At 31.6% G+C, this 122,676-nt stretch overlaps 2 protein-coding genes across 3 annotated transcripts; one reads left to right on the top strand and one right to left on the bottom strand.

The window, feature by feature from the left end:
* The first annotated feature begins 10,680 nt into the window (after positions 1-10,680).
* LOC129968617 (peroxisomal ATPase PEX6-like) lies at positions 10,681-98,819 on the top strand. 2 transcript variants are annotated; one of them, XM_056082694.1, is made up of 23 exons: positions 10,686-10,701; positions 12,561-12,626; positions 13,474-14,666; positions 17,268-17,392; positions 21,723-21,763; positions 23,853-23,904; positions 29,994-30,087; positions 30,939-31,087; positions 33,679-33,790; positions 34,624-34,696; positions 34,781-34,855; positions 45,063-45,211; positions 45,296-45,397; positions 45,511-45,587; positions 45,695-45,827; positions 47,550-47,670; positions 91,783-91,867; positions 91,975-92,036; positions 92,122-92,230; positions 94,811-94,927; positions 95,058-95,135; positions 96,072-96,211; positions 98,506-98,819. In XM_056082694.1, the coding sequence occupies exons 3-23, from the start codon at positions 13,476-13,478 to the stop codon at positions 98,643-98,645; spliced, it is 3,225 nt and encodes a 1,074-aa protein (XP_055938669.1). In that variant the 5' UTR covers positions 10,686-10,701; positions 12,561-12,626; positions 13,474-13,475; the 3' UTR covers positions 98,646-98,819. The 2 variants fall into 2 exon arrangements, with proteins under 2 accessions (XP_055938668.1, XP_055938669.1); XM_056082693.1 differs by lacking the exon at positions 12,561-12,626 and having other exon boundaries at positions 10,681-10,867; positions 98,506-98,818.
* A 12,231-nt stretch (positions 98,820-111,050) lies between these two features.
* Positions 111,051-120,609, bottom strand: LOC129969020 (calmodulin-beta-like). Its single transcript, XM_056083416.1, has 4 exons — positions 120,482-120,609; positions 118,826-118,973; positions 114,723-114,872; positions 111,051-111,242 (listed from the first exon to the last, which is right to left on the bottom strand). Exons 1-4 carry the CDS (start codon positions 120,607-120,609, stop codon positions 111,051-111,053), a joined length of 618 nt encoding a protein of 205 aa, XP_055939391.1.
* Between the last annotated feature and the right edge of the window lie 2,067 nt (positions 120,610-122,676).

The raw sequence follows: 122,676 nt of genomic DNA, 5'->3' as shown, positions 1-122,676 counted from the left end.
ATATGAACATTTACATTTGTACATTTATAAATGTAATTCGAATTCAAAAATAGGCTTGCTATCTTTTACCTTACATTTATTACTTTAAATAATGATTCTGGCTGTCTTTGTTGCTGAAACAGAAATTTAAATATAAAATTTTTGGCTTGATTTCTTCTTATGAGGATGAATATTCTCATTGAAGTCAGCTTCAAAGAATATCGTCGGTTGCCTGATTAGTCTAACCCTTGTTTCACTTAAGAAACATGTTATCTGTAATCTATGGGAGTATTTTTTTTACAATATTACAATTTTTTTTGTATAAAATATATGATATACAAATTTCAATAATAATTGCAGAAATTCTTTTCTGCTTTTCCAATACTATCGAATTTTGTTTCAGAGGATAATTCTAACTGGCAAGCAGATGTTGATATGCATGCATTGCTATATTTATTTTAATAATAATATTGAAAAAATCTTCTATTGCTGTTATCTCTATTTTTGGAAAATTTCTAGAAAATTTATTCGAGAAACTTAAAATTTTAGAATATTAAAATTTTACTTTGATATCGCTAATCAAATATCAACTAATGCCTTTTTCATAAAAGACAGTAACTTTCTTTATTATTTTGTTTGACAGCGTTTCATTAAATTAAACTTAATATTACCTCTTAAGAATATAATACTGTTTAATATTTGAAAAAATTCATTTGTTCATTTAATTAAAGATATTTTTAAAAAATCTACTATCAAGTTTTTAAAAATTCCTCCCATTATTATCGAAAGAATTGCTTGATTTGTTTTATCTTTGACTTTTATTTCTTCTGAAATATGCAAATTTGAATTATTTGCTTAGTAACTGGTTCTGATATTGTGATTTTCTGTTAACTTGCTTAGTTATGAGAAACGCTTATCCTTTCAACTGGAAATTCCCCCAATTTACATAGTAGAGCATCGTATATTATGTTATAACAGTGTGCTGAATATTGTTCCATAATGACGCATTAGGCATGGCATGTTACAGAATTGCGTTTCAATAGCAGTTGCCTACTCTGCCAAAGCATTTAGACCTTTTTACAAGTAATGTGGCTAAATAACATGTGGTATGACAACTAATCGCCTTTGGCGACCAGTTCTCAGGGAATATTGGTTATATTTAATTTCAGTTAAATTGTTTACGAAATGTCCAAAATTCTGTCAAAGTGACCGATATTAAAGTCGAGATATTTTAATTATCTTACAAATTAGTTCATTGCCTTCGTGAACTTTTCTGATGGAGATTAGTACCATAATATCATAGCGCTAAATGTAAATGCGGGATTCATCTTTCTTCTAGATTTCGCGGTGTTGTAACTTCAAGTTATTTGCAATCACTTTTCTCATAAACTATGCAAATATTAAACAGATTCATTTTTAACTTTCAACTGCGGAAGCAAATCACGTTATTAAATATTTGACGAAAGAATGAAAATCGTTTGAATTGCAGGGAAACAATATGATCCATTGTTGAAAATAAGGAAAAAATATTTTTAAAAAATTGCCAAAATGCAAGAAACATTTATATTGGTGACGAATCTGCAATCTAATCAAGGAAACAAAATTGAGTAATTCTGTTCTAAAATAAACCACATGTATCGAAGCAAAATATGGAAAGACTTTTAATATCTGAGAAAAAAAGTATCTTTTGAAGGATTTGTAATTCTGGAATAGCGTTTTATAGTCGGACAAAAACAAATATGTACTCTTTAGATAAAAAAAAAAGCATAAAATTATGTGGCGAAGATCGGGAGAGACATGCAGTGTTCTGCAGACATAACACTACGCCATGCCTTTGCGATTACAATCCCCTCAATTTTTCTAACAATCTAGCGAGCATATAAATTTAGCCTAACAGCGATCCCCCGGCAGTTCACATCGAGTGACGCTCCTGAGATCCTTTATTGTAAACAAATAGATAAATAGGCTGACAATACTGATCCAATAGATGGATCTACAGACAGTAATACATAAATGCGGGAATATGATAGAATAGAGAAATTTTCCTCTAAAGATGCTGATTAATGTTCGATGGTAAAGTATCTATGTTTATAATATCTGATCTTCTAATCTACAGAAATCTACTATAAATTTGCATGCTGGCCGTCTATATATCTTTCAGCAAGTTAATGAAAGCAAACCATCCGTCGAAATTTCCAAAAGTTCATTCTCAATTTAAAAAAAAAAAAAAAAAACTAATATTAAGATACAAGATTGACTGTTACAAACTCAAGTAACAATCCAAAATCTGCGAAAAATTTTGAATATGAAACTGCTTTTTAATGATCGAAAAAAAATTATTTTTGAGACAACAAAAATGAGTAGCGCAAATGAGTGCTCCAATGATAGCACAGAAAAAGTTGATGACATGAATCAAAGCTAAAAGCATTGATTGTGGTTTAAGAAGTTTAATTTAAATATTAAATACAGATATTTGATTTTAAAGAATAGTTTTGTTCATTTATTGTTAAACTTTTTTGATTGTTCGAGTAATTTTGAACAGCATATAATTTAGATTATGTGGAAATGCTCTTATTCTGAAAAATTCTTGAACATCATTTTACTTAAAATTATTTATTTTGAAATTGTATTCATGAAAGTAAAATGAATAGTCTAAAATTTAACAAACGAACAATCCAAAGCAATGAAGCTGATTTTCTGCCCCTCTGAACTTTATCTGAATATAAAACTTATAATTAGTGATGTGAAGTTGAGAGTATGCGAAAGCTATAAATATCTAAGGTGTATCTAGTAATATGAATTAGAAAATCTGCTATGAAGACCCCCATTCATATCCCTAGGCACCTTAGTACTACATAGTGAACTCCATGAAATTAAGCAGCTGTCTACTTAGTGCTTAAGATGTTTCGTTTCAAGAATCGATTAGAGCATTTAAATTCTTTTCATATCTATTAATTAATATATACATTAATTAACGGTAAGAGAGAGCGTTTTTTGAGAAATCATCACTATTGTGTTTGCTTCTAGCTTCTTTTAGAAAATAAAATACCCATGTGTTCCTTTCTTCTCTGTCTTTAGATCGGATGATGCATTGATGGTTCTCAGTGTTTTAATTTGCCTAATAGCCACCGATCTTACCACGAATCAAGTGAAAACGGTCAATCTCTGGCTCTCTGCTGTGAAATAACTCTGTGAAATTATTCTGTTAAAGTGCATTCAAAAATTATTCACATGTCCTTTTATCCTTTTGAAAAGAATTCTAAATTTTTTCAGAAAGAATGCGAAAATTGTCCATTCTAATAAAAAATTTTCGATTTTTTGATTTCGGATTAATTATTCAAATAATTACATAAATATAATAATTATTCTTAATCTGTAATTAACATACATACATCCTGCATATAAGTTTTCATATATAATAAACACTTTTGCAACCAAGAAGCATTTATTTATAGAGCTAAGTTGCCGTTAAAAAATAGAAGAAAATCTTTTTGCGTTTATCAGAGAATAAATTACACTTCTTTTTTATATTTTCGAAAAATAAAGAGATGCATCATTTCATGTTCATCATATTTGTAAGTATTAAGCAATGATGATAAGAATAGTATGTACTGATGATGAAATGCAGGAATAAAGCACAAAAGGAATAAATCAGTTATTCTTTCCTCTCCCATTTAACTCCCCGGAAGGCACCTCGAAATGAGGTTGAGAAGCTTCCAGCATGGTGGTTGGTTCTCGCCATCCTGGTGGGTACACAAAAAAGGCTCCTCCCATCGATGACGGAACGTACTTCCTTAGGGAAGGGTTATACAATGGCCGGTGATGCCCTTAGAACTCAACTACAGTTTCCCGCCAGTGTTGTTGTTGAAGCGGTCCCGTCATTCAGTCATTTTTATACTTGTGCCTTCGGGCCGGTTGGAGAGTCGGTGATATGGCTTTCTCTCTCCTCTGTCAGTAAGCCAATAATATTAATATTAAAATTAACATTTCTTTTAAATAATAAAAAAGCATATTCAATTCCATTTATTTTGCTCATGCTACAAAATTTTCCATTTTGATACTTTCAGTGGAATGTTGATTCAGTCTCAAATGCTTAAGTACAACTTTCAATGTTATTAAATATATCTCTGAAAAGAATGACATTTCCCTCAGAAATTTTCACTGTAAATATTTTACCATGAATGAAATGGCAATCGATTTTTAATATGTAGATTGGAATTTTATCGATACTTTTAAGGTGCTACACACATACACACACACAAAAAAAAATACTACTGATATCCAAAGAATATATAAACTTTTCGCATCTACATATACAAAAAAAAATATCCCTAAACAGATAATGTTAAATATCTCTCAATATAATCATGGTATATTAACTACAACGTATACTAATGGTAATTTTTCTATACGAAATCTATTCATGACATCATATTAGTGGGAGTAATAGCTCCAAAAGTTCTCGTATGCATTCTAATAAAACTTGACATGCCAGAGCACGCCTTGCATGGCATTGGCGTACAATAGTTATGAAATATTAACTTTCAGCATGAATTTATCATTTTTACTGAATCCATCGTGTCATCCTTGGCAAGTTTAATCTCTTGTATGAAGTTTATAATATTCCCGAAATTGAATTTGTGCTTTAGACGTATTTTTCGCAACCTAACCTCACAAAAATTTAACACAAAAGACACCTGAAATCACAAACCAAATTAGATATATTTAAGTCATTTCGTTTTAGAATTATCGCATTTACTTGTTTCTGAAAGTACAGACCGACAAACAGTCACCCTATAGTTGCATTTGGCTCAGAATTTGCTGGGTGTCTTCACTATAGGTGTTAAATCTGTGTACCGAATCTTATCTGTCCAGCTCTCTTTGTTTTGTAATTATCGTGTTAACTTATATTCGAACAACCGGAAGGCCGAACTTCCTCTGATCAGAGTTTGCTTAAAATTTGATAAGAATCTGCAAATTTGGTGTAAAAATCTTTTACCGAATTTCACACGTCTACCTTAAAGCGTTTTTGAGTTAATTTTGTTACATACAGATGGACATTTTCCAAATATGGGTTTCTCTAACTCATGGATGTTTAAAATACGGAGATTCTCAAAATCACGAGTTCGAATTTTTTGGCGATTACTGTACTTTCTCTATACTATGTATACGAGAAAGTAAAAGAGGGTGTTGCAGTAGGAAATTTCAGAGTTTGTACAATTTTAAATATGTGCACAATTTCTATGAACATTTTAGGCACTCATCTTTGATATACGTTTTTATATTAGCTTTAAAATGCTGTCTTCATTTTTTTATATATATGATGATTTAGATGGGTGAAAAAAGAAGAATAAAGTTGAGTGGCTCTTTTTTTTCCCCCCTCGATAGTGTTATCTTCGCTATCGGGTATTTACATGTTAGTTGAATGCCAAATTTTTGATTATCATCGATTATTCGTATTAACATACAGAAAACAGCCTTTATCGATTTCTGAATATTCTGGAATGCTGAACGTGGCTTTCCACAGAATTCGGCGGGAATCATAATGAGTTTGACAAAAAACGTCTGTGAATGGTTGGATCTCCTTTCGGTAACCTTGTGATTAGAAATCACTCATCCGCTCTCTTTACATGCTAGTGTTTCAGGAGGTGTCCGCATTTTCACTTCCAACTTCTACACCAGCACACCAATTATCCTTCATACCAATTTGCAGGCTGTTGCTATTCAAGTCCACATAAAGACACTTATAACAGTTTGCTGTGTATACCTCCCTCTACATGAGGTGATTTTACAAGAAGATTTAAACTCTTTAGTAGATCAACTTCCTATTCCCTTCATATTGCTCGGTGATTTTAACGGACATAGCATCCTATGGGGAAATGAAGACACTAACTCCCTTGGCCAGCAAATTGAGCAGTTGATATCTGATCATAATCTCTGCCTGTTAAATAGTGATGAAAAGACATATTTTCACGAACCCACTCGTTCATTTGATTCATTCGACCTTGCTGTATGTTCTCCAATACTATTCCCACTTTTAAATTTTTCAGTTGGAAGAGATCTTCTCAATAGTGACCACTTTCCAATTTTGATTGCTCTTGCTGATAGTGTTAGGATGGCACAATGACCATCTGTCTACTTATTCCAACGGGCAGATTGGGACAGCTTTTAGCAGTTGGCCACAATCACTGAAGCAATGGTTAATTGTTTGGATATCTCTGAGGCCGTTACACAAATAATTGAAATTATATTATATGCCGCTGATAATGCAATTCCAAAAAGTTCTACCAGACCTCGTAAGTTCTCCAAACCTTTGTGGAATAATACCTGCAGTGAAGCAGAGAAGGCACAAAGTAAACGATGGAATATTTTTAGAAGACATCCAACAACAGAAAATCTCGTTGCATTTAAGTATGCAATGGCATTTGCCCGGAAAGTTCGAAGACGCAGTCAGAGGGAATATTGGATTGGATACGTGTCTCGTATTACATCTAATATATCTAGTAAGCATTTATGGAAAAAAGTAAAGGCTGCTAACGGTATTTACCAAGAATTTACATTTCCGGTTTTAAAGAATAATTCCTGTACTTATTCATCACCCAGAGATATAGCGAATATTATTGCTGAAACATTTTCCAAAGTGGCTAGCTCAGACAGCTATAATCCTACATTCCTAAGTTTAAAGAACTGTGCTGCGAGACAACCAATTAACTTTAAAGTACGACATGCCCTCCCATATAACTCTGAATTCGATATGTGTGAGCTGCAAAAGGCACTTTCCAAATCTCATAACACCAGCCCGGGACCCGATGGAATATCTTACCATATGCTTCGCCATTTGAGTGTTCCATCACTTAATAATATTCTCCGCCTCTATAATGGAATTTGGAATGAAGGGATTTTTCCTTCGCAATGGCAGGAAGCTATTATAATTCCAATTTTGAAACCTGGGAAAGATCCAACAGACCCTTCAAACTTTCACCCTATGGCACTTACGAGCTGTCTGGGCAAAACATTTGAAAGAATGGTCAATTTTCGGCTTATCCATGAACTAGAATTGGAAAACCGTATAGCTTTACATCAAAGTGGATTTCGCAGAGGTAGATCTACCCTTGACAACATTCTACAGTTGGAGACAGAAATCCGTAATGCATTTGTGCGGAGAAATCATTTGGTTTCCATATTCATAGATATTGAAAAGGCGTATGACCAGACTTGGCGTTATGGGATACTTCGAACCCTCTATGAGTTTGGGTTTCGTGGTCAATTACCGCCTTTTATTAAAATTTTTTTATCTTGTCGTGTTTTTAAGGTCCGTTTTGGATCAGAATTATCTGACTCTTTTACTCAAATGGAGGGTGTTCCTCAGGATAGCGTATTAAGCGTTACTCTTTTTGTTATCCACATTTCTAAAATTCTTTTAATACTTCCTAATGATACTAAATATATTATTTAGTATTCAACCAAAAATAAATATGTTGTCAGTTTTACCACACTGATGCTCAGATGTAAAATTAATTCGTCTACGAATCGAACACACAAGGTATATGCATAGACATTTGCTGTTTGGTGAACGAGCTCTTCATTGTACGAACTGTGGAGTGATCAATTCTATTGCACATATTCTTACTCAATGTCCTAATTTTACTTCTGATCGTTTAACTCACTTTCATTCGCCTATTTTAAATTTACAGGACCTGGTGGGTGAGAAACCTCACTTAAAACTTTTTAACTTTTTAAAAGCCATTGATTTCTTTCATAGCATTTAAAATTTGAGTTTTATTTCTATTCTTGTGCCAAATCATTATAAACCATAGACCTTCTAAACTTTTGACGTTTTACAATGCATCCTTGTTTTATTTACACATTTTACACTTTTATGATGGAACTATTTAAATATCCTTGTGGATGGCGCAGCTTGTCCTAAATTGGACCTTGTGCCAGAAAACCTTAACTACACCATACTATACCATACCCTCTCTTTACAACTACTTTCTCTAGTCGTGTTTTTTCTCGTACACAATGTATTGTGATCGTGAATCCCCTGTTTTAATTCTTGCTTTTGTTTCAAAGTTGTGAGCATATTTTTAAGATATTAACCCTTAACTGGGGAGATGAAATTTTAGAACTTAACTGGGGGGTGCGGTCTACAAGACCGCATTTCATTTACACTGAAATTAAATTTTCTAATAAATGTATTAGTATGAAAAACTGCCAATATATTTTGTAGATATTTTTCCTGATATATAGATATGTTTTAGAAATTTTTCAAAATATTTTATCATTGAAAAAAGTAAATGAGTTGGAACATACATTTTCTTCTCAAATTACATGTTACAATAAATAATATTCTTGAAAAAAAATATTACTTTTTAATTTTTAAATCATATTTATTTGTGCAGTATATGAAGCTATATAGAAGACAATATAATGTAAAATTCAACAATTATATGAAAAAAAAATGACAATGGGTAAAACGTGCCTTTTTTTTTATCGGCTTGTGTGACTTTCATAGTACGGTTTTCTAGGGCATTTTAAACATACAGGTTAAGAACTAGTATAAAAATCAACCTATAAATTCTGTATATATATCTCTTGGTATATTAATATATTTTATAAATTTTTCGAAATACATTATCACTAGAAAAATTAATTATGTTTGAGCATACATATCAGAATCAGTTGAATGCGAACTTTCATCGAAAAACTCTTCTGTACAATTATCCTTTTCACTAAAATCACTTTCTGCTTCATTTAAAAGTGTCTGGAGCGCTGCTTCATAATAGGATCAGTAAATTGGATGATATTTCGGGGCCCAAGTTTTAGTGCCATCTGCTAAGCCTTGTTTATCACTGGGACACTAACAGGTAGGTGCGGTCTTAGAGACCACGCTTAAAGAAATAACTGATTTATTTAAAAAAGCATCCGCTGAAATCGGTTGAAAAAGTGCACGTGTATTGAAGGTCACAAAACAGGAAGTTATAGGGTAAATCCATTCAATTGAACTAAAAATAGAATAGAAGTGACCGAAAACCTCAGGGGTAACCTCACAGACCCCACGTCCCAAGTTAAGGGTTAATATAATCCGTGGCAATTGGATCATGGAATTATAAAAGAATACCAGAGATTGTGGTTTTTTAACTTCTCGAGGAGGAAAAAATGTTTGGAAACGCTTGATAAGTATCAGAAAATCGAATGTGTGTTTCGGACGACTTATAGGGATTAAAGTTTGAAATAGAATTACAATATGTAATCATAAGATCACACACCAAATTTCATTCATTTAAGTTATTGCATCTGAATGCATTCAAAACTAGAAACCACTGTCAACTTTTTGATCGATTTAGTTGACAATTTAAATCAAATTTTATGTACTTAAATTGTTAAATTTTTGTATTATTGCGTTTATTTGCATGCAAAAACACAGATCAACAGACGCTCATCTTCTTGACGAATGTGACTTCAGATTTGAATAAGATTTACATTTTTGGTACTAAACCTGTGTAATAAATTTTATCAAACAAATTTCTTATGTTTTGTTAGAAAAATTTGCTATCGGACAGATAGACTTTCTCTGAATAGATTTTCTTCAAAATTCAAGGTTTTTGGCACATGATCCTTAAGAAATATTTTCAGAGCGGTTATTACGTAACCAGTATCAAAAAGTCACAAATACAAGTGATCAATTCTTTTCAAAGAGGGGTGTGATTCAAATCCTTGATATCCTTGGGGTGTGAATCCTTGATCTTACTGATGATATTTCGATTACATGTTTTGGATCACGATAGAAAGTAACAATCGATACGATATCACTGAAATTTGCCGGAGCGGTGACTTCACTGGAAAGTAACAATCGATACGATCTGTCCAATGGAAGCTCTCGAAAGAAATCTGTGATTGGATTGAAAAGTGAACAGACCGGTTATTGGAATTATCATATCGTATCATTGAATTGCATATCACTGAAATTTATCGCAGCGGTGATTTCACCGGAAAGTGCGAAGTCACCGATATTCGTATTTGATGATGCACTATTCCATACAGATCATTTTTTATTGCTCGTGACATGATTGACTTTGATTACATGTACTCTGTTTACTGCTGGCGCCATCTATTGGTAGAATATAGGACTAAAGTAAACATTTTAAAGAAATGACATATTTTTAACTCATCTCTTCCAGAAAATGGTTCACTCTGATAAATAAATTAAATAAATAGTTTTGAGAAAAAAAATAAAATTTAAGAAGTAAGCTGAAACAGATAAATTAATTCAATCACACGTTAATTAAATTAGTAAATTAAGTATTAATTACAATTAATAAATTTTATATTTAATATTAAGTAATAATTTTTAATTAATAATGTGATTGAAATAACAGATATTTGGAACGCATATTTAAAAATAACAATATCAATATTATTTGTTATTCAAAAAATCGTGGATTATGCATCTCTAGTTTCTTCACGTTTTCGGTCTGTATACCGCATGATTTCCATTGTGCTTAAAATTTCTACATTGTATCAATAGTCTAACAATAGGCTGCTGCACCGCTTTTGTTTATAATATATGATCTGAAAAAATATATGGTTAGAAAAAGTTTGAAATTATCACTGTTAATACTGATGCAGCCGACTTGTTTTAATCAAAAGAAATTAAAGAAAAAAATTGGCAACGTTGAAAATGAAACAAAATAGATTTGATTTTATGCTTAATTGTCACGAGTACTTTCAAAATTTTTTTATTTTTATTCCTTATTATATTAAGTGGATATCCTTTATTATACTAAATTTTGGAGAAAAGTTATTTTTCTTTCCTTCAAGATTGATCAATAATTATTAGCAATATTCCAAATTGTTTATTTTTATTTATTATTTTAGTATTTATCAAGTACGTATTATAGTTAAAGAGGAGTTTTTTTTTTGTCATAATATTAATTTCAGATGAGTCTAATAATTTTCTTAATGTTTGCTTATTTATTTGCTGTGATGTGTTAAGTAGCATTAAATTTAATAGCTAATGTAGCATTTGATTTGCGCATTCTCTCTTACTTGTCACGATTATTTTCCTAAAATCAATTAATTGACTTATTATCAATTAATTGCCGACATTTTTGACGAAACCACAAAAGCGGCATAACACAAATTATTTTACCTTGCAGAAACGTTATTGAATTGTTTTCTTGTTTCTGACATGAGAGTCATGCTTATTTTTAATGTGTGCTGCACTTAATAATACAGTAAAATATGACTGTTATAACAGGGTTTTACTAATTTTGTATTGTGTACTCTACATTTATACATTTTGATGGTATACCAATATCACTGTCTATAGGAATTACATTCCCTGAAGTTCACTGTATAAATTTATTATGAAGTGTTATAAATATTCATTAATGTGGAATAAATTTGTAAGAATTACATGAGTTAGTTTAGCATATCATTTTTTTTACGAGTCTTAGTTTTTAAATTAGAACAGAAATCTCTTTTTGATATTTTGTAATTAATTTATTATGATATACTTTTTTGATTTTGAAATGACTTTACATTTCTTTCACTGTAAAGATATTTACACTTCTTGAATTATGAGTATGATCAATGTAGCATTGCTGAAATTTGATTACAAAGTTTTTTCTATCTGATTTAAAATAGTTTTATTGAATTAAATGCATCTGAAACTGAGATTGCAAAATAGTAACCTTGATACTATATAAAAATGTTCTAGAATAATTATAAAGGTCTTCAAAAGTAAATTAATTGTATAATAATCTTTGTGTTTTTCCTATGGTTCTTGCTCCTATGTTTTTTCATGATACTTGTTCAAATAACAAATATGATTTATTAAGCCTTATTCAGTTCCTTTCTGATAATTTACTCTTATTTTCTGACAATTCGAAACAACAATTTTCTATTAATTACTTTTTTTTTTTTAAAAAAATATCCTATGTTATTAAAACTTATAATGCAATTTTTATTAGCATTTACCTTTCAAGAATAAATTTTTTCTTGTGTGGCTAAGTGTGTCTTGCATACTAGAGATTACTTAGATAATTGAATTTTGTCATTTATTATTTGCTTTAAGTGAGCAAAATTAGATACTAGGTAATGGATAATTTCTAGTTACAAGGCAGATCTTCAAAAACTAGGAGACTGTTTTTCAGCCCATGACATATTTTCAAATTTTCAATACTTTCTATCAATATTGATTGATAAAAATATAAATTATTAATGTGCTTATAAAATTAGAGTTGATAATTTGTTAAAAAGTTTTAACACTAATTTAAGCAATGTTGCATTAAATAAAAAACTGAGTGATGTCTATTCATTATTCTATTTCCAAGGTGAAAGTTCTTTAGGCATTTTTCATTCAGTTATATATAAACAATGATTAAGGAGCAGGATAGATTGATTACTTCTGGTGCTGATTAATGATTAAGTCAAAATCTGGAAATCGAATTATGAGCTTAATTTCAATAAACATGAAAAGAGATAGTTTTAATTTCAATCTAAATTTCTAGCTGTATTAGGAATAATATTTTGGTAGCAGTTTTTCTGGTTTTTATATATTATATTAATTTAAACAGGTTGTTTTCTGACCATAAGTTTCTGCACAGTGGCTAAAGTTCATCTAGCAGAAAGAGGGAAACCTAGTATGTTTAACAGATCTAAACTGATTTTTTTAAAACTTCCTCCTCAGTAATTCATAATTCAATCCTTAACCATTAGGTTATCTAAAATTAAAATTTTTCTTTCTTATGAAAAATTACTTTATTCAAGATTATTATGTGGGGAAGTAATGATTTTTTTCTATTATTTTATTACATCTTTTAAAATGTGTAATTGAAACTATTTTCATTAATAATTCTTTTATTTAAAGATGTCTCTTACTCTTTCTATTATCTAAAAGATTATTCATTGAGTAAGAAATCTGATATTTTGTTGATCTTAAAAATCATGGCATAGAGTATTTAAATGAGGTGATTGATATTTATATTGTAAAATGTTAAACTTTTATAATTAAAACATTTTTTCTTCTGTTGTTTTAAACTGTTTCAGTTTATTTTACTGAAACATAGCAAAATGTATTATTGTTAATAGCTAATTTTTATGATTTTTTTTTTAAATTTTACATTATTACTTCATCAAATAAGTTCTATTTTTAATCTCAGAAATCTTTCAAATAGTTTCACATTCTATTCTTTCACATAATTTCTTTATTACTTGAACTAAGAAATTTTGTTGAAATCTACTTTTGAATACAATTTCCTTGGATCCAGCCTTTTCCAAAATGGAAATTATTCACTAATGGAAACAAAGCTTTTTGTTAGTTTGTGTGAATTGCTATATTAGGTATGGAGTCCATAGTGCAATCTTTGTTGTGAGGGTAAGCCGGAAAGTAGATTTCAACTGAAAATGTTCACCCAAGACTGATCAAATTATAATTTATGTGTGTGTCTATATATATAATTATTATTAATGGAACTTTTTTTATTTCAGTCATGTTGCAAAGAATATTCAAAGCCATAATATCAAAAGTGCCATCTGATATACAGATAAGTCACCCTTTACATATGGGTGTGAATAAAGCACTTATTTCTGTAGTAGCGCAAGAAAACTCACAATTGGATGAAAATGGATTCATTGGAGCTTTAATGAAGGGTTATCCTGTGCTTTATGACCCTTTTGAATGCTTTTTTGTTCAAATTCAGATTGTGGAAACACCTGCAATTTTGAATGAAGATGAAATATTTGTGTATGTTTCTGAAGAATTCATAAATCATTATAACTTTAGCTATGGTGAAGTATGTTATTTCAAATCTGTCCTTTGTCATCCATTGGAAAAAATTGTACTTGGTGCTAAAACTACAGGAAGTTATGCATGGTTTAAAGATTTCAGAGATCTAAAGCGCCATAATGACTTGGTTGTGGCATGTTGTAACAAGCGATTTCTGTGTCGGCAAGATGATGTATTGCTTGTAGATCCTTCTAAGCATTCAAGTAAAATATTCTCTTACAAGGATTATGTTATATTAGATTGCCAGCCTTTTCGCCAGGGTCTTATCACTTTAAATAGTAGTTTGGTAGTTGCTGACTTACGAGAGTCTTCAATTATTAATGAGGAAGATGGAAAATCCTTGATTGATACTACTGATCCCATATCTTTAGGAACATATGCATTGAGTCTTATAAATTATACCAGTAGCAATTTTCTAGGCATTCGACTTCCTACTACAACTGTAACACCTTCCTATGCACCTTTAAATGCTTTAAAGTTTCTTTGCTCATTTGAGATACGAGTTATTTCAAAACTAAATATCCATTTTCAAAAGGAAATAGTAAAAGTGAACAAGAATATGGATCCCCTCAATACTGTTTTTGTATCTTGTGGTATGGCCAAAAAGTTACATTTGATTGATGGTTCTTGGGTTAAAATTAATATATTGGAACCCATCAAAACCAAAGCCAGAAGCCCTGCCGATCCATTTATAAACCAGCAACGGGAAAAGATTTCTAATGAAAATACACCAAATTTAATTAGATTTGCACAAGTTTGTTGCTTCATGGATGAAAAGGCATCTTCACATTATTTTCCAAATGAAAAAATTGTGTATATCTCGCCTCATCTCTGGTTTAATTTGAACAAACAACCATCTCTTCTTATACAACCTCACCTGAGACTGCAAATAGAGGTAAATTTTTCTCTGTGCATTTTATGTGCCATTTCATTACCAGAGCTGCAGCTGTTGCAAAGCTCTAAAAATTATTCCGTTTGAGTGAGCCTTCATGTCTAAGATTTGTTGATTACAGTTATTACTATAATTTTATGAATTATTGCAAAGATTTGGCAGTTTTTTTTTGTTTGTGACTTCAATTTTTGTTAACTGAATAGCTTTGAAAATATATACCTAGTATAGTAACCCTATTCATCAAATTCTTGCATTTGATGAAAATCACTTATTTCATAGTGTAAATTCCTATATTTGGCATCTTGCATATAAGAGAAGAGCGATATTTAATTTCAACATTTATAACTGAAAATCATATGCTAAAAGAAAAAACTTAATAAAAAAAGCATTTTTCTTATAGAATGCACTCATAAAAAGTAATAATTTTTATGCAGGAGTGGATATAAGGGCTGTCCCCTAACCTTAGGTCATATTTTGTAGTCTGGAAGAAATATTGATTTAGAGTTGCCACACCATTGGGATAACCTGGAAAGCCAGGAAAACACAGGGAATTTTAAAAAACAGGGAAAATAAAGGGAAATTTGAAAATTTTCTTTAAAACCAGGACAATACAGGGAATTTTATATTTTCAATTTTCCCATTTAAAAAATAAATTGGAAGAATAAAAGATCATGGTCATCACTTTAAAAAATGAAACAATACCATTCATGATTGTGTACTGCTACCCTGAAAACCTTTTCTACTCTCTCTCCCCTTTTTTTCTGTATATGCAGTTTCAAGTTGCGAGACAGTTTTTTTTTTTCCATGAAATTCCCGAATTGCAACTATTGAATATGTGCGAGACTTCTGTTGCTGCACTAAAGAATAGAATACATTTCTGGTGGGTATAGCAATATTCAATCTACGGAAACAGCGTAAGTCTACCATATTTAAACTTATTAAATGATTTGTTTATTATTTGAGAAATTGTGAGCTTTTTCCGAATTGATCAGGGAATTTTTTTAAAAACAGTTAGCTTTCAAAATCTGTATTTAATACAAATTTGATGGATAAAAAAAATGGAACCTGATTTTACTGATAGAGTTTGAGAAGCCTCGCAAAATCTATTCATTGCATGCTCCTTGCTTTATATGAAAATAATAAAACTAAGTAATATGGGAAAATAGGCAATTATCAGTTATGCTAAAAAAAAAAAAAATGAAACAAAATTGCGTGTCAGTTCAAAAAAATTCATAATTAATATTAGACTTTGTATCTAAAGGAATTAAGGAGAAGGTGATATGTCAAGTCTGAAAACGTTAACTTTAATGTCCGAAAATAAACTTATTTCAAACTTTTTAGTTAAGAACAATAATTCAAAGCTGAATTTTTATAGACATTAAAACTTGTTGTGTAAGATTTGTCTTTTAATGCATTCAATGTTATATGTGAAATATTTTCACATATGTTCACTGAAAGTGAAATAACTATAAAATGCACATTAAGCCACACAAAAATGTTGTATCTTATTTGTTAAGGATTAACTCCAAGAAACTAATGGCTGCAGAAGTTGCAGGAATTGATGCCTAAATACATGAATTGTCGAAAACTGATATAGAAAGTGTTTTATATTTTATTTCATACAAGTCCTTCAATTTGTGGGAATTACAATTAAAAAAAAAGAAAGATAATATATCCCTCCACCACTTAATATATAAAGTTTGTCTTTGTTAAATTCCAGATAATAAATAAAGAGAAATTGTTTCATTGTATGTAAATATCAAATTCTTTTAATATGCTATTATTTTTAATAGCATTAAATTGTTACTTCCTTTCCTTGATTTTTCCAATTTTTAAAATCATATTGCATTCTATGTAAACGATTTCAATATTTTGTGTTTGATCAATATTTTTGTATATTTATTCTGTATATTTGTTGGGTACTTTTTACTTAATTGGCTATGAGGAAATTTGCTTTTTATTTTCCCCCTCTGCTGTCAAGTTATTAAATTCTTTGAAAATATAAGAATCTTTTACAACAAAATATTAATACTGATGAGGATTTTAATAACTTTATGTAATTAAATACAACAATAAAATTGATTTTTAAATAGCAGTATCTTGATTTGAATTTTTAATGATTTTAAAAATAAAATAAGCATATAAATAAAAAATAAATAAAATAAAAATAAAATAAGCATAATGCATTTAATGCACCAGACTTGTATTTTGAATCATTAAAAATTTCAATCTATTACAAAATGTACAATTTTAGAATAAGATATCTGATGTGTAATTGAAAAATGACATGTGCCAACATTTATACATGATAGTAAATGCTGCCAAGTTTATGGGGAAGCATAAATTTTTTTTTGAAAGAAATAACCAATTTTTATTTAAAAGAAAGCAAATTACATATTTTTATAAATACATGCTCAGAGCTAACTTATAAGATTTTATATTTAAAAAAAAAAGTTGATTAAAATTTCCCATTATTTTTCTTTATAAATATTTTACTTTCTTAGTTATATAGCAGAAAATTAATTTTATTTTACTATTATTGATGGTAGAATATTTTTTTAAAATTATAATTAAAATTTTATGCACCAGGCAATTTTTTTTTAGCCATTAGATGTTGGTTCATCACCACCAGTTGCTGCAGAGGTTCATGCTACTCTCATCCAATCTCCTAATTATGATGGAAGAATTAATTCTCAAGCTCTGCTGTCAGAATATTTTAATAACCCAAGGTATCTTTGTTATTCTATAGAGAATTATCTACATACATTTGTAAGACTTTAAAATAGCATCATATTTTGTTATATTTTCAGTTTACTTAATACCTAAATTTTTTTTCCAGCAGTGTTTTTTCCAGCAAATTTTTCCACTGTTGTTGTATCTTAGGAAAAGATAAAAATTTCCTATTAACATTAGGAATTGAAAATCTATGCTTAGTGTTTAAAATAATTTTACAGATTAATAACTTAACATTTTTTCCTTCTTTTTTATGTGAATATTAATTTTTTTTTTTCAATTTTTATTATTTGTTTTCATTGTCATAAGTATTATTTCCTTTTTCTTCTGTAAATCAAATATCTTATTTTGAAAATACTTCATTTAATGTCATTAAACTGTAATGTGGTGGTGGTTGTACTTGGTTACCAGAAAAAATAAATCCAACCAATCCATAATGGGTATTGTTACAATGGGATATATTTCTACTAATAATAAAAGTGAATGTATGTATCACACACAATCAATGGAGGATGAAAATGCATACTTTGGAAGAATTTGTAAAATTTTTATTAAATTAATTAAAATTCTGATATTTTACACTCAATGTGTTTAGACCTATTATCATAAAAATAATTTTTTCTTAATTTTGAATTTAAAAAAGTATTTTTTAAAAAAACTATACCATATATGATGCAATCACCCTCTAATTTTAGCACATTTTAAAATTTATTTTTTTGCCTTATTTACAATAATGCTTTAATGCTTTTCATTGTTTTGAAATTCAAACCATTTTTATTTCATGAAATATTTTAATTTTAATATTAAAACTATGAAAAAAAGATTGTGTTCATATTTTTATACAAATCACCCATTTTCTTACTGTAATATATATATATATATATATATATATATATATATATATATATATATATATATATATATATATATATTTGCAAAATCCTTTAATTAAATTTTTTATGTTTAGCTTGGTGTGCATTTTAAAATTTATTATTATTATTTTTTTTTGCTTTATTTATAATAATAATTAGAAAATGCATTGATTCTATTCACAATACATCATATTCTCTGGACTGTCTGTCCATCATGAGAACTCTTGCCGACAAATGTCAATGATTTTGATGTTTGCTATAGGAACAGAAGGGAAAAGAATTTCTATTCCTTACCAATTCTGGTCAGGAATATCCATTTTGAATAGAGGAATCTATCTATTTGCAGTTTGAGGTTTATTTTTTTATTCTTGCTGCCAGTTTGAACCTTTCTAAATTCTTTCAATGAAGTAAATAGGACTTTGGAGTATCTCTATTCTTAAATTAAATGGGCATTTAAAAAAAATGTCAAGATTTCAGCAGCAAAAAAAAAAAAAAAAAAAAAAAAAAAGAAAGAAAGAAATATTATTAATTTTAATCAGAAAAAAAAATGAACAAATTTAAAAGAAATTTAAATGGTAAGAGTCATTGATCATTTATGCTCTTGCATTGTATGTCCTTATATTTGATTAATTTATTTCTTTAAAAATTTTTTTAAATTTCTGATTAAAATTAATGGTATTTCATTTTTTTTTTTGTCACTGATATCCTGACATATTTTAAAATGCTCTTTTAATTTAAGAATAGAGATACTCTAAAGTCCTATGTACTTTTTGAAAGAATTTAAAAAGTTTCAAGCATATTTAATAATGAACATTTTAATTGATATTATATTATAAACAAGGTTTTATAGAAATTATAATCATTTATACTATCATTTTATTATTCAATTAGATGAGTTGCTCTGTGTTTGCACTGGAGAATTTGGTGTTAGTTATTTGTATGAATTTAATACAAACAAAATGAAAACTATTGATATTTTGCCATGAACTGAATCTAATATTACTTTATTTCTTAAAATCATTTTTTCCACTTTATTGTGCAGTTTATTAGACATTCAAAATTAATTTTTCATTTGACACCAGTTGTTTTTTACATATATACGATATGATATCTGAAATTTTCAAAATTGTAGATATTCTAATAAAAATTAAATGTAAAAAGTCAATTTGTTGTTAAATATATAACCAATTTGGCATTAAACATGCCAATATAAAAAAACTGAATAAACAATTTACCTAAAATGGACTTCAATGATTACTTGTTTCTATAGAAACTGCAATAAATACATATTTTATTAAGAGTCTTTGTGGCAAACAGATAGCACTTAATATGCAAAAATTAAATCAAGTTATTATATCTTGGTTATCATTAATGAAAGAAAAAACTTAGGATAAAAATTTGTACTAGGAAGAAAAATGATAAGAAATTTGTTACAAGAATAAAAAAAAAAAACATTGCAAATATATAAAAAAATTGAAAGAAAAAATATTATTGAAATTAGAGAAAAAATTGCGTAGAAATTAATTGGTATTAAGCATGATTTTTAGTAAAGTAAAATTTGAGGAAATTGATTTAATGATTGAGTAAAATTTAAATGAAAATCTCTTACATTTTATTTAATTTTTAAATAGTTGAAAATTTTAAAAATATGGCTACAAGGTGCATATTCCTGTATGTTTGGGCTGAAATTCATATCTCCAAATCCAACTGTTTATTCTATAGAGCAGCAATATAGACATATAGAAATTATTTGGGAATATTGAATTTTTACTTTCTAATTTTGTTTCATTCAAATTTTTGTCAACTCTACAAACCAATCCCATTGAGATATTATATTCTGAAACAAATTATAAGTTTATTCTAAATATTGAATAATTATATTTTCTATTTTTTTTATTCATATTTTTGAATCCTGTTGAACATGTTTACATAAAATGCATAAATTTTTTAGCATCATTTTAGTGTTAAATACTTTGTTATTTTATATAAAATGATAAGAGTTAAACTTATAACTAGTGGTAGCTTGTCAACTCAAAATCCTGCAGTGCTTTAAAGGATATTTTTTGAGAGTTAAAATACATTATCTGTTCAAACCAATATAAGTATTTTTCCTTTAATTTTTACAAATTTTTATAAAATCTGTTTCCTGTTTAACCTTATGTAGTAAAGAAAATCAAGCATGCATTTTGGATTTCTTCTCCATCATTCAGTTGATTAAATTTATAGTTTTAATGTTAAGATCATATATCAAAATTAATTTATCATGTTTAATCTTATTTCAAAGTTGTGTTCACATACAAATGGAAAATTTGCACAGCTGATGGATATGGTAAAATTTAAAGATATACCTATAATTCTAGAATAAGGATTATGTATTGAAATTCACTCATCTAATTTATTGAAATTATGTTACCATATTTGCATTTGAACGAATAAATAGATGATAAATAATCCATAGTTCAACATATTTGGCTTAAAATTTGACACAGATTTAGAATTTTACTAATTTGTTAAATGCATGAATTTCTAAAGGGGCATACATACTTCATGAAGCATGTTGAGTGCCAACACAATTATTCTATATTAGAAGCTGGCAGCTCATGGTTTAAATTTTGATATGTTATGAACTTTGAGAAATGATAAAAGGTTCTCTCATCTTAAATATGATTATAGAACACAATAATAGAATGAAATAATTTAATATATTGTCAAAATCATGCATTATTAGAAAAAAAAAGTAGATAAATGTTACAAAATAAGTTTTAATGTGTTGTGGTAATGTAAGGTGTGCTGTAGCCATTGATTATAACATTGCATAATTAGTGTGAAATTATATGCTATACAGAGATAGTTACATTTCTCATGTGATTGTAACTTGAAAAATATAATTTCCCTTTTGCTTATGGTAAGATTTGCATCTTATTTGGTTTTGTGAGATTTGACATGACTTTGTTAGGGTAGATTCATGTACTGCAAGATAAGCATAGTAGTAAGTTGCTAAATTTTTATCTGAAATTGGAGCTTAGAAATATATTTTTGAAAAAAAAAAGTAATATCTGTTGATCAAAAATTTAATTATAATTGAATACAATCAATATTCCTGATACACAAGTTACTAAAGGTAGGTAGTTTATAATATCCCTTATTCATATTTCTAATTCTCCTGCTTTCTACTTGTAGCTAAAAATGAATTTTCTTTATAAGATGCTGTTATGTAATTTGATTAAAATTGAAATATAAATGAACAAAATGTATTGAATTAAATCAGCTTATATAGAGAGATATTGGATGCATTTTTCAAATTTTATAGAATTTGATCATTAAATGATTAATTTTTGTTGCATTGTATTTCTTTCTTGGAGTATGATATAATTTTATACATTCTTCATTAATTTTGTTTTAAAAATGGTCATATGATGTATTTTTAATTTTTTTCCTCTTTTTCTCTTTGCAGAGTTGTATGTAAAGGAGATATTCTTAGTATTGATTCCAAAGGTCTTGTTAATTTATTCAAATTATTTTCTATTCAGTTTTACAGCATAGCTTATATTATTTTCATTATTATTTTTATTATTATATTGGTTGTATTTTCTTTTCACTACTCACTTCAAATTCAAATTTACTTTTCCAGTTTCTAATATGCCTATTATATAGATTTTAAATGGAAATTTTGCAAAGTATATAAGGAGATTTTTAATCCCCCCCCCCTTAAGAAACCATTGTCAAATTACTGTCATGCATATGTTCTAAAACTGTTTGTCTATTAATTGTTAGCTAAAATTTTAAAAGCTATTTTAAATGACTTTATAGTTAGTAATGTAATTTTAAATTAATTATGCCATCATCTTGTATTCTTTATTTGGATTATAACTATTTGTTTTAATTTCTAATAAAATGCCATACATAGACTCAGTTCGAATATGTTTATTTATATGAGAATTATTGTGCAATATTTGTGAAATCTCTCAAGTACTTTATTAAGTTATACTGTTTGTACAGTACTGTGCAAATTAATTGGGACACACTTCATTTTTTATAAATTTCTTCAATTCTCTGGAATTTTCTACCTCAAACCGGTTTCAACTGCATTTTTTGTACAAAATATGGTTTTTTATAAATTTCTTCAGTTCTAAGGAATTTTCGGCCTCAAACCGGTTTCAACTGCATTTTCTTACAAAAAATGGTTGTTCTTAACTAGTCTAAACTGGTTTGACCATGTGATGTTCACATGTAGAGCATTTTACCATCAGTTTGTGTTTCAGTTGCTGCAGGAGGGTGTTGTGTGAATTGTCTAGTTCTAATACATATTAAAAAAAATGTATATATCACTCCCAGGAAAAGGACTAGAATTGGTATCCTCAATCAGCAAACTTCAATAACAGTGAAGGATATTGCTACTGCAACTGGAGTTGGAAAATTGAGTGTTTCAAGGATTATTAATCAGCAAATTAAGTTTGGGACAGTTTCTCCAAAACGAAAGAGTAAATATGGATGAAACACAATACAACATCTCAAACAGACAAATTTCTTGTAAAAAAAATAATAAAATGCATCTTTACAAAACAAGTACAGATTTTCAGAGAGAATTATTAGCTACTGGTGTGAGCATTGATTCATCAACAATATGATGAAGGCTTATTGAAGCAGGGGGATGGGTAGGAAACCAGTAAAAAAGAAAAAAGAAAGAAAGGAAAAAAAAAAAAAAAACAGTTGTTAACACCTGCAATAAAGAGAAAACATTTGTATTGGCCAGGAAATGTCAATCCTGGACTGCACAAGACTGGAATAAGCTTGTATTCAGAGACAAAACATTCTTTTGTGCAAGGGATTCCATCAACATTTGTCAGATGAAGTGCTGGAAAATCCATCAGAGAACATCTTAATCAAAAAGTTAAGTACCCTCAGAAGCAGATATTTTGAGATCATTTTACAACCGTAGGATATAGTAGCTTAGTACCAGTTAAAGGAATAATAAACTGTAAAAAATACATTTCAATGCTAGAAGAAAAAAATGTGCATCTTATGTAAATGTTTGCTGGTGGTATTGGTGTCTTTCAACAGGATCTTGATCCAAACCATCATTCTGAGGTGGTAAAGAGTTGTTTTCAAGAAAAGGTATTAACAGTTTTGGATTGGCCTGGTAATTCTCTAGATGTAAATCTCATCAAAAATTTCTGGAGCATTGTGAAGAAATGTGCGAGTAAAATGGACTGTTAAAATAAAAGAAATATGATTGAGAATATCATAAATGTTTGGTTTCATTTTAATGACATCAAAAACGTATATTATAAATTAGTGGAATACATGTTAAAACATGTACAGGATCTAATTAAAGCTACAGGAGGACATATTTGCTACTAGATTGTAAATAATAAATAATAATTGATAGCATGCATGTAAGTGAACCTATACTAATTAAACAACAAAGGTGAAACTTTTTGTGTTTGTCCCAATTAAATTGCACAGTACTGTAAATGCTTGAAATTCTATAACTTCTGAAAATTTATATTTTAGAAAACTAGTATTTGCTATTATAATTATGAAAAGGAAATTAAATCTTACTTTTTCCTCTTTGTGTTTCTAGATCAGTTTGACTTTCATACAAGGATGTCGGATGATGATCATGACAAATTGAAGTAAATTTATGTTATTTTTTTAAAAAAAATTTAATATAATATTCTGTGGTCTTGAATATTTTACACTTAATAATAATGCTCGAATTTTTTATAAAAAAAACTTTTAATAATTTACAACCTGTAACAGCTAATTGCACATTACTTTTCTGTTTGAATTGCAGAAAAAAAAAAGTGTTTTAATGCTTTTTTTGTTGCTAATTAAAATTGATCAGGGCACCCACATCCTTTAAAAATGCTTGATAATTTCTTCAATTTTTATTTCATTGTACTTGGGGCCACAGAAGAAAGATTGATTTTTTTTTGTCAAATCTGAAAAACAGGTAAAATGCACATCTTTTATTTTTTGGGAGAGAAGGAGAAAACAGTTTGTGATTTTTCATTAAGAATTCTACAAGTTGGAACATGGATATAAATTCAGCCAAATCACATTTCAGTGTAATTTTGAGGGAAGGGGAATAAGTAGGATTATCACCACACTACCAAGGGATCTTCATCAGATTAGCAGCTGAAAATAATGCTATTGTGCTATTAATTGTATATTTACAGAGCTTGGATGCAGAATTCATGTATATGGAAAATTATTTAAATAGTCCATGTAAGGAAATTTGAAACTTGCTTTGAGAAAGATTCTCGGGTAGCAGGATTGCCAAAAAATTATATGAAAAATGCTTTTACTTAATTTCAATTAACATTGTTGCATACATTGTGGATGTTTTATTCAATTGTCTGGCTGATTTTAATATGTATAATCTAATATTTTGGCAAAGAATTCAATAAATTTTTGTAAATGAAGAAAATGGATTTGCACAATCAGTTTTGATATATATAGAATTATATGGTGGTTGAGCCAGATTGGCCCATTCTGCAGCCACAAATATTTTGTATTTCTTGATTTTATGGAAAATTGGATTTTAGAAAAGCTTAATCTTAATGTATGTTCCAATACAAAGTGGAAGTTTTTTTACTTATTGAAAATGCTTATTGTAATTCACTATTCAGCATTGCTAATAAGTATGGTTATCCTGCATACTATCAGCAATTCATTTAGATATAACAAAATACTTCTCACATGAGATATTGATATCTTTTTATATAATATGTGTTATTGACACAAAAATTCTGCTTAAGAAAATGGGAAATTTTCCAAAATTTTTGTAGAAATCGGATAGCTAGGGAAAGCAACTGCTGTTGAACAAGTCAAAATGTGAGTTAATTTGGTATCATATGTAAACCATGTTGAAGAGGGCAAATTTCCATACTAATATCAAAATCATATTACTCTATTGCGAACTGCAGCAAAATTTTGATCCTATGTATCAAACTGAGGATTTTCTTTCACTGACCAAAATTACCCCATCTGAGAGATTGTTTATTTTTGCCATTTTTTGGACAGATATAAAAAAGAAGATGGTCCCAAGCTGTCTGTGTCATAATGTAGGTGTTTTTCAAGGCTTAATAACTGTAATCTTGCAAATGCCTGGAATGCAAGGATCATATGTGATATCAGCAAAGTTGGTACAAGATTTATTGAGAGCAGGAACAATTTTTTTCCGAGCCTAAGAAATTTGAAACAGGAATGTTGAGACTGTAGGTACCTTCATTCACAAAATTTCGACTAATTTCACTCTAAACTATATATTTCCTAGCAATATGAGTTATTCAAATCTGAAGAAAATGACTAAACAAGCCCAATCTCATTATAATAAGTAAGACATCCTCTTTTTTCTGTTTTTGATCTACAGATGACTGCAGAATACTACTACTACATTTTATTATAAATGTAGTAGTAGTCTACATTTATAATAAAAAATGTCTAGATTTTTTATACATTTTATTAAAATAGAATCATAATAACTTTTTGAATGCAATTTCAATTTATTAGAATTTTAGGAGTTTGATATATTTAGAAATCAAATTTGAAAACTTTGACCTTCTAAATATGTTGATAAAATGTCTTATTAAATATTGTGGAAATAGTTAAGATTCTTATACTATCCCATGCACAAAAATAGGTTGTTGCTAAATAGGTTGGAAGCATAGATAAGGATAGATTAATATTTCAATATGAGGAAAATGATGAAAAAAAGAGATATATTTCAGATGAACTAGATTTTGAAAGTGAACATTCAGTAGTAGCATGTGAAAAATTAACATTTAGTAATAGCTGTGCAGTGCTTAACATTATCGGAGCATGCATTATGGTCTCAAAAACCCCTTTGAATTATAGATATTGGCTAAGATAAGCATAATAAATATTTTAGTGCTCTTCATCAGAAGTTGTAAACAAGAAAAGAATGATGCATTTGAATATTAATAGTGAAAGTATTTGATTAAATTTATAATTTGCATTTTTCTTTCTCCTACACAAAGTGTAGAAAAAGTATTTAATTGTCAAAAAAAAAAAAAAAAAAATTAAACATGAGATTTTGATGAATTTCAATTTTTTTAGACCTACCTGAATTGTAAAAACAATGTATCTATCTATGGAAATGTCTGTCTGTGACAAAGATAACTCAAAAACTATTTGAGCTAAACAACTGAAATTTGGTATACCATTTTTACACCAATTTTGTTGATTTCTATCAAATTTTGATTAAAATCAATTCAGAGGAAGTCTTATTTGTCTGGCTGTAAATTAACATAACTAAAAACAAAGAGATCTAAATAGATGAAATTTGGTGCACAGATTTAACATCTAAAATGTAGACACCTATCAAATTTTGAGTCAAATCTAACAATGTGTTGACTATCTTTTGGTCTGTACTTTGAAACATATTAATGCAATAATTCAAAAATCCAATGCCTTAAATATATCAGTTTTGGTATGGAATTTTGTGTTTACCAGAGATGTAGTTTGTGTAAAATTTTTGTTTCAGTTGGATTGAAAAAATGCATTTAAAACCCAGATTCGTTTTTTTTTTTAATGCTTTTTAACCGGGTGTCAGAGATTAATTACCAAGAGTCACACGATGGATTCTGTAAGAATGCTAAATTCTCACCAGATGTTTATATTTTGTAACTATTATATGCCAATGCCACGCAAGGCATTCTCCGGGATAACACTTTTAAGAGTAAGATGATAAAGTTTTGGAAAAACCACTTCCATTGGTTTACTTTACTATTTTTTTGCATTTTTATTTGAAATATGTTCATGATCCTTATTCTTTAAAAGTTTTCATGAATTTTTTTCTTCAATAAGAGTGGATATTCTGGTGACTTGATGCATGAAAAGATCTTTATCCATTTTTTTCTCTCGAAAAATGTTTTTAAAAATTTGTTTTAGATATTGGGAAATTATTCGTATTAGTTCTAAATATAATTATTGAAATTACTTGTACATGTGGCAAGTACTTGCCATCATGTAAAAAAAAATTTAGTTTTGTAAATTATGCAAATGATTGATTAAAAAAAGATACAATTAATAATATTTCCTTAATCGTGCATCTGATTTTCCTGTACTCTGTATGTGCTTCAAATTGTGACTTCTTGAAAATTTTAGGTTCAGGTCATAGATAATGGTTGTAATTTAATGAAAAAATTATTGGAATCCATAAATATTTACAGCAGAAAATGTAGTTGTTACCTTCTTTCTTAACTAAATCAAAATAAAAATATTTTTAAAACAGAAGGTGTAATCTTATTTGGTAGTAAACAAAATGAAAGTTAAATGTTTAATGCAAATGTGACTTAATTTTAAAAATTAAGAATTAATAAATGAAATAAATATTAAAACTTTTATTGAACTTGGATTTAATGGTTTTTTTCAATATTAATGTAGTATCAATCATATAATTTAAGACTGGAAATTAGTAAAATTTGAATCTCTTCTACGTTATAGGTAAATTAATATAGTCTTATAATAACTTCTTAACTGACATTTTTTGTTTTTAGAAATTAATTTTTGATATAATGTAAGTGTAAATGTCTGAAAAGGAATTAAAAGTTTTAATGGATTTATGGATTTTTCTCTGATATAATTTATTAACTATCATTTGAGAATTGAGAATAAACTTGGGAACATTTCTCACACACATAGTGAGATTATGAACATTGACACATTTCATATCTTTCACATGGATTTCAATATTTTCAAAATCAAATTTTATTGTTTGTATGGATGATTAATTTTTTTAATGTAATAATTCTATAGTATATTTAATAACTCAAGCACTTTTTATATAAATTTATTCATTTTATCATCCTGTTAATCAAAGTTATTTTATTTCTCTCTGTTTTTGGCATAATTCATCTATACTTATATAAAGCTCAATGTGTGTGTTAGCGCTCTACAGGCCAGAGCGTTTGACCTACAGCTACCAAATTTGGTACATGTATACCCTTGTAGGTCGGGAATGTACACCTGGGGTTCATTTTTTTTTGAATTTTTAATTAGAATTTTAATTGTTAATTAAAAACTAACTTTACCGCCAAAAATTTTTTTTCATTTTCCCCACTGCCAAATGAAGTAAGGCTTCAGTTTTTTTTTCTTTTTTCCCAACAGTAACGAGGCTAGGGTTAACATTTTTCGGCGGATTATTTCAAACGATTCTGTTTATTTTCTTAATGTTTGATGCATTTAAGATTAAACGTTGTTAATTAATTGATCTTTCAGATTCATTCTGAAAGTACTTTTCAATTAAAATAAAACAGAATAAAGGAAATTAAAAATTTCTAATCTGCATAGCGTTACCCCAACAGGCGTAGAAAAATTCACGCATTTGCGTTACCGTAACTGGCTTTGAAAATTCACGCATGCACATTTTGTTCTGCTTGTTTATATCTATTTTCAACGGAAGCGGAATTGATTGAAATTATTTTTAGGTTAGTTCTATGCTTTTGTAATTAAATTGTATTTATGTTAGTTTAAGTTCATCGTTTTTTAAGTAATTTTTTTAACCTGTTTTGGGCCGATTATTTTAAAAGATTCTGTTTATTTTCTTAGTGTTTGATGCATTTAAAATTAAACATTGTTAATTAATATACCTGCTCAAGATGAATCTGAAAAAATTTTGTTGACAAATTCTTGAGATATTACATAAATTAAGAAAGATATTCTTTAGTGCTCATAAGGTTTAAATGCTCAGTGACTCTATTTTCAGTAATCATATTACAAAAAAAAAAAAATGCTTTATTTCAGTAAAAAAATATTATTATATTAATTGCAGATTAATCATTTCCACTTTAATTTAAAGCATAAATTCTACGGGAGCTAACAGAAAATTAGAGAGATACAGAATACATTATGACTGAAGGCCTTTATAATATTATGAGTGAATTGAAATTTGAAGTTTTAAAATATTTTAATGAAGAAGCTATTAAAGTGGGAATTACATAAAATATTTAAATATCAAAATTTTAACGAGCATTAAGATTGGCTAACCGGCTGGTTGTCAAAGGCGGCTACTTATTTATAAAGTTCAACATTTTTGTTGAACCTATGTCAAGTTTATACATAATGCTTATACATATGCTGGTGTCAAGTTTATACATAATGAAATAAAAATGTTTTTATCACACTTCTATAAATCAATAATTTTAATTAAGACAAATTTTATCACATTATTAGCAGTTTCAAACTGATGCAAATGTGCTAATATTTTATAACAGGAAGGAAGCAAAAATATCTGTAGAAAGGGTTAAAAAATCAACAAAATATAGAAAGCTTGTTTCTTGGAAAGTAAAATTTTCCTACTTCAGAAAGTATAAATAAATAGTATGTATTAATGTTAAAATAACAAAGGCTTGAAGTTGGGTTTACATCTTTGCCATTCTATTCTTAAAGCATTTCAAATTATATGTTTCAGTGATAAATGCAGAATCTCATCATTTTCCCCTGTATGTTATACTAACTTTTTAATTCATATATGGGAAGTTTTATTTACTTTTTAACATTGTCAGTCAGAGAATGAAGGAAATTTATTTTTCTCATATTTCCCTGAATTTGCTTCATTTTAGTTATGTATGTGCATCATTAAATTTATTTGCTGTGTAGTTAATTTTTAATGCATAGAATTTTTTATTATTATTGAAAGATGTTCTAAGTTTGTGTAAATTTTTCAATTAAAACTGAATGAATATATTTTTTACAGATGGCCTGTTGTATATTTTCGTATTTCAAACATAGAAGGAGAACCTTCCCCCCATGGTTATGTGATGAGTAAAAAGACTACTCGTTTATATCAGGTAAATTATTCTTGTTTGTTTATTCCTCTAGTTACAGATTTGTACTAATATTTAATATAATTGTAGAAGATATTACATTAATAAAAGAAAATTATTGTTATATGTTCTCAGTCTCTGTTATTATATTTGTTTCTTTAAATATTAGTTAAATGAATAAGAAAGGAGCAAAAGATTAATATCACTCTCATGAAATAAATAAATCTAAATAATTTAATGATAATTAAATAATAGAATAATTTAATCTAATAAAATAATTCTAAATAATTTAATGTATTTTTTAAAAACTGTGGTAAGAAGTTTCAAAATAATAAATTTTGGTATACTAATGAGCTGTTGTCAACAAATCATATTTGCTAATTAAAATATAATTCATAGCAAAAGTAATATGATGTCCAATTTGATGTAAATATAATAATTAATTTTAAGGTAGTTTGATATTTATTTAAAGTTGCATTATTTTAACTTTTAAAATGCATAAATGAATATACATATTAAAAATATATGATCTTGCTTTTATTTAATGTCTGAAATCTTATTGCTAGCATTATTTTTCTTAATGCTTGGTATGGCTATTTATATTCACTATAAAATCTGTTTAACTCGATTGAAAATATATTTCATGATTTCAATCTTTCAGATTCTTATTGCCTTTTAATAATAAATCAAAATATTATTAAATGTAACATTTTTATTTTACTGCAAGTTTTTTACATGTTTATTATTGTAGTGCATTATTAATAGACTCTGTATTTATCTAATTCAACAGCTTTTGCAGCATTAAGTTTTAAAAATGTCATTTTTTTTTTTCATTATTAAACTTAGCAATGAAATCATGTTTGAATATTTCTTAGTTAGGAATCAAGCAAAGTTATGTCCCACTTACCATGGAAGCATATTATTCATCATTTCCTATTCATCCTGTCTGGGAATCCATTCCTGAAGGTCTTTCCCATTACATTACACTCCTCCAAGATCTGATTCTACCTTTCTTGAAACTTCAGTAAGTTATTAATGAATATATAATATTTCTTGCTTTTGTTATCTGAGTCAAAATTCTTGAATGTTATTAATCATGTATAACATTTGAATCTATTACTGACCCTGACTTGAGTGCACCTATCATTGTAAGAAACAGGCAAATTGTTTGAATTATTGCAATATTCCCCCCCCCATTCTTACTGTTGATTGTTTATTCTGTTATGAGAGGATGATGAAATATTTCAATGCTGAATGAGTTAAATGTAATTTATCTATCTGATTAATAGATTGAAAGCAATAAAAACAAAAAAAGAAACTTGATTGATTGGTTATTGCTGTTACTGAATTCATTTGCCTTTAGTAATATGCAAATTTGTCTATATTCAAGTTAATTTTCATTTGTAAGCAGAACTCTGGGGGGGGGGGAATTGAGACAACATCTGAAAATTCTTAAATAAAAATGTATCTTTATTCTTTAACAAAAAGAAATGGGTATTTGTAAACCTTTGTTTATTAATAGTTATAGTGCACATTAGCTGTCTGAGCATTTTTAGAAATAAATTGCATGAATTCGTCATATATTAATGAAAAAAATTACTCAGGGCTACATTTTTCTTATGTCCGGAATTTTTTCTAACTATTGGCTGCCTTTGGCGAATTGTTCACCCAGATTATTGAATTTTTAAAGCAGTTAAACGAATAATATGGATTGCATTTTTAAAAAAATTCTCAATGTCTTATTTGATATGACTAAAAGACATGAATGACATTGAATTAGTCTATTACAAATTACTGAATTGCAAATTAAGAAATGTTTGTACTATTAAATAAAAGTGGAATTGAAATCCTACTTGGAGGTAATGTACTTGGTAATCCTACTTGGAAGGCTTGCTTTTAATCTTAATTTTAACTCTTGCAAAGTAAGTGACTTGGTATATTTTAATGGATGAGTATGAATTTCATCATTAACATTTGTTTCAGATTGAAACTAAAATAAATTTTAAAAACTATTAAAAATACAAAAATTATATGGAAATAAAATTTATATTATTTTAAAAAGGCAATTCTTTGAATTTTTAGATGATGTTAAAAGAATTTTTTTGTGAGATAATAATTTTGGAAGTGAATGAACATTCATATCTTCTAAAAGCAAGTCATAATGATTATTTTAGTTTAGTTTCGTTTGAAAGGTTTTTGAGATTGTTGTTAATTTCATTTGCAATATAGTGATAAGTTATTTAGCAATTCTTCATCTGGCGAGAGTTAAGCCTACTTTCATGCTTGACTAATCATCTTAGCTTCTTTGACATATTCTTTCTTTTGACTGAAGGGAGTGTTTGGTAACATAACAAGTCTACATTCAAAGAATTCTAATAATATTTTGCTGTTTTGTTTGTTATATAAGCAAAGTGTTTATTAGTTAAGTTATTTAGAATTAAGTGCAACAGTAAAAACATTCAGTGAAGCAATCTGAATGATGCTTTATTAACATTTGATTGTTGGCATTCAATAATAAATTATAAGAGCAATTTACACACATTGTCATATACGTTAGTATTATATATATATATTGAATGTAATGACTTCAAATATAAAAACAGTTTCCCTCCCCTAGTTCTAATTTTAGTTGATTTATAAAATATTTTAAACTATTAAGCAAATTTTTCCTCAAACAGAAAAATCACATGAAAAAAAGAAGAAGAAGAAGGGGAAAAAAAAAAAAGCATTAATATTTGTTCTTGCACAAAAATCCTATGATGTGTATTAATAAAAGTAAATCAATATGATACCATGGATTTGGTTAAAGAGAAGATTAAGTTTACAAATATCGGTGGATAATCTGTCACATAAAATATCTTTTCTTCTTGTACTTGTAAGTTAACAGAATAAAACATTTGATAAGCTAAGAATGACTTACCGAAGAGAACACAGCCACTGAAGATAGAAATGTCATTTGTGAAGCCCTAAATCTTGCTTTTGCTGCATGTAAGTGAGATTATGATTAATGTTTGTTAAAGTAGGATAGCCCTTTATTGCATTTTTGAATTACCATGCTTATATGTACATGCACCGATATACAGGTATATAATTAATTTTAAAAAAATCCTAGACACAAGATATTTTAAAGCACTAGAATTTATGGAAATTTTAATCACATTTTTTCAGTGCTCTATTTGTAATTTATACATAAGAATGTAAAAATAAATAAATTTAATCATTAAGAATATTTTGATGATTTTATATAATTATTGTTGAATTTTCTAAATACAAATTGTGTGAAAGTCTCAGTAAATGTTCATTTTTTAAAATTTGATAATGGTAATAAAAATGAGAAATTTAACTTAATAATTTCAGCTTTTTAATGACGAATATTTATAATATGCTTAGTTTTGTAGTAATGAGTCGTTATTTGTTATAAAAAATATTTTAATTTGCATAATTAAATTTTCTGAAATCTATTTCAGAATAGCATCTAGTACTAGTATCATACTAGGGTAAATGCCTTTTTGAAAACAAATACAATAAAAATGCAAATGTAAAATATTTTTATGTATATATTTAAAAAAAATAACTATTATTCTTTAATAAAATATGTGTTTTTTATTTCTATAGGAATGAAAAATGTCATTTAAGTGGTAATATTTTATTTTCGGGACCATCATGCTGTGGTAAAACGACAGTCATTAAAGCTGTTTGTAGAAGTCTTAATCTTCATTTATTTCAGGTAAAAATGTTTATTTTAAATGTGATTTAATAAATTTAAATCTTGTGACTTTCTAAATTTTTAAAAATGTAATTTAGCTATGAGAAATGAATAAATAATTTTTGCCACTTAAAAAAAAAAGAAAAAAAGAATGGAATAGTCTTTTCCCCCAAATTAAAGGAAACAGAATAAGGTTTATTTTCATGAATGACATTTGTGACAACTTGACAGTTGTTTTGAAATAAATTTACAAATTCATATAAGAAATAATGTATCTGATATTTATACACCAAGTTTTAGTTACCTTGTTTCTTGGTTTTGAATTGAATTATTTGATGATGGGTGGGCTTGTTGCATGAAACTTACCATAATGGAGCCTATTTTCCATGAGCTCATAACTCCTGTGATGTATGGATAATTCATGTGTACTCATCTATCCACATTATTAAGTGTGTGACATTTCTTACAGGTTTCAGAAAATATAGCATAGCTGTCAATTTTTCATTAATAAAGAAATGTTGTAAAATAATCTCATGTTTATTAGGCAGCCGTAGATTAGACCTTGTACGGAAGCAAACAAACAAATGAAAAAAAAAAACAAAAAACTTTTTACTATATTACTACATTTTATTATTTTACTATATTTATTTTTTATATTACAGTATTGAACTCAATACACAAATATTTTTGGAAAAATGTTAAATTTTTAAATATTTTTATATTTCAAAATATTTCTTCAAATTTAGAGAAAGCTAGAGAAGTCATTAACTTTTATAAATTTCTTTCATTTTTTTACTTTCTTATTTAAAGGGATTAATTGCATTTACTTTATGCTATTGTGTTGTTTTTTTCAGGTCAGTTGCCATGAATTAGTTGGGGAAATATCAGCTGTTATTGAAGCAAGATTTAAAAATAAAATTGATAAAGGTTACTTCCCACTTAAAAATGTATTTCTATATGCTTCTTTATTACTAATCAGCATATAGATGTATTATATGTTTTTTTTTTCAGGTATGACATTTGCTCCTTGTGTAATACTTTTGAAAAATATTCATCTTGTTGGGAAGGAAAGAGAAGCAAGTGAAGGTATGTTTATTTATTGATTTTTTTTTGTGTAAGCCTAAGAAGCTTTTAAATTATTTTTGTCAGGAATCACGATTTTAATATTTTTGATTGTAATATTTCTTGTGGTTTTTAACATAAAAAAAATGGCTGCCTTAACTGTTAGTTTAATAATTATAGAAATTCATTCTGGATATGTGGAATAAATACAGCAACATTCAATTGTGAAATGTGCATCCACAAAATCAGATTTCTATACTTGATTTCCACATTTTTTAATGACTGAATTATTTGTAAATATTTTAACAGGATGTGCAGCCTCTTAAAAAATACTAAACATCCTCACTCCTGTAAAATCTCTGTACATGCATGTACAAAGATGGTCATTTATTTATTTGGCTAGCGTACTTAAAAAGGGCTGAATCTTTGCAGCAGTTTATTATTATGCACACTTTTTTAATTCTGATACATTTGCAGTATTTGTAAGTTACACGAATTAGTCTTTGTTAGTTTGACAGCAGTTGAAATCCATGCCAAGTGTATTAAGTTAATAGTATTTTGGAAATTATTTGGGACAAGTTTCATTTCTTATAAAATTCATATTTGCATAAGGATTTCTTGCTTGAAACTGATTTCATCTGCATTTTGTTACAAAGGGAGGTTCACCTTGATTAGTCTTAATTGATTTGACAGTGTGATCATCTGTATTTTTTTTTCTGTACCATCACATATTTTTTGTTTTGAGTTTGAACTGTTAGAAATACTCAATTGTATGAACTTTCTACTGTTACTTGCATTTGAAAAAATGGATATTGTTCCTAGAAAAAGAAATTATTACTCTAATTCAGCATATCTCTATAATTATGAGAGATATTGCTACAGAAGTGTTTCCAGGATAAAAAATTAGCAAAATGAGGTTGGGACAATTTCTCCAAAATGAAAGAGCAAGTGTGAAAGCAAATTTAAGACACCTCTGACAGACAAATTTCCTATGCAAGATAGTGAATTACATTTCGACAAAACAAGTGCAGATCTTACAAGTAAAAGAATTATTGGCTGTTGATGGGTATGCTGATATTCATTAACAGTATGACAAAGGCTTATTGAAGCAGGTGAGGAGCAGGAACATTTCCAAAAACAATTATCAATACTTACTGTAAAAACCTTTTCTTTCGCGTGGGATTTCTTTGGTGTGAGCGATAGAGACAGTGATCACTACTTTTTAGTCCCAAAATTTTTATTCACAGGTTCATAAGGGACACAGCCCAGATTACGTCACAAAATTATGAAAATATTACAAGAAACAACATCACGATCTAGCAGAGCGACCTTACTCTGCTGCCTCTCAGCCAGTTCTCTCCCTCTCCCTCTTTCTCCCCCCCCACTTCCGTTAGGCAAGCGGGGTTACTCTCAGGGGTGAGAAGTTTTGCCAAAATTGGCATGTCTTACACGCCCCACCTAAGCATAAAATCAACCCACAGTGGCTGATTTTATTACATTCATGAATAATATATAAATATACAAAAACACTATAACCTACTTATAAAAATCAAAAACAAATAAATTCAAAAAGATAAAAACTAATATAACATGTATACTGGTTTCATACATATACAAATATCAAAAATACAGACATAACTTTTTTTTTTGTACAAGTGATGAATTATTTCAGTTGTGATAGAGCATCCGCACCTCGATGCTGTACACCAGGTCTATGTGTGATGGAATGATTCCACCTTTGTAGAGCTAGAGCCCAACGGGTTAGCTTTGGACTTTTAGGAGTGGTTTGGTTCAGATATTTAAGAGGATTGTGATCAGATATAATCTCCACCTTAGCACCATAAATCCACTTATCGAATTTATTCAGACTATATAGCCCTGCCCAAGCCTCTTTCTCAATGCTTGCCCAGTTCTTTTGTGCAGCGTTGAATTTTTGGCTGGCAAAAGCTATTGGTTTGTAAGACCCGTCAGCATCTTGCTGAGTTAAACAGCATCCTACACCATGATCAGACGCATCACAGTGTATCTGGAATGGCAAGTTGGCATCAGGGGTAGCAAGACTTGTTACCTCACAGAGTAATTCTTTCAGTTTCTCAAACGAATTTTGTTCTTCTTCCCCCCAACCTACCTTGTTTGGCTTATTCTTCTTGGTTAATTCTGTGAGTGGAGTGGATATTTCCGCAAATTTTGGTATATATGTGCGGTAAAATCCCATTAATCCTAATACGGACCTGACCTCTTTTTTAGTGGTAGGTCTAAATAATTTCTGTATTGCTAGAATTTTGTCTTTATCCAGACCATGTCTACCTCCACATATAATATGGCCTAAATATTTTATTTGTTTGGTGGCGAAAGTACATTTATCCAGCCGTACAGAAAATCCTAATTCATCTAATTCTGTCAGTATAAGTTTTAAATGAAACAGATGCTCTTTAAAAGATCTAGAATAAATGACTACATCATCCATGTACGCCTGCACATACTCTGAATGAGATTTCAAGGCACGGTTCATTTCACGTTGAAAAGTACCAGATGCTCCCGCCAGACCGAAAGGCATAGTCTTCCACTGATACATGGCATTATGAGTAGCAAACGCCATCAACCGTTTACTTTCCTCATCCATTTTTATTTGCCAATATCCCTTTAAAAGATCTAAGCTACTTAACCAATGGCCTGACCCTGCAGTGAATATCACTTCTTGCAAATCTTTCATGGGAAAGACTGGAACTTTGGTGACTGCATTTAATGCTCTAAAATCAATGCACATTCTCATTGAAGAATCCTTTTTAGCAACGCAAACAATTGGATGAGCGATTTCGGATACCGAAGGTTCTATCAAGTCTAACTCTAAAAGTTCTTGAACTTGATGTTCAACTTCCTTTCTGTATGCAATAGGAACACTATAACAATGAGGCTTTTTCTGTACCGTATTGGGCAATAGTTCAATTTTATGAGTGCCAACCGCAGCTGGTTGCACGGGTTTAGTAAAAATGCGTTTAAATTTTACGATTAAATTTTTAAGAGTTTCTAATTGAGAATTGTCTAAATGTTTAATTTTAAGATTATCAAGAATTTCGATAAATTTAGATTCTTTGGTAGCGGTTGGTAAAGTTTCAACATGCCCAAATTCTTTTTCTTCCTCAAAAATGACATTTACAGAGTTAGCACTAGCTATGTAATGTTTTAACTTATTTTGATGAATGTGCTTGGTAGACCCATCCGACATTTTAACTGAAAAAGAATGGGGATTACATTTCTCAACGATAGTTGCAGGACCTTGCCATCTGGCGAATAATTTATTAGTCGAATCAGGTATTAATACTATCACCTGATCTCCAACTTTGTACACTCGGTTAGACGATCTTAAATTGTGATAATACGCCGCATTTTCCTGTTGTACTGCTGAAACAAGCTTAGCCTGCTCTGCAGCCTTCTCTATTTTTGTTTTTAAATTTTCCAGGTATTTGGAAACGGAAGTACTATTTAATTGTACATTATTAAATTTTCCTGTCCAAGTAGATTTTAGGATAGACAAAGGACCTTGTGGTTGTTTACCACAGAGTAACTGAAATGGCGACACACCTGTAGTTGAATGAGGTATTTCTCTGTACGCCCACAGCACATAAGGAATTTGTAAATGCCATCCCCTACCTTCTTCCCTGACTACATTATGCAGCATGTTTTTTAAAGTTCTATTAAACCTCTCCACCAACCCATTTGATTGTGGATATCCAGGGGTAGAGAATCTTGGACTGCTCCCTATTCGTTTTTGAAACTCTTTAGTCAGTTCGGCCGTGAAATTGGTCCCGTTATCAGACGTGATAACATTAGGAATACCTGTCCTTGAAAATATACTTAACAAAGTTTCACATGTTGCCTTAGCATTCAGACTAGTCAACGGTATGGCTTCGCCCCACCTAGTATGTTGATCAACCAGACATAATATGTATTTATGCCCTTTCGCACTAGGAGGATCAATTGGACCTATCAGGTCTACATTCACTACCTGAAATGGTAATTCAGGCCTCACGACAGGCGTAATTGGCGTTCTGTCACTAGTTTTAACAGTCTGAGTGAGTTGACACTCTTTACATGAGTCGCAAAATTTTTTGACATCCGTCCGCATACCTTCCCAGAAGAAAGTACTTGATTCGTTCTAGAGTCTTTTTAGAACCCATATGACAACTAAACACTGAGGTATGAGCAAGTCTGAGTACCTCACCGCGTCTACACTTTGGAATTACCAGTTGCCCAATACTCTCCCCGAGTATTTTGTCTCTGTGAAACATATAACCGTCTACCTCATAGTAGTTACTTTTGCCTTCTTTAGCCTGCTTCCAAGCCATCGCTAATTCGACACACTGTTCCTGCTCAGAGCGAAAAGTATCAGCGACCATGCTTCCCTTAACCGTCTCAGTGGTTACTTCCTCATCCTTATTATTAACCGTTCCCACTTCATTCCCACAAGAAGTAATTTCACTTTGAGTTTTCTCAAAGATAATGCTATCCTGTGCTTTCTCCTGCAGATCACCCCTCAATTCCTGAGAGTTCTGAGCCAGTGAATTTCCTTCACTCCGGGCCCCTCCCAACATGTTTAGAATATCCGGTGGAAGCAACACATCCTCCACCAAAACATCTGCTAAAGCACATAAAACTTGCTGATGCACCACATTAACTTGGCCACCAGTAGCAAGACTTAACGGAAGGTACACTAAAGGACATTTAACCGCCGGACCAAAAATACCCTTCAAATATATCGTAGAAGCACCTTCGACTGAAACTTCAGGAACTAAGTCTCTTTTGACAACTGTAATTTCCGTGCCAGAATCCACTAATGCTTCGGCTAGTTTCCCAGCTACACTGACAGATACCTTTGCCAATTTACAAAGTTTGTCTTCAATAGCATGCCTAGGAATTACTTTACCGAGTAAATCCACCCTAGCAGCTACTGTTTCCCTTTTTGATTCTGCTTCTGCACCCTCAGCGGAAACCTATTATCGGTCTTCTTCTCATTGAACTGTTGTTTTCCCCAATTACCCTGAAAACCTCTTTCATCATAATCATTTCTTTTGGCTCTCACTGACCCGTCATAGGATTTACCCTTGGATGCATAGACTACATCACAACGTTTACCCATTTCCTTTGGCTTAAACCAACTTTCCCCCTGTAGCACACCTATATGGGTTGCCGTTTCGGAATCCAATGTTTGGAAAATTTTATCTGCTACAATGAGTTGATTTACAGTCTCAAAATCACTAGCACCTCTTGATTTGCAATAATACACCCACATGGATGTTAACCGAGATGCAAATTGAGGAAATGTTTCATCGTTGTTACGTTTAGCTTTGCGAAAATTTTCTAAACACAATTTCGGTGAAGGTTTGTACTCCTGTAATACTATTTTCTTCAAAGATTCATAATTTTTTTAATTCGCCTTCTTCTATATTAACTAACAAATTAGACACTTTGTCTCCTAATAAACAAAGCAACACTTTTGGTTTAAATTCATCACTAACATTTTCATTTACAAATGCCTTTTCTAAGCTTGAAAAGAAATAGTCCCATCCGTCTGACTTACTAGGAACTTTAACTGTTAAGAGCATAACCATCCTAACTATTTCATCTAATGATTTTGCACGCATGACTTGATCACTATTTTGAACCAAATTTTGATTGATCCTGGATAATTCCACTTCTAGACAAAGTTTTTCGAGTGCGAACTTTTCCTTTTCCCTCTGTACTTGTAACTCAAATTCCCTCTCTTATTTTAGTTTATTTTCATTTTCAAGTTTTTGTTCCTGTTCTAACCTTCCAGCTACGATAACTTCTAAATATTCTTTTGCCTCTTCCTCGTTATAATGTTTACTAGCTAAAATTAATTCTTTCAAAATTACTTTAGACATGGTTTCGTCTGGCGACTCACCTAAATCTTGTGCTAGACAGATTAGGTCTGCCTTTTTACTTTTATTTAAGAAAGACATTTTTCAAGTTAAACCAAATTGCCTTACAATAATTCAAATCGAAATTAGATACTAACTAAAAAAAAAAAAAAAAAAAAAATGAACTAAAATAAAAAAAAAAATCTTACAGTGAAATTTCTGGAAGATATGTTCTATAGATACTGTTATTAAGAGTTTAGATTTTAAATACTTGAAGAAATTATATGTTTGCAAATAGAAATAACAATATACATAATTTACATGCATAAATATATATATCAAAACTAAAAAAAAATACCCCTAAACTATGTATAAACAGGCTTAACAAAATTTCATTTACTTTATTTTTAACAAAATAAAAAGGTTTGCATCACACAATTTATCTTTAATACCAACTTAAGTATTTTTATACCTAAAGAGAGCAATTTATTACTTCTAACCGGAAATGATAGATCCTTAAAATAAAATATTACACTCTTAATCTCATAGAGAACAAGTACAAAGATTAAACGTATCACCGGAAACAAAATAGCACTATACTGATGTTTTCAAAATCACCTCCTACAAACATCTGCAAAGCAATAAACATATCAAGGGAAACAGAGTGCATCCGTTTCTCCCTTACAAGAAATGAAATAAAAAAAAAATGCATCCGCGCCAGCTCAGGGCAGACAGAAACCAGATGTTGTTTGGGCGGGGTGGTCTTCTGACCCCCACAACAAAATGTCGCACTGGCCGTCAGCTCAAGACAGGAAGAATCCAAATTTGTCTGGCTTTGCTTTAGTTTTCATTAAAATACATGCATATTACAAATACACAAAATATTTCCAAACTATCAGTATACTATGAAAATTTATATTTCAATACAACGTTTAATTATTTTTTAGCATTAAAAAATCGAAGCAATAGGGTCTTCTTCAGCACTTGAGATATAATTGCACAAAGGTTTACAGTACTCGCGGTTTGTTGTCATTGGAGGTAATAAAATTACTTCCCACACGGATGAACCCAAATAGAACCATTCAGTAGGCCTGATCTTTTTCTGGAGCCAGGTTCTGAACTCTTGAGCACTGAATTCCTGAGCACCAAAACTTGAAAACTCAAGAACTCCGCACTGGTGACGATGACCAAGATGAGAAAGAACTCCATTGCAGACCAAGAATTCCACTGGTTACGACGACCAGGAATTCCATTGATTACGATGGGTATTGAGGGTCACTGTACCGCTCACCTATTCTGTGATTTGTCTCTGCTCACATCCCATGTAGCTGCCACCAATGTAAAAATCCTTTCTTTCGCGTGGGATTTCTTTGGTGTGAGCTGTAGAGACAGTGATCACTACTTTTTAGTTCCAAAATTTTTATTCACAGGTTCATAAGGGACACAGCACAGATTACGACACAAAATTATGAAAATATTACAAGGAACAACATCACGATCTAGCAGAGCGATCTTACTCTGCTGCCTCTCAGCCAGATCTCTCCCTCTTTCTCCTCCCCCACTTCCGTTTGGCAAGCGGGGTTACTCTCAGGGGTGAGAAGGGTTGCCAAAATTGGCATGTCTTACACTTACAATGAAAATATCAATTCTAGACTACCTAAGATCGGATTAAAGTTCTATTTAGTGACAAAATGCATTTTTTTATTCTAGGGTTTTGATCATTAAGTACATTTAAAGTATTGGCAAACTCACCAAGGAACAACATCTTAATCAAACAATTAAGCATCCTCTGTTCTTTGAAATGTTTACTACATTCTCAGTATTGATTCTAATTAACTTACTACATTCTGAAATTCTCATAGCATGGCAAAGGAAACATTTGAAATGTTCTATGCTTTTTCTTCCAGTAATAAATATTTTTTTTACCAATTAGCAGAATATATTTTTGGTAATTAAATGGTAAAAAGTTAAGTAGTAGTTAAAACTTTTTGGTAGGAAGGTATTTATTGTAATTTAAATATTTTTTTATAAAAGGAACTACTATTGCACATTTTTTATGTCAAGTAAATCTAATGTCAATAAAATCAATAATTGAATGTTTTCCATTGAAGCTTTAACAGTTTGATGACATATTTGGAACTTTCTTCATAAGAGTGTAAAATTCTAATTGTGATTTTGTCATATTTTAGATAGCTACATGGTAGAATGATGTAAATTTAATAGAATACTTAAAGGATTAATTCCCCTGAAGTTGTTTGTAGTTGATTTCTGATGGTGGACTTTTCCAAATGTTACAATGACAGAAGATTTAAATCTTGATGCTCTTTATATTTCATTATTCTTTTCTATTTACAAATGAAAAATATATTTAGACATCAATGTTTTTTAATGCATTTATTCATTATTCTAGACCAGTGTTTCCCAAAGTGTGGTATGCATGCCCCCAGGGGTACAATAAGAGTTTGATGGGGGTACAACTGAGGCGAAAGTCAACCCCCGGAAAATCACATGACTCTGTCCAAAATGAAAGAAGGTCCAATCATCTGTGGTTCACTGTCCCTTCCCACGTGACCAAAATTGGAGAAACATTTGATTTGAATTCATGGCGACTTTTTATTTTGTCAGCCTTTATTAGGTCACATAACAGGAGAAGATATCTTTAATGTCATGAATAAGTTTATGCAAGAGAACAAAATTGATTGGAATAAATGTGTTGGAATAAGCACAGATGAAGAAAAAAGTGTAGTCGGAATTAATAAAGGACTCGTTGTAAGAATTTGAAATGTTGCCCCGAATGTGATATCCACACATTGTTGCATACGCAGAGAGGCTTTGGCAACATGTAAAGCGGCGGTCCCACGACCGGTCCAGACGGCAGCGGTCCACGCGTTCCCCCCTTGCAGTTTTCTGGTGTGCTTTGATGCCTGTCTAGTTTACCGACAATTTGTCAGTAAACTGGACAAACATCAAAGCACCCCAGAAAACCGCAAGAGGGGTCGAAAGGGGAACGCGTGATCTGCTGGTGTCTGGACCAGTCGTGGGACCGCCGATTAAGATGCCCACTGAACTACAGAACATTCTAGATGAAAGCGTGAAAATTGTTAACTACATTAAAAGTTGTCTTTTTAATGCACGACTTTTTTAGCAAATATTCGAAGATATGGGAAGTAGTTATATCCAGCTTCTTTTTCATACTGATGTTCGTTGGCTATCTCGAGAAAAGGTTCTGAATAGATTGTTTGAACTTAGACATGAACTTCAATGTTTTCTTAATCATAGATTTGAGTTGAGAAGTGTTATGATTGGAAATTGCTTTGTAAACTAGCATATTTAGCAGATATATTCTCTGTTTTAAATTGGCCCAACTTATCGTTACAAGTCAAGGAAGTTTCATTGTTTCACGTTCAAGATAAAGTAAACGCTGTCATCGCAAAACTAAATTTATGGCAAAAGAGAGTTGATAATGGAGAAGTAGACTCGTTTTCCTCTTAATGAGTTTATTACAAGTTTGACTACTAAAATTGATGCTGATATTCTGAAATGCATAGCACAGCATTTGGAAAGTTTGCAAGTGGGCTTGAAAAACTATTTCCCTTATTTAAACAAAATATTGTATGGATAAGAGATTTATTTAACATTGACATAACATCCATGTCAGAAGATTTGACGCATGCAGAAGAAGAGCAATTGTTGTAATTGGCTTATGACAAATTTTTGAAAATTAAACATAGTGAGAGTACGTTAACATCATTCTAGTTACAAATGCAACATGTGTATCCGGTCTTAACAGAAAAAGTTTTGAAATATATCTTGCCTTTTCCATCTTCATATTTATGTGAAGTTGTTTTTTCAGCATTTGTAGCGATTAAGTCGAAAAAAAGGAATAGACTATTGGACATGGAACCGCATCTGAGATTAAAGTGAACAAACTGGGAACAAAATAATAACTATCTGTCATCTCATCACAAACAATTTCATCCTTCTCATTGATCCAAATAAATGTTACTTACAATATAACTTTTATTTATATTTTATAATAAATAATTTTTTTCTTTTTATTTTGTGTATGTCACAAAAAAAGAAAAATATATTTTTGATTGTTATTAAAATGAATCCATTTTTTTTTTTTTTTTTTTTTTTTTTTTTTTTTTTTTGATGAGGGAATACTCAGCTTTACGAAAATTATAGAAGGGGTATGCATAAGTCAAAAGTTTGGGGACACTGTTCTAGACATTTGAATTATTTCACATTTCCACTATATGTGCAATTTATAGTTTTGATTGTGGAGAGCATAATCTTTTTATTGTATTGTGCATTCTGTTATGTTTTTAAGTGAATTCATTCTTTTGTAGATTCTAGAGTGATACACACATTAGCAAATCTACTGAAGAATGTAAATAGTTATGGCAGTGCTTGGCCCGTGGTTGTCATTGGTACAACAACTGAAAAGAAACTGAATAGTGACCTAGTTGCTTCATTTTTGCACACAGTGTATATGGATGTAAGTTATTTGTATTATGCAAAAAAAAAAAAAAAAAAAAAAAAAAGATTTTTAAGTGATTTAAAATTTATTTATAATTTGCAGACACCAACTGAATTGGAGCGGTCTCTTATTCTTCAAGATCTTCTCACAGTATGTGATGTTGGTAATGATGTTTCAACACGTTATTTAGCTCAAAGAACTGCAGTATGTTGCTTTAATTTTTTTAAATTTAATTTTTAATTAAATTATTTTTTATTGATTTTTATTTTTTTTTTTGTAATTGTTTTACATACATTTCTCTTTTTTTTCTTTTTTAGGGTTTTGTCTTAGGGGACTTATGTGCACTGGTAAATCAAGCCATTAGAAATGCATATAGCAGAATTCGGAAATTTGTGTAAATAATTTAGTTTTAAAAATTTCAATGTACATTGAATAGTACTAGAAAGGCTTGGTTGCAATATACAACTAGTCTTTTTATTTGTTTATTATCATTATTTTTAGAAACATGAATGGCTTGAATCCAAAAGAAGAGGAGGATATAATTTTAGCTTCTGTTCCAGTTGTTCAGAAGGATTTAATAAATGCCCTTGAAAAGTTGCAATCTAAATTTGCTGAAGCAATTGGAGCACCAAAGGTATGGATTCTTCTTTAATTATTTTTGGAATTTTCTAGAACTTAGTCTAAAAGGTTAGATATAATGTTATGGGAATATTTATACTAGCACATTTGCTGGGCTGTCAGGTTAATCCCATAACCTGATATACATATTTAAAAAAATCATATAGGTTATAAATGATAATGGAATATTTTCATCAAAATGGAAATCCATTTGTAAAGTTTTGCTTGTTGCAAAGTATCCTTGCACTTTAATATTTAATTTTGAATTGCCCTTTTAATGAAATTTATTTTATTTAAGCGAATTGAAACTGATAATTGTTAAAATTTCTTCTTATGAAATGACGAGTAGCATTGGCTGCATCTAATTATGAAGAAACTCTAATATCACGCAGTGGTCTAAAAGTTCATCTAATCGCATACTAATACTACTTACGATGCAAAGGATTCAAAAGTTCATTGATTGGAGATCAACATCCTTTTAAAAACATCAACGGGATTTATTCATTAAGGTTCAACAGAAAATATAAAATCAAGAAGTTACTTGATTTACAAAATTTAGTTACAAAATTTTAAAAGCACAGAAAGTATTATATTTTCTATTCTCAGACATTTCTGAAACTCGCAGCAAACAAACGTCGCTAGAGCGAAAAGCTAGCCAGAGAGCGGGAGAATGGATTCGGATATATCCTTACAAAAGCTGGCATCCGCTTTTATATGATCTCATGGTGATCACGTGATTGATTTACATGTACATACAGATTTACATTTGCATATTGCACAGTAGTTACGACTCGAATCATAAATACCGAAATCTTATGCTAATTAGTCAGATGATTGCATCTAAATAGTTTAATCTTAGACAATATTAAATTAGCACGAGATTATGATAATTTATTATTTACGAGATGAATATGTTTAAAGATTAAAAGAAACAATTTCTGAAGAAAGAACAGAAGCAAACTATGCTTTTGTTTATGTAGGCATTTTCGCGTACATTTCGAACTTTGGCTAGGAAAACTAACCGAAAAAGGTAATAATAATTACGATTAAATTATCTTTTTCTTAACAATAATAATCAGGAAGGAATTGTTCTCATTCATTTTTAAATTAAAAATTTGAAGGTATTAAGTTAATTGTAGAAAATTACATTTTAATTCCTGTAAAATATTTTTAAAATTGGTGTATAATTTGACATTTGTTCTGAATCAGTTGACTTAGTGATGTGAATGGAACATGTGTCAGCAAACATTCATTTTGATCAAAAACGTTTAAAGCATAAGTAAGAATTGTGTTTTATTCATGTAATAGTTAATTTTGTTGATAATTTTAATGAACATTTTTCATGTAGATTCCTGATGTAAAGTTTGAAGACATTGGAGGACTTGCTCATGTGAAACAGGAGATTCTAGATAGAGATTCTTTTAATGAAATTTATTTTATTTAAGCGAATTGAAACTGATAATAATCAGGAAGGAATTGTACTCATTCATTTTTAAATTAAAAATTTGAAGGTATTAAGTTAATTGTAGAAAATTACATTTTAATTCCTGTAAAATATTTTTAAAATTGGTGTATAATTTGACATTTGTTCTGAATCAGTTGACTTAGTGATGTGAATGGAACATGTGTCAGCAAACATTCATTTTGATCAAAAACGTTTAAAGCATAAGTAAGAATTGTGTTTTATTCATGTAATAGTTAATTTTGTTGATAATTTTAATGAACATTTTTCATATAGATTCCTGATGTAAAGTTTGAAGACATTGGAGGACTTGCTCATGTGAAACAGGAGATTCTAGATACAATTCAGTTACCTTTGGAGCATCCTGAAATACTTTTTTCAGGTCTTCGGAGATCAGGTATATTAAAATTCCAAAAAGCTATACATATGAATGATATTTTATATATATTTAAGCAGAAAAATATTTTAGAACATTTTTAGTAATGTAATTTTGTAATTTTCTTCTAAATTTTTATTTTAAGCCAAATTTTTAAAATTAATTTTTTTAAATTTTAATATTTATTTTTAAAGTCCTTTATATGATATTAATAATTTACATTATTAGTACATGAAGTAATTTGACTGTTTGTCTAATATTGAGATTCCTCTATTTAAAATGTTTCTTTCTTTTATTTTAATTGATTTTTAAACAAAACAAAAAAATACTCTTGGCAAAAAAGCAAAAATAGATTCTGTATCATTTAAGTTCATGTTAATTTTTTTTTCAATTCTTAGACAAAAAGAAGGAAGTATTGTATACTGAAGTACTATAGATAATGACTTTATATATATTTCATAATTCAGCATTTTTTGCAGAATAAATATTTAACATGATGTGTATTACCATGCTAGAATAAATAAATAATTATAATAAAATACTCTCAAAAGAGCTGAAATGTGCACAGGAGCTGAAATTTTCTAAAGTTGAACATTTTTATATAATGTTGCCAATGAATATTATATTCTTTTAGTTTTCTTCAAACTTTTAAACTAATTCATGTGCATTCAAAAAATTTGAAATTAAGGAAAGGAAATAAGCATAATTGTTTTCATTTATTTAAATGGGACAATGCAGATGCCTCATATAGATGAACTGCAGATTTATATTTTTTATAGTGCTGTGATTCATGGGACTAATATAATTTAGAAATGTTCATGTACACATTGAAGAAAACAATGTAAGATGCTTAAAATAAAGGCGATAATGTAATGATTTGATAGAATTATGGACATAAAAATATTTCTAAATGATTTAACTGAAATTAAATATAACCAGTATCCCCAGTGAATTAACATATTGTAATGAATCTGTAATGCGCTTCATAGCACAGTTCCATTGTAGAAAAGATAGATTTACGGTCAGCCCTATTGGATACTGATTGGATGCATTATCAGTGATCCACCAGCAGAATTGACAACAAAATGAATGATATTAGAATTTTTAGGAATTTTGACGATAGGACCAATAGGAGGCAAATTATGCTTGATTATCTACTCCTAGGTAGTGTAAAAAAATAACAATATGGGACTGTTTTGAGACCCTGCAATCTGAATTAGTAAATCCTTTAACGAGGATTCATTGGTGAGCAACTCTTGTGTCAGCAGTCGCGGGAATTCAAGCTCCAGGCAGCCAGAGAGTTCGAACGGATTCTTTTACTATCATTAAAAAAATGAACAATGTTGACAGTGAAAGTTTAGAAGTCGCCCAACGCCAAATCACAGATTGTTAATATCGATCTGTGGTCTGCCCCAGCTATTGGATTGTAGTGAAACTACGAGGATGTTAGTCTTTGAAGAGAGGAGCAATGTTACAAGTCTATAATGCCCTTCCCAGCACAGTTAGTTTCATTGTAGGAGAGATAGTTTTACATTAGCTCTATTGGAAGTTGATCGAATGTCGGATCAATGACCCTGGGCTTGGCAACCATTTGCGACTTGCCGATATATTTGGTGACTTTGGCAACAAAATGGATGATACTAGATTCTTTAGGAATTATGGTGATAGGACCAATAGTAGGCGAGTTATGCTTGATTGTTCTTAAACTTTCTATGCCTTGCTCCAGAAGCTATAAAAGACCGGAAGTCCTAGCTAAAGTGAATAGTATTGAGGGTCGTATAGTTAGTTAGTGACGAATTAGTTGGATTAATCCAGTAAAGCACAAGCGTTGAGTGGAGCTCAAGTGATTGATGGATTGAGCTGTGCGTTGAGTCTTGGAGTCAAGTGGTGAAGCAGTATGGAGTTGTGTATTGAGTAACCAATTGCTTAGTAGTGAGGCAACAGTTGGGTACAGCTAAAGCGAGGACACAATGGAGAAAGTAAGTGTTTGGTGAGATCTTAGTGAATAATTACATAGATTCTGTCTGACCGCTTTGTGTGCTGTTTTGATCATTTACTTCCGAATACTACTTGTGGTTGCTATTTTTTGTGGGTGCTGCTGTATATAGCATGTGTGTATGTCGGCTGTGTTTTGTTGTCTGTGTATTCATTCTTCGTGTTAATAAATGGCATTATTTGTTATTGAGGCCTACTGACTTGTCACCTTAGACCCATTACAAGCGAATCGTTGACTTTACAATCTTTCCCTAAAGAAATACTTCCTGTCATTGATGGGATCTCATGTACCTTTAAGAATGGTGAAAACTAGCCACCATACCGGAAACTTCTCATCCTCAATTACGAGGTGCCCCCGCCATCCCGAGGGTCTTATCAGTAAGGTAAGGCATACCATAATTCCGACTCGACTGTAGCCATGTGGAAATATCGATGGGCTCCCACAAAGCAACCTCATCCAGCGCAGAGACACAAGTTTAACAATTTGTAAAACCAATAGAATTTGGTCTAGATACTTCATTCCTGGTCCACAATATCTGCTCTTTTACTTGTAGAGGGCCAAATTGTCCCTAAGTACCCATTTCTATACCCACAAATAAATACTTGAACTAACTCTCATTGCATAAGTAGCCTAGTAACAAGTAAAAGTTGTTCAGGTTATTCATCAGCAAACACCATTCCAGTACAAAATTTATTTTAAAAATTTGTTAGTAAGTACGTGATAAAAGAGTAATAATAATAATAACATAGTAGTTACATGATAAATAATAATGATTTGATTTAAAATATATATGACATTTTCAATTAATGAACTTATTTACAAAGTGTACATTCCACTTCCTGCAATTCTATTTGCAACAGCTTCGTAAGGATTTGAGTTGAGCAAATATGAAAAAAAGGAAATTGAACCAAAGTTTCCAAATTCATGTTATTCCAGTCCGTGGGCCACAAATTGCGTATATCTTTCCAAGGATCGCATTCTCTAATTACATGTTGTCTAACTTGATGTGCACGAAAAACTCGTGACCTGTTATGATTTCATTTAAATAAAAGTTGTCATATACACTGTATAAAAGAAGTAGAAAGATGCTAGATTTTTTTAAAAAAAAGTTTATTTTTATTTTTTTATGAATTATTTTTTAGATTATTCACACACAAAAAAAAAGTATCATTACCATGATATTCAAAAATAAAATATAAGTGACAACAAAATGGTTTCTATCATTTGAAGCTATGTAATAAAAGTAGAAGGACAGTTATAAAAAGAAAAATATGAGTGGTTTTTGTAAGAATTACTCTTTTCATTAGTTTTTACGACTTCGAATATTCTGTTAGGAAGTGATCATACAAAGATTGGATTTCTGTTTAACAAAAATTATTCTATTAGGTATTTAATGCCACTTGAAGCTCAGCAAGCGATTTAAACTGCTTCTCACCATCATATACTCGACGAACAAACATTGCCCAGATATTTTTCATATCCAGATCGGGACTTTTAGCTGGCCATGGTAAAACCTGCACATTATTTGCAATGAACCAATTTTTACACCATTGGCGGTGTGGATTGACGCTCCATCTTGTTGCAACATCCACTATTCTCCTCCTAATTCGAAGCCATAAGGAAGAAGCTTAGAATTCAGAACATTAATGTAATCTGTATGTTTCTGCCTACCATTGAGAAAGACCAACTTGTTCTTCCTCCATAACCAACTGTTAACCAGATCATCAAACTTCCTCCTCCTATTTGTCTGATTGAATTATATTGTTCTACATTTTTCAAACAATGCCAGTAATTTTGATAACTGTCTGGACCATCTAAGTTAAACTTTTTTTTCATCTGAAAGTATCACAGAAATCCATTCTGTTGTCCATGACATGTTTCCTTAGCTCAAGACAAACGATTATTATTATGTGTTTGTTTCCACTTTAGATGCCTCCGTCTTTTGAAATCAAATCTTTTTTGGATATAGTTGTATACTGTTTGCTTGGACACATGAATAACTCCTACTTGATTTCGAGCTTTTGCAACACTTCCACTACTCATTTTAAGCTTATGAGCATGTTTCCTTTCATCACAAGGTGTTAATTTTTAGGCCTACCAGTCTTTCTTATTTCGTTTCTGTTTGCATTTTTAACAAAGTTAGAAAATGCATTGGGGCTGACATGCAGTATATAAGCGATCTGTCTAAAACATTTACCTTCATTTTTATATGTAACAATTTTCCCGTTTTGAAAGTCATTTAAGAATATACCTCTAGGCATTCTAAAATTGAAGCATTAGTGAAATGTTTAATAAAATATGTTTTCCTGAGTAAAAAACAGTTTAAAAAAGTATATACTTACACTTCTACTCGTGTACATTCCACCAAATAAAAAAATGTAGTAGGTGTCCTACTTTTTTTACACACTGTAAAGCATATATTCTCATCTTTCTAATTATAAATAGTGGTAGTTAATTCATTTTTACATGAAAATAAAGAAAACATTGTTAAATAAAAACTTACATAAGAATCTATTAGCCAGGATAAAAATATAAAAGAAAATTTACAGAAAATTACTGTCCTTCTCCTTTTTTTTTATACACTGATTAGAATTACTTTTTGTATGAACTTTTTTATCCATGCATCTTTATTTGTTTTGTCCCATCTTTCTTGCCATATTTTATTTATTTTATTTCTTAATTCTGTTTTTAACTGTGTTCCGGTTAAACTGAAATAAAAGCCTATTTCTTCTTTTTTTGGCCCAAAAGTCTGCACATTCATTCCCTAGAATTCCTTTATGCGCTTTGACTCGCATAAGTTTTATGTTAGAGAAATAATCAGTTAACGTCTTTTATGTGTTATAAATTTTCTATTGTCGTTAGAAGCTAGCAGACTTTCAAATGCAGACCTTGTATCAGAAAGGATATTGACATTTTCCTATTTTTTTTCCCCCTCAATATGGTCAATAGCCTGTGAAATCGCTAAGTGTTCTGCAATGTACACAATACTCTCATCATTTAGTCGAGTCAATTTGCATTAAGTTTCTAAGCTATCCTGATAGATGACATTAGTGCATCCTACTCACCCATTGATTTTAGAACCATTAGAAAATATTTGGGTCCCAGACATAATATCGTCAAAAGAAGTCCACTCGACTTTTGTAGCTTCCCATGGAGCTTCCATTATTGTGTAGTCTATATTTCTAATTTCATTTATGAAATTTTCTAATTTTTGGTGTCGTTTTACACTTGAGACAGTAATTGTATTCTGAATAACACTTGTAAGGATTCGTTGGAGACAGTGCTATAACATTTGGTAATTGCTAATAGAGACTGTCTCTGTATACTTAGAAGTTTATTATTGATTAAATTTTTCTACCAAACTTCACTTCCATAAGTGATAATTTTTTTCAATGACATCAAGATAGATTAGTTTGATTACTTTGGGTTTTAATTCCCATGTGACTCATATGATCCTACGTAATTTTTCTTGCAATTTTAATACTTTTTCTTGGATCGCATTTAGATGTGGCATCAATAAAAAGTTTAAATCCAAAATAATTGCAAGATAAGAGATATTCTTGGAATAAAAGAGCCTTTGACCATATAACTTAATGTCTGGAAATTGAGTAATATCTCTTCTGTTTTTAATGATTGTATATACAGACTTGTCTCTATTAAACCTCAGGTTATAATTACCTGTCCAATCTTTTTTTTTTTTTTCATAATCGGAATATGTTTTGTAGTAAATAAATATGAAGCTGCTGCTTTCATCAAAATTATAATGTCGCTTGCATATGCTTGAACGAGAATTTCCGAATCTGGAGCAAATTCATTCAACATTCAATGGGGCCAAGGCTGGATCCCTGTGAACCCCTAAGTCATATTACCATTTTGCACCAACCGATAAAACAATAGTTCCATCTCAAAGAAAATCTTCAAGTAAGCAATTTAAGGAACCAAAAAAATTTGTTATTTTTTGAATAATTCGTTTTAGATCTGATCATTTTACTAAGTTGAAAGCATTTGATATATTTAAGAATATCAACATGTGATCAATTTTTGATCACGAGCCTCATGAATAAAATTAATAATTCCTTTTAAGGCGTCTATTGTTCCTCGATTTTTGCGGAATCCAAATTGATTTTCATTTAGTAATTTCTCTCTTTCCACAAAATAGGATAGTCTTTTTTGTTATCAATTTATCTAAAATTTTACCAATGACTAGTAACAGACAAATTGGTCTATTTTGATCTGTATTCGTTTATATTCTTTCCTTCCTTAGGAATTAAGACAACTTCTGCAGTTTTCCAACTTTTGGGAAAGAAACCTTGAGCAAGACACACATTTAATAAATTTGGCAACCAATTTTTACCCCTTTTAAACAACTCTTGTATAATTTCTACGTTCCATCCATCATATCCTGGAACACTATTTTTCTCCATACTTGAAAGTGTATTTTTGATTTCAATTGTAGAAAAATCAATAGTATTTATTTCTACACTGTCCTCTAGTCTATCTACCTTGGTTATCCTTTGTAAATGAAAGTGTAATGTATGTAATCTCTACTTTCGTTACAGTACTCTATTCGTTACTCCATTCGTTATAGTTTGTTTCCATTAGTACTCCATTATCTTATAAAATTTGTCCAATTTTTACTTCTGATTTTTTGTCCTTAATTATGTTTTTAATTTTGCCATAAGATTTTTTTCTGATCTATATTGTAAAGAAAGTCTTTAGAGCATTCCTTCTTGGCTAGAGGAATTATTTTCTTATATTTCGCATGTTCTTCCTTGGGTCCATTTTATTCTCTCCTGTGAATCTGAAATGTTTTGATATTTCCTTCTTAATGCTGTGGTTTTACTCCTCATTATATTTAGACTAAATGTGCACCATATGTTATTTTTTTTATTTTTATAAATTGATTTCTTATAACATTTGACAGATTAGATTTAGGCCTTCATCCAACTCATTCATTACTGTTATGAAATTATTTTCATTAATATCTATATTGGAGAATGAATCCAATAATATTTAAATATCTTTTCGAAATTCAAAAATTTCAATTTTATCCAAAGACCATCTTTTTCTAGGGTTAATTTCCCTTTCTGTGATGTGTTCTGGGTGAAACACGATGATCTTGTGGTCACTTTCTGTAGTTTCTGAACAGACTTGCCAATCCCATATCATGCTCCTTGTTATATTTTTAGTTAGGGTTAAATCAATCCAGCTTTTCTCCCCGACAGAGTCGAAAGTAGGTGGGGAATCCATTTCATTAATAATGTCAATGTCGAGTCGATTTATAAATTCCTGTACACATCTTCCTCTCTCATCCATATTGTCCTGTCTCCATGCAGGATTTGTGGCATTTAATTTGCCATTAATTAATATTGCTGGATTCTGGTATTTGTTTACGATTTTTTCAAGAATCTGTTAACTTGGGTTACGATTTTCAGATGGAGAACAATAAATACAAATTAATAACAGATTAAAATCGCTAAAAAGAAGTTCAGGTGTCATCTGACCTGACAGGTGTCACCTCCCCAAATAGCCCTTGTTTTGCCTTAAAACGGGATGTTAATATAACTAAACTAAACTTGACCTTGTCTGGACATTTCACAGCTAGATGACCAAATCTAGAGCAATGAAAACATTGTCTAGTTCTTAGGTATTCTCTAATGGAAAGTCTGTACCACCCGAGGTTCACCTTTATATTCTTGATGATGTTTCTAAAAGAGATTGGTCCAAAGATATAATCCGGTTATTATCTTTCTCCGTTTTCATCATATATTCGTGTTTAATGTCAGCTTCACTTGAAAATAATACTCGATAAATAATAATCTTAGGATTTACCTTTTTTGTTTTCTTTATCATGATTTCATCCTTCCTTACTACATTATTTTCCATTTCATCGCTAATTCTTTGTATCCCATCATCATTTGCGACCTCAATCGCTATGCCACCCTTGTTTAGATTCCTGACATTCCTAATGCCCACTTTAATTTTGGCAGGATTAATGTCTGTTTGATTTTTCTCTTTGATAAGTCTTTTTTGCCATGTCTATCTTCATCTTTAGGGTACAGAAGAGCAATATACAATCCTCTTCTCTCCTACTCCTGGATCTTTTCTCGAGCTTTTTTTATAACAGCGGCGTAAGTTATTTTATCTGTTTGATCATCCTTGGTACCCTGTAGGGTAAACAATTTATTTTCAAGGAATTCCGATTTTTCATGAAGTTTCCCCAAGACCATTTGTGTTACAGTTTGTTGTCTTGAGATAACTGAGACGAAGTCAACCACGTAGTCTCTCAAACGTTTGCTATTGTCTTTACTCAACTTTGGAATGTTCTCGAAAAAAAGATGACTGAATTTTTAGAGCTGATTTAATAAAATCCTCCGGTTCTTCAGCCATAATTAAATACTTTTCAGCAGAATATATCAAATTAGTATCTCGAAGAGCACATAAGTTTTCAGCGATATCGTCGGCGATGTTCGAAGTGTTGCCAATAAATAAGTTTATACGTTTTCTATTAATTAAATTAATTAAGTTGTTGCAATTATTTTAGCATGTAAATTAGTTCAAATTAATTTCATAATTTACAACACAAATATTAATTTTTCTATAAATTATATCACTTTTCCCAATGTTTGTTCAGATAGACTTGTGCTTTTGATGACACTTCACAACATAGATTAATGTCAATTTCATCTCAGTTCTTTGGATCAAACAATAAATCAAAATATTTCAAAATGTATTTTATTTAAACTTGGACCCCAGTCCGAAGAAGTTACTCAATCAATCAATCAATCACTAAGTTATTCTCTATCAGCATTTAGGTGGCACCAAAGATGGACGTAATCCGCTATAAAGAAAGTAAATTTTCTTATCTCTTCAAGGTTACACGATCAATTTTTGAAATTTTCTTACCGAATGAAAATCCTTACTATTATCCTTACTTAGTTTGGGAATATTTTCTACGAAAGAGAAAACTGAAGACTGTATAGTGATAGCCGCTTGAATAAAGTCCTCAGGATCGTCCGCCATTATAAAATATGTCATAAATGATATTCCAATTAGAAGATAGAAAGAGTAGCCGGCGATATCGGTGGCGATGTTAGTGGCGTTGCCAACTTTAGAAAAGTTTCTGTATTTTACTTAATTTATTTAAATTGTTGCACATATGCAAATTGACGAATAACTTATTAAATCTTAAAATTATGGTTCATTCAAAAGAAAATTAACAGAATTTTTGGGTGTCTTCCCCAAGTAAATAAGTAACGTGATGTTTCACAACAATACAGTTTAGTCACGTGGCTTTATCTTCAATTAGTAGATAGAAGTAGTTGCCGCCAATATCGCTGACGATGTTTGTGGTGTTTCCAACTTTTGAAAAGTTTCTGCTTTTCACTTAATTAATATATATAATAATGCAAATATGCAAATACTAGCTATTACCCGCGACTTCGTTCGCGTGGAAATTTTGATGTGTATGTATGACGGTTTGATCAAAATGTAAAATGTTATCAAACTGTATCATTATAGTGTTGTTGAAAGCAGAGTCTGATATGATATAATCAAGAAACTTGTAATTGATTGAGAAATATCTACGGGAAAATGTCAACATTTATTTTTATTCTAATACCATAATGTATACAACATTAAGTCCTGGTTTGGCCCTGAGATTCGTTGATCGTCATTGTAAAAGCCAATTTTAATGGAAATTGTAACCTCTTGAAACAAAATGGCAAGATGTTTAGAATAACAGGTATGCGGGGAATTAAAACGCTGTCTGCTTTAGCAGATCCTGTAATAATGGTAGCTTTTATAATATTACAGCCAAGCTCTCTGATACGAAGCCTGGTGCCATTGCATAATGCTTCAAGATTTCGCATCAACAAAGCTGGAACGCCAAATTTAAGTTCCAGCTTATGCGAAGATGCACCTGTTAACTCTGAGGAGTTGCCAAATTCAACGGTGTAGGCAGTACTATAGTCATTAGCCATCGCAGTTTCTATGGATGTGTATCGTTTTGAATTTCCGACGATCATGTCTACATTTTTTGTTTGTTTGTTTATTTTATTGACACTCGTTCTTTGGCGACAGCATTGCCCTGTCACACAACCATTATTCATTATTTATATTAACCTCCAAATTGGAAAAAACTTGCATGATAAGTTCATCTTCTGTAGCCACTGGATATGAAAATTCTTCTGAAAATAGAATTATCCCATCTGCATCTGTTTCTAGACGACCCTCTCCAATATGCGGAATCTTATTTGCAAATACACCCGATTTATGGTCCTTGTACAGTTGGACGTGCATGTTGCACATAAGATGGAGTTTTTTAGTCCTAGACGACAGAGGTGACGCCTTGGGAAATGCATTTAATCTAAAATCGCCTGTGCGCAAAACGACAACGCCGCCCATCACCGCCTGTTTGCCGCGGATGTCCTGCAGGTTGTGATTTAATGCCTCTAATGCATGCTTGTGTACATTGTGCACTCGTCCCATACTATTAATTTCCACTGCTGCAAAAGAACTGCCCGGCCTCGGTTTATGGTGATGCTGCATGTTGGGGTATCTTTGTTTGCAAGATTAAGTGCCAATTTGAAAACGGAATGTGCAGCCCAGCCACCATTAAGCAAAGTTGTAACAATGTCCGAGGAAGCTACAGCTAGAGCTATATTGCAGTCCTTGCGGAGTTGGGCTAGCAGAGATTCAGCACAAATGTCTTACCCGTACCCCCTGGTGCATCAAGAAAGAATAATCCCTCACCCCCACTATTATTCGTGCAGAATCGTTTCGTAGATTTGACGCTACTTGGGAAGTAATCATAGTGTCATTTCATTAAACTGCACTTCTAAGACCGCGGTGCCGTAGTTTAACTCCTTCACAACTTCACTTAATAATTCCCCTCTTCGCTGTGGTGTGGGTAGGCCGAAATCAGCTAGACATTTTCCAGATACGGAAATCATTTTATCCTCAATCAATACCAAAGTTCCGTTAATGATTATGTCATTGTGAGTGCCCTCCAGCCTATGCACGATATCTTCTTATAAAGCGTCCTTGTATCCCACAGCTGGAGTTGGTTTGACAGTCCGTAAGTGCTCACTAAAATTGCAAAAAGGTCTTGTAGCTACTTTCGTAGCCCGAGCTTTATTACTCCTCTTCGAAAGATTAGATTTGTGTTTTCTGGGCATTTCGAAAAGTATCAAATAATAAATAAAAAAAAAAACTAACCATTAAAAATGATGTACTTAGAACTATAAACAAATTTATTAAAAGTATATAATAAAGCAAAATAGAAAATCAAGTCCATATTTCTTTAAAATCAAGTCAAGTCTATTTTATTTATCGATCGAGTTTGAGATAGCTACAACAGTATAATACACATAATTTTTAAACTTTTAATTAAAATGAAAATATAGTTGTCAACAATCAGAACACACTGCCAATGCGTGAATTTTCAACACCAATGGGCGTAACGCAAATGCGTGAATTTTCTACGCCAGTTGGCGTAACGCAGTGCAGAGAAGAAATTTTTTATTTTCTTTATTCTGTTTTATCTTAATTTAAAAGTACTTCAGAATGAATTCGAAAGATCGATTAATTAACAATTTTTAATTTTAAATGCATTAAACACTAAGAAAATGAACAGAATTATTTGAAATAATCCATCAAAGACATATTAAGTCTAGCCTCTTTAGCGTGGGAAAGAAAAACAACTGAAGCTCTACTCATTTGGTGGCGGGGAAATGAAGACTTTTGGCGGGAAAGTTAGTTTTTAATTAATAAAAACTTAACTACTCAATTTACCAAAGCAAATAGTAACTTATGTTCTATTCCAGACTATAATCTATCTCTGTGCTAAATTTCATCCAATTCCCTTCAGCCATTCTGGCGTGATTGACTAACAAACATCCATCCAAACTTTCACATTTACAATAGTAGTATAGAAGTAAGTATAGGTTATTTGCTTCCATAATTCTTAATTATATTCCATTTTCAAAAATAATTAACTGTAAATTTTTGGGAGTCTTCCCCAATTAGTGCAGTCACTTGCAATTCTCCACAAGAATATGAAACTGTTTGTTCAAGTGACTTTGTTTTGGTAATAAATCAAGAATAAATATCCAAAAATAAGAACAGGACCGTGGTCCGAAGAATCAATAAAACAGTAGCACGTGTGAACGGTTCTCTCCAGATTAACAGACATGCGCAATTGAGAATTCGAGTACCAAGATGACGGCACTCCAGATGAGGGTATCACTCAATATATAAACTAAGAAGTCTGATTTCTTCAAAATATAACAATAAGTTCACAAAGTTTGCTTTCCAGTCAATATGTGATGACTTGATATTAATGTACTCACAAAAATAAACATAATTAACATCTTTGTTTCACACAAATATAAACATATTTCGAAAAGCTGTATTAAATCGCAACCACTCTCAACAAAGCGAGAACACGTTCTGATCTGTTGCGTAAGGCATACCTACAGTCCACCCCAGCCGAAGCCATTCGGATAAAACGATGGGCCGCCGCGAAACAACCGCGCCCAGCATAATGGCGCAGAACTAACTCTTGATAACCATTATTTGAGTTCTATATTCAACAGACCAGAGCCATAAATTTAAATTTAATTTTCTGTCGTGCTCCAATTTTAATTAACAATATCTAATAGTACTTTTATACCTTATAAAACATATAATTATTGTTACAAATTGTCTAATACACAATAATTAGTTCATTAGATAACTTAGTAATCAAATTCAAGACCCATGTTGGGCGGGCGATTCCACGTAATTTTTCTTGAAGTTTAGTTATTCTATCCTGAATTACGTTCAAATGAGGCAAAAATGACAAATTTGGGTCGAAAGTAATTCCCAAATAATTGTTTTTCAAGAGGCCAATCTTTGATTGTATAATTTTATACCTGGGAGGTGTGTAATATCCTTTTTATTTTTAATTGTCGTAAACGCAGACTTATTCCTCTTAAAAGGCAAATTATATTTATTTGTCCAATCCGAAAGTTTCTTCATAACTGTGGTACTTTTATCAGTGAATATATAGGATGCTGTAACTCTCATGAGAACAATAATATCGTCCGCATATGCTTGTACCATGATCTCTGATTCTCTATCAAACTCTGACAATAACATTAATGATTAACGACCACAGAACTGGACCTAAACTAGATCCCTGTGGGACTCCTAAGTTATATTTCCACTTATTCCCATCTGTTAACAATATAGTTCTTTCATTTAAGAAATCTTCCAGAAGTTGTCTCAATGATGCAGATATACCATATTTTCCAAAAAGTTGTTTTAAGTCTATCCATCTTATTGAATTAAAAGCATTCGAGATATCCAGTGAAACTACACAGGTTACCATGTTTTGACTTTTTGACTCATGAATATTATTGATAATAACAGGGTCTTCTTTCCCCGCTGATTCTGCCAAGTCCGTTCCCCTTGGCTGTGGTTTCGCTAGATAGTAGATAGGGACAAATATAGTAGGGACACTCCCCCGGGCCGATCAACATTTTGAGTGTTACATGGCACATGGGAGAGGCCTACAGAGAAATCACCACCTTTTGACACAGTCAGGATGTTAACAAACCCAGGGGGACTGAAATACCAAATCGTAAGACTCCAGGGAGAAGCTATGTCGAAACACTCGCAAGCCCCGTAGTCATCATGCCCAAGAAGATAGGGACATTAAATACGGCGTTTCCACCCCAATACCGTGCACGAAGCACATCGTTGGTAAAATGGTGGAACCCGAAACTTATCTACTAACAGCTACCCACATAGGTCTTTACCAAGAGAAATGCCTAACCCACTCGTTTGGCAGTGCAAACGACAACGGCTAACTAGAGCCGCGGAATAAAGTCATTTACCCACGAGATAATCTGATGGATAATATGAATATTTTTTGGATCAAGGATGAATTGATCTTTTGATAAATAATGCTTAAAGTTTAGTCGGAAGGACTGTGTATAGATGCAATTAAATACATAATGGTCTGCGGTGCCGAGTTCACCACAATCGCAGTATGGATTGTCGGTGATACCAAATTTTTGAAAATAAAATGGAAATCTTCCATGGCCAGAGAGGAATTGGAAATGAATGGATGGTATGATTTCCTCCTGGTGGAGACTGTAGGGATGTATTGATGGGTCTGTGGACCTTTAGTGGTAGATGCCCATTTTCGTTGCCATTCAGCGATGATGTTTCTGCGGATGTCAGCTTTCTGGGACTCGTGAATCAATTATCTGTTTGTTTGTGCCAAGTTTGGCATGTTTGTCAGCTGCTTCATTTCCCTCCACTCAGATATGAGCTTTCATCCAAAAGAATGGGAGTCGGTGGTGGGTATTGACCGTTTGAATTTTATCGGTTAGTTGTTTCAGCAACCACCTTTTGCGGTTTGGTGAAGCAAGAGCGGAGAGTAGCGACAGTGAGTCGGTAAAGATTGAAGCCTTACTCCAGGTGTACATATTTTCGATAAATTCTAGGGCCATGTAGAAAGCATATGCTTCTGCCTGGAATACTGTTGCGTGGTTTTCTAGTCGATGGGAGTCGACATGGATTAATTTTCTGTACTAGAAACAGGCAATCGCTGAATCCACACGGTTATCAATTCTGGAACCGTCGGTGAAAATCTCGACTCCATCGCCTGTAGGTGGTGATTGTCGGAAAGGATACGCAACCCGCTCACTAGGGTGTTGTTCAAAAGGATTTTGAGTTAGCTCGTATAAATGTGGGTCATAAATTATGTCGTTGTACTTAACTGGAAGTTTTTGAACCTTGGGGAGAAAGTTTGCATATAATTCCGTGGCTCTTAAGTGTAGAGGCAAAATGCCCACAAGAACTTGAAGGGCATGTGTGCTGGTTGTACGGAATGCTCTCAAGATTTTTATTATAGGTCTCCTTTGAATTATTTCAAAGGTTCTCTCTATTTGTTTTAATTTTAATCGGCGACCCCAAGCCCCATAGCCGAAAAGGGCATAGGGTTCGAAGGCTCCGGTATAAATCCGTCTCATAAGATGGGAGTGTCTTGAATAGAATTTGTTTGCGACCGAGTTTAATTTGTACATTAAGAGGTCACTTTTTGGTCGGACCTGCCGAAAGTGCTCGGTAAAAGTCAAATTGCAATCCCAAATGACACCGAGGTATCGGAAGGATGAGGTTACTTTTATTATTGATTTTTGAAATGAGATGCGCGGAGGGTCAGCCATGCTCAATAAGGTTCCAAAAGTTATTGGCATTAAAACCATTTTATCTATGCCAAAAGTAAACTTATGAGTCTTACCCCATTGAGTTAGTGTGCGCAAAATTTCTGCGCCTTTAGTTTCAATGTCGGTTTTATCGACTCTAATGACTACCACAGGGTCATCGGCATAAGCTTGTATGGAACAACCCCCGGGTAGTGGAAGATTTAGGATGGTGTCCACAATAACGTTCCAAAAAACCGTCCCACAACAAGACCCCTGTGGAACGTCGCTCTCAATTTGGAAGGTCCAGGAATTTCCTTGCATCTCTAAAGTACCGTGACGCTGCCGGAAGTAGTCTCTGATGAGATGGAATATATTTTGCGGACAACCTGCAAGGATCAGTTGGTGCAAAACATTTTCTCTCCAAACATTGTCGAAAGCGCCACTAACATCTACTGACAAGATGCAGACCTTACCTTTGTGTCGGAGGGCATCTTGGATAGTTTGTCATAATTGAAAGTGGGCTGTCTCACTTGAGCGGCCGATCCTAAATATATGCTGATTGTGATGCAACAGATGTTTCTGATGCAGGAGGTAAGGGACTCTGCGTTATCAGCTTGTCTAAGATTTTGCCAAAGATGGATAGTAGGCATATTGGTCTGTATGAGTTGGCGAATTTTGGGTTTTGCAAGAAGGATAACTCGAGCTGCCTTCCAGGTGGTAGGAAAGTGCCCCAGTTTGAGGCAAGTGTTAAACAGCGATTCAATGATTCCCGGCTTATGCAAAAATAAGGTCTTAATCATTTCCAAGGATAACTGATCCGGACCAGGGGCCATTTTTGGTTTGAATGCATGTAATGCGTGACGGATCTCTTGGCGCGTAAATGCAGGGTTGGAGGTAAGAGATTTGTACTGTTTGTTAATGTGTCTAATGGATCTTTTGGAAAGAGAATTACAAGGATCTCCTGCACAGTATCGGTATCCTTTTTCGGTATCGAAGTTCTCTTCAACTCGATATATAATTATTTTTGGTGGCATCTTTTTTGGCCTTTTTATAAGTACATTATCTTTCAAAAAATTGTTACTCTCAATTTCATCGCTCAGTCTCCTTATTTCCTCTTCATTTGCAACTTCAATTGCGATTCCTCCCTTATTTAAGTTTCTAAGATTCCTTATTCCAATTTTTATTTTTGCTGGGTTTATGGCCGATTGTAGTTTTTCCTTCAGATTTCCTTGTTTTTCGGTATCTTTGGGATAAATCAAAGCAACGCATCCCTCCTCTTTTCTCCTACTTCTAGACCTCTGTCTTGTTGTTTTTATGACTTTAGCATATGTAGCTTTCTTTATGTCTTCTATACTTCTGGTTCCAATTAAGTCTAATTTTGTGTCAATGAATTCAGCCTTTTCATGTAGTTTCCCTATAATCATCTGCAAAACAGCTTGCTGTCTGGAGACCACGGAAACAAAGTCTGCCATGAAATCTCTACCATTGTCTTTGCTCAATTTTGGAATAGTCTCCAAAAATGAGAAGACTGAGGATTGTATGGTTATTGCTGATTTAATAAAGTCCTCTGGATCATCCGCCATGTCAACAATGAAGACACCTCTGGATAATTAGAGAATAAAATTTTAGTCGACGATGTTGCTGTCGTTGCCAACTTTCCAAAAGTTTCTTGGTTTTACGAAATTAATTAATACAAATAATTGCAATTATGCTAATTAGTAAAGAAATATTCATAATTTGTTCAATACAAAGCAGTGTTTCATTTGAAGAATAATTAACCAATGAAAATTCGGGTGATTTTCCCAGAAAAAAATGTTGCAACGATTTTCGACAACTATTCAACAATGTCTGTTAAATCTCTGGTACTTGAAACTCTCAATGGAAACACAATAGATACAGTGGCTCCCAGTAACAACGATGTTTGTGATGTTGCCAACTTTCAAAGAGTTTCTAGTTTTCATTAAATTAGTTTAATGAGGTTGTTGCAATTAAGCAAACATGGCAGCTAAGATCTATTTGTCTCCAAATTCCAAGAAAAATTATTTAAATTTGTACACAATCATAAATATATAATGAAAATCAATATTACAACTGGAACAGGATCCTGGTCCGATGAATAATAAGTTACTTTTTGAACGGTTCTCTCAATTCAAGGCATGCGCAGTTGATCATTCGAGTACAAAATGGCGGCACTCAGGTAGGCGTATCACTCGATACGTAAATTTAAATTTCCATTTCTTAATAAGTTAAACGATAATAACATAAAATACCCTTACCGATCAATTTGCGATGTCTTGCTCTTTGATCAAACACAAAAATTAAATACTTTTCTTCGTCATTTCACACAAAATATGATGAAAATTGAGGAGCTGTATACACACACAACTACTATCAACAAAGCTGAACGCGTTCTTGGTTCTGTTGGTAAGGTATACCTACATTCCGCCCCAGCCGAAGCCATTAGGATAAAACGATGGGCCGCCGCAAAGCAACCCCACTCAGCACTATGGCGCAGGACTAACTCTTGAAGCTTTCTTTATCTCTTTCCATCTGACCATGGATTGCCTATTCTATACAATACCTATTCTATGCATTAATAGTTAAGGTGCTAAAATATCTTAAATTAGTGCAATTCATTACAGTAATATAACTTTAACATACATACAACATAATAACATACAACTTTTAACTTTAACATACAACATAATAGTATTAACTTTAAGACGTATAACATTACAACATTGATATACAACATTAATTTATACATAATTAAGAGCAAAAATATACGCTCTTCTAAATAACTATATACAGAAAATAACATGAGTTATTTAAACATTAAAATAATGAAATTTAAATGAACGTGGTGTGAGTCTTAAGAGAAAAACTTATAAAGACCATTCAAGAAATAGCAACATATTTACAGTAATATTAAACAAAGAGAAAAATTGAGCAAAATCAACCAATGTCCGACATTTCCCTTTGTTGCAATTTTGCTATAATTTGGGATGCACTAACACGAAAACTTGGAATTTTGATTAAACATTCAAGTTCCATAGATCTCCATTCCTTCGGCCATTGATCCCGGATATAACTCCAGAGGTCACAAAATTTTAATACATGTAAGATTGTTCCTATATCCCTTCCGCAAATGCAGACAGCCGATTTGCCAAAAAGCCTTGCTTGATGTGATCTAAAGGTCCCATGGCCTGTAATTATTTGATTGATGTAAAAATCTCCATATAATCTATTAGAACTGACTTGCTTTATGAATTGTTTGGTCCATTCTCTTTTTTTTTGTGTTTGACCATCTATCCTGCCATTGTGTAATTATTTTATTTTTTAGTTCTGTTTTTAGTTGTGTGATGGAGGGGCCAAAATTTATGTCTATTTCTTCTCTCTTTGTGGCTTCTTTTGCTAGGTAATCCGCTCTTTCGTTATGAAGAAACATCGAATAAAAAGGTTACAATGATTTTTTTCACTTGTTTCCGTGATTTTTTGTACCTGTCTTTTTATTATGAGAGTTGCACTTTTACCTTTTTAAATTTCATTGATATTTTAATCTTTTGACATTTTTGGAAAATTTCCTTTCTGGGATGTAATTTGCATTTTTAAGACCGCTGTTACTATTCATTATTTGTCTTCCATATGATCATATTTTTAATTTTAAATTGTATGACTGAATTGTACTAGATACATTTTTACCATTTGTTTGGCGCAGTATAGCCGTATTTGGCTCTTGCGCCACTAAATCTCAAAATATCAAATATTACCGCTCTTTCGTTACCTATAATTCCTTTATGGGCCTTCACCCACTTGATTCTTATGTTTAAGTTTGAGTTAATTATTTTTGTCTTTAAATCATTTATATATTTCCTATCTTCATTAGTTGCTTGTAAAGTTTCCAAAACTGATCTTGAGTCCGAGATAATAGAAACGTTTATCCATTTATTCTGTATAATATAGTCAACAGCTGTATTTATGGCCACAAGTTCCGCATTATAAACTGTGCTATTGTCATTTAGCCTGAGCTTTACATTATCTGTTTCAGATCCTTGTTGGTAAATTACGATGGCACACCCCACTCTTCCTTCTAATTTCGATCCATTAGTATAAATTTGTGTTCCTTCCATGATTTCATTAAAGTATGTCCAATCTACTTTTTTTGCGTTCCAAGGCGCTATTAATGTGACATAATTCATGTTAGTTATTCCCTCTTGGTATTCACTTAATTTTTGTTTCTTTATCCCTTCAAACACTGGGTTAGAATACTTGATTTTGATATCCAATGATGGGCATCCACTTAAAACTTGGAGAGCTTCGTTGGATACAGTACTATAACATTTAGTTATAATTAGTAGAGCTTGTCTCTGAATGTTATTCAATTTATTATTTACCTTTACCAGATCCTTATACCAAATTTCGCTTCCATAAGTTATAATCTTCTCTATTACATCCAAGTAGATTTGTTTTAGGACTTTTGGTTTAAGGCTCCAGGTTGGGCGAGCAATTCTTCGTAGTTTTTATTGCAATTTGATAACTTTTTCTTGTATTGAATTTAAATGAGGCATAAATGAAAGGTTTGAGTCAATTAATATTCCCAAATAATTAATAGCTTTTGAATATGTTAATCTTTGGTTATATAATTTAATACCCGGAAAATGGGTGATATCTTTTTTATTTTTTATAGTGTAAACAGATTTATTTCTATTAAAAGTTAAATTATATCTATCGGCCCAACTTTCTAATCTGTTCATAACTATGGTACTCTTTTCAGTAAAGAGGTAGGATGCTCTGGCTCTGATTAATACTATAATATCATCTGCGTAGGCTTGGACCATAATTTCTGGTTCTTTATTAAGTTCTTCATCCATTAATAATTCATTAATTATTAAAAGCCACAAGATGGGGCCTAAGCTAGATCCCTGTGGGACTCCTATATTATATTTTCTTTTATTACCGTCAGTTAGTAGAATCGTTCGATCACTCAAGAAGTCTTCCAATAATTTCCTCAAGGAATAATCAATATCGTATTTTTTTAAAAGTTGCTTCAATCCACCCATCTAATTGAGTTGAATGCATTAGATATATCGAGGGAAACCACACATGTTTTCATATTGTTGCTTTTTGATTTGTTAATATAATTAATTATACTTTTCAGTGCATCGTTTGTGCCACGATTCTTGCGGAACCCAAATTGATTTTTGTGTATTATATTTTCTTTTTCTAATTGTATCACAATCGTTTAGTGATTAATTTATCCAATTTTTTGCCCATAACTGGTAATAAACAGATTGGTCTGTATGATTTGTAGTCTGTTAAATCTTTGCCTTCTTTAGGTATTAGCACTATATCTGCAATTTTCCAATTCTCTGGAAAGATTCCCTGATTTAAACATATGTTATAAAGATTACAAAACCATCTTTTATTGGCGTAAAAAATCTTCTTGAATTATTTCTGCTCTCCAGCCATCATATCCTGGGGCACTCTTTTTTTTCATGCTTATTGAAACGTTTTCTATTTCCGTTTCAGTAAATTCCAAAATATTTCTTTCTTTCTTTGGGATACCTTCTTCTTTTGTAGTAATCGTAATGTACGGGAAATGTTTCTTTAGAATATAATCTCTACTTTCATTATATGTTTTTGTCATTTCTTTATTATCTTTAATTATTTGACTAATCTTTAATTCCATTTTTTTTATCTTTAATTATATTTTTCACATTACCAAATGATTTTTTCTGTAAAATATTGCTCAGGAAATCTTTGAAGCAGTCTTTTTTGGCAATAGGAATCATATGTTTATATTTTGCTAATTCCTTTTTATATTTAATTTCCCATTTTTTTCTTTCTGTTGGTTCCATTATTTTTTGATATCTTCTTCTTAAGGCCTTGGTCTTACTTCTCATGATGTTTAAATTTTGGTTCCACCAAATGGCATCTGTTTGCTTTTTAAAATTCCTTTTTCTCGTATTTAGTTTGCAGATTATTGTCAGACCTTTATAAAATTCATTCAAGATCTCCAAATAGTTGTCCTTATTAATTTTGATTTGAGAAATCGAGTCTAAAAGCGTTTTTAGTTCTCTCCTAAATTCCAAGATTTTTAGACTATCCAAGGACCACCTTTTTGTGGATACTTTACTTTTGGTGCCACTATCCAATGAAAATGTAATAAGATTGTGATCACTTAATGATATGTCAGTATGGACTTTCCAGTCGAATATTTTATTTCTGGCTATATTTTTAATCAGAGTTAAGTTGATCCAACTCCTTCCTCTAGTAGAGTCAAAAGTCGGTGGAGAGTCTATTTCGTTAATAATGTCAAGATCAAGTCGGTTTAAACATTCTAATAAATTTTTTCCTCTTTCGTCTTGTTCATCCTTTCCCCATGCGGGGCTTTTAGCGTTAAAATCACCATTGATAATAATAGGGTAGTTTGGAAATCTAGCAATCATTTTTTCCAATTTCTCTTAATTTGGGTGTAAATCTTCTGAAGGTGAGCAATATATTGATATGATTATTGTTTGAAAATTTTCGCCAGAGCAGTTGATTGCAATAAAATCTTTTTCAATTTGAATTGGAATAAATTTAATGCTTTTTTTTAATAATGATTGCTGTTCTACTTTCACTATTGTAAATTCCATTATATCCGTTTGGTATCCCGACCAACTGTTCTTCATATAAATAGGGTTCCGTAATGCAAATGCAGTCGACTTCACGAAAAATAATGTCCCGTTCGAGCATAAGAGCAGCAGACCGCGCATGATTTAAGTTAATTAGTGCCAAAGATAAAGGACAATTGCACGTATGAGAAGAATTAGAACTAATATTGGCCATAATCTAATTTTTTTTCGAAGGAATTCGAGCTCGTTAAGGTATGTTTCGCACTGTCTGCTTTTGGAGTCATGGCTAAGATCCAATTTACTTTTAAATTTCTGGTTATGTATTTTACAATTGTGGCAACACAGGTCGTTTTGACAGGTCTCCGCTTTATGTCCCTCTCTACCACATCTCGTGCACTTCATGCTATATTTTTCTTTATCAGGACATTTAATTGCTAAGTGGCCATATTGATAGCAGTGAAAACATTGTCTCGTTCTAAGGTATTCCGTTAAAGATAGTCTTTGCCAACCTAGATTGACTTTTTTGTTTTTCATTATATTTTTAAATGCTGCTGGATCGACAGACACTATCCAATTATTTCCTTTTGTTGTTTTCATCAGGTATTCGTGTTGTATTTCTGCTTCGGCTAATATGTCATTTTGCTCTTTAAGTTGTTCGATACCTTTTTCGGTATTGAAGTTCTCTTCTACTCGATAAATTATTATTTTTGGTGGCATCTTTTTAGGCCTTTTTATAAGGACATCATCCTTCAAAGAATTGTTGCTCTCAATCTCTTCACTCAGTCTCGTTATTTCTTCCTCATTAGCAACTTCAATTGCAATTCCTCCTTTATTTAAATTTCTTAGATTCCTAATTCCTATTTTTATTTTTGCAGGGTTTATGGCCGATTGTAATTTTTCTTTCAAATTTCCTTCTTGTTCAATATCTTTGGGATAAATCAGAGCGACGCTTCCCTCTTCTCTTCTCCTACTCCTAGACCTCTGTCTTGTTGTTTTTACCGCTTTAGCATATGTGGCTCTTCCATGCTCCTCGTTCCAATTAAATCTAATTTTGTATCGATAAATTCAACTTTCTCATTTAATTTGCCTATTATCTGCAATACTGCTTGCTGTCTAGAGACCACGGAAACAAAGTCTGCCATGAAGTCTCTGATTCTTTTACTATTATCTTTGCTTAATTTTGGGATCGTCTCCAAAAATGAGAAACAGAGGATTGGATAGTAATTGCTGATTTGATGAAGTCCTCTGGATCATCCGCCATGCCAAAAATTAAGACGCCGTTTGTTAATTAAATAACAAGTAAAATTTTGGTCGACGATGTTGCTATCGTTGCCAACTTTTCTAAAGTTTCTTGATTTTACTAAATTAATTAATTCATGTTGTTGCTATTATGCTAATTGGTAAGGGAATATTAATAATTTATCCAATACCAATCAATATTTCATTTGAAGAATAATTAAACTAAAAAAATTTTGGTTAACTTTCCCAGAAAATTGTTGCAGCTATTTCATCGGAACAGGACCCTGGTCCGATGAAAATAAGTTAATTGAATGAATTCACCTTTAGAACGGTTCTCTCAATTCAATCAAGGCATGCGCAATTGATCATGCGAATACAAAATGGCTGCATTCAGGTAGGCGTATCACTCAATACATAAGTTTAAAATTCCATTTCTTCAAGAAGTAAACAAAAATAACTTAAAATATTCTTACCGATCAATTCGCAATGTCTTGCTATTTGATCAGACACAAAAATTGTATAATTTTCTTCGTAATTTCACGCAAAATATAACCAAAATTGAGGAGCTGTATAAATACACAATCACTATCAACAAAGCTGAACGCGTTCTCTCTGGTTCTGTTGGTAAGGCATACCTACAGTCCGCCCCAGCCGAAGCCATTCGGATAAAACGATGGGCCGCCGCAAAGCAACCCCACTCAGCACTATGGCGCAGGACTAACTCTTGAAACTTACATTATCTCTTTCCATCTGACCTTGGATTGCCTATTCTATACAATTCATATTCTATGCAAAAATTGTTAATGTGCTAAAATATCTTAAGTTAGTACAATTCCTATTACAATATAACTTTACATACATACAAAATAATAACATACAACTTTAACTTTTAACTTTAACATACAACATAAAAGGTTGATTTTACGACATATAACATTACACCATTGATATACAACAATTATTTATACATAAGTAAGAGCAATAATATATACTCTTCAAGTAATTATATACAGCAGTTAACATGAGATTTAAATATACATGAAATTTAGATATACATAAGTCTTAAGAGAAAAACCCAATAAGACCATTCAAGAAGTAATTACTTATTTACAGAAATATTTAACAAAAGAGAAAGAAAAGTAAAAGAGAAGTAAAAGTTGAGAATATTCAACCAATGTCTGACATTTCCCTTTGTTGCAATTTTGCTATAATTTGGGATGCACTAACACGAAAACTTGGAATTTTGATTAAACATTCAAGTTCCATAGATCTCCATTCCTTCGGCCATTGATCCCGGATATCACTCCAGAGGTCACAAGTTTTTAAAACATGTAAGATTGTTCCTATGTCCCTTCCGCAAATACAAACAGCCGATTTTCCAAAAAGCCTTGCTTGATGTGACCTAAAGGTCCCATGGCCTGTGATTATTTGATTGATGTAAAAATCTCCGTATAATCTACTAACACTAACTTGTTTTATGAATTGTTTAGTCCATTCTCCTTTTTTTGTGCTTGACCATCTATCCTGCCATTGTGAGAATATTTTATTCTTTAGTTCTGTTTTTAGTTGTGTGATGGAGGGGCCAAAATTTATGTCTATTTCTTCTTTCTTTGTGGCTTCTTTGGCAAGGTAATCCGCTCTTTCGTTACCTATAATTCCTTTATGTGCTTTCACCCACTTAATTCTTATATTTAAGTTTGAGTTAATTATTTTTGTCTTTAAATCATTTATGTATTTCCTATCTTCATTAGTTGCATGTAGAGTTTCCAAGACTGATCTTGAGTCCGAGATAGTAGAAACATTTATCAATTTATTCTGTATGATGTAGTCAACAGCTGTATTTATGGCCACCAGTTCCGCATTATAAACTGTGCTATTGTCGTTTAGCCTAATCTTTACATTATCTGTTTCGAACCCTTGTTGGTAAATTACAATGGCACACCCCACTCTTCCTTCTAATTTCGATCCGTCAGTATAAATTTGTATTCCTTCCATTATTTCGTTAAAATATGTCCAATCTATTTTTATTTATTTTTTTGCGTACCAAGGCGCTGTTAATGTGACATAATTAATGTTAATTATTCCCTCTTGGTATTCACTTAGCTTTTGTTTCTTTATCCTTTCAAATACTGGGTTAGAATACTTAATTTTAATATCCAATGGTGGGCATCCACTTAGAACTTGAAGATCTTCGTTCTACTATAACATTTAGTTATGCTTAGAAGAGCTTGTCTCTGAATACTATTCAATTTGTTATTAACCTTTACAAGATCCTTGTACCAAATTTCACTTCCATAGGTTATAATCTTCTCTATTACGTACAAATAAATTTGTTTTAAAACTTTTGGTTTAAGGCCCCAGGTTGGGCGAGCAATTCTTCGTAGTTTTTCTTGCAATTTGATGACTTTTTCTTGTATTGAATTTAAGTGAGGCATAAATGAAAGGTTTGAATCAATTAATATTCCCAAATAATTAATGGCTTTTGAGTATGTTAACCTTTGGTTATATAATTTAATACCCGGAAAATGAGTGATATCTTTTTTATTTTTTATCATTGTGTAGACAGATTTATTTCTATTAAAAGTTAAATTATATCTATTTGCCCAACTTTCCAATCTATTCATTACTATAGTGCTCTTTTCAGTAAAAAGATAGGATGCTCTGGCTCGGATTAATACAATAATATCATCTGCGTAAGCTTGGACCATAATTTCTGGTTCTTCATTAAGATCTTCATCTATTAATAATTCGTTAATTATCCAAAGCCACAAGATGGGGCCTAAGCTAGATCCCTGTGGGACTCCTATATTGTATTTCCATTTATTCCCGTCCGTTAATAGGATCGTTCTATCTCTCAAGAAATCTTCCAGTAATTTCCTCAGGGAATATTCAATATCGTATTTTTTAAATAGTTCCTTCAAGTCCACCCATCTAATTGAGTTGAAGGCATTAGATATATCGAGAGAGACCACACATGTTATCATGTTGTTACTCTTTGATTCATTAATATAATTGACTATACTTTTCAGTGCGTCGTTTGTGCCACGATTCTTGCGGAACCCAAATTGATTTTTATGTATTTTATTTTCTATTTCCAATTGGTATGACAATCGTTTAGTAATTAGTTTATCCAATATCTTACCCATTACTGGTAATAAACAGATTGGTCGGTACGATTTGTAATCTGTTAAATCTTTGCCTTCTTTAGGTATTAACACTATGTCTGCTATTTTCCAATTCTCTGGGAAGAATCCCTGATTTAAACATGTATTATAAAGGTTACAAAACCATCTTTTATTGGCGTAGAAAACTTCTTGGATTATTTCTGTTCTCCAGCCATCATGACCTGGGGCACCCTTTTTTTTTTTTTTTTTTCATGCTAATTAAAACGTTTTCTATTTCCGTTTCAGTAAATTCCAACATATTTCTTTCATTCTTTGTAATACCTTCTTCTTTTGTATCAATTGTAATGTACGGGAAATGCTTCTTTAAGATATAATCTCTACTTTCATTATATGTTTTTGTCATTTCTTTATTATCTTTAATTATTTGGCTAATCTTTAATTCCATTTTTTTATCTTTAATTATATTTTTCACGTTACCGAATGATTTTTTCTGTAAGATATTGCTCAGAAAATCCTTGAAGCAATCTTTTTTGGCAATAGGAATCATGTGTTTATATTTTGCTAATTCTTTTTTATATTTAATTTCCCATTTTTTTCTCTCTGTTGGTTCCATTATTTTTTGATATCTTCTTCTAAGGGCCTTGGTCTTACTTCTCATTATGTTTAAGTTTTGGTTCCACCAGATGGCATCCTTTTGCTTTTTAAAATTCCTTTTTCTCGTATTTAGTTTACAGATTATTGTCAGACCTTCATCCAAATCTTTTAAGATCTCCGAAAAGTTGTTCTTATTAATTTTAATTTGAGAAATCGAGTCTAAAAGCAATTTTAGATCTCTTCTAAATTCCAAAATTTTTAAACCATCTAAGGACCACCTTTTTGGGGTTACTTTAGTTTTGGCCCCACTATCCAATGAAAATGTGATGAGATTATGGTCACTTAGTGAAATGTCAGTGTGGACTTTCCAGTCCATAATTTTATTCCTTGCTATATTTTTAACTAATGTTAAGTCAATCTAACTCGTTCCTCTTGTAGAGTCAAAGGTCGGTGGAGAGTCTATTTCATTAATGATGTCAAGATCAAGGCGGTTTAAACATTCCAATAAATTTTCCCCTCTTTCATCTTGTTTATCTTTTCCCCATGCGGGACTTTTAGCATTAAGTCACCGTTGATAATAATGGGGTGGTTTGGAAATTTAGCGATCGTTTTTTCTAGTTTCTCTAAATTTGGGTGTAGATCTTCTGAAGGTGAGCAATATATTAAAATGACTATTGTTTGGGAATTTTCGCCAGAGCAGTTGATTGCAATGAAATCTTTTTCAATTTGAATTGGGATATATTTAATGCTGTTTTTTAAAATGATTGCTGTTCTACTTTCGCTGTTATAAATTCCGTTATATCCATTTGGTATCCCGACCAACTGTTCTTCGTACAAATAGGGTTCTGTAATGCAGATACAATCAATTTCACGAAAAACAATGTCCCGTTCGAGCATAAGAGCAGCAGACCGCGCATGATTTAAATTAATTAGTGCCAAAGAAAAAGGACAATTACACGTATGAGAAAAATTTGGTTCTGTTGGTAAAACTAACCTGTCTCGCAACAATCTAACACCAGCTCACGTTACCTATTAGGGTAAAAACATTTGAAAGTTTGGCAAATTCTGCTTCGCAATCATAGGAATAACCGACATCGAAGTATCAAAGAGCGATGTTGTTATGTACGCTTACCCGAAATAAGCCAGTTTATCTCTGTGGTAACTTTTCTGACACCTCTTGGATAAAACTCGTAAAATCGAAAGGATCAATAGGCTCAGCTTTCGCGGTCCATATTCGTACTGAAAATCAAGATCAAGCCAGCTTTTGTCCTTTTACTCTCTCTACGCGAAGTTTCTGTCCTCGCTGAGCTCGCTTTAGGACTTTGGTAGATGTACCATTCCAGTCAAACTTTCAACCGGACACTGTTTTCGAAACTGGTTACGCCCGGCGGTTGAGGGCGCTTCAAGTCCAGAAGCATGGTCTTGTTGGAAGCGCGCTTTCTACTTCAACGAATCAGTAAAGACACAATGAAAGTAGTGATATTTCACTGACAGCCTCTAAGACCTCTCACTTACATTACACTCTTCATGTTTCTCCGCAGAGACACACTAGTGTCAAGCTCAACAGCTGATCCCCGCTGATTTTGTCAAGTCCATTCCCATGGCTGTGGTTTCGCTAGATAATAGATACCGATATATATATAGTAAAGACACTTCCGCTAGCCAATCAACTGTGAAGTCTTACACAGCACATGGAAGAGGCCTATTGCACAAACACCATCAAGAATAAAATCAACTAGAGAGGCGTTCGAATACTCGGGGGACATTATGTCCTGTATTGTAAGATGTGCTGCCCCCCTGGTAAAACTATATCAAGACATTCGTAACCCCGTAGTCATCACTCTCTGTGAAGAGAGCGGTTGTAGTCGCTCTCTCCGATGAAGATTAAATCCTTCATAACAAATAATCCATATTCAAATAATCATGTTTCATCAATATTCCATTGCCCAAAACCATTCCATAACTTGGTCACATATCCAGTCCAGTCTAATGAAATTCCAAACATCAAATATTTTGCAGTACTTATTCAGTGTCAATTTCAAGTCCATTTTCGTTTCCAATCACCAATCAATTCCAACTAATTCCATGGTCACTTAACCAGTCCATAATCAGAGCCATTTTCCATTACCAGTCGAAAGTCCAGCCCTTACTGGACCTCAACCATGGAGCCTAACCTCATCCCACCACACAAAAAGCACTTAACTGGAAATGTGTGACAGGAAGGCTCCAACATACCTAGCTAATTGGCAGAGACTATCCCTACCAATACCGAACTTATATAGATAAGCCGGGAACCTACCATGCCCACTAAGCAGCTCCACCACATCATCCCCTAAATGACGTCCCCTAATTATCAGAGGTATGAGTGGTACAGTTTGTCTGCCTTTATCTGACAGATTCCATCTGTCCTGCCATGCTTGAATGGTTGTTTATTCTCCTCCTTTCAGAATGCATTAGTTGTCCAAAGTACAGAACCACCATTGCCGAACAAATGCGGTCTTTTATACCTGATCCATCTGTATAAACTTCAAATCCATTACCGGTTTGTTTCAACAGATCGAGGAAGACACCGTCATTGATGGCTGAATGAGTTTTGTATGGCGACCTGTAACATTTATTCATCAGAATGGAATTCCTGAGAATGGGCTGCAACATTTTCTTTTGATCTCATGACCAAGAATCTCGTGTACGTCTCAATGGTTTTCGATCCAATTACGGCAGTGCCATTAGGACCTTCATGACCTCCATAGACACCATCCTATATATCCTAGCAACAGCGAACAGGGGTCTTCGTTGCACCATATTTAAATGCGCACCGAATGTTTTAAGTTTAAGCCTGTCTCCCCAGGCCCCAAGCCCCCAAAGTTACTTCAGCTCAATAGCTCCTTTATAAATTTTCCTCAACAGTTGAGGTTGCCTACTAAACCACTTTCCAGTAATTATGCTACTCCTATAAGTCAAGGAATCTATTGCCACCTTCCTGCTTTTAAAATGCTAGTTAAAAGTGAGGCAACAATCCCACTTCACTCCTAAGTAGGTAATTTCTCACCGTAATTCGTGATATTAGGAGGATCCGCCAGACTCAGTTTCCGCCGAAACATAATTGGCAACATCAGAATTTTCTGAGCACTGAAACTCGAGTTATTCAACTTTCCTTAGCGTTCTGTGATGGTCATTGCCTGACGTCTCTGAGTCTCAATATGGGATCTGTTAGAGTCCCACACCATTAAAACTAGGTTGTCAGTATACGCTTGAACTTAAGTTTGAGTGGATAATTCTTCACTCAACAGAGAGTCAGCAACGATGTTCTATAGCAGAGAACCACTACACGTTCCCTGTGGACATCTTCTTCGTACTTGATGTTCTACTGTGGTCACCAATGCCTCAAATAACTCCCAAGAGTCACTGATATAACTTCAAACTAATCTGAAGATGTTCATGGGGCAGGCTGACTTAGCCAGCTGAAATAATATAGATTCCCATCCAACATTGTAAAACGTTTATGGCACATCTTGTGAAATCACGCAGACATTCTGATTCTTCTATAATCTTTTCATCCCCACATTCTTAAGGACATAACCTGCAGTTTCACTGGAATTTTCAGCCCGGAAACCGTGCTGAAGTGCGTTCAGCAAATTGTTCTTATAATAGAAGTATATGTATTGGGAAACCAATTTGTCCAATACTTTACTCATCGTTGAGAGCAAACAGATCGGACGGTAGAACCTCAGGTCACTGGTGTCTTTGCCCCGTTTGTTGAGTAGTACTAGTTTGGCTTTCCTCCATGGTCGAGGAAATTGTCCCAAGTCCATACACCTGTTAAACAGGGACACCAGAAGCAATGGATACTTATTGTTTATAGTCACAAATACGTCATAGAGAATGCCATTGAAGCCAGATGCTCTTTTTAACCTAGTTTATCTCAAGGCGAGCCACATTTCTGCCCGCTTCTTGAAGTATGGCTCATTAATTGTTGAATAGTACCTTTCAACATATTCTTTCCGGTGTTTCGGTCAATCGATTTAAATCTCTAGAGAAAAGAATTATGTAGTTTTTTTTACAAGGAAAAGATTGTAAAAAGAGAAGATGGATTGTAAATTTAGTTTCTCATGAGATAGTTGCAGTGTGGATCAACTCAGGTTGAACCATTAAAACATTCAAATATTGTCTATTCCGTAAGTGATAATGTCTCATTGTACTTTCTTCCTAAAAAGAAAATGTTTCACAAATTCTAAGTTCATCAATTTAACATTTTGTTTCATATTGCCATGCTACAACACAATCCTTACTAATATTGTTAAAAAATTAAACATTTTTTGTGGCAAATTTGAAAAATTAATGGGAACTTAAAACAGAATTTTATATAATTTTAAAAATAAAAATGTTGTTTTTCTCTTTAGATCTCTCAGTGTAAGAATTTCTTAGATTGTCATGGAGAGTAAGAGTGGATTAAGGAAATAATGAAATGTAATTAAATAATGTTTGTAAATGCTTATGAAAAATTAATAAATTATTAGCAAAACAATATAGTTAAATAATGCACATTTTTTAAGTGAAATGCACTTCATTCTCGAGTCATGAGTAAATACTTTTTTTAGAGATTTAGAATAAAAACTAAGTTCATGATATATCACTCCATTTATTTGCCCCTTTATAAGAATTAATCTATTCAAAATTATTTTTCCATGGAGGACTTGATTCATACTTAATTACTTTCTTTAATGATGATGCTCAGAGAAAAGAAATGATAAAACTTTCAGAAATGTTTCACTGTCTCTGTGCAGTATGCTGTTGCGATTTACCTCCTGCATTGTCTCTATTTGGGAACTTGCCTTGAACAAATCACAATACCCATGTGTCCTGCTGCCCAGAGTAGACAATTCCTGTTTTTCGAACAGTCTACAAGATTCATGATATTTTTGTCACCAGTGTTTAAACTAGGAGATGTCATTGACACCAAACATATATATTGAAAAATATTTTTTTTCGAAATGTATTATTATTTTTGTTTATGTGTTTGGACAGAAAAATATTTTATTATCGCATATCTTTTTGCATTTTAATTGTTTTTGAAAATATCAAGAACTTTTACAAGCTGAGAATCTTTAAGAAAAATTTGCAAATATTTTCCATTTCATGTGGTTACATTTTCTTTTCAGTTGAGTACTCAAAACAATGACATCTTGTAAATTAATACTTCATTTTATCTTAAAATTATCATTATTTTTAATATATATATTATAGAAATCTTTTTATTATATAATTTTTTAATGTTATTTTATAATTTTATATTTGAAATGATTATGGCCTATTCTTATGCATTGAAAGTTTATTCCAAACCATGATCATTAATCAAGTATTTTCAAAATTATAAACATATTAAACTGTTCCTTCATTGCCAAACCTTATGATTGATGACAAGGACCTAATTATCGTACAAGGCTGTGGATTGTAATTTTATTTTGATCTCATTCATGAAATTACTTCCTACTAACATAAATTCGAACCCTAACTCCCCAGTTGTATGGATTTGCCCATGCCTTTCAAGGAGTAGGTGTGGAATAGGCTATATGCCTTAATCCTTCAATTGACTGAGATGCAAAATATAGTTCTTTGTACATTCAAGTGTCATTGTTTTAAGGATATTCAGGTATTGGAAATCGCCATTTAATGAATTAAACTGCTGCCCTAGCAGTTCTTTAGTTTTGATTCCAGCGTCAGTTCTTAAAACAAGAAGCCCCTTTTCGAAACTGTTAAAAAACCGCGAATTTGCCTTTCTACCTTCTTTTTGCTTCATATTTTTAGTAGCGAAGCTGTGGCTCATTTCTTTCCATTGGTTATAGTTCATATTTGCTGAAATGGTGGGAAAACTGCATTCAAATTTCCTATTAATCAATTAAATTATGTTTTAAGAATTATATTTTAAAACAACTTCAAATTCTGCAAACATTACAATACAAAACCCTTTTTTCTAACATCATAAATTATATATGCGGCATTTGAACAGAGAATGGATGCAGGTTTTATGGATCATGATTGGTGAAGATCTGCAAAAACTTTCCTGGGAACCATTATCCCCTCAGGGGTTCACCTTCTTTAGGTGAGTACGGGTGTCCCAAGCTCGAGGTACTCAGGTATCTATACTACCTTTATGTTTATTCTTCCCTAAACCTGCTGCTGTCTGCTGTATCTCTTCCTTCCCTAGACGGTAAGCGAGGGAGCTCACCATGAAAAGGTGTTGCTGCTCTGTTTGCCTCTTGTTTCTCATGGACAGCCAAAACCCCAACGTGTTGGCCGTGAGTAGCGACCCATTAGACGGGTGGTGCACTGTGGTTCCCGGTGTATCAATCGGCTGGTACCTAGTCACCAGAGTGGTTAGTCTGCTAGGGATCAAGCGAAGGGGTCACTTCTTGGGCTTGGCGTTAAGGGTGGTCACTGTCCCCGGGGGTGGCTCCCAGCGTATAGGTTCCGGCTAGCACTAAGGTGGATGCCGAGGCTGGAAATGACCAGAGCCGGTAATTGCTTTCCTTTGTTGGGCTCCGTGGTGGGCGGTGCCGTCGGGCCTGAATCTTTTCCATAGCACATGGACTCTTCTAAGAAAGGTCCCTTCAGTGGGCGTTGCATTGTTCCAATTACTTCAAATTTTGAGAACCATTTCGATAGTTTCTTTATAGTCTAGCATTTGTCAGAACAAAACGAAACTTTTGAAACAGGATCTCCATTCCTAGTACAGAAGGCCATCACCGCAACTGTTGAAGTACGTCAATTAAAAAGATGCGATCTGGTGACTTGTTAGTAGAGGCCAATTCTCGTAAGCAAGCCAAGAACATACAAAAATTGAAAGCTCTTGCAACTATTCCAATCAGTGTCAGCCCCCATGCATCATTAAATACCTCTAAAGGTGTTATCACTTGCGAGGAAATTCTGAATATCTCTGTTGACTATATAACAGATGAGCTAAAATAGCAAGGAGATGTACATGTCCGCCGAATTACCATCAAGCGTGATGGTGAAATTATTGACACTAAACATCATATCCTAATTTTTAAATCTCCAAAACTACCAGAATATATCTATGCAGGCTACATCAAATTACCAGTAAGACCGTACATTCCGAACCCCCTCAGATGCTTCATGTGGCAGCGCTTTGGACATTCGAAAGCAAACTGCCGCGGACACTCACTTGTGTCCGATGCGCTGGAAAAGGTCATGATAACCAGCAGTGTGCCGTAACTGAAAAGTGCGTGAACTGCGGTGGCGACCACACGTCGTACTCTCAATCCTGCTCACGTTGGCAACTTGAAAAACGGAATACAACTCTCAAAACCAAAGAAAGTTTATCTTACCCTGAAACTAGGCGTAGGGTTATAGCTCAAAATCCTACTTCTGGCATAATGTATGCTTCTGTTGTACAAAGATCATTTTGTGCAAACTGTTCTTGCACAAACTGTGTTAAAAACGCTACGAAAACCAAACAGCTTAAAACGTTTCGTGTTCAGATACCGAAAATGCCCTCGGTAGTATTCCTGAAACTCCTACAGTTTAAAAAAAGAAATCGAAGAAAAAAAATCTCAAAAATCGCTGACATTGAAGCTTGCAAAACGCGGCCATTCATTATTCTTCAAAAATTAAAAGAAGTCAACATTAAAACATCCCGTCGCTTTCGGGCTTGCGACGCAAGGTAATGCCCATAAGGACTTAACGTCCATATTTGGCATGCCAAATAGCCCTGATATTAAATTACACCCTTCTGACGATGAGGATGACTTGGAGATGAGTTGCGAATATGAAGCAACTCAAACAAATTCTTCTAAAGCTTCTTCTTCAAAACCGCTTTCATAATGGGTACCTTCCTTTCATGGAATTGTCGCGGCTTTCGATCCAAATTGCGTGACATTAAGTCCATTTTCAATAATTGTCATCCTGTATGTTTCGATGTTCAAGAAACCTTCTTGACACCCGACATTCCAATCAAATTACTCGGAAATAGCTGTGTTCGGAAAGATGCAGATATTGGATCTCATGGTTCTGATGGTGTCTGTATCTTCACATCTAATTTGTATTCGAGCACGCTTCTCAGCTTGCATACTTCTCTTCAGGCTGTGGCTGTACACATTCATACACGAGCGCTGATCAGTCTGCAGTATTTATCTTCCGCCCAGTGATGTCATTTGTCAATGAGATCTTGACAATTTTTTTCAAAAGCAGTACAAAATGTCATTGATACGATAACGAACGCCGCCATTCCGAAAACTATCCCACGGCTAAGAAAATTTCGTAGACCGTGATAGAATGAAGCCTGTCGCGACAGTCATAAGAAACAGAAGAAACTGTGGAATCCTTTTAGAAGGTACCCTACGACTGAGAATTTGATCGCTTTTAAAAGAGCCAAGGCACTAGCCCGTCGCATTTGGCGTCGTAGCCAGAGAGAATCATGGATTAACTTTGTTTCATCCATCACATCCTCCATTTCCAGTAAACTTTTATGGAAAAAAGTAAAAGCCGCCAATGGAATCTATCATGAAACTTCTATTCCTGTTTTAAAAACTGGTAACACGAAGTATTCGAGTCCATTAGACGTTGCTAACCTTCTCGTCAAGCGTTTGCACAAGTTTCCGCAACTGATTCTTACAGTCCTCAGTTTCTGGCAATTAAGAATCGAACGGAACAGTTGCATCTGCACTTCAAAGCCCGAAGCACCATTGCATATCTGTGAATTCAGGATGCATGAACTAGAGATGGCTCTGTCTGAAATCCACGATACCAGCCCAGGACCAGATGGAACCACGTATAGCATGCTTCGCCATTTGAATACCATTTCCCTTTCCAATCTGTTACTGTTTAACAGAATATTGACTGAGCAGAAATACCCTTCACAATGGCGAGACGCTATAGTGATTCTTATCTTGAAACTTGGCAAAGAAGCATCTATCCCTCTGAACTACAGGCCGATTGCTCTTACAAACTGCCTTTGTAAGATCTTTGAGCGCATGGTCAACGCTCGTCTAATTTTCGAATTGGAGAAACAAGGATACATCCCCCCATTGCAGAGTGGTTTCCGTAGAAATCGGTCTATTTTTGACAACCTCGTGTTACTTGAAATCCAAATTCGCAACGGATTTGTTAGGAGAATCCACCTTGTCTCTATATTTTTCGACACAGAGACAGCGTAGGATCGTGCCTGGCGCTATGGCATACTTTCCACACTATTTAATTTAGGTTTTTGGGGCAACTTCCCATCTTTTTACAAAACATTTTAATACAACGTACTTTTCGTGTTCGAGTTAGTAACTTTCATTTTAATAATTTTATTCAAGTTGTGAGAGTTCCACAAGATGACACTTTTTATTGTTCATCTGAGCAAAATTTTAAGTAAGTTGCCTTTATCTATTCATGGAACACTTTATGTTGTCGATTTGCAGATATCATGCCAAGGTAGTAACATGACGCTAATAGAGCGACAATTGCAAAACGCTGTAAATAAATTCTTAGCTTGGTGTGATAATAATGGTCACACTATTTCCCCAGAGAAGAGTAATTGCATTCACTTCTGTCGGAAAAGAAACATTCACCTGGTCCTTGTATTCGAATGAAAAATATTTCGATTCATGTGGTGAATGAAGTACGGTTTTTGGGAGTGATTCTCGATCGTAAACTTGCCTTCCTTCCGCATATATTATATTTGCGGAAGAAGTGTGAGAAATCTTTAAATATATTAAAGGTTCTCTCAAAACCATCTTCTTGGTGATTTCAACGGCCATAGTACGTTGTGGGGTGCAGATAGTACAAACTCTCATGGGCGGCAGATTGAACAGTTTATTACTAATAACTGTCTCTGTCTGCTTAATAATGACGAGAAGACATACTTTCATGCGCCCACACGCAGCTTCCACAGTATTGATTTGGCCATATGTTCTCCTGAGCTCATGCCGTTGCTGACTTTCGCAGTAAGTGAGGATCTTTATAATAGTGACCACTTCCATGTTATGGTTTCACATGCTGATAGCGACGGTATGGCATCTTGTCCTCCGAGTTTTCTATTCCAGCGGGCAGGCTGGTATCCTTTTAAACTTTTAGCACAAATCACAGAGAACATGATCAATACTTGCGACATCACTGAAGCAGTACAACATGTCGTTGAGAGCATAATAAATGCCTCAAATGCCACCATTCCAAAGAGTTCTCCACGTCTGAGAAAATTTTGTAGACCGTGGTGGAATGAAGCTTGCCACAATAGTTACAAGAACCAAAAGAGACTTTGGAACAAATTTAAGAGGTACCCAACGACGGAAAACTTAGTCGCTTTTAAAAGAGCCAAGTCCCTTGCATGTCGTATACGTCGTCGTAGTCAGAGGGAATCCTGGATTAATTTTGTCTCGTCCATTACATCTTGGACTCCAAGTAAAATGTTGTGGAATAAGGTCAAGGCTGTTAATGGGATTTATCGTGAATCTACCATTCCTATTTTAAATATAGGCAGTACATCATATTCATCCCCATTAGACGTTGCCAATATTCTCCGCCAAGCATTTGCACAAGTTTCCGCAATTGATTCTTATAGTCCAGAATTTAAGGCAATTAAGAATCGCGCGAAACGGTTGCCATTGCTTTTTAATGCCTGAAGAAACTTCCCATACAACTCTGAATTTAGGATGTTGAAATTGGAAACAACCTTGTCTCGAGCCCATATTACAAGCCCGGGACCTTATGGTATCACTTTTAACATGCTTCGCCATTTGAGCAAAACTTCCCTTTGCAACCTGTTAAGGTTATTTAACAGAATTTGGATTGAGCAGGCGTACCCTGCACAATGGCGGGAAGCTATTGTGATCCCCATCTTAAAACCTGGCAAGGATTCATCAAACTCTCTGAACTACAGACCAATAGCTCTGACAAACTGTCTATGCAAGACTTTTGAGCGTATGGTCAATGCACGTCTCGTATACGAATTGGAGAAACAAGGTGCATCTCCCCGTTGCAGAGTGGTTTCCGTCGAGGTCGATCTACTTTTGGTAACCTCGCTTTACTGGAAACCGAAATTCGCAACGCATTTGTAAGGAGGAACCATCTTGTCTCCATATTCTTCGATATTGAGAAAGCTTATGACCGTGCATGGCGGTATGGTATACTTTTAACACTTTTCAATCTTGGTTTTAGAGGAAAATTGCCCATTTTTATAAAAAAAACTTTTTGTCATATCGCACTTTTAGAATTCGAATGGGGAGCTTTAATTCTAACAATTTTATTCAAGCTGAGAGTGTTCCTCAGGGAAGTGTCCTCAGTGTCACATTTTTTATTGTTCGTATGAGCCAAATTTTAAATCAATTGCCATCATCTGTTCATGCAAGCCTCTACGTTGACGATCTCCAGATTTCATGCCAAGGAAGTATTATGCATTTAATTGAAAGACAGCTTCAAAATGCAGTCAACAAACTAGTAACATGGTGTGATGAAAACGGGCACACCATCTCTCCAGAGAAAAGTCGGTGCCTTCATTTTTGCAGAAATAGTAATATTCACTTAGAACCTAATATTCATAACCATGCTATTCCAGTTGTGGATGAAACGCGTTTTTTGGGGGTCGTATTTGACCACAAACTCACCTTCATTCCGCATGTTTTGTATTTGCAAAGGAAATGTGAGAGAACCTTGAACATCTTAAAAGTCCTTTCCTGAACTACTTGGGGAGCAGATCGAACCTCCCTAATCCGTATTTACGAGGCAGTCATTCTTTCCCGTATTGATTATGGGTGCATGGTGTATGGATCTGTACGCCCTAGTGTTTTGCGCAGACTGGACACAATCCATCATTCTGCACTGAGAATCTGCTCCGGTGCCTTCTTTATACAAGCTTTCCATCCCACATGGAAAACTTGTATAACATCTGCCACCAACTACCTCTCTATTTAAGGAGTAAAAAAATTGCCGTCTTATATTACTTCCGAACGCAGGCTCTACCGAAACACCCTATATCTGAATTAACACTTCCAGCTAGTCTTGGGAGAATTTATGATGCTCGTTCCTCTTGCATAATACCATTCAGTGTGAGAATAAAAATACTTTTGCAGAACTCGGACTTTAATTTAACAATTAAGTCTGCTACAATCTCTTTTGCTCTGCGCCATGGGGTAAGCCAGAATTTTTCTTTGTTAAATCCATTTTCTTGATTTGATAAACAGCATCTGTGGTTTTTCAACAGATATTTCTCTATCATCGCTGTCATTATTCATCTTTCATCCCAGTTTTTACAGATGGTTCGAAATCAGATGGACATGTCGACTATGGCATTGTACTTCCATCTGGTACACTGAGCTATCGTTTACATACCTGTTTTTCTGTCTTTACTACGGAACTAATGGCAATTTCCTCTGCCCTTCAGGAAATTTCGATGTCTACTTATCGCAGTTTCATTATTTATACTGACAGTATGAGTGCTTTAGAGACGCTCTCCCATCCCGACAATCAAATGCATTCTGTCGCCTTAGAAATTCTAAATACTTTACTCCTTCTTCGAAATAAGATATTTAATATTTTATTTTGTTGGGTACCGAGTCACTCGGGCATTTCTGGGAATGAGGCAGCAGACAGTGCTGCAAAAGCTGCTTCTTCATTTCTTTCAAAAAATATTCCTTACTGTGATGCGTTCGTTCTTTGTCATCTTTATTCCACTTGACAGGCAAACTGGAATGAGCAAGTTTACAACAAATTGCATACCATTAAATCTTTCATTGGATTATGGCCTGTACTCCCTGTACGGGGGTTGGATGTTAAATTGACCCGCCTCCGTATAGGACATACACGTCTAACACATAAAAATCTCATTTGTGGAGAGAGGAAACCCATATGCCCTACATGCAGTACCGATTTTACTGTGAAACACATTCTTATTGAATGCCCTGATTTTAAATCACATCGTGAGTTGTTTTTCCAGTCATCGTCTCTAACTATGTAGGACTTGGTGGGTAAAAAACACCACCCAAATATTTTTACCTTTTTAAAAGCTATTCGCTTTTTTACATGTATCTGATAAATCGTCATTATTGATAAACTTTATCCTTTTTTAATTGCATTCCCTAATGTAATTTTTTATCAGCTTCTTTTTTTTTTTTTTTTTGCTGTATTTGGGTATTTTCTTATATTCATAGTTCCATTGAACTTGTGTTTTGATTTTTAAATCTTGTTGCTGAATAAGATTAGTTTTTAACCATATGTTTGGCGCAGTTTAGCCAAGATAGGCTCTTGTGCCATTAAACTTCATAAACCTAACCTAACCCTGTGATTAATATTCGAGGAAATACCATTGCCGTCGTTGATGATGTGCGATTTTTGGGAATAATTTTATATAGGAAGCTCACTTTCCTCCCACATGTTCTTCATATACGGAAGAAGTGTGAGAAATCCCTCAATATCCTAAAAAGTTTTGTCTAATACTTCTTGGGGTGCCGATCGCCCATCCCTTCTCCGAATTTATCAGGCCGTCATATTATCCCGCATTGATTATGGGTGCATGGTGTATGGTTCTGCACGCCCTTCTGTTTTGCACAGGCTTGATACGGTGCATCATTCTGCACTGAGAATTTGCTCTGGGGCTTTCCGCACATCACCCATAGAAAGCTTGTATGCTATCTGCAATCAAATGCCTCTAGGTCTGAGATTTCAGAAATTAACAGCACAATATTATTTCCGAATACAATCGGTTCCGAAACATCCTGTTAGTCAGTTGTCTCTTCCGAGTGGTCTTCGAGGACTATATGATGCACGGCCCTCTCACATTCTTCCGTTTAGTGAGAGAGTAAAAATTCTACTGAATGATTCGGGACTTCATGATGCTACAATTCAACCTATTAATTACTTTTCTTTCCTCCCTTAGAATACTCCAAATTTCTCATTTTTGAACCCATTTACGAGATTTGACAAATCCACAACAGCACCTATTATCTTTCAGAAGCTCTTTAAAGATCATCGCAGCCAGAATTATTCGTACACAGAAGTATTTACTGATGGGTCAAAATCTAATAGTCATGTTGGTAGTGGTGTTGTTTTACCTACTCAGACATACAGCTACTCTGTTTTACCACATCATTCTCTGTTTTGATTGCTGAATCGGTTGCAATAATATACGCCCTTGAAGTGATTTCAACTTCTTTTACACACACCTTTTGCATCTACACTGACAGCAAGAGTGCTTTGGAATCCCTTTCCAATTTCAGAAATCTAATGTATCCGTTTGCTTTGGAAATCCTGGTTTTTCTTCAATCCCTTGAAAACAAAGGGTTCGAAATTCTATTCTGCTGGGTTCCGAGGCATGTCGGAATACCGGGAAATGAAATGGCAGATGCTGCAGAAAAATCATTAAGCACTTTTCATGAGCGAACGCTTCCGCATGGGGATGCAAAGACATGTTTTGCTCGGCACGTTCATATGTTGTGGCAATGATTGGGATCAGCAGATTTCCAATAAGCTACATTCTCTTCAACCAATGATTCGCTTATGGCCTACCATCCCTGTGCGTATTAATTCGGCTCCGCATCGGTCATACCCGCTTCAGTCATAAACACCTTTTATTTGGTGAACCACGTCCGACATGCCAGACAGTTTTAAGTGTACGTCATATTTTAATCGATTGCCCTGGTTTTAATCATCATCGGTTAAGGTTTTTTAATACAGTTTCTATAGACATGCGTGATCTACTGGATGAGAAGCATCACTCTAATATTTTTAAATTTCTGCAAACCATTGGCTTATTGCATTTTATTTAAGTTTTGTATAATTTGCAATCCTTTTTTCGATTGTCGGTATTTAATGAACTTTTACTTTTTTCTCGAATGTTTTTTAAATACCGTTTTAATGCATCGGCTTGCGATTAGAATTTTTAATCTTGCCTAGTTTTTAATCGGAATAACTTTCTTTAATATCTTCGAAGTGCTTCTTACCATTTGATTGGCACAGCATGGCCAGATATGGCTCTTGCGCCAGAAAACCTAAAAAACCAACCAACTCAAAAACATCTTTAGGTACCGATCGAACCTCCCTTCTCCGTTTTTATCAGGCAATCATTCTCTCCCGGATAGATTATGGATATATGGTGTATGGTTCCGCCCGCTCATCTGTTTTGTGGCGACTGGATACCGTCCATCATTCTGTTCTGCGCATTTGCTTTGGTGCGTTTCGTACGTCTCCAGTTGAAAGCCTCTATATTATATGTCACCAGTACCACTTTGCTTAAGGCGAAAGAAATTGTCTGCCTTTTTTATTTACGAACTAAATATGTTCTGAAGTATCTACTAAGTGAAATTTCTCTGCCAGTTGGTCTTCGTCGATTTTATAATGCCCGCCCCTCTCACATTCTTCCATTTTGTGAGAGAGCCAGATTGCTCCTGCATGACTCGGACCTTAATACTGTGCATGTTAAAGCTGTTGACTTTTTTTAGTTTCCCACCTTGGGATATCCCACAATTTTCGTTCTTAAATCCTTTCACGGGATTCGACAAATCATTAACTGATCCTTTTGTTTTCCAACTGCTCTTTTTATTTCATCGCTATCGGTATTCTTCTTTTGTGCCAATTTTTACGGATGGCTCGAAATCAGATGGCGATGTTGGTTGTGGAATCGTTCTTACATCTGACACACTGAGCCATCGTCTTCGCAATTGCTGTTCGGTTTTTACTTCTGAGTTAGTGGCAATTTTCTGTGCTCTTCTGAAAATTTCAATCTCTACTCAGCGTAAAGTCATTATTTACACCGATAGCATGAGTGCTTTGGAGACACTCTCGCATTACCACAATCGGATGCATCCGATTGCCATTAAAATTTTATTTGCCTTGCGACTTTTAAAAAATGATGGGTTTAATATTATTCTCTGTTGGGTACCGAGTCATGTCGGCATCTTGGGGAATGAGAAGGCGGACTTGGCTGCAAAATCTGCAAGGATCTTTCTAAACATAGGAATTCCCTTTTGCGACATTAAAAAATCCATCTATCACCACATCTGTTCTACCTTGCAAAAATCATGGGATCTGCAGATCCAAAATAAATTACATTTTATTAAAACGGACGTTGTTTCTTGGCCTGTTCATCCTATACGTGAGATGGATGATAAATTGACTCGTCTCCGTATAGGACATACGCGCTTCACCCACAAACATCTCATATTCGGGGAAAATGCGCCTAGGTGCAACAGCTGCCAAGTTAATTTTACTGTTCACCATATCTTAATTGAATGTCCTGTTTTTAATTCTTATCGTGCTCGTTTTTTTACCTTCGCTACTTCAACATTACAAGACGTGGTGGATGAAGAATACCATCCAAATATTTTAAGAGCTATTGGCTTTTTTACTTGCATATAATTTTTCTATTATTCTATTTGTGTTGAACATTCCTTTTTGTGTTATACATTTCATCATAGTTTCAAATTTTCATGAACCATGGTTTTAAATGTTCAGATGCTAAGATCATTTTTTACATTATGCAATTTTATATTTGCATACTTATGCTAATTTAACAAATTAGTGTTTTAAATATCTTTTATAATTTTACCATTTGATTGGCGCAGTATAGCCAAATATGGCTTTTGCGCCAATAAACCACATAAATCCAATCCAATCTGAGAACCATTATAAGTAGTTTTCCTTTAAGGAATCTACCTAAGAAAAAAAAAGGGGGGGGGAGGGGGGAGTAGATGAACTGTCCTGATTTATTTTGAGAATGTAGCATTTACTAAAAATTATTTGTAGCATAAATAATCTAAAGCATGTATAGAATTGAAAGATTATAATTCTTTTTATGAATTTTTAGTTTCTTAATATATTTTGTGGTACAACAAATAATTCTCTTTATATTTGTTGCTTAAACCCCTTATAATCAACATGAGATCTCATTTTCAATTGTAGTTTCCTGAGTATTGCATTTTGGATGCTGTATTTTAGTTAATTTATCATATATTATAGAAAGTTTGGTAGGTGTTTGTATATATTCTTAAACACTTGACAGTCTAATTGAACATTTTCATGAATTGGTTTTTTGCTTAAGCATGAGATCCTGGTGTTTTTATTGACATCTTGCAGCAGTTTTATACTACTGTGTGAAATTTGATATTGAAATTAGACCATGTATATTAATATATAAATCAGCTCATGTGAGAAAGAAATTGTGAAAGAATTGGAAACTTATATCTGTCAAAAATTGGTTTCACATATGCAATTCTATTTTTTTAAGTTTTAATTATTATTTACTGTCATAATCTATTAGTAATTTGTTTTTATTTCACTGTCTATTGATATTTAATAACAATACATTGTATATTTTTTGATAATTCAATACTCTTTCTATCAACTTGTTTTAATATTTTTTGTAATAAACTTAGGTGTATTACTGTATGGACCACCTGGTTCTGGCAAGACAATGTTAGCCAAAGCTGTTGCAACTGAATGTTCTTTAAATTTTTTAAGGTGAGTTTTGTAATTATATTAAATGTTTTTCCAATAAAGAATATTTTCTGAAAAAACAATATTTATCCTGATTTATATTACAAATGTGTGTGTGTTTTTTATGCTAGTGTGAAAGGACCTGAACTGATTAATATGTATGTAGGACAAAGTGAAGAAAATGTGCGAGCTGGTAAATATTATATATTATAAATACTTAAATATTTTTTCTGTAATTATTTTTAGGTAACTTATATAATGTTTTGTATTTTGCATAGTATTTTCCCAGGCCCGAAGTGCTGTCCCCTGCATTATATTTTTTGATGAATTAGATTCATTAGCACCAAACAGAGGCCGAAGTGGTGATTCTGGAGGAGTTATGGATCGGTATGAATTTATGAGAAATATAGAATTGCTATGTTTAATTTTTTTACGTATGCATTATTTTTAGAAATGAAATACTGATTAGAAAATTGAATCAAGAAATCTCAATGTAATAGCTTGATGAATTAACGTAAGCAGGTTGCGTAGCGTCATGAAAAGTGCTTAATTTTCTCGAGAAGTGCAAAGAAAACTTTGAGGAGTGCCAATACATATTAAAATAAAATTAAATATCTTTTTTCCCCACTCCCTCTTTTTTCAACAATGTTTATTGTTCTTTATTGAAATATTGGGAAGTTTATCCCGTAGGGACAATAGAAAATGTGTACTGTGTCATACTTGTTGCGATTTCAAAAAACGTTCGATTATCAGTAGAATTCAAAGAGGGTGAAGTATTGTTTTAGTTATGTCTGATAAATGTATGCTTAATTTTTTTTATGTATTATTAAAGAAAAATATGCAGATTTGTCCAACAGACTGAAAATATGAATACAGCAATATGAATTTGGTGCCCCAAAGAGATCTAAAAACGTTTACAGTGAAACCTCTTTAGTTCTTTACACATTTGATCATTGTTCTCTTTGGTATTTCGTTCTGAAGCAATATATTGTACAACTTATTAAAGGGATTTACTATATAATGTATATTGAATTCTTACTTATTGCGTTAGTGATTGCGTAAAATTCGAGTATGATGATATTTTAACTTGAAGCCATAGATTTTCAATTATCGTGATTTTTTTTTTTTTTTTGATGTCCTTGTCTATTTAGAAACTGTTATTTGTTGGACCAATCTCGACAAATTTTAGTTTTAGTATGTATACAAAAATCTAACTACATGTGGTACTTAAAATTTCAAATAAATAAATAAATGAAAAATGTACAAGTAAAAATATTTTCAAAACTTTTATTCTTTAGGATTCAGATTCTATTATATGTAACGATTTATGCCTTTTCTCTTTTTATAACTCATACAGATGTATATATATATTGTGTCCGATTGAAATCTCTCTTCTCTTAGAGGTTTGTCCTGATTGACAAATCATTGAAGTTAGGAACGTGAAATGTGGCAGGAAGTTGCTTTTGCGATATTAAAAAGTTGCTAAGAATGTATTTTTTGATATTTTAATTAGAAGTTTAATTAAAAAATAAAAACAGGATTTATTTCTGCCACATCATTAAAGCATATTATTGAATAAAAAATATTTTTACACCGTTTTAAAGGTTTAAAAAGATTGTTTGAATTCCAATTTCGCTTGAGTGAATACTTTTTCTTTCTTTCTTTATTTTTTAGTTTTAATAATTTTTGGGAAATTAATCTTGTTAAATTAACTCAATTTGTAACAATGATTTTTTAAAATAAAATTCAAAATAATGTAATTTTTTCATTGAATTTTCAAGTAACTTTAAACATGTTAATGTTATAATTTTTTTTAAAGAGGCATTCATTCCTTTTCAAATTCAGTTCAGAACTTTGAATCAAAATTCAAAACTTAAATCATGAATTTCTGGCAGTTTTGCCAATCTTATGATGGTGGCCGTCCTGGTATATTTTAGCCTGGTAATTTACATCCCAGCCATGTCGAATTTCATTTGTTGCATCATATATAAAAATCAAATACAAAATTTTTGGTCATGCTATGCATCTTTATCAATGCCAATGTAAATTCAGAAATGATGTATCCATCCAAATTAATTGGTAATTTATTAATTTAAAAAAAAAGTTGAAAAAGAAGCCAGCTTTTTATTGTTAACCTTAGAACAGAGTAAAAATTTTAACTGATTGATTAAATCTTGGTTTAATTTTCTGTTAATGATAAAATTATGATAATCTTTGTTTTTGTCAAAACCAAATAAGTTTTACAATAGACACATCTGCATTCTGCAGTGTTGCAGAAATAAATATTAAAACTTTTATGTTAGTGCAGAAATAATTTAAAATTTCGAAAATACACAATTAAATTAATTAAAAAATTTCAATAAAAATTAAGTTTTATTATAAAACAGAAAACATCCTTTGCTTAAAAAATAAGCAGGCTCATGTATGCATGAATGTAAAAAGTGCTTAATTTTTTTGAGTTAAGGTGCTTAAAAAGTACTTACTTTTTGAAGCATTTTCTCACTACTCACCCTATTAAGTTTTTTTGTTTCGTTTTATCTTTAGATTGAAAAAAAGGGGAGGGGTAATGATTATACTAATATTTAGAATTCTTGAATGACATTGTATGATAATACATTCTAATTAATTACATGTGAATATCTACTTCTGATAAATTGCTGTGCTTAAGAAATTAATTCCTACCTCCCCCCTCCATTTCATTGTCTTTTTTCTTTCCTTGTTCCCTTTCCTTTAATTTTATTTGAAAATTCTTTTCATTTTTAATTATTTTTATGCCTTCACGGCTTTTACTTAAAAAAATTTTATGCATTTTCCTAAATTAATCACTTTAAGTTTTTTAAAGCGTACTATTTACCAATGTTAATTTTATTCCAGAAATCTATGGATAATTATGCTCTACAATTATCATTGTTATAAATTTAATTTGTTTCTTAGTTCAATTATTTTATACTGGAAACATTTTTTTAGAGTTGTTTCACAGTTGCTGTCAGAGTTAGATGGTCTGAATAAAAAGTCCGAGGTATTTGTTATTGGTGCAACAAATAGGCCTGATCTTCTTGATCCAGCTTTATTAAGGCCTGGAAGGTATATATTTGTGAATATTCAATAAAACAATAATTTTTTCATAGTTTTATTTCATATGAGTGCTATATATTAAAGATATTGCCTTGTTAGATTTTAACTATATTGCACTTATTTTGATTTCACCTTCCAGGTTTGATCGCTTATTGTATGTTGGAATACCTGAAGACAAGAAATCGAAACTAAATATTCTTAAAGCATTAACTAGAAAGTAAGTATCCATTATTTGCAAATTGGGCTATTATTTTACAAAATTTAGCAAAATATATTAATTTTGTTACTACTTAAATATTTTAATAAAAAAAGAACCCCCACCATATGTTTTTTTAAGCAAATACTAAGTAATGTAATATATATTGCACATCAGAATGTTTTTATCTGACTAAAACATTTTATGCATTGAAAAAACTTTTATAGTTGATTTTTTAAATGCACAAATATTTAGCACTTTATAAATTTTTTGCAATTTTTTTGGCAATAAGTAAGCTTAGTTCAACTTTCGTTTCTAAAAGTTTGGTTTAGATTGTGGGATTATTAGATTTGTGTTTAGATCAATATTATTTGCTTAAGTTTCTATTTAGACTATTTTTATTTGGTTTATAAGAAAAGCATTTCTGAAATTTTATTAAATTTTTGAGTTAGCAGTTTAAATCATTTATTATTAACAAGTAATATATAGTAACATATAATAAATAGAGAAAAGAATAATTGTACACTATTTCTATGGCTTATATTATCTTCAAAATGCATCAATAAAAAATAATTTGATACCAAATGTTTATTGATATGGACTTGAATTTCGATTTAGTGGATTTACTGAAAATGTTATTGAAAAAAAAAGAATAACTTATTATTTTGTATTTTTTACATGCTTTTTATTATTATAAATCATTCAAAGTACAAGATTAAGTTTTAAAATATGTGTGTATGCAAGAATACTTATCAAATTTACATATTTATTTTCTGTCACCCCCCACCCCCTTTTCAGTGGTGAATCTTAATGCTCACATATACTCAGTCCTATCATTTAAAAATAAAGTAGAAAATTAGTTCTGTCCGTAAAAGTCTTTTGTTCTGTGAGGCAACAGATTTGTTTTTCTCTCTGCAGTAACATATATATTTTATTTTTTTATATTATTTCTTTTAGAATTCCTTTGGCTGCTGATGTAAATCTTGAAGATATCATAGATAGTTGTCCTCCACATCTTTCGGGAGCTGATTTTTATTCTTTATGTTCCAATGCTGTCATCCAGAGAGTTGAAAAAAATGTCAGCATGTTAGAAAAAAGTTAGTTTTGTTATTTAATCCCCATCATTTTGCATTCCTATAGTTTAGTTTGTTTGTTCTCTTAAACTTAGATAGTTAATGCTTAATTATAAATATTATATATATTTCTTAATTATATAATTCGGTAATTTTTTAAATTTTATTCTCAATAAATTTATTCTTGTGATTCTGTTTGTAATAATTAAAATTTTATACATATATATATATATTTAAATATATATATTTTATATCTTGAATCAAATTCATTTTTAACTTTACTTTTTTTAAGATTTGATGCATACAAAAAAGATATGAGATCATAAGCAACATTTTTATAAAATTCTTGTGGTCATTTTTCTTCTACTTCAGTTGTATGAACAATCGTGATTTTCAAATATTTCTTTTAACACACATTAAATTATTGTTATATGCTTTTGAGAAGAATTTTCAATTTTTAAAAACAGATGGAAAAATTATTCATTTATGATTAAAATCTTAAGTATAATTATATTGTTTTGATAAATTATATTTAGATGTGTTATTACAATTTGTAACATTTTTATTGATTTTTATTACCAAGTTTAATATACTTAGTTGTTAAATGATAATTTAATTGAATTCATTTTGTTGTATTTAATCAAGAAAATTCTATATTCGATTATTAAACCGGATATTTCTTAAATATATCCTATTGTTCATTATTCTCATAAATAAATTTATAAATATAATAATAGTTGTTCATATAATTAAATCTGCTTGAAAACTAACTAAAAAGTGCAGCAATAATGGCAATTAAAGATATTTAGAGTAACTGAATGAACATTTAGAATGATATGCAATTTGTGTTTCATAACAAGCAGACATCCTATATATGTATTTTTATATAACGAAACTTTTTGCAATAAAAAGCATTTGCATAGAACATTAAGTCACAAGTAAAGCATGAAAGGAAATTTGTTTTAATGATTTACATTTATCAGTGGATGAAACACACTCCTTTTTTTATGCTTGTCAAATAAAGTGGCATATCATTTCATGGCTGTTTATAAGTAGTAAGCAGTAATGATAAGAATGGTATATGTGAATAAAGAAAAGCAAGGATTAAGTGCAAAAACAGGATGACCGGCTGACAGTGAAAAATGGGAATGGTCAGGAAATTCCAAAAGATTGAGAAAAATCAAGGAAAAGTCGAGGAAATTTATATTAAAATTGGAATTTTGTTTTAACTTGATAATTATTATTTTAGTCGACAAATAGCTGATCTTTTTTCATAAGTAGAATGGGACATCATTTACAACTAATGATAGTCCTTTACTGAAGTCAAATACGGACACTATCGATGTTTCTGCACACATGCCTGGTGACAGGATATTGCATGTATATTTTCGATTTACTAGAATTTTGTGTAAGATCATCATCGTCATAAGTACCTTTAATTCTGAAGTACATGCACCTAGTTTATGAGGGATTCTGCTTCTGCTGATTGCTTTTGAAACCACTTTGTTCATCACTTTTCTGCTATTCTAAGCTATACACTTTATTTTGCTTTAAAAAAAATTCATTCTTTTATCGCACTTACTTTTTTTTTTCTTTTGCTCATGCAACAAAATATTTTATTTTTATGTTTTGAACCTGACTTTGATGCAAATTTAGATGCCTTTTAAGCAAAATGTTCGTAGTTTTTGAATATTTCGATGCTGAAAAGATTAAAATTTTCTTTAAGTATTTCGTCTTCATGAAATACTAATTGATTTTAACCTGTAAATTGTAACTATACAGAAGCTTTTAAAGTATCATGAAAATAAAAAGACTATTACCTGTGTCCGGAGAATATCAAAATATGGAAATAATACCTCTTAATAAAAAAATGACAAATATCTCCTGATATAATTATGATATATTAATAAATTTGGTATAACGAAACAAAGGTATAACAAAATTTGTATTAAAGTAATTTTTCCTTGTGTAGATTATTCATTTCACTAAAAAATTGTTTTGTCTAAGCAAATGTCAAAGCTTGAACAATTTTAAATAAGTGGAAAGTTCTCTATGAGCATTTCAGGCACAGAATCTTTAAGTATATTACTACGTTTAAAATGAATTTTTAGTTTTTATTTATAATGATCGACAGTGGAATAAAATTGGATTTTTTTTAAAACTATTTGATTTTTTTTTTTTGCTATATTATTTTAGTAAAAATTAGATTTATTTAAAATTTTGAATTTTATTTATATATTTGTATCATTGTATCATTTTTATTTTTAATGTTAAAAATATTTTTTGGCAGTTCAATATATTCTTTTAATTTGTTGTAGATGGAAAAACTATTGAAGAATTGAATCCCGATGTTCAAACAGAAGATTTTTTGTCTGCTATGAAAACATTAGTGCCTTCAGTTTCTCCAGAACAATTTGAACAGTATAAATCTATAAAATCCAAGATTGAAAAAGAATGATTTTATCAGTGTTATTTGCTGTGCTTAATTTCATCCAATAATTGCACAACATTAATGACACTAAAGAAAGTTTTGATATGTTGAACAAAAGTATTTATTTTTGATGTTACATATTTTCTTATGCCTTGTAAGTGTTCGGTTTTTGCTTTTGATGTATTAAATTAAGATAACTGATTGTGATATAACTGTAAATATATTTTATTCTAATAAATTTTTGATGACATATTAATTCTGCAATGTTTAGTTATTTGATATTTCATTATATAATAATGAAACACAGTAAAAAAAAATTAATATCTTATTAAATAAATAAATTATATGGTTTGTCAACTTGTAGTAAAATTACAGTTGCTTAATCAAATATGGCCACAATAATTAATAACTTGTGATATAAAGGAAATCGGATTTCTGAGTTATTACCAAAGCACATCTCATTATAATACATGCAATAAAATGATCCACTTTTACTAATATTCTGTTATTTATTTTATAAGTGATAACTTTAAATCTGTAAGTAACTTCAAATGTTTGGTTTGTAACGTAAATGGGGACACTTAAAAGAAAAAAATATTAGAAACAATATGTTGTAATTTAAGTTTAAAAATAATGCAACTTTTCTACAAAATTGTTTAGTTAAATTTAAAGCATAAATAAAGTCATTTTTTTTTATTAACTTGTTGACATCATTCACAGCAACTTGTTACAAAAATAATTTTTAGCATGTGTTCTTTACAACAAATTTTTCATATTTCTATTAAATTTTGGATGGAAACGCTGCTTAAACATTATTAACGCTATCCTCAAACAGTGTTAGTAATTCTAAGCTCTGATCTCTTTAAAATGATTGTGCTTATTTATGTCTCATTTTTCTTTAAATGAAAAATTTTTTCTGGATATTTTGAAAAATTTGCCTGAAATTTTCCTCAAATCAATTAGCGTTGTAAGAATTAAAGAAAACAGTAAAGGATAATTTTTTTTTTTTTTAAATACTGCTAACATTTTTTGTTGAGTATTACATACTGGTGGTCTCAAGCGACTTACTAATTCACCTTGAATACTGGTTATTTTTGTTTACAGATAAATAATTTAGATATAAGTTCATCTATAATTCCACAAAATTGTTTGGGATTAAAGTCATGTTGTTTTGATTGCTTTGCATAAATTTTATTTATTGTGTACATGAACCTTTCTAACGGAGAGGAAAGCCTATAACAGCATAATGCTATTAAAAATGTAAATATCTGGTTTGTCCATCTTCTAAATATCACAGTCTTGTAACTAGGGATTTCAATACCGGACCAAAATTTCAATACCGGTATTCGGTATTTTTTAAATATTAATACCGGGATACCGGTTTTAATACCGGTATTAGAAATTTTAAAAAAAGAAAGAAAACACAGGTGTTTCTTTGTTTTATTTGCCAGTTTTGTTAGAGAGTATAAATATCACAAAAAATAATTTGTAACTTATAAATTATAACAGTATATAATCACAAAAAAGTAAAGGAACATCTTATTTATTTAAATCACAAAAAAAGTGTAAATATCACTATTCAGTCTGTGGTACTATTACAAATTTTCGAAATGTGATCTTAAAAAACATAATGTATCAATTGTTCTGTCATTAAGCCGGAAAAGTAATTGTGTGTAAAAATTACCAGCTGTCGAAAACGCTCTTTCGGCATCTACGCTAGCTGGTGGTACTATTAGCAACGCGCGATATATTTTTTTTCAAGTATTTACCTCTAAATCCCTCATCTTCAAATAAATCGATTTCTCGTCGGATGGTTTTGGATATAGCTGATTTCCATATTGTATTTTGGTTCGTTGAATTTTTTTATTTATCGCTAATTCTAATTTTTGTTCAAGAGACAATTCCTTTTCACTATCGATGGTAGTGACATTATAATCTTCGATAATTGAACCGGATTCTTCTGAATGTGGATAGGTTTGTGGGTAAAATATTTTGAGAAATTTTACTGTAAACTTAAACAGATTTGAACTGGTTATTTTCTTTTCTTCTTTTTCATTTTTAAAATCAATATAATTATGTAAATACTATAAGAAATTTTCTATTTCGGTATGCCTTTCTTCTGTGAGATTTTTCAATGTAATATATAATTCTTTAGATAGTGATGTGTGCTGTTCTTTCAGTGACTGCAACATGAAATTTATTGTTGCATTTGCTGTTATTAGAATCTCTCCGATATAATGCCTCAATAGTCAGTTTTATTGGAAGTAGAGGCTTATATAGTTTTGGATATTAAGTCGAATTCACTATCTGAAAAAATAATTTACAGGTTTAAGTCGATTATTGCTTTTTGGATTGGATTTCTCAGTTCCAAAAATCGTTCCATCATTAGGAGTAAACTGTTCCAACGTGTTTTAGAATCTAATATTGAAATATATTCTATTTTATTTTCAGTTAGTATGCATTTTTGTACTATGGCATCTTTTTGTAGGGGAAAACGTTTAAATATCTTAACAATTTTTCAAACTTTATAAATTATAGGAAGCAATTCTTGATAGATTAATATTTCATAGTCATTAGCAATATCTTCTTCAACAATCACATTGTCATTATCTTCATTGTCAATATCACTCTCACTTTTACTCTCCTCAAAGTTGGAATCCGAAGTTTCTATATCCACAGTATTTGGATTCTTCTGTTCTTTCTTTCTTTCTTTCTTTTTTTTTTTTTTTTTTGGTATAATACATCTAATTGAATTCCATGTGCATAGGACACTGCTGATTTGCACCAATCAACTTTCCAACTTTTTTCATAAGTGTTGCTCCATCAGTCGTTACGGATACAATATTTTCTTTCAGGGATAATCCATGTTTCGCTAATTTAGATTTAAGGAATTAATTAATTAAGCCATTAATTTGCTAATTAATTTCGCATGTTAAGGAGACATAAAAACAAAAATGAATACTATTTTGCTATGTTCGCGATCCCTGAACATATTGTGGTGACCATTTTAAAAATTTCTAGTAAATACCGAAAAACCGGTATTTAAACTTGTGAATACCGGTATTACAAAATTGTACAAACTGCTCAAAATGCCGGTATTCGGTATCCCGGTATACCGGTATTGCAATCCCTACTTGTAACTTCACATTTGTGTTTGTCTTATAAACTATTTTGATATTAAACAGAATCCTTCTTTCTCAGTTTTTAACAATAAAGAAATGAACATGATTAAATATTTGAAATAATAAAAACAATTTGAAATTCAGGGTAACAATGTAATCTATTGTTTGATATTAGGCATTTTTTTTAATTTAGAAAAATTTTATTAAATTTTTAATTGGAAATTGTAATTTTCTATATTTTTGTGCAGGAAGTTATTCGCTTATTATTCATTATTTTTTTTTTCCCTGCAGCAATGGATTTATAGAATTTATCACAGAAAACTGCCAAAATTCAGCTTCAGTTTTAATTAATTAAAATTTCAAAGAAAGAAAAAGAATTACTCTGAGCTGCACATTCCCACCTACCAAGATATATATATATCGAAAATTTGGTAGCTGTATATTAAAGGGTCTAGTCTGTGAAGTGCCAACACGCACGTACATTCATTCATCTTTATTATTAAGAGAGAAATGTAAAACACAAAATTAAGAAAAAGCATAATGAGACAAGTTTCAGAGTTGAGAAGAAAAACAGTAGATAATGCAATTTTTTTTACCTCACTTCTAGCAATGAAATTTGATTTTTTTTTTTGTGAGGGGTACAGTGAGGAGCTTATTCATAATTGATATAAGAAAGTGCAATTCAGTTAATCACACTTTTTCAATTGAAGCAACGATGCTGAATTGCTGCACTTAGTTCTCATGATTAGTTAAATTATCTAGTTTTGAACAAAAGGTTATAATTGTGCAGTGATATGGTGCATTTTGTATGTAGTATAGTGTTGAGAAGAGAAAGTAAGCTGTCTTTTAGCCTTCTTTGCTTTGGTTACTGGGCCAAAAATTTTAATACAAATCTACAATTTGATGTCAAGGATGCACACTAACTAGATATAGCTCATTTTTGAGTTATCGAGCTTCTATAAACAAGAATGGACTGATTGACAAACAACTACCATTGACAGATTTGATTTCAAATTTTATTTAGAACTATGTTTATAATGGTAAAACTATATCTCAAAGCTCATTGATTTTGCTCCTTACGTTCTTGTGCTATTATATTCACATACACATAGATAGAAAAACATTACTTCCATAAGACGATTTGCTCTTAAATTTGAACCCATATTTGTGGTTCAAAAGACCACAAATCATTAAATTTTTGCAAACCTCTAAACTCATACATGGCCACACATGAAACTTCTCTCTCATAATGGAGATAGAACTCAGCACTAGTAGCAAGAAATAACCAATCCAAATTAAATTCTGTTCTAAAGCTTTTGTATGATATCATTTTAAATGCTGGATTGAGAACAAAACCTTCATTCATTGCACTCCAATCTCGTTTCCTCTCAAAACATCTGAGATTTTCTTTCTTTCGATATAAACTTGAAGAAATTATCTGCTGACACTCATTATCAAAGAAATAGACTAGATTATTTCCAGTTTTGTAATACAGTTACAAAATCTGGATAATTATTGTCTGAGTAATAAAGATTATTTTTAGCTAAGCAATACCAAATCATTGTTTTATTTTAGCCTTTTCGAAAGGGATGATAAATCATTCGAAAGCATGCGAATCTAATGCTTATTATATGTGGACACGAAATGATAATTATATTGCATGTTTATGAATATCATTAATCTGTTGCAGAAATAAAAAAAAACAAATGTTTTAGTTTAATTACATTAATGTCTTCTCTTGAACAGTGACATGGGACATCCCATGATTGTTTTGTCCGTATTCATCATAAATGGCTTGAAAATTATAAAAAAAAACCAGGTAAAGTTTCAGTTTTTTGCTGTTTTATCAGAATTAGCCTTAAAATTGATTGAGTCACTGAGGTTTTGCCTTTATGCATCCCATAAAAGTGGTAGAATTTTGTTCATTTAAATGTCATGATTTCTTTTCTATTTAATTTATAAAATAAATTTTACAAAATGTCTTTATTTTTATAAATTATTTGCTTAACAGAGATGAAAATATTTTGCTTCCAAATATTATGGGTAAATGACCCATCATTTTAGGGAGCAAATTCCGTGTTTAATAAATTTAAATAAAAATAATTGTTGATTAAAATTATCGATTGGAAATGCCATTTTAATGTACGAAAGGATATTAAAATATAAGATGCTTATTATTTAAATTACCATTAATGTTTTTTTTTTACTTTGAAAGGTGATCAAATAATATGAAGAGAGAAATAATGTAGGCAGAAGAATTTCAAGTAACTTATTTTTTGAATGTGAAAGCTTAGAAGAGAATAGGATAAGACCCGGTAGTAGGGCAAAACCAAATGCATGGATTCTTGCGTCATTAGTTTTGCACTCTGGCGGACAGATTTTGAATAGCTCTCCACTATTCGTTAAGAAAGAATGTGTATATTGACTGTGCTATTGCTATTAAATTCACTGCTTTTTTTGTGTGTGGTTTCATTTCACTAATATGTTTTTTAAACAATCCACATTTGAATTATATAAAAATATATGTAAATTCTCATTACAATTATAAAAATTCATGTATGTATAATATGGTTTTATACTTGAACAAATAATAGGGATTAAGTTCAATAGTAAAGTAGTTTTGTTTCACTTTTATAATTTCTGCACTCACGTAAGACCAGGTACGCCAAATGAGTCAAAACCGGACCGTTCTTATGTTACTATTTAAAATTAAACTATAATTTCTTGAAGGATCAAATTTGCTTAAAATTTAACAGAGGCAAACAGAATAGCATAGAAGGTATTATAAAAGTGCTGTGAGATAGGATGGATCTAAAATTCTGCAAAAACCTTCAATGTTCCACAAAATACCTTAGAATATAAATTAAAATAGGCTGGTACAATTCTACTGGTTTCTAAGCAAATGGCTATTAATGATGATTCGGACTTCAGTGAAATGGAACATTAAGACAGTTGGAACTCATTGGCTGTATGATTTTCTCAATAGGCAAGAACAAGATTTTCCTGTAATTTCCAGAAAAAGCTTCATCTATACATATATATAAAGCTCAATGTGTGTGTGTGTTGGCGCTCTACAGAAAAGACCATTTGACCTACAGCTACCAAACTTGGTACGTGTATACCTTGGAGGTCGGGAATGTGCACCTGTGGTCCCTTTTTTTGAAATTTTAATTAGAATTTTAATTATTAATTAAAAACTAACTTTCCCGCCAAAAAATCCTTTCATTTTCCCCACCGCCAAATGATTAAAGCTTCATTTTTTTTTTCTCCCAACAGCAATGAGGCTAGGGCTAACATTTTTCGGCCTATTATTTCAAACGATTCTGTTTATTTTCTTAATGTTTGATGCATTTAAAATTAAACATTGTTAATTAATCGATCTTTCAGATTCATTCTGAAGTACTTTTGAATTAAAATAAAACAGATGAAAGGAAATTAAAAATTTCTAATCTACATAGCGTTACCCCAACTGGCGTAGAAAAATGCACTCATTTGCGTTACCGTAACTGGTGTTGAAAATTCACGCATGCGCATTGTATTTTGATTGTTTACATTTCAATGGAATCGGACTCGATTTAAATTTTTTTTTAGGTTAGTTGTATGCTTTTGTAATTAAATTGTATTTATGTTAGTTTAAGTTCATCTTTTTTTAAGTAATTTTTTTAACCGGTTTTGGACCGATTATTTTAAACGATTTTTATTTTCTTAGTGTTTGATGCACTTAAAATTAAACATTGTTAATTAATATACCTGCTCAAGATGAATCTGAAAAAATTTTGTTGACAAATTCTTGAGATATTACATAAATTAAGAAAGATATTCTTTAGTGCCCATAAGGTTTAAATGCTCACTGACTCTGTTTTCAGTAATCTTATTATTTAAAAAATGCTTAGTTTCAGTAAAAAATATTATTATATTAATTGCAGATTAATCATTTCCACTTTAATTTAAAGCATAAATTCTATGGGAGCTAACAGAAAATTGGAGAGATACAGATTACGTTATGACTGAAGGCCTTTATAATATTCTGAGTGAATTGAGATTTGAAGTTTTAAAATATTTTAATGAAGAAGCTATTAAAGTAGGAATTACATAAAATAGTTAATTATTAAAATTTTTCGCCAATGTTAATGTGACCAGCCAGTTCGCATTAACATTGGCGAACTGGCTGGTCGCCAAAGGCGGCTAGTTATCAATAAGAGCCATGAGGAGAGACTGTTGAGAAGGTTTTGATTTGTTAAAAGTTTGAATGAGAAATTAAAAACTTGCATTTATGATGCATATAAAAATGACCATTCAGGAATAAACACTATTTCTAATGAGCAGACAAGTGTCCTTTTTTACGACGTTAAAATAATTTTGAACATTGATACAAACTTAATGTGGTATTTTAATTACTGTTGAGACATGCATGAATGTTCTCGGCAACTTTATACCAAAAATGTTTATTTTCCTTTGAAAGAGAGAGAAAATCTATTCTCATCGATGATGCATCACCAGAAAACTTTACTTAGTGTCTGTCATCTGTCCGGAAAATTGCTGACAGAACATTTTTGTGTATTGTTTTCAAAAGTTCATTCAGTCCTCCTAGCCAGTAAACTTGATTTTGAATGGCTATATCATCCATGCATGGGACCTCAAATCTAATCAACTTGCTCTCAGAAAAAAAAAGAAAAAAAAATGTTACTTTGCTGTGGTAGCCGCTACATTCTTATTACAAAATTTGGCATCTAGACATGGCTCTCATTGAACATCAGATCTCGATTTTTGTTTTTAAATATTGCAATGGGTTTTCTAATGAAAAAAAAAAAAAAAAGAAAAGAAAAGAAAGAAAGTTCTAGAAATAATAAAAGAAAAAAAACTCTAGAAATGGAAAGTGTCGTGACCTGTGAAAGCTGTAGGGGAGAGGAGAAAGGTGACAAGTGCTTCTTATGTAAATTTTTATAAATATTGTGCTTAAATTGTCATATAAAATAGCCAGTGGGAGTAGTCTACTCGAAACGTTTTGCCACACTCATCAATGAAGGTTTATTCTTCCACCACCCCTCATAAATTGTGAATAAGATACGGTCACGAATGCTTTTTATGTAAAGATTGGCCTTGGCGAACAATAGCTGCGGAGCTTTGGCGTGAATATAGAATTTTTATTGAATGTATCGTATGTATTTTGAACGCCGTTTTTCAAGATGCATTGAAATCCAAATTTGGTTCTGTACTACAGTTGTAATCACAAGATTACATACCGAATTTCATTGCGTTATAGCGTTTGCATGGATGCGAAAATAAGAGACTGATAGACGGTCCATTTTTGACAGATTTGATAAGAATCTACATTTTACTCGAGTTGATTGAGTACCAAATCTTATCTCCCTAAGTTATTATAATCGAATTTACCAGACGGATGGTAAACATCCCTCTGGATGAATTTAATAGAAATCTACAAATCTCATCTGAAGTCCAACTTTCATCCGCTGAGCTCAAGGCGGTTATCGCATTCACAGACTCATATAATGACAAAAATGTATTTTTTTCAGATTCAGAAACGTGGAGATTTGTCAGAAATTCTTCGAATCTTCCCATACCTTGTTATAGGAGAAAATAAAAAGGTACGTTGCTTTTCAGTTGAAAATTTAGTTTTCATCGTTTCCCATAAAGTAAGTGGATATTCGGCTTCATCCCACCAGTGACGTGAGACAGCGACTTGGTCTTTAAAGAATTCATTAAGGGAAAAAGTATTCAAACTCTGAATGACTGACTCTGACTTTTCGGGAATTATATATTGTATTCTTTTAAATAATGAATATTTTAATAAAATCTAACAATAAGTGGAATAGTTTCATTTTCAATATCCTACTCATCTTATTTACTGTTATTGCCCTACTTTTCCTTACTGTTAAAAAGTTGTCAATGAGGGTGTCTTAAAGAGAAGATTATTGAGAAGGTTGTGATGATGCTCACGTTTCGAGGATAATAATCATTGTATTTGGATCGATGGAGCTGCTTGGAAAAAAATCTAGATGTATTGATCACTTGGAAAAAACAAGACCATAAAACAGAAGCAAGTAACAACTGATTTTAATTTCCCGGAAAGGCGCAATATTATGAAGTGTATTTTCGATGATAATGGATCATATTATATATAAAAAAAAACGAACATTGAAACTACAAAAATCTATCCTAAGTAGAAGAAGTTGAGTAACATGCACTTTCTAGATGTAAAGATGGAGAATGATAACGAATTAAAATGTTACCTTTGACGAAAAAAAATTCATGATTCACTTTCTTAAAGTTACTTTATTTCATATTTCTATCATTTACAATGAGTGTTACTTACATCAAAATGAGTTCGATTTCAATCTAATTCTTTGACTGGTACGGTTTGAACGGACATGCATGAAACGGCATGAGCACTCATTCATGCTTCTTCCCTCGACTCTCTCATTTAGTAAAATAAGAGTTTGTGCTAATTTCTGACTATAATGATAAATAATCATTTTGGATTTCTTCCTTCGTGAACTCTTGCATAAAATGTACAGTATTGATGTAAGAACCATGCATTAACATTTAATGTTCTGCTTCTAAATCATCGCATTTAAAGATAGGTGATTATATATTTAAAATAATAAATAAAAGAAAATATCACCCAGCCTCAATCGCTGAACTTTTTTTTTTTACTTAAAAAGGCAACCAAAACGGTTGCCATGCCATCAATAGTTCTTTCCCTCTCCATTTTTGAGAGAAATTTCAAAAATACTGCTTCAATGTCTATGGGAAGAGTCCGTGATAGAGTTCCCCAACCACAAGCACTGAACCAATTTCAAATTGCTTTATTTTATGTGAAAATGCACGATCCCAGGATACTTCATCAATATCCTTCATTTCTGGAAAAAAAAATTCATAAAATTCTACAATGCATGTTTTTTAAGAAAAACTTTCGACAGAGTTCGGCAATAACCATTGTAGTTATTTCGCAAATTTTTATTTCGTATGAATGCTTATGACCCATGGCTACGTCTCTTTCTCTTCATTTCGAAAGATTGTGAAAAAAAAAATGATTGAAGCCTCAATCTCAACAACTGGATCCGTTTCGCCCGTCTGATTCATTTTGCATCTTTCAAATATTGCTAATCAATCAGAATGTTGTAACATTTTTAGGCAAGTATAATTTAAAATAATGTTTTTGTTTACCAACATTAATATATAAATGATTTTTATTATACTTTTGTTGTGGTAAGATGTAGTTCATCAAAATGGATCGCGATGACAAAATTAATATAATTAATTTAGTCATCTTGCTAGCCACCTACAGAGATTATTTTTGTGGTATTAATATAATTATAAAATACATCTTATCAAATTAAAAAGAGTTTGACTTGTGTTATAAACACAAAGAATTCCGCGTGATTAGTAATGCTTGCAAAATAGGGAAATGAACTGCAAATGAAATTGACAAAATCGTTCAATTATCTAAATTAGGACTTCTTTCGAAATTTTATCATACGATATATCTTGAAAATAGAAAATATATGTGGAAAGGGGTTTCAAACTTTGATGGCGTACCCAGGGATTAAGGGCTTTCTTATGAAATGAAAAATAGCGAAATCGGGGTTTAAAATAATTCGTGTAGTGATTTTGATCAGGGAAAGACTTTTCCCTACAGAAAAATGTGCGATGGAGCAGTATACCCCCCCCCCGATTTTTCTCGACAATAAATAATGGTGGAGAACAGGGGACAATTGATGACATTTCTAAATATCATTAGCCTTCATATAAAAAAAAATTAACGAAGTAGGTACAATGGTTGTAGTTAAAGGATTTTTCTTTAATTTTTTCCAATTATACAATATTAAATATACAGATGGTGGGCGAATAATCTGTCTTAGTAATTTTAACAACAAAAAAAAATAATTAAATAGCTTAAGAGACCTGAAAAAAATCAGATGTTTTAAGGTAAAAATGAATAATTTTTAACGAATAAAATTAGGAAAATTGAATATAACGGCATAACATTCTATGGAATTCTATTCTATTCTATCTTCTTGAATATTCTATTCATTTCTGCTTAAAATTGATTTAAATTTCTAATCTTCGGATACCCATGAAAGTAAACTTTTCTTAACATCATTCATCATTTCACCTTTGCATCACACTGTTTGAACTCATTATCACCTTATCTGCTGCTGTTAATTCCTTAAACCAGTCTTTGTGTTTGATTTCCTTACGAGCCAAATTGGCATCAAACTCCCGAATTTCACACTTATTCCTTCATTTTAACACCGAATCTTAGAATATTACATCCAGGTCAGCATCATCGAATTATTTCCTTTGCTTATATCAAGAGAAACGTAAATCTTTCAGAGATAGATAGAATTAAAGTCATTTAATTAGGTGATTTAGTGTCTTATTCATCGAATGGATTCTCAAGTAATTAAAGTCGGATTTAAGGGCTCATTCATTCCAATTTAATGAAAGGGGGTCATGTAGTTAAAATGCACTGGGAGAGTAAACGCTAGAAATTGCACTGATCCTTTGCAGTGAATAGAGCTGAGGCACCAAGTGAATGGAATTGTATAATTTAAAGTCTGTGAATATGATGCATGGGCATTCACTCGAGTGGTTACATATTTTAATTCAGTTGCTGTTAGAGGTGCATTAAAATGGCACTAATGAGCTTAAAAGCATCGCACGCTGAACTGAAGTTGTGACACGGTGGGAAGCTTTTGATGGAAAGCAGGGGTTATAATCCCCCTTGTGGGCTGTGCTGATAAGGCTTATCTGGCCAGTCAGAGTGTCTCTGAGTATCCGACGATTTGGAGAAATGATTTAAATCTTTGTGACGGAAAGGCCAATCTATTATTTAAGTCTTTTTCTAGTGTGACCCCATAATGAGAACGCCTAAAGGCAAGGGCAGCGTTACAACATTTACAATCAGAACATTTTGAACAATGAGAAAATTGGCCAATAAACATTTGTTATTGAGTGGATGAAATCTTAAATATTCTTTTAAAACTTAGATTCGACGAAAAGTAGAAAAAAGAGCTCTTTTCTTTCGCAAATCGTCAAATCATTTCAACGAAAAATTTATCTCTTTCTTAGTCGCCTGTCGGTTATGTATTTTAGTTGGTGTTTTCTCTCACAATTATTTATGCTGGTTTGGATTTAAAAAAAAAAAAAAAAAGGTTTCTGGAAAAATATTATTGTTTCTCAGCTTGTTTTTTTTTTAAATGTATATTGGCGTAATAATTTAAAACATTAGAAGCAGGAAAGAGGCACTGAAGGAAAAGTGAGAGAAGTGCTTTCACTACAACCTTTATTGATATTTGTAATCCGACGGGCTCAAAGAACTGCGATTGCTAGAGAACACGAAATGTTTTTCCTTTTCTTCTGAACCCGTAGTAACGCTGGGTTGAACAAATGGTTCGATTATGCTACCACTGCCGCAGCTGCATCCGGATGGATCGTCTGCCATCTCTTGATTTGTCAAGCGTTGAATTTCGTCCACCTGTAAATAAACATGGGAATCGGAAGACATTGGAAAAATTCTATAGTAAGAAATATCAATGGCAAAAATTGCAAAAAAAAAGTAGCAGCTCGTCTACAGAGGGAAGAAAGGACTTAAATATAGACCAGGTTGCATACTTTTAGACTTAAATGTATAAAATCAAACACTCAAAAAATCCATTTTTTTATGTCTAAAATTCTTATATTCAGTAAAATTTTCTAGATAAGTTAAAAATAAGATTTCCCTTTATTTGAACAATTGATGCATAATCCAAGAAATAAAAATCAGATTAAGTTATTTAATTGATGTGGGAAATTTTTTCTTCTCGAATGTGAAAGCAAAAACACTGTGGAATTCTGCTATGACAAGGGATTTAGGAGGACGGAAAAAGGCGGAGATACACAGAACAAAGAAAACAATCTTCTGCAGAGTGATTAATTCGAAAACCAAAATTACTACTTTTCGGTTTTACATGCTTCATTTTTGCATCCATAGTAGGCAATTTTTATCTTAATTTTGATCCAGAACGAAGAACAAGAAAGCGGCCTTTTTCGGCCTTGCACTTGCCTTGATGCTCCGTAGAACAGCGGTTGGTTTGCACATTAACATTTCTGTTAAACAAAATCAAACGACTTTTATATACTAATAATAAATGGCAGAATTTTTATGTCTTTATGAAAATCATGGAGTCCAGACAGGGCAAAAAATGTTGCGCATTTTCAGCTTCAACAGTATGAGTTTCCATTAGGAAATACAGTGTGATTCAAATGTCTGGAGGAATTTTAAAATCAATAACTCGCAAACAAAAGCGGATGTGAAAGAAAGAAAAACGTTTATACAAAGAGGCTGTAAATAGAATCAGAATTCGATTTTCGTGAAATAAAAATTTATTGGTAGCATACAATTTGTAAGAAGTTAAACTAAGGTTAACTAAATGCAGTAACAGGTTAAAAATATTCAATATATCATCCTTTTTTAAACAACACAATTCCAGACGGCAATAAATACTTTTTCACAGGAGAATGCAACATTTTTGCTTCTAATGTCATACCCACAGAAGCGGAGCTTCGTATTGCAAAGAATGTGGTTTATCCTTTAACAAATGAATTTCAGGTTGGAAAATGAATACAATGAACATTTGCCAGCAATTAAGCTGACTAATAACTTATTCATTCTTTGCCATTATTTCTGAAATTAGAGAGTTATCTAATGGTTGAAATTCTTAACAATGTTAAAAATAAATTCTGGTTAATACAAAAAATTATTTCATTTTAATTCTTTCTGTGCAAGCTGCCATTTCTTATTATTTTTCGTTTGCTAATTATTGATGACGGGATTTGTTTTCAAGAAAAATTGATCATTAGTTTGTTAACCATAAATTAATTTTTATTTAAGCATCACAATTCATAAAAGAAATGTTACTTACGTTATAGACATTAGGTACGATTTAGAAATTTCACACTGGAAGTGATTTTAAAACAAAGGAAATGCTTTTATTTTTAAATCATTGCCACTAACCCACCATGATTGCTTTTTCTTGGGCTATTGTTTGTTATTGCTCAGCTTTCGTATTTCAATCAGTACACCAGGGAATGGGCGCATATGTCTCAAACATTTTATAAAACAGTCTATTCGCGATTCATTCGGACTGTATTCTGAGAAAAAGAAAACACTTTAGAATTACATATCAAATATGCGTTTTGGTTTTCATGGCATGCGGTTGTTTTTACTGCAGTTGTGAGTTAATCTTTACTAATATTAACGGTTTATAGTTATCGTAAACAGTTAGTCGTCCAGACAGACTTCACCTGAATGGATTTCTTTCAAAATTTGATAGGAATATAAACATCTGGTGTCTGTCTATGCACCAAATTTCATCCGTTTGCACTCAGCAGTTTCGAGTTATCGTGTTCACAAAGCCGAAAGTGAGATTCCTCGGAATCAGAGAGGCTTGGAGTAGGAAGATTCGTCCAAGTGTCAAGTTGGAATTTTTCGACTATTACAATACTTCCTCTTTGCACTCGTAAGGAAAAAGATACATGGGAAATTTTCTAAAATGTTATTAAGACTGAACATTTTTATGCTATATGAATTATTATTAACTTAAAAAAACAGTCAATGTTGCAGATCATTTATTGTACACATTATTTGACAGTCGTTTTTTGGATGAGCATTATGGAGTTGACGAGCAGAAAATTGAAGCGTGTTTGAGGTGAGAGGTTCTGATACTGTTATCTGTTGAATTATCTCTTCAACATTCATGTCATTTTCTTTTGATAAAATTAATGACGACAACGACATCTGAATTGGCACCCCCTTTCCAAACTTCCATGCCACTCCAGCGAAAGAAATGTTTGCCCCGATGGATTTAGCGTGCACCAGGCACGCCTACACGACGGTTCTTCGATGGAATTGGATTCCTAATTTGATGCTCTCCGGTTCCGAAGCCAAGACCTTACCACTAGGACATCGCGACCCGTATAACAACTGAAGGAAAGTAAAACAGTAGTCTAATTTCGTATTCATATTTAAAAATATTAAAATATTTTGGAAGAATAATAATGATAATGTGTAGCTCTTACAAAAAGGCAAAAAAGTTTTTTAACCTTTTAATCTGCATCAAATACTTATTTTATTTTGCCTCTGAGCAAGTTGTCCTTTTTTACTTACACTGATTTCGTATTTTAAATAATCTTTCTTGGATCTATGGTGCTCTGCGTGATTCCTACTATTTAATTTTCTAATATCTTTTACCAATTGCTATCACGTTATCCCCTCCGCTCTAATGAATTGTTAGAGATTTCTTAGTGCACTTAGGAAATGAGTAAAATTAGACTTTGTAAATTTTCAGGAGGTATTTGTGAATAAATTGAACGAAAGTGAGTTTTTGTTTCTGATTGTTTGTATTTTTTTTTCTTTGGCCACAGCTTTTGGTGACTCTTTTTAAGAGAGAATATGGCGTGTTAAAGTAATAATAATAATTTTACTATACACGTTCTTAATTGATGCATTTGTTCATATTTTTTGGTTGCTTCCTTTTTTCTGCCGTGTTGCAATATCAACTTATTTAACTTCTTAAATTTCTTTGCACCAGCATCTGCACATTTTTTTTCATAGTATAAATTTCTTTTTTCTTCCTTTTGCGTTTATGTCAATTTTTTTAAAGACGAACAGTAGTGATGATTCATTTTAATGTATTTATGTTGTCTTTTTTCATTTTGTTTTTTTCATTTTTGTTGTTGTTATTTAATTGATTTTTTAAAATTGTCGTTTGCTACTTGCTATTACTGTACGGTGTACTGTATTTTTCTTTCGTTCGGCGTTGCGTTTTTATTTTTGTACTTCTGCTAGCATTTTGTAATAAATAAATTTAAAAAAAAATTATGACTGTTCCAGAAAACCATTAGCAACACGAGTAGCTGCAACTTTTCCAGTTTCTTTTTTCCTGTTAAACTGATATAAACTGCTTCTGCTACTTACTTCGACAATGTCGTGGTCAAAGTCGCAGTGGTGGCAAAAAACACGCGGGTGCAAATCGTACGTTCTGACGATGTCGACTAAATCACGACATTCGGTGGCAGATAAAAAATCGTCTTCGTGAGCTGCAGCCTGATGCCACATGTGAACAAACTGAAACAAAAGAACACAGCAAAGAAATGGATCAAAACTGAAAATGCAAACAATTGAGGTATAAATTGGATCAACTCCTACTCAGGTGATGTATACCAAATGTGTGGCAACAAATTAATTTTGGAATCCATTGGATAACTTGTCAAATAGTGGCCCAGAGTTACGTGTTGTGATGGTGCTATGCATAGCCCCATTAATAATTTATAATTGATCATCTAATTCTTTCTTAATTAAGATTTAAATATATAAAATTTTGCACCAGATCAAGACTGATCATTTGTCTGTTCACTAAATGAACATGATCATTCAAAACAGATGGATAAAATTCGGTATGAGTTTCTGGTATCTAAATTCCTAATCTGCATTTGGCTTTATTTTTTAAATATATGTGCTGACTCTCTCTCTTTCTCTCACGCACGCACGCACGCACGCACGCACGCACATACATTTATATATATGTGTATGCGTGAATATATGTATATATAATATTCTTACCTTTTTTTTCTTTTTAAGTATATATATATATATATATATCTTTAAAATTATTGTAAATTTTATTTTTATAAACTCAATTATAGCTATGTTTAGCAATAAACATTTAAAATAATTAAGGAACTTGAAGAAAAGTCAAATTTATATCACAAAAGGCAATCTCCTATATCGTAAGATGGCGTAAAAGTAGAGTTTCTTAGTAAATGATTTTTAAAGTTATTGCCAAAAAATGAAAGTTACAAAATTAAAATACAATCCTTCAGAGGAAAAGAAAATTTTGAAAAATGTTAGTGGATTTTTTTTAAATAATGCCAATAGAATAGTGTAACTCTTTTTTGACCCTGCATTATCAAGAGTATTGTTGCTTAAAAATAGTCGGCAGATTTGTTTCTCATTAAATGACGCAAAAAGCTGCAGTGGGTAAAAATTTGTTGAGATTAGCGCTTAAACATTTTTCGCATTATAGACGCATTTTTTAAAACGAAATTAAATCTATAATAAGTAAAACTGTTGTATGTCATTTTTCAACAAAAAAGAATAATTCTTCTATCCGCTAAAACGTTGTTAAGACTTAATGTATGCATTCTTCGGTTATGGAGAAAAATATAACCTAATTATTTGCATCATTGTCTAAATCGCTTTGAGGTCCCAAGTTCCTTATTTTAAACAGTTTATCTCTTTAATTTACTGCACAATGTATGCCAAAGACTATTAAACGAACAATTAAAACCAGGAACGTTCTACCATTTTGCGTAATTACAAAGTCTAGTAATTATACAGAAAGGAAAAATAATTGACAAAGGGAGGGCGAATGCCTCTGGTGATCTTAAAGAACAAATCTGATGAAAAGCTTTTGTATTTTCAAGGGAAGAAAAAATGCGAAATTTTTTTTTCAGAAAACAAAGGCAGTCTTAAACTAAGATGGGAAACAGTAATCTTAAGTTATTTATAATTTCACGATGGTAAAGCATTATATAGTTATTTACTAAAAAATTATCGTTGAAATGTTTGTGAGGGAAGAAAAGAAGTAAATTTAATTACTATAATTAAAAATAAAAGGAAATATGTCATTATTGTGAAGCCCGTATTTATGAATAAATATGGACCCAAAATCTTTTTATGAAAAATATGTCGCATAGTACTGCAGTGCGTAATTCCATTATACATTATAGAATAGAGTAAATTAAATATTTTTAAAATTGTAAATTTTTATAATAAATGTATTTGATTAAGAGGAATACTTTCAGGTAAAGGATTCTTAAATTAGTTTTAAGCTTCGCAGCTGCAAAATATCTCTCGAATCAGTCATATCAATGACAAAATATTTTAAATATCCATTTGTTGCATTTATGAATTGCATTGACATACTATTGATATTTGTTGAAAAATTCATGCTATTATGATACGTAGTCCATCAACTTAAGTTTGGAATCCATTGTGGAGTTGTGGAGCTTTCCCTACGAAAAAGAACTTGACATAAGAGTTTAGCATCTGTCAATGCAATTCCTTTTAACATTTTTTTTTTTATTTTGCATTTCTAGGCAAAAATTATTTAAGGAAGTTTAGAACTAACGTGCTAAAAACGCCGACCTCTCTCTTTTTTGACTTCTTCGTCTCTAAAGTATACGAGGAGAAATTATTGCAATCGACAAAAAAAAAAAAAAACATCTTTCAGATTTTGTTGAATCGTCACATTTCTAAAATAATCACATTCTTGAAATAATGCCTGTCTGTTTTGGAATTCAAAAACCCTAAAACGCAACTGGTGGCATGTGTGTTTTACTCAGAAATTGTAGATACAGTTAGGGAAATACGTCCAGTGGTGTACGATAAGAATTCTATTGATAATAGATAGTGACGTTTTATTTCGTGAAAAAAACATGAAACAAAGGGGTAGTAAACTGAAGCTATTCAAATGTATTACTTTAAAAATTCAACATATACATATAAGCAGCAAATCGTTATTAAACGGAGCAGCTCTCAGAGTACAATTATAAAACTCTGTGATCAGCACTTCGAATAAAGAATTCTCAACACATGATAACGACTCCACCCATTAACTCCGTAAAAAAGTATTGCATCTTCTAGAAAGATCTCAAACTAAAACTCTTATTAGAAATAGGAGTGGAATTTTTTAGAACATCTAAATAATTCTGGAATTTTTCAGAACATCTTTGTCACAGATGACGTCGCTAAATGGTTGTCACTTACGGTTGCTGACTTAGCATTTGTTCAGCATCCTTTGAAATATCTGTAAAATGATTTTTCTGACAGCGAGACTAAATGCGCAGGAAAACAATATTGCAAATTTATAGCACTGTTTCTTATATTCTGTTCGAAATCCCTCTGAGAAGTTATCCTGCCTGTCAATCTGTGTGCATATAAACGCAATAATTCAAAAAAAAAAAAAAAATACCGCAACGATTTTATAAACAAAATCGACACATTATTTTTATTGAATTATAGAATTGAACCGAATATTTGACCAAATTTATCAAATGCTTAAATGTCCTTGATCTATTTGTGCGTGCGTTTTGCAGATGCAGTAACTTTAAAGCGCAGCAAAATTGACTATAAATTTTAGTACATGATCACATAAAAATTGTTGATTTATATCAAATTGTGGACGAAATCCGTTAATTGTTTTGCTATATACTTGTTAATAAGTTTGTTTGCGTATGAGCACCTTAATTTAAAAACATATGATAGAATATACATAAACAAAACTTGGCGTATGTTGTTGCATCAAAACTGTAAATCTCTATTAAACTTTATATCCTAGTGGTTATTGGAAAGAGCTCAAAATGCAAGTTTGATTCTCTTCATTATACTACAATCCTACTAACTAAACTAATTGCACTTTTTAAGTAATCTAGAAAATCTAAAAAGGGACGTTTCTGCTGGTATATTTGCGGATTTTTTTCTTGTAACACAACCAAAGAGTTGCACCAGCTATAAAATGTAATGTATGTTAGAAGTATCAACCTTTAAATGGATAAAAAGACCACTAAGGAAGCGGTTTTCATTCATACCATCACCAAGTTTTTGCCGTAGTAATGCGATTTTATCTCATTACTGTGATCAAATCGATTACAACCAAAATCGATTTTAATTTAATCGACTGCGATTATATTCGATTTTTCAACCAGTTACCACGATTCAAATCGATTTCATAAATTTTTGCTATATCTTAAACAAGTCCTTAAAATGTATATATGAATGATCAATGTTTTTTTTTAGATATTCCAGGCTCGGTTCGGAATCTTGTTTTCTGAACTCATTAAACTAAAAATATTAAAAGAAAGGGTATGTTCTATTTCAATATTTCCCGAATTTTGAAAGCTTATTTAAAGAAAGCAAAATTGATTTTTAAAAAGAACGAAAAAAAAACCCCGAATCCATTTGAAATGAATCTGAAATTATACGTACTGCTTACATAAAATGGCAACTGGCGAACTCACCTCTGCGAAAGAGAGGCGACCGTCATTATCCGCGTCTGCTTCGTCGAAAAGTCTTCTTAATTGGGAAACAGGTAAAGATGCACCCTTATGATGCAGAAGACATCCCAGTTCATCCAGATTCAAAAATCCTCGACCACTCCTATCAAATCTAGAAGCAGGCATTAAAGCCATTATTCACGATTCTTACCTTTTGACACGAGAAGTATATAAAGAGAAAAACACTGTGATTTTCACATATTTTAACTCGGAAAATTGTATGAATTTCCCGATTCCAGCAAAATGTTTTTATCTCTCTTTTTTCTTTTTTTTTTAAATCTTAGAAGCAAGATTCTATCTATCTAAATAAAACCTCAAAGCAAATAGGGGAACATTTTCAAATTGCTCTTACTGTAAAATCGAAACAAATTTGAGAACCAAAATATCAAAATACACGTTTTCTAAACGCGCATTTAATGTTCTTCATTGATCTCTATGATTATTCGAATATTGGCAAAATCTTTTCATTTCATTTTTTCGTATACGCGTTATCAAAAAAGTCAAATGAGAATATTATATACTTTTCAGTTAAAGCATTTTTTTACGTGTTTGTTGTCGTCTAAGTCACACAAAAATATAAAATACACTTTTAATTAGAATGTTTATTTTTGTCTGAGTTAGACATCTGTTGAAGAAAAAAATATAATTTTTTTATACGCATTCAATGAATCATTTCTGTAACTAAGAATAAGTTTTTAAAAATTATGAAGGTTTGATAAAAGTTGAACAGTTGTACTGTACCATCGAATGAATTACCTAAAGTTGACCATTCATAATCGCGCCATCTCAAGAAAATTGAAGGACGTTATTTTACATCATTCCATTGTCTTGTATTCATCCATTTAGTAGGGTCGATAAAGGTGACTCTATGCTTGCCACACTTCATTCTCTCTTTACAAACCTCCCGCTTTCGCTACCAAGTCTATCTCTCCATATTCACGGAACGTCTATTGTAAGTGACGCAGAATAATGGAAATGCGGAAGGTTTGGAATGCCCATCTCTCTTGCGCCACGTACACAGATCTTCAATTTTGGCGGGGAGTGTTTGTGAATTACCAGTTTTCTTCAGATTTTAGTTTTCAAAATAATTATTGATAAAACATCAAAATGAGCAAAATATAAACCAATATTGGAAAATCTAAAAAAATACTTAACAACTTTCAAGTGACCGTTATATATAATCCTTACATGAACATTGCAGCTGTTTTCATGCACTTTATTCATGTATGCAAGACTCGAATAATTTTGATTGGATTTGAAGGGGCAAGAATTGTGTTGAAGGGAATGTGAAAATTTCAGACGAGTTCGTAAATGGGCCATGAAACTCAAATGAAGAGGAAATGGCCTTTTCCACGGAAAGCCTTCAGTTAGATGTAGTAAATTCAATTAGGAACTGATAGGCATTTCAGCCCCCACCAGTAACTCAACTGATTTTTATCAAAATATTCAACAAGTTGTAAGACTCATCACTTTCTAATCACACTTTCATGTACATTGATAAAATTCCTATGTAAATGGAAAAGGAATGGAGATTCCTTATTTTTACTGACAACGAGAATTTCCGTTTCATAATACATTTGTACTGTGAGATTTAGAATACACTTTGAGCGAGAACCTTACACTGGCTGTATATGAGAAAGTCTAGGAAGAATACTGTAATCAGAAAGGACCCATGTCTTTAGATTCCTGGGTAGTATGAATGTCTGCCACGATGACAGGTGGACAGTCCAAGAGGCACTGATGACCATGGTCCAATCCCTGTCATAGGAAGTAAATTCCATTAATTGAATAGATATATCTCGACCCTAGAATGTTGCCATATACACCATGGAAGCCAAACTTTGCTTATACGAGAGTTTGTCATCCTCGTCTCGTATTGAACCATTCCGAGGAATGTAATAGCAATTAAAAAAATTAAGAAAGCGAAGTCACCAATTATTTCCTCTATAAATGGTATTTCATAATTAAATTGAATTTTACTGCTCACGAGAACGCGCTTCTCACTTTCTCGCGATATTTTCCTCGCAATCCTCCAGGATTGCTACAAGCCGCAACTCAAAATGGAAATGAATCTGGAATTGAAACCAGAGAAGAAATCTGGAACTTTGTGATGCACACTCTTTCTGGCTATCTAATGTTTTTATGTCGTTTTATGTCATTAGAGTGCGTTTAGCTTTAGTATATTTGGACTCTTCAGCGGAAAACAAAAGTATTTTACTTTTTTTAGTATTTTAAAGTACTAAAATACTAAAAATACTAAATTACTAAAGTATTTTACTTTAGTAATTACTAAATATTGTGGATTAGGCAACCCCTATTAGCAAAAGATATTGTCTGATATCTCTACGATGTTTTTCGATGTTCTTAATGCTGGTCAATATCGTGAGGGTATCGTAACAATGTTTTTGGACATTTGGTGCTAATAGGAAGAGTTTCTTTAAAAAAGCGGAAAAGGTAAGCTTATTTTTGTATTCAGAAATTTGAATGTGACGCCTGCTAATTCTGATGGAAAAAGAAGCAAAATTCTCTTCATTTCGTAAAACTTAAGAATACAATGATTTTTAATTTTGTCAACTTGATAACAGATTTCATAATGTGAAATTCATGCAATTTTATTGAAAAGATAAGGAGTGTTTTCTCCTAGAAATTCTTGTAAACTTTCTATGAGAATGTCATTAATTTGCAGCCGTAATTTGTGTGTGCGGATGATATGAATTTTAGGTATTCTGACTACCGAAGATGTAGAGGCCATAAAAGTATCAATCATTACTTTTTCCTCTCGAAAGTCACTTTGAATGTTTGATTTTGGAATCCAATATGAGTTATGCAGGAAATAAGTGATATCAGTCAGTAGCGTAAAAGGTGTACAGCTAGATGTTTTACATAGTTAAGTTTGTCGTACAGCTGGTGCTATTGAGGTGCCTTGTATCATAAAGACTCTTTCCACCTTTTTTTTCGGATTTCAAGACATGATTTCCTTGAAATACCTGTGTATACTGGTTTGAAGCACTTTAATTCTGTTGGAACTAAATGTCTTGCAGCTGGTACTTCGACATATGAAAAGATGATGCCGATATATTTATGATTGGATCTTGACTCGAAATTGCAGGGGTCGTCCGAAATTTGCCTTTAGGTCAGATAATGAAATATTTCATTCGAAGCAAGTTGAAAGGCTTATTTTATTTTAAAGAAAAATTGAGGACAAAAATTTAGCTAAAGCCATCCTACTGAAATTTCGGAATGTTTGTTTTGTCATCAATAACAACCCATAGTTCTACGGGCAACACACTTGCTTGACCACAGGAGCCTATGTTCAAGCCAATTCTTAAACACACATCAACTTTTACTTCTATATTAAACAATTTCTTAAAATATCTCCGATTTTTTGCATTTAATTAGTGTCGTACAGTAAAAATAACATGACACACAATTCTTAAGATAGCAGTTTGAATCAAATGAATAGCGTATAAATTGAGATATATATTCCAAAAAATGATATTTACTATAAATATTCTTAAACTTTTATTGTAGTATCATTGATATGTGAACTTGATTCAATTTTAAATTTCCTACAGAGAAAATAATTGCTGTGATGCATTGTTTCAATGCTGATTTAAAAACAGATTCGATATACTTGATCGAACTTTATTTTTCTTGTCTCCAACCTTACTTTCACTTTTTATTTTCTATACTACCTACCTGTTTTGAAACAAAATCAACAAAGAAAAGAAAGTTGAAACCTGAATTCCTTGGCACCTGGATAAAATTCAAGACTTAATTCAAACATAAAAGGCGCTCATCAGCGGCAGATTTCT

This window comes from Argiope bruennichi, chromosome 5, assembly GCF_947563725.1.
Source record: "Argiope bruennichi chromosome 5, qqArgBrue1.1, whole genome shotgun sequence".
In the NCBI taxonomy this organism is placed as follows: Eukaryota; Metazoa; Arthropoda; class Arachnida; order Araneae; family Araneidae; genus Argiope; species Argiope bruennichi.
This window is presented reverse-complemented; position numbering and strand designations above follow the sequence as displayed.

What these genes read in the sequence shown, in the direction of transcription:
- LOC129969020 (XM_056083416.1), bottom strand. Translation starts at nt 120,609, where the DNA reads ATGGTCATCAGTGCCTCTTGGACTGTCCACCTGTCATCGTGGCAGACA. An exon ending in GTCGCCTCTCTTTCGCAGAG is followed by an intron (nt 114,873 to 118,825) that starts GTGAGTTCGCCA and finishes CTTTTGTTTCAG; the next exon opens with TTTGTTCACATGTGGCATCA. An exon ending in TTGACCACGACATTGTCGAA is followed by an intron (nt 111,243 to 114,722) that starts GTAAGTAGCAGA and finishes GTTTATTTACAG; the next exon opens with GTGGACGAAATTCAACGCTT.
- LOC129968617 (XM_056082694.1), top strand. Translation starts at nt 13,476, where the DNA reads ATGTTGCAAAGAATATTCAAAGCCATAATATCAAAAGTGCCATCTGAT. An exon ending in ACCTGAGACTGCAAATAGAG is followed by an intron (nt 14,667 to 17,267) that starts GTAAATTTTTCT and finishes ATTTTTTTTTAG; the next exon opens with CCATTAGATGTTGGTTCATC. An exon ending in TTCAGGTCTTCGGAGATCAG is followed by an intron (nt 47,671 to 91,782) that starts GTATATTAAAAT and finishes TAATAAACTTAG; the next exon opens with GTGTATTACTGTATGGACCA.